The 117,009-nt window shown below is 38.5% G+C and overlaps 2 protein-coding genes, 2 long non-coding RNA genes and 1 other non-coding gene across 21 annotated transcripts; 3 read left to right on the forward strand and 2 right to left on the reverse strand.

Moving 5' to 3' along the window:
* Positions 1 to 217: 217 nt before the first annotated feature.
* ZNF260 (zinc finger protein 260) lies at positions 218 to 18,819 on the forward strand. Of its 3 annotated transcripts, none has more exons than XM_060398572.1 (3): positions 218 to 249; positions 3,137 to 9,364; positions 12,469 to 18,819. In XM_060398572.1, the coding sequence occupies exon 3, from the start codon at positions 12,970 to 12,972 to the stop codon at positions 14,203 to 14,205; it is 1,236 nt and encodes a 411-aa protein (XP_060254555.1). In that variant the 5' UTR covers positions 218 to 249; positions 3,137 to 9,364; positions 12,469 to 12,969; the 3' UTR covers positions 14,206 to 18,819. The 3 variants fall into 3 exon arrangements, with proteins under 3 accessions (XP_060254555.1, XP_042086834.1, XP_012045647.1); XM_042230900.1 differs by having other exon boundaries at positions 3,137 to 3,317; XM_012190257.4 differs by lacking the exon at positions 3,137 to 9,364.
* On the reverse strand, positions 17,318 to 24,468 carry LOC121816368 (uncharacterized). The gene is made up of 2 exons (XR_006055917.2): positions 24,303 to 24,468; positions 17,318 to 17,730 (listed from the first exon to the last, which is right to left on the reverse strand). It is a non-coding gene; the product is annotated as an uncharacterized LOC121816368 (long non-coding RNA).
* Positions 24,469 to 24,942: 474 nt separating this feature from the next.
* On the forward strand, positions 24,943 to 111,911 carry LOC101122457 (zinc finger protein 14 homolog). 15 transcript variants are annotated; one of them, XM_012190252.5, is made up of 8 exons: positions 24,943 to 25,089; positions 32,929 to 33,140; positions 34,926 to 34,998; positions 37,665 to 37,791; positions 38,097 to 38,192; positions 50,864 to 51,813; positions 76,697 to 77,782; positions 107,966 to 109,078. In XM_012190252.5, the coding sequence occupies exons 2-8, from the start codon at positions 33,079 to 33,081 to the stop codon at positions 109,076 to 109,078; spliced, it is 3,507 nt and encodes a 1,168-aa protein (XP_012045642.3). In that variant the 5' UTR covers positions 24,943 to 25,089; positions 32,929 to 33,078. The 15 variants fall into 15 exon arrangements, with proteins under 15 accessions (XP_012045642.3, XP_060254524.1, XP_012045641.2 ...); XM_060398541.1 differs by lacking the exons at positions 76,697 to 77,782; positions 107,966 to 109,078 and having other exon boundaries at positions 32,913 to 33,140; positions 50,864 to 56,871; XM_012190251.5 differs by lacking the exons at positions 76,697 to 77,782; positions 107,966 to 109,078 and having other exon boundaries at positions 38,094 to 38,192; positions 50,864 to 56,871.
* LOC132657754 (uncharacterized) lies at positions 83,049 to 91,051 on the reverse strand. The gene is made up of 2 exons (XR_009596320.1): positions 84,060 to 91,051; positions 83,049 to 83,554 (listed from the first exon to the last, which is right to left on the reverse strand). It is a non-coding gene; the product is annotated as an uncharacterized LOC132657754 (long non-coding RNA).
* Positions 100,868 to 100,974, forward strand: LOC114118152 (U6 spliceosomal RNA). The gene has a single exon (XR_003591695.1). It is a non-coding gene; the product is annotated as a U6 spliceosomal RNA (small nuclear RNA).
* Positions 111,912 to 117,009: the final 5,098 nt, after the last annotated feature.

Here is a 117,009-nt window from a genome sequence, read left to right on the forward strand (position 1 = left end):
CCCTCAATCAGGGAGATAGTCCCACAAGCTCGGGTGGAGTTGAGAAGGCGCGAAAACTGACTCGAACCACCGAAACTTCTGGGAAATGTAGTCCACAATCAGAAAAGTGGACGCCCGACCAATATCGACCGATTCCGCCCGGTATTGAGCCCGGGCTCGGTGGAGCCCAGGAGACCTCTGGGAATGCTAACCGGCCGGCAGTGCGCAGGCGCAGGCTGTCTGGCTCGCCATCGTCGTCTTTGTCTGCTGGTGAGTTTGGTTTTGGTTCTGCGAAGCGTAGATCTGGGTTGCTGGACCTAGGTTTCTGGGCTTAGAGTCCGGTCGGGTAGGTTGTAGGGGAGATTTCGCGGAGCCTACGACCGGGCTGGGGAAACTGAAGGAGAGGAATCGCTTTCTGTGGAGTGCAGCAGTGTTCAAAGCTTCTGTGGATGGGGGCAGGGGTACAGAAGGCAACGGGGGCGGGTTCGTCGGTGGGTGACCTAGGGTGTGAGGGACAGTGAGAGGGTTGCAGAGTTGCAACCTGTGTGGTTCCAACTTCGTGAGAGTGGGTGGCGTTGGGAACTTACTGGGATAGTACCATTTAAACTTCACTTTTCTAGTTTCTAAAATAATGATAAAAGGGTTCATTTCTCTACAACATTCGTTTCTGTAAAAGATGAGAACGGGAAAAGGCTAAGCAGTTGAGCGAGAAGTGATTTTTGTATAAAAGCAGACCCATTGTGGAGTAGAAAACAAAATCAGCATTTTTTTTTTTAAGAGGAAAGATTTCTGGGAAACTTATTATTGGATGTCTAGACTCCCCAGAGGTATTGACTTTGCTTACTTCTTTGGAGGACTTCCGGTGAGGCTGCTTGGAGAAGTCCTGGGCTAGGGAACAACTTTAAGAGGTAGTTTCCACTGGTGCTGATAGCGCAGAATTGGGAAGCAAGTTGTCCGGTCTTGGACGCACAAATCGGAAAGTCAATTTAAGACTCCCTGATTTGTCAGTGAGCGTGGCAGTCTGACTCCTAATTTTACCAGGTTTTCCCCAAACCAAATGACCTTTGTAAATATGGTGAAACAAATTTTTCTTTTATCTGTAAAAAGATAAAAGTATTTTCCAGTATTTTAATCACACAACACATTTTTCAATAAAATGAGAACATATCACAGTACAAAAGTTCATATATAGAAATAATATTTTTGATACATACAGAAAATAATCAGTAATAGTTACAAAGAAGACTGTTTACAATAGCAACAAATCAGATAAAACACTTGGGGATAAACAGTAAAAGTATAAAAGCTTTATGAAGATATTTTCAAATGTTAATGAAAGACCCCAAAAAAGACTTGAGCAAGTGGAAATATATACCATATGTTAGATAGATTTAAAAAGTGCGATGTATTTTGTTATATGAAGAAAGTAAAGTGTATGTTTGGTATAACATACTACTTTTTTTTTTCTTTTTTTAGTAAGTGGGGGTAGGAGTGTATATTTGTAGTTGTATGAAGAAACTTTTAAAGTTTACACAGAAAATAAAAATGGTTGTGAGTGGATGGAGCAGCTGCTGCTGCTGCTGCTAAGTCGCTTCAGTCGTGTCCTACTCTGTATGACCCTGTAGTCCACCAGGCTACCCCGTCTCTGGGATTCTCCAGGCAAGAACACTGGAGTGGGTTGCTAGCTAGGGCAGGAATAAAAATCACATTTTTGCGTGCCTGTTTTGTACATTTCCATTTTTAACTGGGATGGAGTAATTAGATTTCTCTGTTCACTCCATTCCTTTTCAGTTGTTTATCACTGACTCATTCTTGAATGTTTCCTTGGCTTCCATAATACTTCTCTCATTTTTACAATTCCAGTGAAAACCAAGGAACAAGGTCCCCTCTCCCCCCAAAAAATCTCCATTAGTGAGTGATGTTTGTTTGTCCCTCAAATATTAGTGTTCCTGAGTTTCCGACTTTGATCTTTTTCACTTCTAAGAACTCTTAGGAGCAACCAAATTCCACTATGGCTTCAGCTGTGACACACGACTAATGACCATTCCTATCTGAGGCTTGTCTCCTGAGCTACTCAGGCATATATCCAACTGTCTAATGGATAATTCCATCTGGAGGTTGCATAGGAACTTTAATCTCTTCATGTCCAAAATGTCATACTTACCTCTTCCCTCCTGTGTGTTGCCTCCATCCTTTCTGCCATGTGTGTTACCTGTTTTCATCAATTCATGGCACTATCCAGCCAGACTAAGCATCTGGCTGGCTTATGTTGGAGTAAGGGAAGAGCTTCTGAGCAAGTTTGACCCTTTTATCTGTCACACCCCATTACAAATTGAAGACTATGGTCTTTTCAATACACATAATAAGTGAGAAATATGTTTGCTGAACGAATGAATTGAAAGACCATTTAATTATAGGACACTTAATTTCTCTTAGAGTAATATAACCTGGATAAAATATTAGGCTTCTAAAAATTTTAAGAACTCTGAGCCATGAATCATTTCAGAGTCACTCCCTTTACATTTTATCCATATCACTCAAGGTTGGTGACTTCATATTTATGAGAAATGTGTTGTTATGGGGGAAAATGATATTCAAAACTGTGACTGTTCAATCAGGAACAAGGTGTCACTTGCAAGTGACACCTGCTCAAAGGTACTCATGCAGGTTGTGATTCTAGAGAACTCTAGCAACTCACTGATAGTTTCTCTGTATAACCTAAATTCTGAAAATAAGATACCTTCTGTTTGCCATTTTTTTGAAATGTGTGGAGCCTTTAAATGACAAAATGCGTTTGACCTGAGATGCAAATTACAAATACTCTTTTTCCATGTGCTCACATGTATGTGTAGGGGCATCCCTGGCGGCTCAGAGGTTAAAGCGTCTGCCTGCAATGCGGGAGACCTGGCTTCGATCCCTGGGTCGGGAATGTCCCCTGGAGAAGGAAATGGCAACCCACTCCAGTATTCTTGCCTAGAGAATCCCATGGACGGAGGAGCTTGATGGGCTACAGTCCACGGGGTCGCAAAGAGTCAGACACAACTGAGCGACTTCACTTCACTTACATGTATGTGTATGTGTGTGCTCTGGCTTCTAAGCCAAAGGGTCATCATTCCTTTGTTCTTTTTCACAAGTCAGCTTCTTTGTGCATCCCCAGGAGCTTTACTTTCCTTATCCTTCAACTCCACTGAGGGTCCTAAGGGCTCAACCTGAATTCTGAGATGCTGCTTTAACCTTCATCCAAGTCCTACATCAGTATTTCAAATTTTAAAGTAACCAGTTCAAACAAGAAGAGCAACTGATGATAGAGGAAGACATGTAAAGGAGGTATTCTCCGGGTAAGAGAGAACCCAGCAGGAATGAATGGAATAAAGGCTCATTACAGTTGCTCAGTGAGTTTGCAACATCTGAAATGTTTTGAAAATTTCTTATCAGCTCTTGTCTTTTGGAATAAAAATTGCTAGGCATCCTTTAGATACATAGGTACCATTTCTAAATTCTCTTCCTGGTTCGATGCTCTTCTTTTCTCAGATTCTGGAGGACTAGTTCTCTCTCTAACCTTGATTCTGGATGCCAGCCTCTCTACCTTATTTGCAGCCTCCATTTTATGATTTCTACAGTCTAAATTTCATGCTTCTTCCTCTCACCAACATTCTCCATTTTTCACTTCTCCCTACACTCCTTTCCTTCAGCATTCCGTCTTTCTTGCCAAAGATTAGAGATCTGTAATCTTTCAAATCTACAAATGTAGATTATTTTCTTTAAAATTTTACTATCATATTTCTCCCTCTGTCTATTGTAATATACCTCAAAGTTGAATTTTACCCTTTTATCCTAGTTTTTTTATTGTCTTCCAGATATCATAGCATATTTTGTAACTCTATAGTATACAGATATACAAGTATATAAGTATATCATAGTATATTTTGTAACTCTATAGTATACAGATATACAAGTATATAAGTATATCTATATACTATATACACAGATATACAAGTATATCTATATACTATATCTGTATACTATACTATAGAGTATATCTATACTGTATACTATACATAGTGTATCTCCAGATATCATCCACCTTCTGCTTTTTAACAATAATGCAGGCCTGGAAATTGGTGCTGTATTGTACTGTTATTTTTAAAATCTAATACATATACATGATAGACGTTAAAACAATAGGTATATCTCCTATTCCTGGCTCTCAGTTTTCTATTTCTGCTCCTCAGAAGCAGCTGCAATAAACATTGTATGATTCTAAATATTTTTATGATTATACAGGGAGACTTATCAGAGAGAGCATGACATGATTTGCCTGTGACAAGATTACTGTGGTTGCTGTGTAGAGAAGAGTGTTAACATATAACAAAATGTTCAAATGTCAGGCAAATGCAGTGTAATTTTTTTTTTTGGTTGTACTGGGTCTTCATTGCTATTGGGCTTTTCTCTAGTTATAGTGAGCAGGAGCTACTCTTCGTTGTTTTGTGAGCTCATTGCAGTAGCGTCCCTTGTTGTGGAGCACAGGTTCTAGGCACATGGGCTTCAGTAGTTGGGACATGTGGGCTCAGTAGCTGTGTCACATGGGATTAGTTGCTCTGCGGCATGTGGAATCTTCCCGGACCAGGGACTGAACCTGTGTCTTCTGCATCGGCAGGCGGATTCTTTGTCATTGAGCCACCAGGGAAACCCAGTGTATTCTTTTTATTTTTTATTTTTATTTTATTTTATTTTATTTTGTTTTTTTAAATTTTAAAATCTTTAATTCTTACATGCGTTCCCAAACATGAACCCCCCTCCCACCTCCCCTCCCCATAACATCTCTCTGGGTCATCCCCATGCACCAGCCCCAAGCATGCTGTATCCTGTGTCAGACATAGACTGGCGATTCAATTCTTACATGATAGTATACATGTTAGAATGCCATTCTCCCAAATCATCCCACCCTCTCCCTCTCCCTCTGAGTCCAAAAAGTCCGTTATACACATCTGTGTCTTTTTTCCTGTCTTGCATACAGGGTCGTCATTGCCATCTTTCTAAATTCCATATATATGTGTTAGTATACTGTATTGGTGTTTTTCTTTCTGGCTTACTTCACTCTGTATAATCGGCTCCAGTTTCATCCATCTCATCAGAACTGATTCAAATGAATTCTTTTTAGTGGCTGAGTAATACTCCATTGTGTATATGTACCACAGCTTTCTTATCCATTCATCTGCTGATGGACATCTAGGTTGTTTCCGTGTCCTGGCTATTATAAACAGTGCTGCGATGAACATTGGGGTACATGTGTCTCTTTCAATTCTGGTTTCCTCAGTGTGTATGCCCAGCAGTGGGATTGCTGGGTCATAAGGTAGTTCTATTTGCAATTTTTTAAGGAATCTCCACACTGTTCTCCATAGTGGCTGTACTAGTTTGCATTCCCACCAACAGTGTAGGAGGGTTCCTTTTCTCCACACCCTCTCCAGCATTTATTGCTTGCAGATTTTGGATCGCAGCCATTCTGACTGGTGTGAAGTGGTACCTCATTGTGGTTTTGATTTGCATTTCTCTAATAATGAGTGATGTTGAGCATCTTTTCATGTGTTTGTTAGCCATCCGTATGTCTTCTTTGGAGAAATGTCTATTTAGTTCTTTGGCCCATTTTTTGATTGGGTCGTTTATTTTTCTGGAATTGAGCTGCATAAGTTGCTTGTATATTTTTGAGATTAGTTGTTTGTCAGTTGCTTCATTTGCTATTATTTTCTCCCATTCAGAAGGCTGTCTTTTCACCTTGCTTATATTTTCCTTTGTTGTGCAGAAGCTTTTAATTTTAATTAGATCCCATTTGTTTATTTTTGCTTTTATTTCCAGAATTCTGGGAGGTGGATCATAGAGGATCCTGCTGTGATTTATGTCTGAGAGTGTTTTGCCTATGTTCTCCTCTAGGAGTTCAGTGTATTCTTTTTAAATGGTGACCTGTTAAAAGCAGAAGTTGGCAAACTCTACCCTACTATGTGTTTTTGTAAAAAGTCATTTTCTTGTCCATTCATTTTCTTACGATCTGAAAATACTTTCAATGCCTGAATTGAATTGGTATCTGCAGGTACATGATATGTAAGGCAATGAAACAGGACTAAAAAGTGTTAATCAATCATGGTAAAGCTAAGTGAAAGTCACTCAGGCATGTCCCACTTTTTGTGATCCCATGGCCGTATACAGTCCATGGAATTCTCCAAGCCAGAATACTGTAGTGAGTAGCCTTTCCCTTCTCCAGGGGATCTTCCCAACCCAGGGATCGAACCCAGGTTTCCTACATGGCAGGCAGATTCTTTACCAGCTGAGCCATAAGGGAAGCTCAAGAATACTGGCATGGGTAGCCTATCCCTTCTCAGTGGATCTTCCTGACCCAGGAATCGAACCAGGGTCTCCTGCATTGCAGGCAGATTCTTTACCAACTGAGCTATCAGGAAAGCCCCTATATAGTAAAACTAAGTGGTAAACCAAAGCTAAATGGTAAACCAGCACATTTGGGAGTTTAAAGCTAAGTGACTATAATAAACGTCCAAATGTGCTGGTTTAAGGAATGAAAGAATTGATTTATTGGCTTATTTCTTTATGTGATGAGTAGTCAAAATCTGCATGGTACCTTTGGTCTTTGTGGTACTTTAAGATCCAGACTTCTTCCAGGTTGTCTCTTTATCATTTAGTTGTGGTTAAAACTGGATTAACAATGTATCCTGGTTCCAGCCTGGTAGAGGAGAGAGGAATCACCACTCTAGGGTAGAAGAGCATCAATAAGTTTTTTTGTAAAGGGCCAGATAGAAAGTTTTTTAGGCTTTGTAATCCATAGGATCTCTATTGCAATTACTCAGCTTAGGCATTGTAGCACAAAGTTAGTACACTTGGCATTGGAGCATTTTGATTTATATTTTAAAATTTTGATTTACTTTTTAAAGCACAAGATAAATGCTGTTGAAAGGACCAGTTTGCCTGGTATTCAGATAATGTTGCCTAGTTCAGTTCAGGACTGTCATTTTACAGTATAAAAAATTCAGTTCTGGTTAAGTATCTGTGAAGGATGTTGATATAATCCCTGTAAAAATACAAGGGGGGCTTTAATTACCAGGAGAATGTAATTTCTGTATTTTCTTTTGACTTACTAGTTATATGGAACTTAGTTCTAATCTGTTGTACATCATACTTTTGCAAATTTAATGAATTTAAGAATTGGAAAGTTTTAAATAAATAGTATTATTGTACTTTGTTAAAAGTTTAGTAAAATTCACATCTTAAACCACACATACCTTGGACTTTGGGATGATAAAATGAGAGAATGATTGCCTCTATTTTTTCTATATTTGTTTTTCTGTTTAAATTTTCTTTTCTGGTCTAAGTTTTCAGAGGTTATATTTGCTAGGTTTACAAGTTTATTTGCATAGAATTGAACAAAATAGTCTATAATTCTTGTTTTCAAATAATCATTTTTTTAATTTAATTTGCTTTTATTCTTACTCATGAATCTATTGTTACTTGTAGTTTTTGTTTGTAATAATCAATTTCTCTTCCTATCTTTTCTAATTTTTGTTTTTCTTTTGTTTACTTTTCCTTATTGTAATTCCTTAGTTTTAATATTTATTATTTCTTTTTAAAATGATGTAACCATTTATGCTAAAAATGTCCAAGCATTTTTTTCAAGTTCTGATATACATTGTGTTCTGAATAATATTCTGAATATTATGCAATATATTTTAATTTCCTCTTTGACCAAATAGTTTGTTCAAGCCAGTAGATTTTGAAATTTACAAGTGGAAAATTTTAATTTGTTTAATTTCTGACTTTATTTTTAGGGTATTTCTTCCGTCCTTTTCTACTTTGTGGAATATTTGAAGCATTATAGGCTTACTATGTGGACTTATTTTGAGACTGTCCTCTGAGCATTTTAAAAGGTGTTTCAGTATTTTCAAAATACAGAATAAACTAGTTAATTCTATATTATAAATTAGTACATATTTTTATTTCATGTTTCCATTTTATATATATTCTCATATTTCATGGATTTGATCTTCTAGGTTGAGAGAGGTAGTCTTCTCAGTTGCTAATGTTTTTGTATCTTGGATTTCTATAGTTTATATATTCAGGATTATCTTTATTTTATTTCTAGTCTTTATTTTCAGCATTTCTGATATATTATTTTAGAATATATATATATCTCTTATATACAGTTTGGGGGGGATTTGCTATATCAGTTGGAGAAAGCAATGGCAACCCACTCCAGAACTCTTGCCTGGAAAATCCCATGGGAGGAGCCTGATGGGCTGCCGTCTATGGGGTGGCACAGAGTTGGACACGACTGAAGCGACTTAGCAGCAGCAGCAGCTATATCAGTTGTTAAACTTTAGCATGCATCAAAATCACCTGGAGGAAAAAAAAAAAAACAAACAACAACAAAAAAAAACAAGACAAAATCACCTGGAGAAGGCTTCTCTGGTGGTCCAGTGGTTAAGAATCTGCCTGCCAATGCAGGGGACATGGGTTCGATCCCTGCTCCCGGAAGATCCCACATGCCACAGAGCAACTAAGCTTGTGAGCCACAACTACTGAGCCTGTAAGCCTAGAGCCTGTGCTCTGCAACAAGAGAAACCACCACAATGAGAAGCTCACGCACTGCAACTAGAGAGTAGCCCCCACTCACCCCAACCAGACAAAGCCTGGACAAAGCAATAAAAACTCAGCTCAGCCAAAGAATAAAATAAATAAGTATATAATAAATCTTAAAAAAAAACAACAATCACCTGAAGGGCTTGTTAAATACAGACTGCTGGGCCCTGCTGCTGCTGCTGCTAGGTCACTTCAGTTGTGTCCGACTCTGTGTGACCCCATAGACGGCAGCCCACCAGGCTACCCCATCCCTGGGATTCTCCAGGCAAGAATACTGGAGTGGCTTGCCATTTCCTTCTCCAATGCATGAAAGTAAAAAGTGAAAGGGAAGTCGTTCAGTCGTGTCCGACCTCAGCGACCCCAGAGACCCCATGGACTGTAGCCTTCCAGGCTCCTCTGTCTGTGGCATTTTCCAGGCAGGAGTACTGGAGTGGCATGCCATTGCTTTCTCCTGCTGGGCCCTACCCATAGCTTTTTTAGATTCAGGAGGTCTGGCTTGAGGCCTGAGAATTTTCTATATGAGCCTATCATAGTTCTTCTAATAGTTATTATTATCTTATTTGCATTTGTTGACAGGAACAGTATGATTGGTATTGATTCTGATTTAATTTTCTGTACTGTTTTAAATTTTTTTTTTTTTTTTTTTGCCACACGTTATGGCTTGTGGGATCTTGGTTCCCTGACAAGGAATTGAACCCATGCCCTCAGTAGTGAAAGCACAGAGTCCTAACCACTGGACTGCTAGGTAAATTCCCTACTGTTTTAAATTCTGCCTCATCTTTTATCTTTTGCTGTAGGATCTTTATTTGTTGTGAACATATATCTTCCTGAACATTTGGGAAGTTTATTTTATTTCTTTCTTGTGTTTTCCTTTATATTCATAATTTTCTTAGTCTTCATCCTTGATTTTAGACAATATCTATTTACTATCACCAGGAGTGATGTATATTTTATATACTTTACAATGTATATATTTTCATTCTCCCTGTTCCCTTCATTAAGTTGTGATTATTATTCCAGCTTTAAATAGTAAGTTGTATCCTTCTTATCACCCCTGTTGTGTGTATGAAATTCTTGGCATATTTGCCTTTGATTGTGCAGTGATCCATTTATCAAAATCTTATCCACCGTTCAATCTTGAACTTCATTTTTATTGAACTATCTCTTACTTCTAGCCCAATCTCTCTAATCCTTGTATCTCCCATCTCAGATACAAAGTAACTTGGATCTTATGTATTAACATATACTCTCTTAGGTTTGTGTTTTTCACTACGTTGAAATGTAAATTCACTACATTGTAAATTCGAGGGTGCATGCTGAGTTGCTTCAGTCATGTCTGACTCTATGTGACCCTGTGGAGTACAGCCTGCCAGGCTCCTCTGTCCATGGGATTCTCTAGCCATTCATGTTTTAAGTCTATTCTAGTCTTTTCTCCCATTTTAAAAACTAAATTGTTTTTATATTTTTATTATTGAGTTTCAGCGGTTCTATATATTTTGGAGAGAAGCCCTTTATTAGTTCCTCCCAGTCTATGGCTTTTGTTTTTGTTTTCTTAACTGTTTTTTAAAGGGCATTAATTAGTTTTTAGTTTTGATGAAGTCTACCATTTTTTCTTTCATATTTCTTATTAATAGTTTTAATGCTTATGCTATGGTCCATGATTCATTTTGAGTGAATTTTTGCTTATGGTATGCAGTGAGTGTTGAGGTTTTTTTTTTCTAATTATGGAAATTACAGCATTGATAAGAGAGGCAGCGTATTACTAGTCAGTTCTTAGAATGATTTATATGAAAGTGTGGATAAAATTTTGAGATGGATAAATCAGAATATTGTCAAAGGTTTCCAGAGAGTAAGTGGAAAAGAAAGGACTTAGGCCAAGAAAAGAGTCCTTGACAAAAAAGAGCTTGGGTACCAGAATATCAGGCATAATGAAAGAAGAAAAATAAGTGAAAACTGAAATTTGATGGCAATGACGGTTTCAGTATCCAGAAATAATAGTATCAGCAATCAAAATGGAAATCAAAATCAGATTTGGAAGCAAAGATGGCTATTTTCTGGCATATTTTATTTTTTTTTCCTTTCCCATTAAACGTATATGTACTTTGCTGTTTAGCCCATGTGAAACTCAGTTGTAAGTAGGTAAAAAAGCACTGTCTATAGTTATTATATAATTATTTATAGATTGATTCAAGTTAAAAGGCCCAAGTCTTCAAGGAAATCTCTGTAGGTATAACAAATTGGAGCTTTTAGACATCAGATAGGATTATAGCTATGCTTACTCCATTCTTCCTTACCCAGCATTCTTGCTTCATGTAGATAGCCACTTTAAACTCATTTGACTGTGTCTATTGGTGTTTATTCTTGCATTTCATATGGCTGTTTTACCTATTTTAAATGCAGTTAATTTTAATCATTATCAACATGCTAATAAGAAGATGGGGCTCAGAAAACTTCCTGCATTCATTTTTCATATTTTCTGTGATGATTATAATCAGTGTCCATGAGTAGGTCTGTTAAAATGGTGAGCTTCACTGTATGCATTCAGTTGGATATATAAGTTTCTTTTCTATGACTCCAAATGTCAGGATCTATCGGGGTTCTCATGATTTTCTCATTTTTTCAGATAAGAACCCTTCCATATCTGACACCTGGCAACTACCAGCATTCCTGTAGTCTAGCAGTAGAAAGAAGTTGGGATTTTATACTATATATAAACTTTTACTTATCACCCTCTTTCAGTATGGCGCTCTCATCTACTCTGTCAAAACTAAATTTGGAACTCCTCAGTTACACTTTTCTGGATAATAAATTCCTATTTCTTCCAGTTAGGAGAGTTGGGTGCATCAACTTCTCCTTACATAATAATTTTATAAGCCACTTTCAATTCTTACCCAATCTGTCCATAAAGTTATAGAGTCTTTTTGTCAACAGCTGTGTCACAAATTACCTTGCATCTAAGTGGTATCCTCATCTACTAGCATTTTATTTAAGTTTTGTGGTTAATTTAGTCCTTTATTCACTTTCCTTTCAAAATTTCCCAATACTTTCATCCATTGTTGTTTCTTCAGCCTTTCAGTTTTTATGAGTAATGCCTTTCATCCCCTTATTGTCATTTTAATGGAGCTTCAAGAAGATGTAGAAATAAATATCTTATTTAACCACACATCCGTTTACTAATACTCCTATTCATTTTTTATCCCTTCATCCTACACTTTCCAGTGTTAATGTTTGTCTTTCATCCTGTCACCTGTTCTTTATGTTTTCCCTCATTTTACTGATTTATAAAGTATGCATTTTTTTCATTTAAAACCAGTTTAAGCTAAAGCACTCATGGGTGTCATTTGTATTTGAGCTTTCTTTTATACTGTTAGATTAGGTTTGAAATTAAAAGTATTTTTAAATTGCACTGTTTTTTATTCTTTTGGCTGTGATGGGTCTTTGTTGCTGCACTGGGGCTTTCTCTAGTTGCAGTGGGTGGGTGACACTGTTCATTGCAATGAGTAGGCCTTTTAGTGCAGTGGCCTCTCCTGCTGCGGAGCATGGACTTTAGGCACTTGGGCTTCAGCAGTAGCAACATGGGGGCTCAGTAGTTGTGGCTTGTGGGCTTAGTTGCTCCAGTCATCAAACCCATGTCCCCTGCATTGGCAGGTGGACTCTTAACAACTGGACCACAAGAGAAGTCCCTAAATTGCACACTTCTGAGATTTTATTTAAAATAGTGGAAAAGTTCACAAGTGTTATACTGATGATGATGATAGCTACCTTATTAGATGTTCACTACATGCCAGGCATTAAATATTTTACAGTTACTCTTTTCAATGATGTTTTTTTTTTTGTACTCCCTTTCAGAAAAGGCCTGGGAAATTTATAAGTAAATAAAGATACAACAGGAAAGACCTTTGAGTTAAATTGCATCCTTCTTTGTGAAAATACAGCTAAGGAAAAACTCAGAAAATACAACTAAAAAACTCAGACAACTTCATAAAATACAGCTAAAGAAAAACTCAGAAAAGCCTGTGTGCACAGACATTGATTCTTTAAGACTACTACTCTATGTATGGGACCCAGTTTAAAAATTTGGACATAACTTGCACTTAAACATGAGAGAAGCTATCTAAGAAAGAACCATTATGAATATAATGAGGATGCTACATTTCATCCCAATTTTATAATCATCTGACCTCAGGATAACCAGTGTGAAAAGTCTTTCATCATAAATTCAACTTTGTTAGATATCTGAGAATTATTATTGGAGAGAAACCATCTGCATATATTGAATGTGGGAAAGCTTTCATCCATGTCACATGTCAAGAGATACTAAGGAATTCTTGTTTGAGGAAATACCTGTGCATGATAAGAATGTTGGAAAGCCTTCGGCCTAAATCAAATCTTCAGCGTGATCAAATTCATACTGAAGAGAAACTATATGAATGCAATGAATGTGGAAAAACATTTAGTCTGAAGCAAAACCTCACAGAGCATAAGAAAATGCATACTGCAGAGAAATCACATGAATGTACTCAATGTGGTAAAGTGTTCTCTCGAGTCTCATCCCTTACTCTACATTTGAGAAGTCATACAGGAAAGAAATCATATCAGTGTAATAAATGTGGGAAAGCCTTTAGCCAGAAAGGAAACTTGCTTACTCATCAAAAACATCATACTGGAGAGAAACCTTATGAATGTGGGAAAGCTTCTATTCAGATGTCAAGCCTTATTAAACAACAGAGAAATCATATTGGAAACAAACCCTATGCATGTAAGGAATGTGGCAAAGCCTTCAGTGGCAAATCATATCTCTCTGAGCATGAGAAAATTCATACAGGAGAGAAACCCTTTGAATGTAACCAATGTGGAAGAGCCTTCAGCCAGAAGCAATACCTCGTCAAACATCAGAATATCCATAGTGGAAAGAAACCCTTTAAATGTAATGAGTGTGGAAAAGCCTTTAGCCAGAAAGAAAACCTCATTATCCATCAAAGAATTCATACTGGAGAGAAACCTTATGAATGTAAAGGGTGTGGGAAAGCTTTCATTCAGAAGTCAAGCCTCATTAGACACCAGAGAAGTCATACAGGAGAGAAACCTTATATATGTAAGGAATGTGGAAAAGCTTTCAGTGGCAAATCAAACCTCACGGAGCATGAGAAAATTCATATTGGAGAGAAACCCTATAAATGTAATGAATGTGGAACAATCTTTAGGCAGAAGCAGTACCTCATTAAACATCACAATATTCATACAGGAGAGAAACCCTATGAATGTAATAAATGTGGAAAAGCCTTCTCTCGAATCACATCACTTATTGTACATGTGAGAATTCATACAGGTGATAAGCCTTATGAATGTAAAATATGTGGGAAAGCCTTCTGTCAAAGCTCATCTCTTACTGTGCATATGAGAAGCCATACAGGTGAGAAGCCCTATGGTTGCAATGAATGTGGAAAAGCCTTCTCTCAGTTCTCAACTCTTGCTTTGCATATGAGAATCCATACTGGAGAAAAACCTTATCAGTGTAATGAATGTGGGAAAGCTTTTAGCCAGAAGTCACATCATATTAGACACCAGAGAATTCATACTCATTAAAGCTCTATGAATGTCTTAAATTTAGGAAAACCTTCAATAGAAGTCATACTAAACAGTATCAGAAAAATTGATTTTACAGTAAAGTGACGTGAATATAAAAAAACCTACAGCAACAACTCAAAATGTAATACACTGAGAATTTAATAACTATCATACTATCATGAAAATCTATATCCCGAATATCCCCACAACAAACATGTTCATGCTGGACTTTTAGGAGCATTCTCATTAAGGATCCAGTCATGGACACTAATCAACATGGTTCTAGAAGGCCTACCTGATATATTCAAAGATACACAAGGTGTGAAGATGTGAAACAAAGACAAAATTGTCATTTTTTTGTTACATGTTTTACTACATGTATAACCATCAAAATTACTTGCTCTTGATACAGTAATAGAAAATAAAGATTGTGACAGGATATTATATCCAGAAATACATGCATGTTTGTAAGGGGAATTGGCAGTTCATAGAGGTGGTAATCTCAAATTGGTAGAAAAATCTGGATAATTAAGAAAATGGTCTCAGGGTAATTGATTCTTCATGTGGAAAAATTAGATCTTTGCTGTTGTCATACATTATAAAGTATTTATTAAAACATTCAAAAGTATTGGAGACTAGAACTCAAAGAGCAAAACTTAATAATAAAAGGGTTTTGTAGGAGAATTTTTTTTTCAAACTTTGGAGTAGGAAAGAATTTTAAAAACACATTCCAGAATACCCACTCGAGTATATATACATATAGTGAAGAAACTGATACATGTACCCAGGGAGTCCTGTATCTTTAATGTTCATTGCATCATGAGTTATATTCATACAGCAAAAAATTGGAGACAAATGTCTGTCACTTTGGAAATGGTTGATAAAATGTGATGTAGTCACCCTGTAGAATATTCTCTAGCAGTTAACAAGTTAAATCTATATGTATTAACAGAAAGATTTGAAAATCATGTAGAGTGAAAATGAAGTGATGAATTTATTGTAACTATACCTGTGTGAGTTTGAATTAAATCAACACTAACCAACACTAGTATTAAAGCATTGGTTATGGGTAAACATTTTTATGTAAAACTATGAAGAATGAATTGGAAGTATACACACTCAATTCCCAAAAGTGGTTGTCTCTAGAAAGAAAGGGAGTAGAAGGAAAATGGGGCCAATAATAGTGGTTGAACAGTACTTCAGTTTTGTATCTAAATATCTATCTCATTAAAAAACATTCCAAATAAATATAAGAAAACATTAGTTGATTCTGGATTGTAATAATATGAGTTTATTCTATTTATACTGTTTCTTTTAAACTTCTGAAAATTAAAAAAGGGATAAGAGTAGAGAGGCTACATGGAATACATGTTATAATGGACTTACATTTCCAATTAGATGCAGATATTTTGCAAAAAGTATATTTCTGAAATCATATCTTTAAAATATGAAATAAAATTTAAAATTTTAATGGTAACTGAACAAATCCATTTATTTAAATTTATTCTCAAATGTCATATCAGTAATCTCTGTGGTCTCTGAGATCATGATTTTGCAACAGGTGATTGAAGCACATTAAGGATCATATTACTTTATAATACATGCACAGACTTGTTAGAAATAATTAGTTTTTCAGAAACACTTATCAGAAATTTTAATAGGCCACATAACCAGTTCTGGTATTAGAAATTAGACATTTTAAAAATGAAGAAAACATATTACTCTTTTTTTTGCATGACACCAAGTAAAACAACTGTTGCATTTCAGCTTCAGTTTTTAACTCAAACTAGTTATTTTCTCTAATTTGCCAGACATAGTCAACTCCCCTACCCCACCTCTAGTTTGTTTCCTTGGGGAAAAAGGGAGATCTCAGACCTAAAGAGAATTCTCTTATTAAAAGCAAATCTTCTGGAGGATTTTTTATTCTTTTCCACAATAACTTGATATATAGAAACAGTTAATGCTCTTTTTGAATAGTGATAAAAGTGAGTATGTAACATTTAAACCTTAGGCTCCTTTTAAATATATTGATTTCTTTTAAACTCAGAAAAATACTATGCTAATATAACTGTAGCACTGCACTGCTTGTTACTGGCATTTTTGAAATTTGGTTTTAAGATTGTAAATGCCATAGGTTGACTTTGTGAGGTAATGTATCCAGGTAACATATATGTGTATCTATGTGAATCTAAATATCTTCTTTTCTTCCATTTTTCATTAAACATTCTCTGATATTCCTTAAGTATTACACCCTTGTGCTGGTACATCTTTGAAGTCACAGAACAACTAGGAACTCTAATCCAGACCAAACTAGGATTACCATTCGGTGCATATAGTTGGCCAGTGCCATGGCCCAGCAACAAGAATGATTATAATGGTCACGTAGAGTAAGATAGGCAGATGCTGCATGGTATTCTATGATAGTGTGTACTGTGTATTTATTCAGCCATCCTCCCTGCTGATTCAACTTGTTACTATTTACCATGATAGACAACACAAGTAAACACCCTTACAAGTGCCCCTTACATTTTAGGTATTCTTATTTCCAGGGGATAGATTATAGGCAAGAGACTGCTAGATCAAAGGATATGTGCTATTTTAAAATTTTAGTAGATGCTATCAGTTATTTTCAAAATAAGTTTCCTCCAACTATACAGTAGGTGGTATTATACTAAAATTCATGTTTGTCTGATGAGTATAAACCTCACCTGTTCCTAGATTTGCTTCTTTGTAAACTTTCATATTGTTAGCCTATATTCCTATAGGATTATTTATCTTTTTGTCAGTTTTGGAGACCTTTTTCCATATTAGATATTAGGAAATGTATGGGTCAGTTGTAAAGATACTTTAATCTCTACATTATATATGTTATTTCTTAGGTTTTCTTTCAAGTTGTCTGTTTCCTTTTTGTAATATATTAATGTTTAACCCTTTTAGAATTGAATTTTTAATGTCATTTATGAAGGTTCATATTTTTTTCTTCCAGATGTGTTGCCAGTTGTACAAGCACAGTTTGTTAAAATAATCCAGCAGTCAGTTTAGGGTCAAACAGCTCTGACACCTACATGTCCACCAGAAGCCATCACAGATTTGAACTGGCAAACAGAAAGGAGGAAGAGAGATAACAGAATAAGCTTTAACCTAGCGTTAGGTTTATTATTAGCTTTGTCCTAACAAGAAAATGTCTTTACAGCATGTTCATCAGAAAGTCTTACAAGTGCTCAAGCAAGCACAGCTTCCACTACCCCAGCACAGAGGAGACAAGGTCAGAATGAGTGTGGTTCATCTCAGCACTGGGAGGCTAACATTCTCATCCGGCACATTCATCAAGCAGGGCATCTGCATGGTGTGCCACCATCAAATGGGGTGCACTCACTTGTAACAGGGATAACCACTTAAGCACAGGGAAGTTACTACCTTGGTTTCCCAAGACTTATGATGCCTTAGTTATATAGGCAGTCAGTGTCTACATGCCAGTTCACAGTTCATCCCATCCAGGTACAGGCCACAAATGAGAGATTTCCAGTATTTTCTTCAAGGAAACTAGAAGAAAAAAAAAAGTAAAGTAATCTTTCCAGGGATGGGTCAGTGGGAATGGCCTCTTATTACTTTGATACCATACTTTTCCTATTCAACTAAAATTCTGCTATGTAATACTTTACCCAAATGATCTTTTCTTTATTCTACTTTAACTGGCTTATATTTTGATTTACACCAAGACTTATTTATATTCTCTTGCTTCATTCATCTATTTTTCTATTCCTATACTAACATTAATGGATAATGTTAACATTAGCCTTACTGTATTTTGTTTCTGTAAGTCCCCTACTCCTTGCTGTTTTCCAGTTTTATTGGCTAATCTTCGTTTTCTTTCTCTATAAATGAACGTAGGTCTTCTCAAATTATAAAAGCCCTTTGATATTCTAATTAGAATTGCCTTAAGTGTTTACATTTGGGGAGAAATGACATTTATGATACTATCTTCCTGTCCCCAAACATAGTAAGCCTTTAAAGTCGCTCAGTCGTGTCTGACTCTTTGCGACCCCGTGGACTGTAGCCTACCAGGTTCCTCTGTCCATGGGATTCTCTAGGCAAGAATACTGGAGTGGGTTGCCATTTCCTTCTCCAGGGGATCTTCCCGACCCAGGGATCGAAGCCAGGTCTCCCGCATTGCAGGCAGATGCTTTACCCTCTGAGCCACCAGGGAAGCCAGTAAGCCTTTGCATAGGTTCAAATTGCTATTCCCATCCTTCAGCATGAGAATTCAGAACAGAGTAAAGCCCATCCCTGCAAAATACCATTAAAGATTTTTGTTAGTTGAGTTGAATAAGGAACCCAAGCCCAGCCCAGAATTCATGTGCTGAAGCCCTAGTGCCTAGCGTGATGGTATTTGGAGATAGGGCCTTAGGAAATTATGTTTATATGAGGTCAAGAGGATGGTACAGTTCTTGTGGGAGTAATGCCCTCATAAGGAATGTGGCATTGTGTGTATACCAAGAAAAGGCCATGTGAGCTGAGTGAGAAGGCATCTGTCTACAATCCAGGAAATGGACCTTTTCCAAATCTGCCAGCACTTGCTATTGGGGCTTCTCAGCCTCTATAACTGTGAGAAATAAATTGTTGTTTAAGCCACTCAGTCTATGGTATTTTGTTATAGTAGCCCAAACAAAGACAGTCCCCTTCCTGCTTATTTCTACCCTAGCCAGTTAAATGTGAGGTAACCTTGTCAGATGTTTAACTCCGAGCTCCCAGATACAGTAAGACAAGTGGAAGTAAAAGTCACTCAGTTGTGTCCCACTCTTTGTGGCCCCATGGACTGTACAGTCTGAGGAATTCTCCAGGTCAGGATGCTGGAGTGGGTAGCTCTTCCCTTCTCCAGGGGATCTTCCCAACCCAGGGATCGAACCCAGGTCTCCCACATTGCAGGCGGATTCTTTACCAGCTGAGCCACAGGGGAGGCCCAACAATACTAGAGTGGGTAGCCTATCCCTTCTCCAGGGGATCTTCACGACCCAGGGATGAAACGGGTCTCCTGCGTTGCAGTAAGACAAAGCCACTTCCATCAGAACAGTGTAAAAGTAGAAAAAGCCACAGAAGAGGAAACTAGATGGACAACCAACATTTGAAAAGCTCATCCTCATAAATAACCAAGGAAATGCCAAATGTTGTCCATCTGGTTTCCTCTTCTGTGGATTTTCTGTTTATATACTGTTAACCTACTTTTTCTATATATGTTTTTTGAATTTATAAGAGTTCTAGTTCAAATGAAGAAATGGCAACCCACTCCAATATTCTTACCTGAAGAATCCCATGGACAGGAGCCTGGTGGGCTACAGTCCATAGGGTTGAAAAGAGTCAGACATAATTGAAGTGACTTAGCAGCAGCAGCTAGTTCAACTGACTTTAGCAGAGTTCCTACTAAATCTAGAGTTCATAATAATGCACAAGATAGATCTAGAAGGTTCAAATCTGACTAAAGTTTGGTCAAGTAAAGACTCACAGAATTATCATAGAACTATTGGCATTGGAGCAAAGCAAGACCTTGAGGTTAATTAAACTAATATGGTGTTAATGACCCAATTCAGAGACTGCTGGATGCAAACTATACATTTTTATTAGCAGTCTAAAAGGATGCCCCAGGTAGCAAGGGTTGGTAGTGGAGCAGTGGTCTCATGAAGATGCAAGCAAGGTGATGTCAATAAATTATTGACTCCCCAGGGTTTTGGCCATATCCATTGAGTTAACAGAACAAAAACCTGGGGAATGGCAGCTATTTTTTAAAATTATACCCTCTCTAAAGCCCTTCACATGCACACTGGGGGCCTCATACAGCCAGTCATCTAGCAAGACAGTACCCTGACCTTTGTCCCACCCAACTACCAGGAGCTATTAGGCCCAAGCCCTTCGTGGATATATGCTAGATTCCTGCAAAGAGGGGCCTCTATAGCTCCACATTCCACTAGTATCCACAGTGGTGCCCCGACTCCCTTTAAATGTCTGTCAGCTTCTGCTTATCTAACTGCCTGGTCATGTCTGGGGACTGGGCAACCCAGCAAACTTCTCTGCCATCCAGTAGTCTTTCATGAAGTATGAACCTCTCCCTTTTCAAGTCTGTCCTTCCTTAGGTACACTGCCTCAGTGCTAAAGACCCCTAAAAATCCTTTTCATCTTAACAGTATAGCTCTATATAGTTACTATCACTGCTTAATAATTCCTTATATTAAGCTTCCCTGTTTAAATTACTGTGTAGTTTCCTGTCTTCTGGTTAAACACAGACTGCCCTGGCCCTGCTTCTGCTGTGGACTCTGCCTGTCTTCAGAGGGTACAGCATGCATTTGCCTAGGCCACACTATGGGAGTGGGGATTAAGAGTCTGTTTTTGCCATTGTCAAGGTTCACCAGGTCACTCCCTTTATTTCTGGAATCCAGTCGGAAATACCGTTGGACTCCCACACAGACCAGCCTCCAGTTTGCATTTATCTACAATAAAGGTAATATTTAGCCTCCATGTGTCTAAACTCCTTGTCCTAAATTTCCATTGAACAACAATTCATGGGAGGAAATAGGGTGATATAGACTTTGCCTCTTCAGAAGCCCTAGCACACAATGTCACATGCACACTGATATATAAATATTTCAGACTATCCTATGCTATTATGATCTTGTCTTACAGTAATTTCCATAAATAAATAGCTTTTAGAAGGAGAAAAATCCAAACTTGTCACAACATGATCTATAAGAAATAAGAAAACAATGCTCACTCTCCAGACTAAGGGGACTTAATACCTCGACCCAGGACAGTTGGAACTTGGAAGAAGATTCTGTTAGGCAGTAGTGAGATGGGCAGAATTGGAAATGTCATGAGAGAGGGCTGCAAATGATTAGTAAGCACTTCTGTGATACTCAACCCACCATCCCAGTGGTCATATCCACATTTTACTCACTCACTGAGCCCCCTTGGAGATTAAGAATTCAGTGATTAAGACAGATTAAGAAGCCAGTGGAGGACTTCCCTGGTAGTACAGTGGAAAAGAATCCGCCTGCCAATACAGGGGACACGGGTTCAATCCCTGGTCCTGGAAGATTACACATGCCTCGGAGCAACTAAGCCTGTGCACCACAACTAGCGAGCCTGCGTGCCTAGAGCCTTGCTCCACAAGAGAATCCACCGCAATGAGAAAGTTGTGCACCAGAATGAAGAGTAGCCCCTGCTCACGGCAAGTAGAGAGAAAAGCCCACACAGAGCAATGAAGACCCAAAATAATTTTATTTTATATACCAAAAATAAAATTAATTTTTTAAAAAAGAAGCAGTGGAGATTTGGGTTCAAGATGTTAACACAAGAGGCTCTTCAATATACCACCTCCCATAGACACTCCAAATCTACAGCTACCTGTGGAATAAATACTTCTGAAAGAAATCCAGAAATTAGCTGAGAGACTTTTCTGAAAGAAATCTAGAAAGCAGCTGAGTGACTCCTACATATCAGGAAAAAGAAAAAATCCACAGTGAAACAGGTAGTAAAGTCTGAGACACAGACTTGCCATAAACCCCAACCCTGGCACTGCGACTCATCAATCAGGAGAGAACCCAACTCCTAGCTTTACCCCGAGGAGTAAAGGATTTGGACCATGTATTTGGCACCCTAACTTTTAAGAATCCCAGCTGGGAGACAAGCCCCCAAAATATCTATCTCTGAAATTCAATGTCCACAAGACCCACAAGGTTATAGTGAGCTGGGAAACTTTTCTTAACTGTCTCATGAAGAATCACTGTGGCTATTCTCCCAGGGCTTGGCAGCAGACTAATTTTGTCTTTTAACCTTCATGCTAGATTTATAAGTGATCAACCCACTACCATTACAACACCATTCTGAACTTAACTAAATATTTACCTTTACCAGTGAGATTTATATTTTTATATGTTTTCCTGTTACTAATTAGCACCCTTTCTATCATCTTAAAGAAGTCAGTCAGACAGAAGCTTTTAAAGGATGCAAATACACCTCTTTTGGGGGAAGACTAGAAAAGATAGGTGTTTCTGTCTGCTCCCTGTACTAATAACCCCTGAAGGAACAGCCCGTTAAGAACTGTTTTGTGTTTGCTACCATGCCATTGAACCCATGAACACAAGCCCCACTGGCCACCAGAGTCAGGCTATAAGGACTGTGTCCTCTGGTCAGCAGCCACCATCCCGGGCTGTCAGACTTTGCACAAGCTCCTTTCATGAAGACTCCAGCAAACCGTGTAGCTGCAGAAAGAAAGTGAAGTTGCTCAGTTGTGTCCAACTCTTGGCAACCCCATGGACTGTAGCCTACCAGACTCCTCTGTCCAGCGGATTTTCCAGGCAATAGTACTAGAGTGGATTGCCATTTCCTTCTCCAGGGGATCTTCCCGACCCAGGGATCGAACCCGGGTCTCCCACATTGTGGACAGATGCTTTACTGTCAGCCACCAGGAAAGTGCAGGGGCAGAGGGAGAGTGTAAGGATGGGGCCACCTGGTGAGCTAGTCTCTAGGGAGAGTTGCAGTTACCCTCTGGATATGTGTTAAATGAGAAGCATGCCCCTGAAGCCACAGCTTTTTTTTTTCTTTTCCCTTTTTCTTAGGCAGCACTGTGCAACATATGGGATCTTTTTTTCTTAAAATAACTTTAACGTATCTTTATATTTTAAAAGATGAAAAAGGTAGGGATATTACAGTGATATTCTCTTACTTTTTTCCCCTTCATGTGGGATCTTAATTCCCTAACCAGGGATCAAACCCACACCCCATGCACTGGGACTGCAGAGTCTTAACCACTGGAGAACTAGGGAAGTCCCAGGCCACAGCTTTTGAGATGAGCAAATAAGTGTCTTTCACAGAAAGACAGGAGTTTCAAATAATGTCACAACTCCAGAATTAGAAGAACAAATTAATTAAGCCCAGGAGGAAGGAAATTATAATAAAGACAGAGTAAATAAAGAGCCCCCCTTCCCCAAAAAGGGGGGGGGGTCAACAAAATCAAGAGCCTTTTTTTTTTTTTAAAACAAAATTGATAAAACTTGAGCTAGATAAAGAAAAATAGAGAAAAGACTCCTGGAAAATTCTACCAAACATTTAAAGAAATAATGTCAATATTTCTCAAACTCCTCCCAAAAATTGAGAAGAAATACTTTGAACAAATTCCAGGAGATAGTGAAGGAGAGAGGAGGCTAGTGTGCTGCAGTCCATGCGGTCGCAAAGAGTCGGACAGGACTTAGCCTGTGAACAATTCAGTTCTCTTCTGTTTTCAATGGCCGATACTGCCCATCAAATTTTATTTCTTAGTCCAGCACTTCACAAATCAGCTCTTTGACCCCAGGGTCTGGGCTGTAAGCAAGAGCAAACACTCTACTTAAAAAAGAAAGGAAAATAGTCACTTTCAAACTGACTTTCTAAAGAAAGCGCTTTTATTTCTAACCCATAATCGATAATTTGTTTTACATGAAAGTCAAGCTTTAAATCATTTATTAGCTCAGTTGCTGCTAAGTCACTTTAGTCGTGTCCGACTCTGTGCGACCCCACAGACGGCAGCCCATCAGGCTCCCCCATTCCTGGGATTCTCCAGGCAAGAACATTGGAGTGGATTGCCATTTCCTTCTCCAATGCATGAAAGTGAAACGTGAAAGTGAAGTCGCTCAGTTGTGTCCGACTCTTAGTGACCCCATGGACTGCAGCCTACCAGGTTCCTGTCCACGGGATTTTCCAGGCAAGAGTACTGGAGTGGGTTGCCATTGCCTTAGCTCAGTAACGTAATCTTTGTTCCATCAAACCTTAACAATAACCACAAAAATACTTCAAGGAAAATCTACCCTTCTTGTTACCGTTTTACAATGAGGCTCAGAGATTATTTTCCAAGATACAATCATACACACGGTGATACTCAATGAAATTATGTTACATAGACACAAAATCCTGAATCCAGTTTCTCCCTCTCCCTACTATCACCACAGTCATAGGCCCCCGAGTTTTCATTACTTGCCTCCTGCAAAGTGGCCTCCCCTTCTCCTCACTCCCCAAACCACACAGAAATCAGTTAGGTAGCACAGAATAACATCAGCCCCCTTCCCAGCAGCAGAAATTCCTCCCCGTTTCACGTTTAGGAATCCTCCGCCTTCAACCTCCCCAATTGCGTTGCAGATTCCCGGTACCCCTTCCCTTCGGCCTCCCAGACTAGTTTTGGGTCTCACAAGTTCAGGTCCCACAATTCCTCTACACTGAGGAACCCCTAAACCAAACTCATGGCCGAACAAAGGCCAAAACGGCGACCCAGGAAGCTTGCGAATGCCTTGGGCAGTGACACTCCCAGAAGTCTCCGCGGTGCGACCAGGCGCAGGCTAAGACCAATTTCAAATGGTCCATTCACCGCTAGCTTTTCCTGCTCCCTAACTACATTTCCCAGAAGGCTCGGCTGTGCTATTTCTCCCCGCTTGCGGTCTAGTTCTTTTCTTCCAGAGCCTGTTCAACTCCCGGGGATAGTAAGAAAATCCATTTTTAAACGTTTCACAGTGGGCTTTCTTGGGAGTCACGGCCCGAGGCTAAGCCAGGCTCTGTGAGGCCTCCGGTGGGCGGTTTGATGAGGGGGATGCAACCCTTTAGGCGGGGCTGCAGCTGATTTCTGCTAGAAATCCGGTAGACCGGTAGCCATCTTGTCAGCCACAGGGATGTCTCTGACTACACTTCCCAGAGGACTCCTCGACAAGAACGTGATTCTCGCGTGAGTTCAGCCTCAAAGTCACGCGCTGGCGGGACCCTCAGGTCCGCACCAGCTAGTGTTACCTTGTTGTGGAAGGTTCAGCTTCTTAGGAAGCTTGGGAGACCTGAGGTGGGGAACCAGAGAAGAGGGCAGGGCCGGAGCTTAGGCCTTGTACCGCTCGCTAAGAGGTGAGTCGGAAACTGTGTGATTGTGTTTGCGTTGGTGTAAGTGATGAATGACCACGTGATTGTGTCTGGCTCTTCCGGTAGTGAGCGTGTGTGAGGTTCCAGTGATAACCGTTTGCTTAACTGTCTGAGAACCTGTGACTGTGCCGATGTGACGGGATGCGTCCTGGTCATGTGCGTGTAATCACTTGCAGCATTGTATGTGGGGATGTGAGTAGCTTTTGACTCGGTGAATGTGATAGCGTTTGTCCCCTTAGAGGGGTGTGATTGTGCGACTGTGGGCTGCAGATACCTGTGGGGTACCTGTGGATACTGTGTGATTTATCTGTGGTGAGTGTGATTGTGAGTGTACGGCCATGTGCAGGTGTGCAGTACCCGTGACAGTGCCGGTGTGACTGTCCTCTTGTGAAAAGTGTGACTGTGCTATGTGACCCTGGGTATGCGGCCCTGTGTTTGGGTTGTGGGTTATCTCTAGCTGTATGACACCCTGATGGTTTACATTTGTGTGATTATGTTTGTGTGACTGGAAAATTGTATGAAATTTTTTCATGTATGTATATATATCTCTTTAAGCTTTATACAGTAGTTTTCCCCTATTTTTAAACTTTATATGAATACCCCATACTGTCTTTTATCTCTTACTCTATTTGTTCAACTGTGCTTTTGAGAATTACCCATATTATATTTTAATAGTTGTTCATTTGTTTTCTTTGCTATGTTCCATCCATTAAACTATTATTCATCCCTTCTAGTAATGATGGACATTTGCGTTATTTCTAGTTTTTTACTTTATAGACTGTGCTGCCATGAACATTCTTTTACATAGGTTATCACGCACGAGTTTACCTACCAGTGGAGTTCTAGGAGTGCTAGGTCATGTATCTTCCACTTTCCCAATAGTGCCAAGATATTTACCAAAGTGAGTGTCATGTTTATACTTTATATACGTGTATCAAACATGTGATTGCTCCATGTCCCTACCAAAACATGGTTCTGATAGTTTTTTTTAAACATTTTTATGATATATAGCATATATACAGTAAAGTGCACAAATCTTAAGTATATGGCCATAAAACAGTTTCCTGCTGCTGCTGCTGCTGCTAAGTCCTTTCAGTCGTGTCTGACTCTGGGTGACCCCATAGATGGCAGCCCATGAGGCTCCCCCATCCCTGGGATTTTCCAGGCAAGAACACTGGAGTGGGTTGCCATTTCCTTCTCCAATGCATGAAAGTGAAAAGTGAAAGTGAAGTCGCTCAGCTGTGTCTGACTCTTAGCGACCCCATGGACTGCGGCCCACCAGGCCCCTCCATCCATGGGATTTTCCAGGCAAGAGTGCCTGAGTGCTAGATCATCATAAAGAATTTTGCCAGCACCCCAGAAGATTCCCTCATGCCCTTCCCAGATATTCCTCTCCCAACGTCAGTATTCAGAATTCTATACCCATTAATTTGATCCATTCATGAATTTCATATTTAAATGGAATTATATACCATGTATTCCTTTGTGTCTGGTTTCTTTTGTTCCACATTATGTCTATGAAGCTCATCTATGTTGTTGAGTGTAATTGTACTTAGTTCTCATTACATTTGGGGGTATATTACAATTTATTAAATCCACTGTTCAGTTATTCAGTCATGTCTGACTCTTTGCGACCTCGTGGACTGCAGGACGCCAGGCTTCCCTGTCCATTACCAACTCCCAGAGCCTGCTCAAACTCATGTCCATCTAGTGATGCCATCCAACCATCTCATCCACTGTCGTCCCCTTCTCCTCCTGCCTTCAATCTTTCCCAGCATCAGGGTCTTTTCCAATGAGTCAGTTTTTCACATCAGTTTGCTAAATTATTGGAGCTTCAGCTTCAGTATCAGTCCCTCCAATGAATATTCAGGATTGATTTCCTTTAGGATTGACTGGTTTGATCTCCTTGCAGTCCAAGGGATTCTCAAGAGTCTTCTTCAGCACCACAGTTCAAAAGCATCAGTTCTTCAGCACTCAGCTTTCTTTATGGTCCAACTTTCATATCCATACATGACTACTGGAAACATCATAGCTTTGATTAGATGGACCTTTGTCAGCAAAGTAATGTATCTGCTTTTTAAAATGCTGTCTAGGTTTGTCATAGCTTTTCTTCCAAGTAGCACGTCTTTTAATTTCATGGCTGCAGTCACCATCTGCAGTGATTTGTAGCCAAAGAAAAGAAAGTCTGTCACTGTTTCCGTTGTTTCCCCATCTATTTGTCATGAAGTGATGGGACCAGATGCCATGATCTTAGTATTTTGAATGTTGAGTTTTAAGCTAGCTTTTTCACTCTCCTCTTTAATTCCTCTTCTCTTTCTGCCATAAGGGTGATGTCATCTGCATATATGAGGTTATTGATATTTCTTCCGGCAGTCTTGATTCTAGCTTATGCTTCATCCAGCCTGGCATTTTTCATGATGTACTCTGCATATACAAGTTAAATAAGCAGGGTGATAATATACAGCCTTGATGAACCCCTTTCCCAATTTGGAACCAGTCCATTGTTCCATGTCTGGTTCTAACTGTTCCTTCTTGACCTGCATACAGATTTCTCAGGAGGCAGGTAAGGTGGTCTGGTATTCCCATCTCTTGAAGAATTTTCCACAGTTTGTTGTTATCCACACAGTCAACGACTTTGGTATAGTCAATAAAACAGAGGTAGATGTTTTTCTGGAACTCTCTTTTTATTGTGATCCAGTGGATGTTGGCAATTTGATCTCTGGTTCTTCTCTGCCTTTTCTAAATCCAGCTTGAGCATCTGGAAGTTCTCGATTTACGTACTGTTGAAGCCTCTCTTGGAGAATTTTAAGCATTAATGTACTAATGTGTGAGATGAGTGCAATTGTGCAGTAGTTTGAACATTCTTTGGCATTGCCTTTCTTTGGGATTGGAATGAAAACTGACCTTTTCCAGTCCTGGGGCCACTGCTGAGTTTTCCAAATTTGCTGGCATATTGAGTTTACAGCATCATCTTTTTAGGATTTGAAATAGCTCAGCTGAAATTTCTTCACCTCCACTAGCTTTGTTTGTAGTGATGCTTCCTAAGGCCCATTTGACTTCACACTCCAGGATGTCTGGTTGTAGATGAGTGAACACACCATCGTGGTTATCTGGGTTGTTAAGATCTTTTTTGTATGGTTCTTCTGTGTATTCTTGCCACCTCTTCTTAATATCTTGTAATTCTGTTAGGTCTGTACTTTTTCTGTCCTTTACTGTACCATCTTTGCATGAAATGTCCCCTTGGCATCTCTAATTTTCTGGAAGAGATCTCCAATCTTTGCCATTATATTGTTTTTCTCTATTTCTTTGCATTGATCACTGAGGAAGCAGATAAGTTCCTGCTGTTCTTTGGAACTCTGCATTCAGATGGATATATTTTTTCTTTTCTCCTTTGCCTTTAGCTTCTTTTCTTTTCTCAGCTATTTGTAAGGCCTCCTCAAACAGCCATTTTGCCTTTTTGCATTACTTTTTTTGGGGGATGGTTGATCACTGCCTCCCATATGATGCCATGAACCTCCGTCCATAGTTCTTCAAGCACTCTATCAGATCTAATCCTTTGAATCTATTTGTCACTTCCACTGTATAATTGTAAGGGATTTTATTTAGGTCATACCTAAATGGTCTAGTGGTTTTCCCTAATTGCTTCAATTTAAGTCTGAATTTTGCAATAAGGAGTTCATGATCTGAGCCACAGTCAGCTCCTGGTCTTGTGTTTGCTTACTGTATAGAACTTCTCCATTTTTGGCTGCAAAGAATATAATCAGTCTGATGTCAGTATTGGCCGTCTGATGATATCCATGTGTAGAGTCGTCTCATGTGTTGTTGGAAGAGGGTGTTTGCTGTGACCAGTGTGTTCTCTTGGCAAAACTCTTAGCCTTTGCCCTGCTTCATTCTGTATTCCCGGTATTTCTTGACTTCCTATTTTCGTCCCTGATTACACTGTTCACCCAGGGACATTTAATAGTTTCCAGTTTGTGGCTATTACAAATTGTGTTGCTGCTATGAACATTCTACTGTGGTTTTGATGAACACGTAAATGCTTTTCTTGGGGCTTCCCTGTTGGCCCAGTGGTAAAGAATTTGCCTGCAATGCAGGAGATGCAGGTTCAATCCCTGGGTGGAAAGATCCCCTGGAGAAGGAAATGGCAACCTACTCCAATATTCTTGCCTTGGCAAATCCCATGGACAGAAGAACCTAGAGGGCTACAGTCAATGGAGTCGCAAAGAGTCAGACACGACTGAATAACTAAAGAACAACCAGGAGGATCCCACATGCCAGAGAGCAGCGAAGCCACAACTATAGAGCCTGTGCTCAAGACCCTGGCAGTCCCAACTGCTGAGCCCATGCACTGCAACTACTGAAACCCAAGCACCCTAGAGCCGCGCTCAGTAGCAGGGAGAGCCACTGCAGTAAGACTGTGCACTGCAACTAGACTGTAGCTCCCACTTGCTGCAACTAGAGAAAAGCCTGCGTAGAGCAAAGATCCAGCACAAACCAAGCTAACTAGATAATCATTAAAATAAATAAATGCTCGTCTCTTGAGTAAATATTTAGGAGTGAAATTGCTAGATCATTGGGTGACCCCCATGGAATGGAGCCCTCCAGCCTCCTCTGTGCATGGCATTCTTCGGGCAGGAATAATGGTGTGGGTAGCCATTCCCTTCTCCAGGGGAATCTTCCTGACCCAGGTCTCCCACATTGCAGGCAGATTCTTTACCCGCTGAGCCATCAGGGAAATCCTGGATCATTGAGCAGGCATGTTTCGTTGATAACTACCAGTATCTTATATTGTACCAATTTACACTCCATCCAGTAATGTATGAGAGTTTCAGTTGCTCTGCGTCATGTCTGTTATTTGAAATTATCAATCTTTTAACTATTCTGGTGGATATATAGCAGAGTTTCATCACAGTTTTTAATTTACTTTTCCCTGATGTGTTACGCTGTTTAGCCTCTTTTCCTATTTTTATTAGCCATTCAGACATACAGTTTTTAAAAGTGTCCTCTGGTCCTTTTAATTCTTTTTACATTTTTAAGAAACTTTTTATTTTTATATTGTAAGCATAAGGCAAAGGATTCCAATACACTCTTCACTCAAGTGTCCACAGTACAATTAGGAGAACCAGGAGATTTACCCTGATACACTACTTTTGCTAATTTACAGACTTTATTTAAATTTTGCTAATTGTCTTATCAGTGCCCTACTATGTTAAAGAATCCTATCTAAATGCCCAGATTGATTTAGTTGCCTCGTTTTATTAGTATTCCTCCCATCTGACATAATTCTTTAGTCCTTTTTATCTTTTATGACTGTGACACTTTTGAAGAGCACTGGCCAGTTATTTTGTTGAATGTCTTTTTTAAAAAAAATTATTTATTTTAATTGGAGGCTAATTACTTTACAATATTGTAGTGGTTTTTGCAAACATCAACGTGAATCAGCCATGGGTGCACATGTGTTCCCCATCCAGAACCCTCCTCCCACCTCCCTCCCCATCCCATCCCTCTGGGTCATCCCAGTGCAGCAGCCCTGAGCACTGTCTCATGCATCACATGATAATATCCACATTTCAACGCTACCCTCTCAAATCATCCCACCCTCACCTTCTCCCACAGAGTCCAAAAGACTGTTCTTTGCATCTGTGTCTCCTTTGCTGTCTCACATATAGCGTCATCATTACCATCTTTCTAAATTCCGTATATATGCATTAGTATACCGTATTGGTGTTTTTGTTTCTGGCTTACTTCGCTCTGTCTAATAGGCTCCAGTTTCATCTACCTCAGTAGAACTGATTCAAATGCATTCTTTTTAATGGCTGAGTATTGTGTATATGTACCACAACTTTCTTATCCACTTGTCTGCCAGTGGATATCTAGGTTGCTTCCATGTCCTGGCTATTGTAAATAGTGTGATGAGCATTGGAGTACACATGTCTCTTTCAGTTCTGGTTTCCTTGGTGTGTATGCCCAGCAGTGGGATTGCTGGGTCGTATGACAGTTCTATTTCCAGGACTATTTTAAGCACTCTCCACACTGTTCTCCATAGTGGATGTACTAGTTTGCATTCGCACCAACAATGTAAGAGGGTTCCTTTTTCTCCGCACCCTCTCCAGCATTTATAGTTTTGATAGCAGCCATTCTGACTGGCGTGAAATGGTACCTCATTGTGGTTTTGATTTGCATTTCTCTGATAATAAGTGATGTTGAGCATCTGTTCATGTATTTATTAGCCATCTGTATGTTTCTTTGGAGAAATGTCTGTTTAGTTCTTTGGCCTATTTTTTGAATGTCTTTCAATTTGAATTTGTCTGCTATTTCCTCTTGGCTAAATTTAGACTATGCCTTTTTGGCAAAAAGATCACAGAAATAATTTCTTCTTCTCAGTGTGTCATATCAGAAGCTATATGATATCTCATTACTAGTAGTGTTAACTTAGGTTACTTGGTTAGAGTGATTTCTCCCTGGTTTCTCCTTTGTAAAATTACTGCTTTTCTCCTTTTAATTAGTAAGTATCAGATGGTTTTTTAAAAAAATATTTATTTATTTGTTTGATTGTGCCAGGTCTTAGTTGTGGCATGTGAGATCTAGTTCTCTGAGCAGGGATCAAACCTGGGCCCCCTGCATTGGGCAGATAGTCTTAGCCCCTAGACCATCAGAGAAGTCCCTCAAATGGTTTTTCTTTTTGATCCCTGGGTCAGGAAGATCCCTTGGAGAAGGGAATGGCAGCTCACTCCAGTATTCTTGCCTGGAGAATTCCATAGACAGAGGAGCCTGGCGGGCTACAGTCCATGAGATCACAAGAGTCAGACATGACTTAGGACTAAACAAAAATAACAGATTGTCTTTTTAATGTCAATGGCATCTGTAAAGATATTCCCTTTCCTTACTGATTTCGTTCATTTGTATTATTCCTCTCTTTTTCATTGTGCTGTTGGTAATAGGTCTTTTATTTCCTTTCTCCTTGGTTTTCAACAGTTTTGACTCTAACGTTTTGCTTGGTTGTGGTTTTGCTTTTGTGTGTTTGCTTACCTTCTTGTATATTAGTCTTCTGTTTTCTGAGCTTCTTGAAACTCTTGTTAGGGTTTTTAATCAATTTATTCAAATATTAATTCCTGTCCAGTCTCTTTTCTTCTCTGAAACTCCACTTACATGTGTGGTGATCTTTTAACTGTCCCATATATCCTTTACACTCATTTCTGTTACTTATTTATTATTTTCTCTTGTACTTCATGTGGATATTTTTTGTTGGCTTGTCTGAGTTCAGTAATCCTGGTTTCTCAAAACCATGCAGTAACTTATTTATTTCTTAATTGGCTGAAATAGATAGTCGATTTGATTCTTTTTTATGGATTTCGGTTGTGTTTAGTTTCTTCATCTTATCATCCATCCACTTGCCTGTCTTCCTAGCTTGTCTTCAACATTTTAGTTGTAGCTATTATTACTTTAAATGGTTTGCCTACTCCAGTATCTAAATTGTCTTTGGTTCTGCTTGTTTTCTGTTTTTATCTCCTTGCATGTCTGGTAATCTTTAATTGTATGAGAGATATTGTGTCTAAAACAATCATGGGGGCCAAAGCCAGTCACTAACTACTTCTGCTTTCTTATTAAAGAAAAATTAAACTGCTTTTCAGGTCCCTATTATTAACAGACAAGTACAATTCCTAGCATACAGGAAATTTTCAGGATACTGCTGGAAATAATTTAAAACATTACATTTTTTGATTAAAAGATAGGTTTATTATTTAGATGAGTGCAAAATTCTCACAAATTTTAAGCTACTTATTAGAGTGCGAGACTCTTCTCTATAGTGTTATCTTTTGACAGTGCTCTTTGCCTCGGTGTGGTTGTGTTGCGAGCATACTGTGGTCTTGGCTACAGAGATCATTGGCTTTAAAAGAGAGGAGCAGATCCTCCAGATGGAAGAATTCAGCCTGGGAGGTTACCATCTAGGGGAAAAGATGAAGAGCGTTGGGAATGTGCCAAGCATTATATGAAGCTATTGAGATGAGAAGTTTCCTGCCCATTCTGCTTAACAGGTACAACACCTGAGGAAGTCCCTTTATAATCAGGGAAAGGCCAGGAAGACAGACTAGAAAAGGGGAATTAAAGTGAGAAGTATAGGAGAAGGATTTCTTTTCAAATCTTTCTGGATAACTGTTGATTGTTTAGTGTCTAGCACAGTACCTGGTACATGATAGGCTGTGCAGTTGAGAAAAATACTAAGAACTTAGTAAATAATAATACTTAGGTTCAAGGAATGCTTTTAGGTTTTAAGGAAGAGGCATTTGTGGATTACTTTGGTTTTCATGTCTGGAATTTGTTTACCTATGGGGGGATGCAGTGAGTAACTAGGGGTAGTGGTAAAAGTAGCTATTAAATAATTGATACCGTGATACCATGAAATTATTTCCTGAGTGGCCAGTTTTGCATGAAATTATTGACAATTGATGATCAAGGAGCTTGATGCATAGTGGAATGCTCACTGCCCCTTATACTTTTATAATGTTCAGTTTATTACATTCTTACAGCCTATAAAGAGACACAAATTTTCTTAAACATTTAGACATCGATCACAAATTCAGTTATCCCCCTAAAACAGTTTAGGCTTCTATTAGTAAAGGAAATAGACAGAATATACAGTTTTCACAAATTTTATTACTATGCTTATAGTCAAAAGCTATTGTAAAGCAACAGTGGTATGGATTTAGTCCGTTTCTATATTATTTCTGTGATTTTACTTCCTCTCTGTTGTTATGCTGATTTTAATATCTTCCCCAAATTACTGTAAATTCTGTAAAATTACTTAGTTTGCTTTTTTTGGATTACAGTTTTCTTAAGTCAAGATTCATTAACCCCAAAAGTTTTCTCAAACTAGACAAGATTAGAGGATCTGGTTTATCAATCAAATGTTTCTTGGTCAGGACTTTGGACCTGATTGTACAATCCAAGATCACTGAAAATTGGTTTGACTGATGTATATCCAAATTAAAATGCATATGACCAGCTTTTAGGAATTAATCATTCAGAATTCATATACAGGTAAAATGATACATTAATATGTACAAGGATATTTACTATAGCATTGTTTGTTATAGTGAAAGATAGGAAACAACCCAAATGATAATTGGCAGCAGATTGGTTGAATAAATTAAAGTGTATCCACTTAATAGAATCCAATGTAAGCAAAGAGAATTAATTATGTATCTTTGAACGTACTAGTTGGGATCTGGTCCAAGATACTTTTAAGTAAAAATAGCAATGTGTTTAACAGTGTATAGGCTTCCCTGCTGGCTCAGTGGTAAAGAATCCTCCTGCCAATGCAAGAGACGCAGATTCAATCCCTGGGTCAAGAAGATCCCCTAGAGGAGGAAATGGCAACCCACTCTAATATTCTTCCCTGGGAAATCCCATTGGCAGAGGAGGCTGGAGGGGTACAGTCCATATGGACACAAAAGAAGACATGACTTATGACTAAACAACAACAACATAACATTGTATATAATATGCTGCCATTTGTAATTTTTAAACAGTATATCTTTGTGTATATATGAGTATACATACAGGGCTTCCCTGGTGGCTCACCTGGTAAAGAATCTGCTTGAGTCTATATACAAGCTATATTCGCTAAGCTATATCAAGTGGTCCAAATCTGTCCTGTTGTAGTCAAGGCCTGAGGTTTCTGGAGTAGGGGTAATTAGAGATTTGCCCATTCTTTTCACAAATCCCTCCAGTGTTTGTGTGAAGTAAGCAGAGGGGAAATGATCATACTGGGAGCTGTGAGGCAAGTGGCATCTTATATAACTTCTTTCTGTCTTCTCCAGCTCTGCTTCTTTCCAAAAAAGGAGCCCAGGGAAGAACTGGTCCTTTTCTGCAAATATCAAAGCCATGGCTCAGGTGAGATGCTGTTTCTTTTTGCTCAGATAGAGTCATTTTTACCCCTAGTACATGTAAATATTTGCTTTCCTTATCACGATGCTTTTTGGTGTTTAAAAACAACAGCAGCCTTCAGACAGTTCAGTTATACACAGTGTCAAAGTTCTCTTACTCTTGCTCTAAAGAAAAGGTCTCTAATAAGCCAATTCAAAAATTGCTCTCTTGGTAGAGATATTTATAGAAAAATATAAGTGGTTAGATAATCATTAAAAAAAGGAAAGAATATCTGGTTAAAGATCTTTATACTCTTAGTTACAGGTAACTGTTCAAGGGCTAAGGGGTTAGATACCAAGTTTCTCTGAAGAAGTCTTAATCAAATTAAAACCCATTAGAAAATTGCTTATGGATTTCATCATAAATCCTGATTTGTTCCCACATACTGTGAATTGCATAATATAAAAACAATCTGAGGTTTGGAAAAAAATTTTTTGCACTGGTTAACTTGGTCCCCCTTCAGGAACCTGACCCCTATTTCCTCCTAAAACAACCCAGTGCCCTCCACAGTTCCTTCTTTTAAATAACGTTTACAATCTCATAAGTCTTTCACCGTCTTCTGTCAGATTTGTGTCAGAAATCTTAGCAGAATAGAAATGTGTTTTCCATTAGTTAACAAATCTAATTTTCTTTGACAGTGATTGATGGGATGGAGATGGGTAGGATAATTAGGGCACCTCATAGGGAAAAGCCCTGATCATCTCCATAAACCTAGATTTTCCAGGAAGAAAATTTGTGCGATGGTTTTGTTTGATGTCATTCTTAATACACGGAAAGGTCTCTTAATGTATCAGCCCTTCAGGTTTGGGGGTATGATTGGTGGTTATAAAAGTCTTATGTCAAAGCTCTGACACCCCATGAGACCATCCATGATAAATAGACTTCAGTAATGCCATTGTGTGAAGCTGGATCATGCTCTGTCAATTTCCTGTAGCTTAGGAACAATGGGTATTTACATCGAGAAATGGGCAGTTTTAGGTAAAATTGGACCAACATTGGGAAGGTCATTAAAGATCACCTTCAGCCTCAATGTCTGAAAGCAAAGGAGAAGTCATTTATTTCCATATTACAAAACATTCAGTGAAAAAAAAAATACTTATAAAAAGAATTTGTTTAACAAGAAATAACTCTTATTATATAGTTTATAATAGTGTGACATTGGAATGGCTCAGTCTTGAATTATATGCAAATTTAATTTTCTAAGATAAAATATTTTTTTAAATTATTTTGTACATGTTCACAAGTAAAGTAGGGTATTTCATTCTGGCCCCACTACCAGTTCCATTCGCAAAGCTGCCTTAAATTCTTGAATATTGATTGTCAGATTTACTCATTATCTTTTGACTTCCTGCAAAGTGGAAAGGACATTATGCTCATATATTGCACCCTTCATTTCCTCTGATCCTGTTATTATATCACAATTTTTGGTTAAATCGATAGTGTACACATTGTCACAACTGCAAATATCCCTCACTGCTGAGCCAGATCGTGGCTTTATTCTGTTACGGTCTGTCATTTTTCCTGGGGTTAGTTGCTTTTTCCCCTCATTTGCTTAGTTGTCCATGTATTTATATCCAAAATCTCTAGATCACTGCCACATGCAAGTCAGTATGTTTTCCGTCTGATCAAATACATCAATTCCTTTTGAACATGGAAACTTCCATCCCTGTTCCCTTTTTCACCCTGCTCCCATTTTGTCTAGTTGCTCTCTAGGCCTGTTTCTCAAAGACTTCCCCTTTTTGCCCTGGGATTTTCCTTCTCTGTTTTCCTGTGTTAATTTACATATTTATTGAATCTCATGTCTTCTTCTTCTCTGGTTTACTCTCTGATTTTGGTAGAGCACAACCTCTGATAGTTTCCTGAGAAATCGTGCTTGAGTCTTTTCATGTCTGGGAGTTTCTTTTTTCAGTTGTCACAACAGAATGACGATTTGGTTATAGAATTCTAGGTCAGAATTTCTTTTCTTTTGGGTGGAGTGGCGTGCCATGGCAGCTTGTGAGATTTAGTGCCCCAACCAAGGATTGAACCTGTGCTCCCTGGTTCTGGGGGCATTGGGAGCATGGAGTCTTGACCACTGGACTGCCAGGGAAGTCCCCAGAATTTCCTCATCAGCATGTTGAAGAATTGTTCTTACTATTTCTTATTTTTAGTGGTTTTCTTAAGAACCCCATTGCCTCTGTGATTCTTGATGGCTTTTATCCAGCCTGCTCTCCTCTGGATGCTTTTAATGTCTTCTCTTTTCCCTTATTCTGAAATTATACTCTTAGCTGTTTTGGAAAAGAAACTCACATGTATTCATAACATAGCATTTGCAAAGTGTTTGTATATGCTACTTCATTGAATTGGGAAACTCATCTTGGCTGGATTTTATACCTCCCCAGACTTAGCTGGATAACAGAAGTGCCCAACTATCCACAGGTAGTTTTGCCTGGAGGAAACAGAATGACTTGGAAGCATAGTGATTCGGTCCTGTTTATTTGTTTACAGTCCTCCAGAGACATCCCATTCAGTTCCACTCTGTGTGCTTGCTATTTTCAATTCTTCTTTTTTTTCTTCTCTCTTCCCTTCACAAAAACACATGTTTTTATTAATCAAACCTAATTTTTAAAAATTTAACATGGTTGTTGTTCCAGGAGTCAGTGATGTTCAGTGATGTGTCCATAGACTTCTCTCAGGAGGAGTGGGAATTCCTGAATGATGATCAGAGAGATTTATACAGAGATGTGATGTTGGAGAATTACAGCAACCTGGTTTCAATGGGTAAGGATATCCATAATAATTTAGATTCTGCCCCGAGAAGGTCTATTTCCTCTGGTGTTATACTCACCTACTTTTCAGGTAACCATTTGCGTTTCTATCTACATCCTATTCCCAGAGGAATGTTTTTAATCTTGTAGAGCTAGAAAGAGGAAGCTGCACTGAGTTGTGAGGAAAGTTTCAAGTGCTCTATAACGTTTCATAAATATGATGTATCTTCCTTTGACTCTTTCTTAATAATGAAAGGACTGGATTTGAATTCTGGGACATTCTCAACATAAACCTCTCCTTACTTCTTTTGTAAGCAGGACATTCTATTTCTAAACCAGATGTGATCTCCTTCTTGGAGCAAGGGAAGGAGCCCTGGTTGGTTGACAGAGAACTAACAAGAGACCAGTGGCCAGGTAAGTGAGGCATGGCAGGTGATGACCCAGTCAGTCAATGGAGAGATTGCACCTTTGAAATGCAGTCTGGGAAGCTTTCCTTAAAAACTTTAGGCCTGTTGTGCAAAAAGTAAGCCTTTTCAGCATGACCTTTCAAATGATCTTACCTTTTCCCCTTACTTAACACACTCCTCCTGCTCGTCTCCTCTTATGCTTCTGTCCCAATTCTAATGAGCCAGTGCCCTCCTCCACCTTCTCTAATAATACTTCTTTCTATGCATAATTTGAATGTACTTCCTTATCAGCTTCTCATCCTCTTTTGTACTTAGTCTTCAAAGAGCATCACTGTCTCCTCAAATACCATTTTTTTCTACATTACCAAAGACTCATTTCCTCTAGAGCTTATAAGATACAGTAGATACACTCATTGGTTCATTCATACTTTTAATGAACATTTGCTGATTTTCTAATGTGTGTGAAGTACTCTGCTAGGTACAGAAAGATTAAAAAATGAGTAAGTGGGAATTCCCTGGCAATCCAGTGGTTAGGTCTCTGCACTTCCACTGTAGGGGGCACAGGTTCAATCCTTAGGGAACTAAGATCCTGCAAGCCACTGGCGCAGCCAGAGAAAAAAAAATAAAGAAAAAGCAGTTTCAGAGTTTATAGCTTACTGTTTATAACTCGTAAAAAGTAGAAGCACGAGAGAGGTTAAAATAGGGAGCTCAGCAGAAAGGGGAGGCTAAAGAGGTAGAAGAGTGGTTGATCCACATAGCTGTCATAAGAGGGAGATTTGAGCATACATGTCATTGAGTTTAGAGTGCTTGAAAAAAGAATCTGTGCTTCCATTGAGATCTCAAGGCTAACAACGATATAGAAAAAAAGAAAAAAAAAGACAGCCTATTCCTTCATTCAGTATATGTTTTGTGTGATTTAAAAAAATTTTTTATTTTACACTGAAGCATAGTTGATTAACAATGTTGTGTTAGTTTCAGATGTACTGCAAAGTGATTCAGTTATACATATATGTGTGTCTATCTTTTTCAAATTCTTTTTCCATTTAGGTTATTACAAAATATTGAGCAGAGTTCCCTGTGTTGTATATTAGGTCCTTGTTGGTTATCTGTTTTAAATATAGCAGTGTATACATATCAATCCCAAACTCCCAGTCCATCGCTCCTCCCTATCCTTCCCTCCTGGTAATCATAAGTCATTCTCTAAGCCTGTGAGTCTGTTTCCGTTTTGTATATTAAGTTCATTTGTATCATTTTGTTTTTTAGATTTCACATATAAGCAATATTATAGGAAATTTTGGCTTTGTTTGACTTACTTCGCTTGGTATAATAATCCTCAGGTCCAGCTATGATACTACAAATAGCATTATTTTGTTCTCTTTAATGGCTGAGTAATATTCCATTGTATGTATGTATCATATCTTCGTTATCCATTTATCTCTTGCTAGATCATTATATGTATATTGAATACCTATTGCATGCCCAGCACTACTCTCAACACTTGAAATTAGAGCAGTGAGTAGAATATGCAGAATGTCTCTTCCCAGAGTTTACCCTCAGCTGCAGGGAGAGATACACAAATAAATGAATATATAATGGTAAGTGCTGAAAAGAGTAAGTGGAGAGGTAGAGATGCTATTTTTTGTGAGAGGGTACAAGAAACTTTCCAATAAGGTGACACTGGGACAGAGACTTGAAGAAGTATAGCTGTAAATCATTGTATGTGATTATTAGGAAGAACATTCCAGAGGAAGCCAAACATTGAAGGGCCTCAGGCAAGTATGCATTGCCTGTGTGTGGGGAGCAGCCAGGAGGCCCGGTGCTTCTTCTACCCCAGTTGTTATTCAAGTATTTTCAAATGCAAGAGCTCTTGTCACTTCACCCTTGCATAACCTCAATATGTAATTCTAAAACACCTGAAAGTTGTCTCCCTTGCATAACTTGACTGCTTTGTCATCCCCAGTAACTTTTACACTGATTTCTTGGTACATCGGATTGTTTTAGTGTCATTCTACTGAGTACTAGTGAGAGGGGACGTTTTCACCTTCATGGTGCTACTGTCTTTAACATGTTCACTACTATATTTTACACTTTTTATCTGTTACTGCTCTAATTCTCCTCAGTCAATTTTTATGGACTTTATAAAATAAAAACATTATATACCCATTTCCATGGGGTGTTTTGTACTTCGTAAATTTTAATTTGGATTGGCATCTTTTATTTATTTATTTATTTATTTATTTGGCTGCGTCTAGTCTTAACTGCTGCACTCAGAATCTTGTTGCATCCTGTGGAATCTTATGTGTTTGCAGTCATCTCTTTTGTGATGATTACAATTTCTGATTTTAGAAAATTAACTGACCTCTACAAATTTCATAGATATCTTGTTCTTTAAAAAAAATTATTTTGCTATATTTTAAAATAATTTAATTAATTAATTAATTATTTTTGGCTATGCTGGGTCTTCAGTGCTGCTCGGGCTTTTCTCTAGTTGTGGCTAGCGGGGCCTACCCACTGGTTGCGGTGCTCAGGCTTCTCATTGCAGTGGCTTTTCTTGTTGCAGAGCACAGGCTCCAGGGCTTGCAGATTTCAGTGGATGTGGCACACAGGCTTTGTTGTTCTGCAGCATTGTGGGATCTTCCAGGATCAAGGATCAGACCTGTGTCTCCTGCTTTGGCAGACAGATTCTTTACCACTGAGCCACCAGGGAAGCCTCTCTGCTGGTTTTTTTTTTTTTTTTTGCTGAAGTGATTTTAATCTATAGATGAAAGACTCTGTAAATGATACTCAGAATACATTACAAACTTGGTTTTAAATTAGATTTGAGTCTAGAACAGGACTCACTCACAATGATTCCAGAACACAGGTGGAAGTGCAACAGTTAGGTGATGACTTCTTAATTGTTCAAGGGGATAAAGATCTTCTTCAAATATGGTTGGAAATTAATCTCTAAGAGTTATTCTCCTTTATAGACTACAATATTATTGTTGGTTTCATATACTTTTACTTTATAAAGAACTCCCACAGGAAGAAATTTCTGGAGGTTTTCCCAGATATTTACGGCTACATTTTCTGTTGTGCCTACAATGTCTGCAAAATACAGCACATCTAGATCCAGATTCTTATGATCAAGGGGCTTCATAATCGCCTCCTTTATAATTGTGCCCATGGTCATTTGGGTTGTTGCACTTCCCAAATAATTTCAAGTTTTCTTCATTACTAACAGATTTGCTGTGGAGGTGGTAGGTCGCGCGGAAGGAGATGGGGCGCGACACGCTGCCTCCAGCAAGGGCCCGACCCTGCCTGGTCATGGCTCTACAAGCCCACGGCCAGGCCGGCGTCCTCACCGCTAGGCCCTGGCGTCCTCACCCCTCGGCCCGCCGCCAGCCTGGATGGGCGGAGCCCCCTCTGCTGTTTTTAACAGCATCCAAATCCATTTTAAAGTTCTTTTACAATAAACTATAAATTGAGAGTCCAACTCAATCCCCCCTCCCCTGCTCCTCATGGCTTATTTTAGCACCATTTATTCAACAGCTGCTTATGTCATCATTGTTTTGTCTGCCTGTTCGTTGGAAGTTCTGGTTTATGTTAATACTTTGTGTTCCAGCGACTCTTTCTGTTTCTTTGCTCCAACTATACACTTGTACCTTCAGAGACAGATATGCCCAGCAGGCAGTTTAATATATTTTAATTCTTTTTATTGAAAATTATCTCAAATACACAAAGGTAACAAACTATAGGTAGACATTCAAACAGTTATAAAATGAACTCACATGGAAACATCACTCAGATTTTAAGAACTTACAATACTATCAGCACATCTCTCTATGTCCATAGTTCTTTGTGTCCCCTTTTGCTTTTACCAAGTAAGAGAGCCACCACAACAATATAGTTCAGTTTTGAGTTTGAATTTTATACGCATAGAATCGTACTATATATACTTTTATGTTGTTTTTTGTTAATCATTTTGCTGTTAAGATGCATACATATTATTTCTTATAGTCAGAGTTGATTTATTCAATTATACCAATATACTACAGTTTATTTTTCAGTTCTACTTTTCATAGAGAGTTAGGTTGTTTCCACTTTTTGACAGTTAAAAATTGCTACTATGAACATTTTCTGTGTGATTTGAATAGGAGAGAAATGAATGGATCACATGGCATCATATCTTTAGTTGTCCAGTTTTCAACTTTTTTTTAAGTTCTCAGGTTTTGTTTTAATACTCTTATTTATTTTTGCCTGTGCTGGGTCTTCATTGCTTTGTGCAGGTTTTCTCCAGTTGGGGTGAGCAAGGGCTACTTTTCATTGTGATATGTGGGCTTCTTATTGCAGTGGCTTCTAGAAAGCATGGGCTTAAGTAGCTGCAGCCCCTGGGCCCATGGAGTGCAGACTCAGTAGTTGTGATGCATGGGCTTAGCTTTTCCGCAGCACGTGGAATCTTCCCTGACCAGGGATTAAACCCATGTCCCCTGCATTGGCAGGTGGATTCCTATCCACTGTGCCACCAGAGAAGGTCTCCACTTTTCTTTAATGCCTATACTAGATTACAATCCCACCAGCAGTATATAGGAGCTCCCACTGTTGCATATGCTCCCTAATGTATTGTCAAACTTAGATTTTTATTAATTGCTGAGCGTAGATAGTGATACTTCAGTGTGGTTTTAGTTTGCATTTACCTTTTTACTGATGAGCTTGAAGACATTTTCATATCATTATTGGTGTTTTGAAATTCTTCTTTAGCTAATTGCCTGTTCAAGTCTTTCTTACCTGGTTTTCTGTTGGATTGCCTGTGTTTAATGTTTAATGATGTGTAAGAGTTCTTTATATATTTTGCTTATTGAGTGTATTCCATGTTCTAAAAATTGCTAATGTCTTCTTCCACTCTGAGTTATCTTTTAGTGCTCTTTATGGTTTCTTTTTGTGAACAAAAGTTCTTAATTTTGGTCAGATTTATCAGTCTTCTGTTTTGGGCTTCACACTTACTTGGTCTTATGTAGGAAATTCTTCCTTGGTCTATTTCTGAATCTGATTTATAATACATAAACAGAATCACACTATCTGTACTTTTTGTCCTGTTTAAACAAATTGTTATTATTGTGAAGATACTCTTTTATGTTTTCTTCTTGATGTCTGATTGTTTTTCTTTATAAACTTTTCCTCTAAGGGACTAAATTTTTACTGTAATACATTCAGGTGTGGTTACCTTTATTTCTCCATATTTTGTTTCTGGTTGTATTTTTAAATCCAAGAATTTATATCTTTTTCTGGTGAGAGGAAATCCTTGGCAGTCATCTCTTTAAACATTACCTTGCTACCATGTCCTCTTTTCTCTCTTGAGCTCCTATTAAACAGATAATAAAACATCTGGATCACCTCTGATGTTTTAAATTCTTCATCTCTTTTTCTATTTATGCTGCCTTTACATAGAATTCCTTACTTTGATACTACTCTACATAAGATAGATAACCAACAAGGACCTACTGTATAGTGCAGGGAATTCTACTCAGTATTATGTGACAACCTATATAAGAAAAGAATCTAAAAAATAATGAATAGATGTATACATACATCTATGTATACATTTTGCTGAGTCACTTTGCTGTACACCTGAAATTAACACAACATTGTAAATCAACTATACTCCAATAAAATCAAAATGTAAAAAAATGCAGATGAGAGCAAAAAAAAAATTCCTTGCATCAATTTGTATTGATTCACTAATATATTCTTCAATTATGACCTTTTGACTCTTCAACTTATCCACTAAGTTTTTAATTTAAAAAAATAGTATAGTTATTTATAAAATATAGTGCAACAGGATATATGTATCACATAATTAACATAAAATTCTAAGATAATAACATGTAAATACCTAAATTTGCATATGTACGATATTGGCTAGGAAGTATGCCTAAGAATATAATTGCTGGGTCTCGGCTTACTCTCTCTTTTTTTTTTTTAGTTCTATTAATTGTCACTTTACTTTGAACACTTTAGGGGAAGATTTACAGCAAAAGGTTTTTTTTTTCAGAGATCACAGTCTGGTTTATTTTTAACTTTTTTTTATTTGGAGGATAACTGCTTTACAAATACACAACGGGCAAAGGACTGTCTTCAATAAGTACTGTTGAAAAAACTGGACTACTGTGTTACACCTTACTCAGAAATAACTCAATATGGATTAAAGACTTAATACGAGACCTGAGCCATAAAACTTCTAGAAAACAGGGAAAGCTCCTTGACATCAGTCTTTTAGTTTTTGGATATGACACCAAAGCCAAGACAACAAAAGCAAAAATAAGTAGGATGACATCAAACTAAAAATTTGTATGGAAAAGGAAACAATAAGTAAAATGAAAAGGGAGCCTATTGAATGAGAGAAAATATTTGCAAATCATGTATCTAACAAGGAGTTAATATCTAAAATATATATACAAAATCTGTATAACTCAATAGCAAAAAAAAAGGTACATTTAAGGAAATATAGGGCTTCCCTGGTGATGGAGGTTAAGAATCTGCCTTGCAGTGTAAGCGACACCAGTTAGATCCATGGTCCAGGAAGATCCCACATGCCTTGGGACAGCTGAGCCCATGTGCCACAACTGGTAAGCCTGCACTCTGGAGGCCACGAGCCTGTGTGCTGCAACAGGAGAAGCCACCTCAATGAGAAGCCCTCACACCACAACTAGAGAAAGCTCATGAGCAACAACAAAGAGCCAGCACAGCCAAAAATAAGTATAATGAAAAATAAAAGGAATAAATACATAAATAACAAAATAAGTAAAGTGAAAATTTTACAACTGAAAAATGGAGATAATAGAGGAAAATTAGTGAACTTGAAGGAAGACCAAAAGAAATGCAGTATGAATAACAGAAAAAAAGATCAAAAACTTAAAAAGAATGACTCAAGGGGAATTGCTTGGCAATCCAGTAGTTGGTTGGGATTAGGTTCTCTCACTGCTGAGGGCCCAGGTTCAATCCCTGGTTAGGGAACTACCATTCCACAAGCAGCACAGTGCTGCTAGAAAAAAAGGAAAAAGAATGACTCAGGGACATGTGGGATAACAACAGAGTTTTCATAGTTATATGAAGTCCCAAAAGGACCATAGATAATGAAAGAACCGTAAAAATAATGCATTACTTTTAGGGAAACAATGAGTGGAACAACTGGATTTCTCTTCATAAACCATGGACATCGGCAAAAGTGCAACAGTATTTTTTTGGTAAAGAACTGTCAACCCAGAATTCCATAGCCAGCAAAAACCTTTCATGAATGAAAGAAAAATTAAGAAAAGCAATGTTGCAGGCGTACAAGGGAAAGTGAAACTCTGGCCTAGCATCCATGTGGAACTAGGAGATAATGAGAGAGTCTGTACCCTGTCTCAAAGGAGTGAGCACTTGTTAAGTCTAGGAGACAGCTGTCATATGAGAACACAGACCTAATGCTGCCTGATAATCTGGTCCTTCAAGGAAAGCCAGAAACCCAGATTTCTGTATTAAATCTGATAATGTCAACACTGGTAACTCATTTAAAACTTTAGAGAACTGTTGGGGCAACACCAAACACAAACACGTAAGTAGGATACAACCTGATTCATTGGGTTATTACTTATATGGAGTTTTCTTTTTCTTTGAACCTCAGAAATTCTACCAAGATACATCTAGTTAAAACTCTTCTCCTAAATCCTGCTCAGAGCAGAAAGGAACCATCTGATTACTAAATTTTCTTCAACTCTGGCAATCTGTCTTAACTGTGGTTTTTGCATCATCACCATATTCTCCTTCTAGAACTCATATCTTACATTTATTTTATTTCCTATATAATTTTCTTACCCCATGACCCTATCATCTCTTTTTTTTTTTCTTTCAGTTACCATTTCTATCCTTTCTCTTCTGAAAATCTTTTTTTCAAGAGTTCATTCTAATTTTAGTAATGATTGACTTTTCACTGGGGAATTTGAAGATTTATCTTACTTTAAACTCTCTTCCCTTATTCTCCATACATAGTATATCACAATTTAATTATTCAGTTTGCTTAATAACTATGTAAATTTTTTGTTGCCAGGCCCTGTAGTCACATTTCACTCCTTGTACAACTTTGCTTTTCCATGAAGTTAAACTGTCTTAAGTGGGAACTGGTTAGTTTTCTGTTTATCTGTCAGTAATCTCTTTTCAGACACATGAGGTAGCTGTGGTTTGTGTGTTAACTGAGACATCCCTCCTCTAACCCTCTGTTCTTCTTCCCCAGGTGTGGTGTAACACAGCTGTTATTTTAGAGTTTCCCTTTATTGTCATCCAGTGGATTCCCTTAGGATCATCCCATTGATTCCCTTAACTCCTCCCCTTTGAATTCATTTGGATTCTCTTCTGTATTTGCATACCTTGGATTCTTGTCTATACCTAGTCTGTTGGATCTCCTGCCTTCCTTTTTCTTGATTTGTTTTCTTACTATTTTTTTTTAAGATTTATTTTATATTTTGACTGTAGTAGTTCTTTGTTCCTGTGCACAGGCTTTTTCTGGTTGCTGAGAGTGGGGGCTACTCTTTGTTGCAGTGTAGGGACTTCTCATTGCAGTGGCTTCTCTTGTTTTAGAACACAGGCTCTAGTGGGCAGGCTTCAGTAATTGCAGCACGTGGGCTCAGTAGTTGCAGTGCACCGGCTTAGTTGCTCTGGGACATGTGGGATCTTCCCAAACCAGGGATCTAACCTGTGTCCCTTGCATTGCAAGGCAGTTTCTTAACTACTAGACCACCAGAGAAGCACTGTTTTCTTTCTATTCTGAAGCAAAAAGCAACCAAGGAAAGAATGCAAAAGAAGTAAATAGAAAGTATATTTTCTGAATCCCTGCATGAATAAAAATGTTTTCATTTCACCCTCATAATTTGATCAATAATTTGACTAGAAATACCAATTTAGGTTGAAAAAGTGACTTCAACTTTTTGAAGGCATTCCTCCAAGGATTTCTAAAATCTTCTAGTATCTAGTGTTATTGAGAAGTCCAAAACCAATTCAGGTTCTTAATTCTTTTAAGTGGTGTATTTAAACTCTTTGGAAGCTTTTTGCATTTATTATTTATTTGTGATGTTCTAATATTTCATGTTGAGGTATCATGATACTGATTTTTTTTTTTTTTCCCCGTTTGGCTAGACAAACTCACTCATTCTGGAAACTAAAACTCTGTGAAATTTTCTACTATTATTTTGTTGAAGGTTTGTTCCCTATTGTTTTCTCTTTTCCTCTATTTGATAGATCACTTTTCAGGTCCAGTGCTTGCCATCATGTCTGACATATAATATGAACTCATTAAATTTTTTGAATGATTGAACACGCATAATTCAGATCTTAAATTTCTTGTGCTACCTCTACAATTTTTTTTTTAATTGAAGTGCAGTTGATTCACAATGTTGTGTTAGTTTCTGGTAAACAGTGAAGTGACTCAGTTATACATATATATACACATTCTTTTTCATATTCTTGTCATTATGCTTTACTACAGGATATTGAATATAGTTCCCTAGGCTATACCTTGTTGTTTATCTCCTTTATATATAGTAGTTTGTATCTGCTCTTTCCCCCCACCCCCAGTTTCCATCTCTCTTTTTATATTATACTTTCTGTGAGGTTTTATTAAGTTCTCATCTTTGTATTTTTATAAAATACAAAGAAAGAAATTCTTCTTTCAGTATTTCTTTTCCTAGCATCACTCTCTTATGGGATTGTCATACAATATTGTTTTTAGAAGCATATGTTTTCTGAGTTTTGGCATTTTTTTTCCCCTTTGTTGTCTCTCCTGAGTTCTTATTTTCTGTTTATTTTAAGCTCTGATGTTCAGTATTTTCCTGAAATAGCTAGTGACTCAAGGCCTATTTGGGCTTCTCTGGTAGCTCACTTGCCAATGCAAGAGATGCAGGTTTGATCCCTGGGTCAGGAAGATCCCCTGGAAAAGGAAATGCCAACCCACTCCAGTATTCTTTCCTGGAGAATCCTATGGATAAAAGAGCCTGGTGGGCTACAAATAGTCCACAGGGTCGCATAGAGTTGGACACAACTTATCAACTAAACAACAATATAATTTGATCAGAGGATCATTGGAGGCCTTTAAGTAGAGATTTGGCAAGTATGACCTTTAAGTAGAGATTTGGAAAATGAATAATAGTTATCAAGGCCAAGAGTAAAAGAAAATACCTCTAAACATAAGAAAAAGGACCTAGAAAGGTCTAAATAGAGACTAATAGCTGGGAGCACTTGAAGAACTAAATAGGGCCAGTGTGAATGAAGCTTAGAAACCAAAATGGAACATAGGGTGAGTGAGATTTGGTTGAAAGGTAGGCAGGAGCCAGATCATTCAAAGCTTTGTAAACCATATTCAGGAGTTTGGCTTTTATTGTGAGAGCAATGTAACCATCAAAGAATTTTAAGCAGAACAGTGGCAGGATAATGCTATTCTAGTGACATGGATTCAAGATGACAAAATCAGGATTACAAAGCTCAAGTGGGGGGAAGTAGCTAAGAGGCTATTCTAGTAATCCAAGAAAGAGCTATTTCATATTACATATTATATTATATATAAATGGAAGAGTTTAGGATATACATGGGGCAAAATTAGACAGTATTTGCTAAATAATTACATGAGAGGAAGAAGATGGTACTAGAATGATCTTCCCTGTTTTGACTTAAAATTTTCTCTCTGGATCCATAGTGTTGTCTTCAAAACATTTCACTTGCCAACATCTCCATTTTTGTATGAAAATCCTTTCATAATATTGCCTCCCAAATGCTAAGTATGTATTTTTCACCAAATATTTTTTCATATAGTATTCCTAGTCCTCAAAATAATCATAAGAGTTAGTTATTTCTATCATATAGACAGACTATTGGGGGGCTCAGAAAGATGAACTAATGTGTCCAAGAAAACAAAGCAGGTAATTAACTGAGTTTGAGTTCAAAATTCATCTTATACCTCTTTTCTTCCAATAGCAATACACTGCCTCCCATTATATTCTTTTCCCTTATCTTTGAACCTACAAATACCCTTCCTGTCAGTTGGTCATCACTACTAAGTGCTTGTGCACTTGTTAAGTCCTCCTTTTTTTCCCACAGTTCAGAATCACAGAATTCCAAGGCATAGTATTGTCATCAGACCCCAAACATATACCATGTCCAGCTACAAAAAAAATCTTCCTTATAGTATATATGAACTCATATATACTCATATAGTATAATGAACTCATGCTAGGTTCATTCAATACTTGACTTTTCTTAAGGTATTCTTCTGTCTGGACTGGTACCTTCTATTTCCCTATCATTGATTAAAGAGAAACTAAATCTCTAGTTACTTAATCTAGAGTTTTTCAGTGATGGTAGAAGTGTCTTATGTTTCTGATTTCCAGTATGGTAGACACTAGACACATTTGGCTATTGAACACTTGATAAATGGGTAGTGCCACGGAGGAACTGAATTAGAATTTTCAATTTAATTATATTAAATTTAAATAGACATGTGCTAGTGGCTACTGCAGTGGACAACACAGAACTAAGCAGGGTCTGGCAAACTTTTTTTTAAAGGGCTAGATAGTAAATATTTTCAATTTGCAGTCAGTGTGGTCTCTGGTGCAACCAGAACTCATAAACAGTCATAGATAATACATAAACAAATAAGTGTGACTGTGTTCCAGTTAGAAAAATTATTGCAGGGCTGCAGTCCATAGTTTGCCATCCCCTGGACATTTCTCCTTAGACATGTTCATTTAATCCTGACAACAGGACTTCCCTGGTGGTCCAGTGATTAAGCCTAGAGTTCCATCCTTGGGCGGGAATCTAGGATCCCACATACCATGCAGTGTGGCCAAACAGACAACAACTCAATTAAGTAGATATGATCCCACTCTAGTATTCTTGCCTAGGAAGCTCCATGTTCAGGGGAGCCTGGCAGGCTATAGTCCCTGGGGTCACAAGAGTTGGACTTGACTGAGCGACTGAACAACAACATGGATGTGTGTTCTTTTAATCTCTGGCTGTAATCTTACTCACTCAACCTAAGCTGCTCCATTATTCTTGACACTTTTTTGAGTGATAAGGCAACAGTCTCTGATCCAAGCATACAGGGGCAGGAAGAATAGAGAGAGAAGTAGAATGGTGAGGCAGTTTTGTTATTTTTGTGGTAACTTTATAGCCTTTTAAAGTTATATTCTGTATGCTTAAACATATCCCTGCAAAAGACTGACCTATATAACAATCTAAATGTGACTGAATCTTTCTTCTACTACAAAGTGGGAGAGAATTCCCTTTGTAAAACTATGAATCCAAATAAATGACTGGTTACAAAAAAAAATAGGTATGATAATTTCCTTTACAGTTCATGCTGTGGGATGTTCTTATATGAGTGTTTGTGTATGCTATAAGATTTTGTGTGTGTGTATGTATGATTAGAGTCATCCTGTAACAAGGAAGTTTAAGGCATCTGTGTATTTAGAAACCTCCCCTAAATAATTCTGATATATAGCAACATTTAGAAACCATAGACTTACTTCCTACCTTTATCGTACTATGTCATCTCTCGTCACTCTTCTTTTCTTATCCAGTTTTTAAAAATTCAGTTTAGTTTCTTTCATTTTAATTGAAGTTTTTATTTCTCCAAACAAGGAAAATGTGAGTGATTGCTTTCATGTTTTCTTTCAGTCTTGGAGTCAAGATGTGAGACCAAGAAATTATTTCTGAAGAAGGAAATTTATGAAATAGAGTCAGCCCAGTGGGAGATAATGGACAGACTTACAAGACACAACCTTCAGTGCTCCAGTTTCAGAGATGAATGGGAATGTAATGGCCAGTTTGAGAAACAACATGGCTCTCAGGAGGGACATTTCAGTCAACTGATATTCACCCATGAAGGCATGCCTACTTTTAGTCAACATCCATCCTTTACATTACAGCAAATCATGAATAATAATAAAGAGAAATACTGTGCCACTAAGGAATATAGGAAAACCTTCAGACATGACTCACAGCTTACCACACATCAGATCATCCACACTGTTGAGAAACCCTATGAGTGTAAGGAATGTGGAAAGGCCTTTAGACATCCCTCAAGACTCAGTCATCATCAGAAAATTCATTCTGGCAAGAAACCGTTTGAATGTAAGGAATGTGGAAAAACCTTTATTTGTGGCTCAGACCTTACCCGACATCACAGAATTCACACTGGTGAGAAACCCTATGAATGTAAAGAATGTGGGAAGGCCTTCAGCAGTGGCTCCAACTTTGCTCGACATCAGAGAATTCACACTGGTGAGAAGCCCTATGAATGTAAAGAATGTGGAAAGGCCTTCAGTAGTGGCTCAAACTTTACTCAACATCAGAGAATTCATACAGGGGAGAAACCCTATGAGTGTAAGATATGTGGGAATGCCTTTAGTCAAAGCTCGCAACTTATTAAACATCAGAGAATCCACACGGGTGAGAAACCCTACGAATGTAAGGAATGTGAAAAAGCTTTTCGTTCTGGCTCAGACCTTACTCGACATCAGAGAATTCATACTGGTGAGAAGCCCTATGAATGTAAGATATGTGGGAAAGCCTATTCTCAGAGTTCACAACTTACTAGTCATCATAGAATTCATACTAGTGAGAAGGCCTATGACTATAGGGAATGTGCAAAGACCTTTAATTATGACTCACAACTGGTTCAACATCAAAATTTGTACTGGTGATAAAACACAGAATATACAAAATGTGTGCGAAGGCTTCTGTTTACAGCTCAAAACTATTTAACATCAACTACTCAACAAAAGAGAATTTATCTTAATATTAATCCCTCTAAATAGAATAAGATAGAAACATCTTATTTGTTGACTACAGCTTGTTCAGCCCAAGAAAAATCATGTAGGAGAAATACCCTATGAGTAGAATACCTTTTGGAAGCCCTTTTAATAAAATCTACTTCTCAGTCTAGTAAATATTCAAAATGACAAGAGCACTTTGTGCATCTTTCTAACCTTATCTTAAACATCAGAGAATACATACAGAAATGTAATCCTGTAATTTTCATATTCCCCCCATTTTTCCTATAGTTGTTATATTCTCAATCTTTTAATCCATTAAAATTTACATGACTGAAAGTCCATCTGTTTACAGCATAGTTGGTAAAATACCTTTTATTTTTAAGGTACTTTTAATACCCAAGGGAAATGACCTCTTTATTTTTGAAGATGGCTTACTCTTTTTACAAAACTTAGACTTTTCTTGTAAAACATTCATGAATGACTTACCACCCAGTAAATGGAGATCCTTTACTATCCTTTCGCTGTTTCTATTGATAGACATTGTCATTTCCTCCAGTTTTTGCCATTAATACACAGTGCCCTGGTGAGCATTCTCCCTAGGCATATTTTTGTATCATATCTTATTTTAATTGCTGAAATAATACATCTATATTTTCCCTATAATAGATTAAAACATTACAAATAAGACCTTTGACCACTATCCTTGTTCCCGTATCGCTTCCTAGAGGATAGTCTTTATTTGTTTAGTATTTATTCTTCCTGAGCATTTTCCTATGTTTCTATACATACATTTCTTGGTAGAAATGATAAAAATGGGGATAATTATAATATCTACCTCAGAATTCTGTGTGAGGATCAAATAAAGACACACAAAGTGCTTAGAATTGTGCCCATCCTATAATACAGACTGTTAATTGTATTCATCATTATCACTTTATTAGTATTATATGTTGAAAAGCAACTGTTTCTACAGACCATACTCAACATCAGACAGGATATACAATTGAAGACCCATTGAGGGTAATGAATTAAGAAATTTTCTATCATTTACTTCCTGTGGAACATGAATTAATCCTGCGTGTTGGTGCAGAAAGTAATATGTGTAATGAATAGGAAAAGCTGTGTATTCAGACTGGTATCCTTTCTACTACATTATAAAATACCTAATGTAAAGACAGACAATAATATAGACAAACATTGCTGACACTAGTGAAAAAGTATGAAAAGACAAACAGCACTACGTTTGAAAATAGATATGCATACATATAAAGAGAAGCTTTACAATTACCAGTTTTAAATGTTATACTGAATACAGTGCTTCCAATACATTTGAAAACCTAAACAAAATTTTTTACAAAAGTAAAAATTACCAGTATTGACACAGAAAATTAGAACTCTTGGGAAACTCTTATAAAAAGATAAAAGGGGAAATTTAGCGTGAGTTACGGTAGCTTCCCTGGTGGCTCAGTGGTGAAGAATCTGCGTCTAGTGCAGGAGACAAAGGTTCAGCCCCTGGGTTGAGAAGATCCCTTGGAGAAGGAAAAGGCAACCCACTCTGGTATCCTGGCCTGGGAAATCCATGGACAGAGGAGTCTGGCAGGCTACAGTCTGTGGTGTCACAAAGAGTTGGACACGACTGAGCAACTAAACAACAACAGCATAGTAGCCATTACTAATGAATCATCAAACCCAGTTTCTTTCCAGGCGCAACTTTTTGTAAAAAACTGGGGTATAAATGACATCAATATTACATTAGTTTCAGGTGCACAACATAGTGTTCTGATATTTGTATATACTGGGAAAAGTGTGTTAGTTGCTCAGACATGTCCTACTCTGCAATTCCATGGGCTATAGGCCTCCAGGCTCCTCTATCCATATGATTCCCCAGGCAAGAATACTGGAATGACCAACTATTCCCTTTTCTAGGAGATCTTCCCAACCCAGAGATCAAACCTTCATCTCACATGTTGCAGGCGGATTCTTTACTGTCTGAGCCACCAGGGAAGCCTATATATTGGAAAATGACCACCATAATAAGTTTAGTTAATATTGATCACCATCCATACTTATACAGAATGTTTTTTCTTGAGAAGAGGCAAAACTTGAGCAAGGAACTATTTGTTACATAGAAGTAGACATAACATACTTTAATATAATCCTAATGTTAGGAATGGATTAGGAGGACACAAACAAGGAAGCTATTTTATCAGGGTGATCCGTGAATATGTATCCAAGCATACTAAGAAAAAATAAACTTTCGTTGTTCAGTCTAGGTCGTATCCGACTGTGACCCCATGGACTACAGCCCACCAGGCTCCTCTGTCCATGGGATTTCCCAGCCAAGAATACTGGAGTGGATTGCCATTTGCTTCTCCAGGGGTCTTCCTGACCAAGGGATTGAACCTGTGTCTCTTGCATTGGCAGGCTGATTCTTTACCACTGGTATCTATTAAATGAATAACAGGAATGAACTTGGGTTGGGACAGTAACTGAAGAGGCTGTGCAGTGTCCAGTTCTAGCTAAAAAGTGCTATAAGAAAATGCAGCCCTTGTTTTGCCAACTCTTCTGACTTTGGGGGACAATCCAGAAATATACCTTTTTTTTTTTTCCTGTGTGTGATAGCCCTTGATTTTTTAAATGGCAGCTGAGGGGTTTTTTGCTTTTGTTTTTTAAAACATGGTGTGGACCAAAGAAGATACATTGGCTCTCCAAGTAGCAAGTGACTTATAGGTTACTTTTGTTCTGGACACTAGAACAGTGACTGCAAAAGGCTCAGGAGAGGAGTTTTTTATAGTGCAAATCTCAGCCCCAAGGAAATTTAGTGGAGGGAGGGCAAGGGAATAGTAAAATACAAGATAATTTACCCATCATTTCTTAGATGTGGAAAATATTTCAAGAAATAAAGCTGATAAGCTCCAGATGTAAAGATAGGACTTGATTCAGTCCCATATTTTCCACATGCAGTTTTTTTTATTCTCGGCATCATGTCAGTTAAAAAATAGGATATATTTTATACAGTGTAATCCTATTCTATATAATCTGTATATACACACACACACAATTAAAAATAGAGTTAACCTATTCAGAAGAAAAATAGCCAGGTCATCACTATTTTGCACTAGCTTAGCAAATATGTCTCTAGAATTTTGTATTGTGTTTTAGACCAAGAGTCAGCAAACTATGTAAAGAGCCAGAAAGTAAATATTTTACCCTTTGTAGGTCATAATGTTTCTGTTGCAACTACTCACCTCTGCCACTATAGTGTGGAAGCCTATTAAATTTTCTTAAGGAATTCTGAAGTTTAAAAAAAGTGTCCCATAATTTAGCTTTGTTTAGGGTTAGGTTGAAGGCTTTCCCAGTGGCTCAGCGGTAAAGAATCTGCCTGCAATGCAGGAGACAGTAGACATGGGATCAATCCTTAGGTCAGGAAGATCCCCTGGAGGAGGAAATGGCAACCCACTCCAGTATTCTTGCCTGGAAAATCCCATGGACAGAGGAGGCTGGAGGGCAAGAGTTCAAAAGATTCCAAAGAGTTGGCCACAACACCCACCCCAAGGTTAGGTTGCTGCTAAGTCACTTAAGTCGTGTCTGACTGTGTGACCCCATAGACGCCAGCCCACCAGGCTCCACCATCCCTGGGATTCTCCAGGCAAGAAAACTGGAGTGGGTTGCCATTTCCTTCTCCAATGCATGAAAGTAAAAAGTGAAAGTGAAGTCGCTCAATTGTGTCTGACTCGGTGACCCCATGGACTGTGGACTACCAGGCTCCTCCGCCCATGGGATTTTCCAGGCAAGAGTACTGGAGTGGGGTGCCATTGCCTTCTCCGAAGGTTAGGTTAGTGTTTTGGGATGAGTCTTTCCTGTGCTTCAATTTTCACGCTCAACAAGCAGCTTCCTACATTTGGATGGTACCATTCTGTGGAAGGAAAATCCGTATGTCCAAAGTTACTACAGGTCTGTCCTTTCATGCCCCACTTTCCTTTTTTCTTAGGTCCCACGTTACCAGACAAAACATTGAGCTACTTTATTTTTACCAGGCATGAAGAAGTAAAATATTTCATAATCAATTTGAGATAAGTTAGAGTGAGCAACATACATGCAGATGGGAGAATTAGTAAAGATGAGGCTATTTTGTTCTAATGTTTTGTATTATGCTAAAATGAGAGCTGGAGCTTGCTTCTTGGTAGCTCAGTGATAAAGAATCTGCCTGCCAAGCAGGAGACTCAGGTTCGATCCCTGGGTTGGGAACATTACCTGAAGAAGGAAATGGCAATCCTCACCAGTATTCCTGCCTGGGAAATCCCATGGACAGAGGAGCCTGGGGCTACAATCCAAAAGTTAGCCAAGAGTCTGACACAACTGAGTGATTAAACAACAACAAAAGATTAAAAGTAAGTGAAATTTTATACTCTTTAGTGTGCATATTTTAAGTCATTTATTGAGTTCTTCTATTAGTAAAATTACAGAAGTAACGCATTTGCACCAAAACCAATGAAACAGTACCAAAAAAAACACACCAAACCTAATATCTCTGCTGCTCTCCATTCCTCACTCCCTCCTGTGTCCATTTCCTTCTGAGTAATGTCTGCACCTCATGTATCTCCCCCATATATTTCTTCATGCTTAAACATTAACACAAATTATTTTAGTCTATTTTTTGCCCAAAAAGTGGATGATACTTTATACATTTCTCTGTAATTTTCTTTTTTTACATTCAGCTGTACATTTTGGATTTTCTTTTGAGTCAGTAAATGATGACTGAACTTAGTTGTTTTAATGGTTGGAGTATATTCCACACTCTGCTTGTACTGATACCTATTCAACTATAGTATTTCCCCAGTTGTAATATTTCAGATTGTCTCTTCTTTTCCATTTAAAATTAGTGCTGCAATAAACAGTCACATGTTATATTCTTGTCTATTTATTTTATTTCTATAAAGTAGGTGTCCCAAAATATTTCCAAATATGTTTCTTGGAAAAGTATTACTTATAGAAAATTTCAGAGGGCAAGAGGATAAAGGAAAAAAGTTTTTCATATATGTTTTATGTAGGTATGTACACACAGTGGACATGAGTTTGAACAAACTCTGGGAGGCAATGAAGGACAGGGAAGCCTGGCATGCTGCAGTCTCCATGGGGTCGCAAAGAGTCAGACACGACTTAGCGACTAAACACACACACACACAGATTTAACTGACCCATCTGGATTGATTATACGGTATGACATAGTATGTCACCTTTGTTTATATGCAGAAATGAAACCAGTTATACCAGAAACAATTATTAAACTATTCATCTTCTGAATTAAAATGCTATCTGTCATATGTTAAATGTTCATAATCTCAGATCTGTTTACCAGCAACCTTTGATTTATACTTTTCAGTAACATTATTTGTAAATAAAAATACATATAAACACATAGTTTTTATTTGAAAATACAAATATTTCTTCATTAGAATTTAGAAATTTTTAAAATCCAGTAAAAACATCACTGGGATTATTAAGTTTAAATACAGAGTATGCCTGAGAATTCCCTGGTGGTCTAGTCACTAACTCTGTGCTCCCAATGCATAAGACCTGGGTTCAATCCCTGGTCAGGGAACTAGATGCCACATACTGCAACTAAAGGGCCCCTGTGCTACAACTAAGACGTGGTGCAGCCAAATAAATATAAATACAGATATCCCAAATGAGCGCACAACTGACACTGAATGGATATTCCTTGATATATGTATGTCTTGAAATTTCTTTGACAGCTGTTCATCCTCTAATATTTTTATAATGTACATAAAATATATATTCCTTAAAATATGCTAGTAATATCTGAAAGTCTGACATTTAAAAATTTTTTTATTTATTTTTATTTATTTTTGGCTGTTCTGGGTCTTTGCTGTTGCACGTGGGCTTTCTCTAGTTGCAGCAAGCAGGGGCTACTCTCTAGTCGTGGTGCTTGGATTTCTCACTGTGGTGACTTCGCTTATTGAGGAGAACATGTTCTAGACTGCAGGTTTAATAGTTGTGGTGCACTTAATTGCTCTGAGGCATGTGGAATCTTTCCAGATCAGGGACTGAACCTGGCTCCCCTGCATTGGCAGGCAGATTCTTAACCACTGGACCACCAGGGAAGTCCACGTCTTGATATATTTTATTCAGGTATTGATGATAAAGTGTTAGATTCTTTTGACCTTCTATAATGTGCAGATAAAGTATATAGCCATCTCACACTATTACACCTTTTTATTATTTTATGATGTAGACCTGATCATGGTGGATTTTGAGCAGGACTTTTTAACCAGATTTTCCCATTATTACAGATTGAAGAGTTGGATTTTGAGGATTATTTCTGCTTCCTGTTTTCATCCCAGTGCTTGTGTGTTATAAAAGAAAGATTTATTACCTTGGTGAAATGTGTTAAAGCACATAAATTGCCTCCCTTTATTTGACTCTGAATTTCTCATATTTCCTGGGGCAGGCTGTGATTCCCTATGCAGAGAGAGAATTCCTGCAGACCCATTCCTTTGCTGGTATATGTCCCAGTATCTAGGGTTTGAATGAAGTATTAGAATGTGGATTTTAACTCCTAATTCAGGCTGCCACTTTCAAATAAAGCCTTACCAACAAAAATGCTGTATTATTCAGTCTGTCCAGAAATCAGGAGGAGAAAGTTATAGTCAATTCTCACCCACAAAAAATTTTTCCATAGCCATCTTTGTTTTATTTCTATAATGTTAATGGAAACATACCATTTACAGTAAATATGTTCTACATTTTATTAACTGGAATAGATAAGGAATTCATTCAGATGACATTGAGTTGCTCATGGAAAATCTTAGAATGCTGAAGAACAGAGATACAGAGCCAGAAATAATGTTCCAAATGATAACACAGAACTTGTGTAGTGAGGTCGCCACTGGTGCTGCTGTATACAGACTCCTCAGCATACACTACTGACACCATGGATGCTGGGCTCTGGGTGTTCCTGCTACTGCCACCTGGGTACCGCAGGTTACCCATCACCCAGAGAGAATTTTCACAGCCCTTGTTCCTCTGTACCAAGAGCTTGCTGTTTTGAGGGGGATGTGTTTAAATGTCGAATCCTAGGTTCCTTCCCTGTGCATTAGCTACTGTGGAGGCTGAAACACATTTTCAGTTTGTGAGAATCAGCCCCTACTTCTTAAAGATGGATGTTTCCCATCAGAGCAAGTGTGCACAGGAACTGGGCAGCCAAACAAGTAGCCAGTGTTTACAAGATGGCATCCTGTTAATCATGCATAATTCTTCCCACAGCTGAAAATGAAAACTTCACTTAATATAGCCATTTCCCATTCAACTGAAAATGTGCTGGGTAAAGTCTCTACCTCCTATATATCTGTCAGGATCTCTTTGTAGACATTCTGTAAATTTTGTGGAAGTTGTAACAACTTACATAGAGGAAAAAGAGTAGAGAAATGTAATCATAATATATTGTTTTTCGGTCGCTAAGTCTTGTCGAACTCTTTTGCAACTCCTCCATGCACTGTAGCCCATGTAGCTCCTCTGTCCATGGAATTTCCCAGGGAAAAATACTGGAGTAGGTAACCATTTCCTTCTCCAGGGGATCTCCCTGACCCATGGATCTAACCCAAGTCTCCTGCATTGGCAGGTGGATTCTTTACTGCTGAGCCACCACAATTATGTGCTGTGCTTAGTTGCTCAGTCATGTCTGACTCTTTGTGACCCCATGGACTGTAGCCCACAGGCTCCTCTGTCCGTGGGGCTTCTCCAGGCAAGAATACTGGGGTGGGTTGCCATGCTCTCCTCAAGGGCTCTTCCCAACCCAGGGATCAAGCCCAGGTTTCCCGTGTTGCAGGTAAGATTCTTTACCAGCTGAGCTACCAGGGAAGCCCTCCCCACAGTTATAATAGATAGCTATATATAAATTAGATAGATGCTCCAGTCTTCTCTGTAAATGATAGTTGTGATATATCCGCCTTTTAAAAATGTATTTATTTATTTGGCTGCGCCAGGTCTTAGGATCTTCGATCTTTGTTGCAGCATGCAGGATCTTTTGTTGTGGCAGGTGAACTCTTAGTTGTGGCATGTAGGATCTAGTTCCCTGACCAAGGATGGCACCCAGTCCCCCTGCATTGGGAATGAGGAGTCTTAGCCACTGGACCACCAGGGAAATTCCCACACCCAAACCTTTCATAAAGGATCTGAATCCTTATTGATTATTATAGTCTTCTATTAACTTTTACTACTGGAAACAATAGGAGTTGACCCAGGGGAATCTTTGGGTTCTATCCATGTTCCATTTGGAAATTTCAAATCTGTCTTTCCCTTCAGAGCCAGGATCAACCAGCCTGGCAAACACCAACCTACACCCTTCTTCCTTTCCCACCCCTGCCTTTGGTCTGTTGTCCAGGGTCATGAGGAGCTCTAAATAGCCAAGTTATAGTCTTACTTTGGGCTTCCTTGGCGGCTCTGTAGTAAAGAATCTGCTTGCCAGTGCAGGAGACATAGGTCTGAACCCTGGGTTGAAAAGATCCCCTGGAGAAGGAAATAGCAACCCAATCCAGTATTCTTGCCAGGAAATCCCATGGACAGAAGACTCTGGCAGGCTGCAGTCCATGGGGTTGCAAAAGAGTCAGACACAACTTAGTGATTAAACAATAGCTCAAGTTCCACTTTGCATTGTATTGGAATCACTGTTGTGTCCACTGGTGAAAGTATTTCCTCATGTATTCTCTACATTATCCTTAGACAATGTTTTTGATATTAGGTTTGACTTTCAGAATATGCTGAGATTTGATTATAATTTATGGTCTGGATATTAGAGGAGGGGAGCATGTGAAAAAATAACACTCTTGCAAGATAACTACATCAAACAGGTACCTCTAATAATGCATCTTGTCTTAAAGTTTAGGTTGTCTGCTAGTAGTATAGTTACATGAACTTTCATGTTTATTGTTTGCATGATACAATTTAAATTTTTTGTGCCCTTAAGTTATAGATGTGTTTATAAACACAATATAGTTGCATTTTTTAAATTCAATGTCACTTTGTCTTTTTTTAATGTATTTATTTTTATTGGAAGGATAATTGCTTTACAGAATTTTATTGTTTTCCATCAAACATCAAAGTGATCTTTGTCTTTTAAATAGAGTATTAGATCCAGTTTATTCAGTATAATTACTGATATATTTATCTTTAAATCTGCCATCTTAACTTTGTTCTTTCCTGTTTATCTTGCTGATTCTATATTCTTTTTTTCTCTTTGTTTTCTTCATTATTTTAAAAATTACCAGTTTTTTATCTCTATTATTGGAAATTTTATGTACTATTTCTGTACTTTAAGGGCTACTGAAGAAAATAACATGAATACTTCAACCTGTCAGAGTCTAAAACCATTCATATCTTTATTCATTCATGTGACAACAGACCATACATAGAGTACTTTAGCTACATTTATCTACCCATATCCCAATGTAGATTATTGCTATCTTGCATTTTATTATCTTTTTTTAACCTTCTAGACATTAACAGTTTTTTCTAGTCAATGTTCATCTACATTGGCCCCTGTAATTCCTAAATTGCTTTTCATTCATTCTTGTTTCTCAGCAGTACCATCTGGGATCATTTCCCCTATATCTCATTATTATTTTATTTCAGCCATCATTCCACTCTCCTAACTTTCACTGCTGCTGTGAAAAGTCAGCTGTTAGTCTATTGGCTAATATGAATGTAATTTATCTTTTTGTTTGCTTTTTTAAAAAAAGATTTTCTCATTGTCTTTGATTTTATACAGTTTTTCCATAATAGATCTAGATTAGACGATTTGAGTTGGTGGATTAAAGACTGTCATCATCTTTGGAAACTGTTCATTCACTGTTTCTTCTAATTTTGAAATTTAATTGCAATTCCAGTTCTATCTGTTCTTGTTGTTCAGTCCCTCAGTCATGTCCAACTCTTTGGGACCCCATGGACTACAGCACTCCAGGTTCCCCGTCCTTCTGTCTCCCGAAATTTGCTCAAGTTCGTGTCAATTGACTCTGTGATGTTATCTAACCATCTCATACTCTTGTCACCCCCTTCTCCTTTTGCCCTCAGTCTTTCCCAGAATCAGAGTCCTTCCCAATGAGTCAGTTGCTGTTCACATCAGGTAGCCAAGGTATTGGAGCTTCAGCATCAGTCCTTCCAGGGACTATTCAGGGTTGATTTCCTTTAGGATTGACTGGTTTGATCTCCTTGCAGTCCAAGAGACTCTCAAGAGTCTTCTCCAGGACCACAGTTCGAAAGCATCAGCCTTCTTTATGGTCCAGCTCTCACAACTGTACATGACTACTGGAAAAACCACAGCTTTGACTATAAGGACCTTTGGCAGCAAAGTAATGTTTCTGCTTTTTAATACACTGTCTGGGTTTGTCATAGCTTTCCTTCCAAGGAGCAAGTGTCTTTTAATTTCATGGCCACAGTCACTGTCCACAGTGATTATGGAGCTCAAGAAAGGAAAATCTGTCACAGTTTCCACTTTTTCCCATTCTATTTGTATGAAGTGATAGGACTGGATGCCATGATCTTAGTTTTTTGAATATTGAGTTTTAAGCTAGCTTTTTTCCACTTTCTTCTTTTATGGCTCTCTAGTTCCTCTTCACTTTCTGACATTAGAGTGGTATCATTTGCATATCTGAGGTTGTTGATATTTCTCCTGGGCCATACTTTGGCCACCTGATGTGATGATTTGGGAAAGATTGAGGGCAGGAGAAGGGAATGGCCAAGGATGATATGGTTAGATGGAATCACCAATTCAATGGACATGAATTTGAGCAAACTCTGGGAGATAGTGGAGAACAGGGAAGCCTGGTGTGCTGCAGCTCATGGAGTCACAAAGAGTTGGACATGACTTAGTGATTAAACAACATATGATATATACATACACACATATATGTTTACACACACACACACACATAATGGCTTTCTGACTCTTATGATTTCATTCTTGTGTTTTTTCCTCAGGGAGGAACTTTCTCCTGGAAAAAAAATTTGGGCTGTCTACTTTGAGAGCTCTCACAGACAGGACTTCACGAGCCCCTTTGGAGCTTCCTTCATGGACCACTTGCGCTTCATTCCCATTGGTGTGGGCAAAGCTGATTCCTGTTTCAGTTTTTGTTGTCAGCTTGGCCCACTGTGCTTTCTGGTGAATATGTGCTTTGGTGTTCTCTTGTTTTCATATTACTTCAGATGTCCGGTTACTTCACTTGGCTTCCTTCTTCACAGATGCACAGTTTCACCATACAGGTATTGCAATATGATTTTTTCCCCACTTGCTTTTTAAAAAATATTTATTTATTTTTGGTAGTTTTAGCCTTGAGGAATCTTCATTGCAACTTGTAGGCTTAGTTTCCCCATGGCATGTAGGATCTAGTTCAGTGACCAGAGACTGGACCCTGCATTGGAAGTTAAATTGTCAACCACTGTGCCACCAAGGAAGTCCCTCCCCACCTGCTTTTTTCGGGGGTTCATGAGGGTACCATCTGTATTAGTTTGCTAGGGCTGTCATAACAAATTACCACAGACTAGGTGGCTCAAGCAACAGAAATTTATTTTCTCACAGTTCTGTTTGCTAATAGACATTCTGAAGATCAACCCTGGGATTTCTTTGGAAGGAATGATGCTAAAGCTGAAACTCCAATACTTTGGCCACCTCATGTGAAGAGTTGACTCATTGGAAAAGACTTTGATGCTGGGAGGGATTGGGGCCAGGAGAAGAAGGGGACAACTGAGGATGAGATGGCTGGATGGCATAACTGACTCGATGGACACGAGTCTGAGTGAACTCCGGGAGTTGGTGATGGACAGGGAGGCCTGGCGTGCTGCGATTCATGGGGTCGCAAAGAGTTGGACACGACTGAGCGACTGAACTGAACTGAACTGAGGCCAAGATCAAGATGTCAGCAAGTGTTTCCTGCCTCTCTTGGTTTGCAGATGGCTACCTTCTTACTGTGTCTTCACATGGTCTTTTTTGTGCCCTCACTTCCCTAGTGTTTCTCAGAGCACTTTGTACTCAGAATCCATCTGCTCATGGCAACAATGATGATGGAGAATAAGTGTGTTATTGTGATTTATAATAAATATATGTTTGGTCTTCTTCCTGTTTCTGGTACAGATCTCTGAAACCCTTGGAATATCCTGTAATGAGGGTGATCAAGACATCTCTTGCTGTGTTAATGAGGTAACTTATAGACTACACCTAAAGCTGGAGGCTGGTTTCCAGAGCCAACCATGTGATTAGAGGGTTGGAACTTTCAGTCCCACAACCCTGAGTTCCAGGGAGGGGAGGAGGGCTGGAGGTTGGATCAATTACCAGTGGCCAGTGATTTAATCAACCATGCCCATGTAATGAGACTTCCATAAAAACCCAGAAGGATGGGGTTCAGAGAGCTTCAGATTGTGTGAAAATGTAGAAACTCAGGGATAGTGGTGGGCAAGAACATGTGGGAGTTCAGCGAGGGCATGTCAACTCTGCCCTTTCCCTATGCCTTGCCCTGTTCATCTCTTCCACCTGGCTGTTCGAGTTATATCATTTTATAATAAACCAGTAATCCAGTAAGTAAAATGTTCCTATGAGTTTTGTTAGCCCCTCTAATAAGTGAACCAAACCCAGGGAATGGGTTGCTGGAACCTCCAATCTATAACTAGTTGGTCCAAGGCACAGGTAATAACCTGGACTTGCAACTGGCATCTGAAGTTGGGGGTTTCCTAACCCTAACCCTAACCCTAATCCTAACCCTGGCTCAATGGTTAAGAATCCACCTGCCAGTGCCGGAGATGTGGATATGATCTCTGGGTCAGGAAGATCCCCTGGAGAAGGAAATGGGAACCCGCTCCAGTATTCTTGACTAGAAATCTTATGGACAGAGGAGCCTGGTGGACTACAGTCCATGGGGCCACAAAAGAGTCACAGACACAACTAAGCAACTGAACAACATCTTGAAGTTGGGGGTGGGGAGGTATAGGACTGAGTCCTTAACCTCTGAAATCTGACACTATCTCCAGGCATATAGAGTCAGAATTCAGTCAAATTGCAGACACCCAGCTAGTGTCTGAAAACTGCTTGGTGGTGTGGGGAACTCAACCCACACATACACCCATACATTGGAATTGGGAGCAAAACTCTTTAGTAAGCAAATATAAGGTTGGACTGGGCAATCTAAGCTCATCTTCCAGTGTCATATCTTTTTGCCTTTCCATACTGTTCATGGGGTTCTCAAAGCAAGAATACCAAAGTGGTTTGCCATCGCCTTCTTCAGTGGACCACATTTTGTCAGAACTCTCCACCATGACCCATCCATCTTCAGTGGCCATGCATGGTATGGCTTGGCTTATAGTTTCATTGAGTTACACAAGGCTGTGATCCATGTGATCATTTTGGTTAGTTTTATATGATTGTGGTTTTCTTTCTGGAGGCCATGGGATTGTAGTTCTTACTTTTTCTGTCTGCCCTCTGATGGATGAGGATAACAAGGAAGGCTGGTGTGCTGTAGTCCATGGGGTCACAAAGAGTCAGACACGACTTAAGCTACTGAACAACAACAACTCCCTGGATAAGGACCCAGAAACCACACAGGCTTTAAGCCCTCACCCCAGTAGAAATGGATTTGAGAATGCATACAAGCTGCCAGCACGTCTTTTGTAATTACTCATCCACCCACCTATTGCCCTGCTTTGGAAAACCTATTCCCTGGGTACCTTTTTTCCACCAATGCAAGTGACATGGTGAGTGTCATGGCTTTTTAAAGAAGAGAGGCTCTGCTAGCTGGTCACCATCAGGCAAGGCAAACATCAAGGCTTGGGGAAAAAATCAGAGACTGATTTCAAAGAAAACTCAGTATTGCCTGATAAACTGTGTTAAAATATTACCCCACCAATGGCTAGCCTTCATGTCATGAAGATATGTTCATTTTAACAATGTCACTATCTTCCCTAACTGCAGGTAATAGGTGACATGAGAGAAAGCAATAAAATGAACTTGAACTTAAAGGAAGACACCATACTATACAAAATCTTCATCAAAACCAAATATTGTAAATGTGTTTGAAGCAGAGTTCACAGTCTTGTAAAACAAACTTATTAGCTGGCATCCTCCTATAAAATGGAGCTTTCCTTTTTCACTCCTTTTTTTCTTGCTTATGGATTTTTATATATTTGCTGGGTTATAATTAATTACAGAATTTATTGATGGCACAGGAAAAGAATTATTTCAAGTTACCTTTTAAACACTCTGTGTAAGTGGGATATACTGTTAAATAGGTAATGCTTATTTGCATTTTTCTCCCTAATACACCTGATTAAATAGAAAATAATTTCCCAGAAAAATCCTTCAGTGAAGCTGATGCTCCTTGAAGATGCGACATTTATTTCAGAGTTGAGAAGAATGAGGCTGTTGGTCACATCCAATCATGCAGACAGCCACCTCCTCACAATCCTGCAAGAACACACACTGACCACATAATCAGGCATGTCGTTTCTCAGACCTACATTGAATGACTCACATTCACGGTCTGTAAAGAAGGCCCAAGAGAAACAAATCTATCAAAACAGAGTCACATTGCAGACACGTTCACAGAAATGCAACCTCAGGCACTCTCACAGTGAGTCCCACTATCTCACAGGTCCCCACATTCTTAGTCCCATACCACCTGACACAATTCCAGTCCTAAAATCTTCAAGCGGTATTCCAATCCCCGCAGTCGCTCCATCTCAAACACAAGTAACATTCAATGAAAAAACCGCATCCAGAACTACTCCAAAGATAGATACACAAGCGCGGTCCTCGGTCACAGACCTTCTTGGTTTGCCCCACGGAGAGTTCTATTTATGCACGCGCATCATCCCCCTTTATAGTGCCAGTCGTTCGTCCCAAGCCTTGCCGCGACTTCCTGAGGACAAAGAGCTGAGAACCCCACCCTCGCTGGGTACCAACCGGCTCTCCGGCTCCTTGGACACGACACCTTTCACTCAAATCAGCTCACTCACTGAGGCTCCGCCCTCTGGGGCTCCACCGCGCCTGCGCACTCAATGCGTGCTGCCGGAGCTCCCAATAACCCCTGCGCGCGGCCCGTTAGGCCCCGGGGCTGTGTACTGACTTGAGCTGTCTCGCCCTCTCTTCCACTAGCATCACTGTGAGAGGGGTTCGGCGTCGCAGGTGACCAGTTCTGGCTTAGAACGTTTGTTCCGGCCGTCGGTAGGAAAGCCGTTGCGGCCCGGGAATGAGGATAGGGAAGGTAAGCGCTGCAGCACCTCGAAGTGTCTGAAACCCTGCACCTCAAGCCACGAGTGAGCGTGAGAACCGCAGTGTTATAACGGTGTGCTGCTGTCTGTGGGCGTGACTGAACCGGGGTGTGTCATCGGGACTGTGTGCAGTTGTGAGGCCGGAACTAGTGGGTTTGCGTTTGTGTGACTTAATCGGGTTCAGAGCCTCTTGTGTGACCGGAGGTTGAGGTGGACTGTGTGACTCCGACCCCAGAGTCACAGCTGAAATTTTTTATCAGCCTTAGAGTAATGGCCCCCCAGTCAGATATCTGAGATCCAGAGAAAAGACTCCCAGCGAAAAGGCTCGAACCAGTCTTGGGATAAGAATGTTAGAACTGAACGTGCCCCCAGGTTGGCTCCTGGGAGTATCCCCACCGCACTACATCCTCGGGCGGGCGCGCGCGGACACACGGACACACCCACACGCACACATCCACACACCCCGCCACACTGCATCCTCGGGCGGGCGCGCCCGGACCGACACTCGCTCACTCACCCACCCACCTACGCTTTCGCAGACAGCTCCAAACCTTCCAACTGTAGGTTTCGGAACTGCGGAATTCCCTCTCTGAAGTTCGATTCCAGCCCAGCACAGCCGTGACCCTGGCTTTTCTCTAATCCTGGGAAGGGTTACGCTTACTTACTCCGGGCATGGTGGGTGGTGGGTGGTGGGGACACGTGTGGTCGTGGCTTGCCCTATTCATCCTGGGTGACCTGGGCTCTGAAAAAGGCCTGTCTTAAGATTCCCTTCTTCCCCCGTCTTGTCAAACTAAGAAAAGGGCTGTGTTGAGGAGAAACGAATTGCTGTTGCCCACCTAGAAGTCAAGGTCGAGGCTAGTGGGTGTTTCCTTTTGTTCTGTGAAACGCATTTTTACTTTTTAGGACCTGGGAACATTTGCTTCCTTCTCCTCAGTATGACCTGTCCCTTAACTTGATATCCGTCCCTAGTGTCTGTGGGTGCTCCCCTAGTTACTTAGACGGTAAAGGGTCTGCCTACAATGCAGGAGACCCAGGTTCATTCCCTGGGCGGGGAAGATGCCCTGGAGAAGTGAAAGGCAACCCACTCCAGTTTTCTTGCCTGGACAATCACATGGACAGAGAAGCCTGGCAGGGCTACAGTCCACGGGGTCACAAAGAGTCGGACACAACTGAGTGGCTAACACTTTCAAGGGCGTGTGTGCATATATCCATGTGGCAGATACTTCCCCTTGTGAGAATGTACACCTTTTAGGATTGTGGAGACATCCATGTTTTCTAATACTGTTACTTAAGAAAAATGACATTCTTAAACCTAATTCTAAACTTTACTGATACTTTAAGAAAAAGCAGTTGTGAAAAATCTCAAAAACATTTACTAGTAAGGAAAAAAATGGTATTCTAGTATTAAATTATTAAAGGTAATTTATCAAAAATTTTAAATTGTAATGAAAAGTATTAAAGATAATTTTATCTAATAAATAGAATGGACATGTCATGTTTTTCATTTTATTCAGTGTTTATAATAAGCCATTTTAAGTTCTTTATAATAAACAGTTAACAACAACCCTATAAGATAGATACTGTTATTATTTTAAGATAGATACTGTTATTATTCTCCAGTTTGTCTGTGAGGAAGCAGAGGCACTGAAAATTAAGTAACTGTCCAAAGCCTCCTTCCTGGTTGATAACTGTCAGAGATTAGATTCGCATCCCGGATCCAGCCAATAAAACCTGTGAGAGTCAGTCACCTCCCAACATTGTACATGTTCTGTTTAGTCTGCTTGATGTACTTGGCAGTTTATCATGGATAACTTTCTTCATTAATTAATATGAACCAGTATCATCATTGTTAACAATAGTATAGTATGCCATCATATAGAACATAATGTATTTAGCTTGTTGACTATTGTTTGGTATTCTTTTTATTATAAATTATTCTTTGAAGAACTTCCTTACATATGTTTCTTTGTGTATTTCTGAGCTCTGTATTCTGTTCCATCAACCTATATGTCTAGTTTTGAGGGAGGGGATATCATAATGTTTTGATTACTATTGCTTTGTAATATAGTTTAAAATCAGGAAGCATGATACCTCCAGCTTTGTTTTTTCTCAAGATTGCTTTGGCTGTTTGGGGGCTTTTGTTGTTTCATGTAGATTTTAGGATTGTTTGTTCTTGTTCCACAGAATAGTCCAATGGAATTTTGATAAGAGGTTGCATTTCATCTATAGATTATTCTGGGTAGTATGGACATTTTAACAATGTTCTTATAATCCATGAACATAGAATATCTTTCTACTTATGTCATCTTCAGTTTCTTTTATCAGTGTATCAGAGTTTTTAGTGTATAGGTCTCTAACCTCTGTGGTTGAATATATTCCTAGTTATTTTATCTTTTCATAAAATTATAAATGTGATTATTTCTTAGTTTCTCTTTCTTATAGTTCATTATTAGTAGATATACACAACAGATTTTTAAAATTTATTTATTTTTGACTGTGCTAGGTCTCATTGCTGTGTTCAGGCTTTCTCTAGTTGTGGTGATTGGGAGCTATTCTCTAGTTGTAGTGCATGGGCTTCTTATTGCAGTCATTTCTCTTGTTGTGGAACATGGGCATGTGGGCTTTGGTAGTTGTGGCACACAGGTTTAGTTGCCCCATGGCAAGTGCAACCTTCCCAGACCAGGGGTTGAACCACCCCTGCATTGGCAGGTGGATTCTTAACCACTGGACCACCAAGGAAGTCTCACAACTGACTTTTATATGTTAATTTTGTAGCCTGCAGCTTTACTGAATTCTTTTATTCTAGCAGTTTTTGGTAGAGTCTTTAGGATTTTCTCTATATAATATTTTGTCAGCAAATAGAGGTAGTTTTATTCTTCCTTTCCAATTTGGATGCCTTTATTTCATTTTCTTGTGAAAATTCTTGCTACATAGATATGCTGAGAAAATGAATCCACACCTTTTCACCCTACGTTGTAAGAAGGAGAATGACAAATGAAGTCATACAGGAAGCAGTGTAGATGATTCTGATTGAAAATAGTGATGAGCCCAGTGGATTCTGGAAGTTATTGTTCTGACAGCAGGCAGGCAGAGCTGCCAGTGCAGTCGTTTGTCAGTTGGAAAAGACCCTGATGCTGGGAAAGATTGAAGGCGGCAGGAGAAGGGGACGACAGAGGATGAGATGGTTGGATGGCATCACCGACATGATTGACATGAGTTTTAGTAGGCTCTGGGAGTTGGTGATGGACAGGGAAACCTGGTGTACTGCAGTCCGTGGGGTTACAAAGGGTTGGACATGACTGAGTGACTGAACTGAACTGAATGGCTGCTAGAAATGATCCTATGAATTTCTCTCTTTGTATCTATTTAAGCAGATTTGTGAAACTTTGGAAGAGATTCTGGTTTAGATGATGTGGTCCCTTGAAATGTACAAGTTGGGATTAGATTTGTCCATACTCCTTTAAATCTCCCTCTGTGTGTGTGTGTGTGTGTGTGTGTGTGTGTGTGTGTGTGTGTGCGCGCGCGCGCATGCGCACATGTGATGGGGAGGTCCAGAGAAGAAAAAGAATGTATTAAATTGAGTCATTTTGAGAATTCTGAGGCCTATCTTATCTCATGGCCTCCTTTTTCTCCCCTCCCCTTAGCTCTGGCCTCTGTGAACTCTGCTTCTCCAGGCAAGTAAACCCCAAAGAGGACTGACCAGTTCTTGAATTTCTAAACCATGGCCCATGTAAGTTGTGGTTTCTTTCACCTTGTGGAAATTAAGGTCCTGTGAACTTTTATTTATCCTGAAACTTCTTACTTATCAGAGCCCCATCTAAGGACCCATTTCCTCCAAATCCAATGAGAGATGAGGCCAAATAAATAGTACAATGCCCTTCTCGTGAGTCCTCTTTTTTCCAGTTATTGTTCATGTATTCATAGAACAAATCATTCACCATCTCTCTTTTTTAAAAGTATTTATTTATTTGGCTGTGCTGGGTCTTAGTTGTAGCACATGAGACCTTTAGTTGCAGCATGTGGGATCTAATTCTCTGACCAGGGATCAAACCCAGGCCCCCTGCACTGGGAGCATGGAATCTAAGCTACTGGACCACCAGGGAAGTCCCTCAGCATCTCTTATATGTGCTCAGTCTTCTGCTAAAAACTGCAATGAAGCAGAAATGAAGCCCCTTTAGGGAGATGTTTGGCCACCTCTTTCGAGTAGTTGAGAGAGCATGGGCTGATTTGATTGCTCATAGGAAAACTAAATTTTTCCAAACTTGAGCTTTGTAATTAAGCAAGATTTGCTGTTGGTTGACCTTAGCCTAGGGCTTCCCTGATGGCTCAGCGGTAAAGAATCTGCCTGCAATTTAATCCCTGGGTCAGGAAGATCCCCTGAAGGAGGAAATGGCAACCCACTCCAGTATTTTTGCCTGGGAAAATCCCATGGACAGAGGAGTCTGTTGGGCTACAGTCCAAAGGATCGCAAAGAGTCAGACACAAATGAGCAACTGAGCATGCAAATATAACCTCAGCCTCAGTATATCCTGAGATCTCCTCTTGTTTTGTGTGGCTTTTATGACTAGGTTGGGTTATGGTTGGGTCTATTATGCAGAGACATTAAGTATCTTCTCTGGAAATCCCTAAGGGCTGTACATCATTTGTTTTAGAACAGGATGAGCTAGTCTAGAATGACATCTTTGTATTTCTGGATTATTGGTATCCAGAATCTACATTATCCTCTAACTCAGGAACATGGAATTCATACAATGAGGGATAGAAAATGACAGAAAAGATCATGCAGGCACATGCAGGCCTCAGTTCCCCCTCAGAATTGAGGAGGACCTTAAAAATTTTGCATAGACAAAAATATTGGAGTATATAATAATTAGGTCTCACATCCCCATTGCATACAACCAATTTTAAGTTCATTAAAGAATTTGTCATAACTGGGTAAATGCACATGACCTAATGCACATGACCTGATGCACATGATGCACATCATTGAAGAATGATGACCTTGGAGGAAATTCTTTAATTGTATTCAGATCCTTTTCTAACTGGAATTACCAGGAAAACTTAAAAAAAAATCTGTTCTTGGGGCTTCCCTGGTGGTCCATTGGTTAAGAATCTGCCTTGTGATGCAGGGGACACTGGTTTGATCCCTGGTCTTGGAAGAACCTACATGCCGTATAGCAGCAAAGCCAGTGCACCACAACTACTGAGCCCATGTGCTGTAAAGCCCGTTCTCTGCAACAAGAGAAGCCACCACAAAGGGAAGCCCTTGCACCACAACTAGAAAAAGCCCATGTGCAGTACTGAAGACCCAGTGTAGCCAAAAATAAATACATAATTTTTTTTAAAAAAAGGATAAAACCATCAATTTTTTTTTTTTAAAGCAGCAATCTGTTCTTTAAGAAGAAAGGGTATAAGAACACATTTCTTGAGAATTTGTGAGGGAGACATAGAGTAGGCAGAAGGCTTATATACAGTATTTCATTTAATTAGAAAACTTTTTTTTCCTTTCCCATATGTGTTTGGGTAGTTAAGATATGCCAGAGTATATAAAAGGCTTTATCTGTAGAAACACAGTTGGTCAAGGACCCATAGGCATTCTGCTGCAGGCACTCATTTCCTAACTCAGTGTTACAGGTTTCTAGCCCAAACCTGTTTGCTTGATTGGTTTCCAGCAGTATCTCTTTCATTTTTTCCCCTCTTTCCATCTTTAAACAAATTTTCTTTAATTTCAGTTGTATTATATGGTTTATCATTTCAGGAATCAGTGATGTTCAGTGATGTGTCCATTGACTTCTCTCTGGAGGAGTGGGAATTCCTGAATTTGGAACAGAGGGATTTGTATAGAGATGTAATGTTGGAGAACTACAGCAACTTGGTCTCATTGGGTAAGGTTATCTGCCTTTAGAAATTTAGTCTCTGTTCTCTGTACTATCAGCTTTCTTCTCTGGAAATTTTAGAAATACTTTTTAAGAAACGAAATATCTGCTCCCTTTTCTCAAGGGAATGGTTTGAGCTTTTTGTTTGGAAATGAGCACGCTCGTTAAGCATATTCATCTTCCCCATCCTTCTGTGACCTTCTGTTTTTGTTTAGTCACTAAGTCTCTGTCCGACTCTTTTGTGACCCCATGGACTACAGCCCACCAGGGTCTTCTATCCATGGGATTTCCCAGGCAAGAATACTGGAGTGGGTTGCCATTTCCTTCTGCAGGGAATCTTCCTGCTCCAGAGATTGAACCCACGCCTCCTGCACATCTCCTGCTTGACAGGTGAATTCTTTACCACTAAGCCACGTGGGAAACCCCAAATAGCTAGAACTAGTATCTTAGCTTTTCTCTGGCTATCAAAAGAAGATATAATTTTTTAAACAGTAGGTTGTATCAGCTGGATTTATTTATAGTTCAAGACTTTTTTCTTTTTGTTAATAAACATATTCGTTTCTACCTACTTGTATGATTGAAAGTTAAAAATCGAAGAACTTTGCATTTAACGTTGTATGGATATCCCAAGGAAAAAAAGTAGTAAATGCCTCAAGAAACTTTTTTCTCTCATTAAAATAACAATGATAAATAATAACTAATAAAATAGATTCTAGGCAATGTGAACATTCATGTAAGATAGGTACTATAATTATCCCTATTTTATAGGTGAGGAAAATAAAGCATAGTAATAACTTGTCCAAGGTCACACTACGGGGATATGGCAGAGGCAAGATTGAACCAGGACAGTCTCTCAACCACTATTGCTTTCAAGAAAAGGAGTACTTGTGTGAATGTAAATTAAAATAAGACTTTTTTCTTTCCTTTATAATCTCCATTTCCTATGTAATTTTAACATGATATTTTTAAATCATCTTATTTTTCTTGTTATAAAGGCTTTATCAATTACAGTTTGACCTATAGTTTATTAAAAATTTAACCAAAACTGAATCAAAGTAATTTTGAATTTATTATTATTCCATGTCACCTGTATTTCTTTCCTTCTGTCCAGGATGCTTCATTTCTAAACCAGATGTGATTTCCTTATTAGAGCAAGGAAAAGAGCCCTGGAAAGTAGTGAGGAAAGGAAGAAGACAATATCCAGGTGAGTAAGAGCCAAAAAATCTGTGTTGATATATATGTATGAACAACCCAAGGTTTAGGATATTGACCCCCAGCATAGGCAAAAATCTACATATAACTTTTAACTACCCCCACACTGAACTACTAATAGCCTATTGTTGATCAAAAGCCTTACCAATAACAGTTGATTAACACATATTTTATATGTTATATATATTATATACTATATTCTTATAAGATTAGCTTGAGAAAAGAAAGTATTATTAAGAAAATAATAAAGGAAAATACTTTATAGTGCTGTACTATATTTATTGATACGATAGGTTTATGTTGTTTGTTTATAAAATAAATTGTCAGAACCTACATCAATATTGTCTTATATGATATAAAACACAGTAGGTATTAATGTATTACGAACATTGGACATCTAAAATGAAAAGATAATGTGAAAAAATTAATATTTATTTACAGATATAATAACTCATGCATCAAAAATGAAGAATATGATTGCTTTATGGTAGCCTAGTATAATTGATATGAATGCTTAATAGTGGCCTAGCCTATACAGTAATGAATGAATCAGCATAAAACTTATGGCATATAGTATTACAGTCATATTCATAAAATGTATTGAAAACGTTTTTTACAAAACTTCTTACCTGTGATGGTAGGCTGATATGTGGTTACTCTAATTACAAGAGAGAGAAGCACTGTGTACAGTAATGTGATTCTTTGAAAGCAAAGTTATAAAACAGTAAGAAAGCTAACACATTAATTTTGTATTAAATATCACTCACCTTATGCCTATGTAAGGATAGCCTATCCACTTCAATACAAGTCTTGTACACAATATTCTGCACATATATGTTTGTATATTTATTGAAAAAATTTCATGTATAAGTGGACTTGTGCAGTTCAAACCCATGTTTTTCAAGGGTCAACTGTGTAATAAGGATATAGCTTTAGATGCTGTCAATAGAGTCAGCCTTAGAGTTACTTAATCTAAGACCTCAGAGTGAGAAGGGGTCAGCCATGCAAATGGCCCAAACAGATTTTGGGAAATAGAGCAGACTGAAAAGTACAATGAAAGTAAGTGGGAATATGTTCTAAGATCTGAAAAGTTGCCTCTCTGTGTGTGCATGTGTGTTCAGTTGCTTAAGTCATGTCCAGCTCTTTGCAACCCCATGGACTGTAGCTTGTCAGGCTCCTCTGTCCATGGGATTCTCCAGGCAAGAATACTGAAGTGGGTTGTGGCTTCTCCTGGTAGCAGTAAAGAGAACAGTGGTTGGAGGTGATGTATTATAGGTAAGCAGAGGTCTTTTAACAACAAGTTTGATTTTATTCTAAGAATAAAGAGAAATTGTTGAAAAATTTAAGTATGAATTTTCAATCTTTCTCCATCAGAATGATCCTGAGGGGAATATTAAATATATTACTGTCTAGGACTGTAGAATCTGATCCATGTGGTTTAAGTGGTATCTAAATCATAATATTTATAAAAAGCTCCTTTGTGATTCTGATTCATGATCTCAATATGAGAACCACAGATTCAAAATGTTTACTTAATCATCAATCTTACTTTCCTATGTGAACTTTGATTTTCCTGGTGTTGCCTTTTTTTTTTTTTTTTTTCCAAATTGTGTAGCTATTTTTAGAATTTCATTGGGTAGTACTTTGGTTGTCTTTTATTTCTACAGGAGAAATTTTACTTCTTTTTTAAAATGTTACCTGCTGCAGTTTATATATTTTTTAAAATTATTTTTTGCTGCGCTAGGTCTTCATTGCTGTGCGTGGGCTTTCTCTAGTTGCAGTGAGTAGGGGGCTGTTATTTATTGCATTGAGTGGGCTACAACTGTGGTGGCTTCTCTTATTGCAGAGCACAGGCTCTAGGCGCATGGGCTTTAGTAGCTGCAACACACAGGCTCATAGTTGCAGCTTGCAGGCCCTAGAGCACAGGCTGAGTAGTTGTGGCGCATCAGCTTAGTGGCCCTGTGACTTGCGGGATCTTAGTTTCCAGACCAGTGACTGTACCCATGTCCCCTGCATTGTCAGGTGGATTCTTAACCACTGGACTACCAGGGAAGTCCAGATGTACTTCTTTTAGAAAAAGAAAAACCATGTGTTTGCTCTCTTGTTTTCTTTCAGATTTAGAGACCAACTGTGAGATCAAGAAGTTATCTTCAGAAAATGACATTTATGAAATAAACTTATCCCAGTGGAAAATAATGGAAAGAATTAAAACCCATGGCCTTAAAAGCTTCATTTTAAAAAATGATTGGGAGTCCAAAAGAAGATTTGAAGGACAAGAGGAATATTTCAACCAAGTGAAAATCACATCTCAAAAAATGTCCCCTTACCAAAAACGCTCATCTCTTTCCTCACGTCAGAGAATTCATTATGTTGAGAAACCCTATGAATGTAAGGAATGTGGGAAGGCCTTTAGAGTACGCCAACAACTTACATTTCATCATCGAATTCATACTGGTGAGAAACCTTATGAATGTAAGGAATGTGGGATGGCATTTAGACAGACAGCACATCTTACTCGACATCAGAGACTTCATTCTGGTGAAAAACTCTATGAATGTAAGGAATGTGGGGAATCTTTCATGTGTGGCCCAGAACTTAGAGTACATCAGAAAATTCATATTGGTGAGAAACCCTATGTATGTAAAGAATGTGGGAAGGCCTTCAGAGTTCGTGGACAACTTACTCTCCATCAGAGGATTCATACTGGTGAGAAACCCTATGTATGTACAGAATGTGGGAAAGCCTTTAGGCAGTATGCACATCTTACTCGACATCAGAAGCTTAATATTGCTGACAAACTCTATGAATGTAAAGAATGTGGGAAGGCCTTTTTGTGTGGGTCTGGCCTTAGAGTACATCACAAACTTCATACTGGGGAGAAACCCTATGAATGTAAAGAATGTGGGAAGGCCTTTAGAGTACGACAACAACTGACACTCCATCAGAGAATTCATACTGGTGAGAAGCCCTATGAATGTAAGGAATGTGGAAAGACTTTTAGTCGTGGTTATCATCTTATTCTTCATCACAGAATTCACACTGGTGAGAAACCTTATGAATGTAAGGAATGCTGGAAGGCCTTTAGTCGTTACTCACAACTTATTTCACACCAGAGTATTCATATTGGTGTTAAACCCTATGACTGTAAGGAATGCGGGAAAGCCTTTAGACTACTCTCACAACTTACACAACATCAGAGTATTCATATTGGTGAGAAACCCTATAAATGTAAGGAATGTGGGAAGGCCTTTAGATTGCGCCAAAAACTTACCCTACATCAGAGCATTCATACTGGTGAAAAACCTTTTGAATGTAAGGAATGTAGGAAAGCCTTTAGACTTAATTCATCTCTTATTCAACATCTGAGAATTCATTCTGGTGAGAAACCTTATGAATGTAAGGAATGTAAGAAGGCCTTTAGACAACATTCACACCTTACCCATCATCTGAAAATTCATAATGTAAAAATATGAGAATGCTTTGTCAGTCCTGTGTTGTAGAACAGTCTGTGAATGTAGTAATTAGTCCCTTTTGCTTCATTCATACACCTGACTTGGCATAAGGGGGTTTATATCATTAACAGAATGTGTTAATTTACTGTATTCCATCATCACTCAGATCTGAGAATCTTCCCATTCGTTCTACAAACTCATCTTATTAATATAACAAATGTGGGGAAGACATTTATCGTCATCTGTAGCCCATCACTTTCCTACTTGTGTTATACTGAACAAGATGCTTAACTGCTCCATACTATAATTTCTTCATTTATAAAATTATAATACTGTGGCAGAGTAAAAATTGCTGCAAATTATTTGACACTCCATCCATCAAGAAGTAAAATCCACATGCTTTCCCTGAGAATCTGGGTCAACTGACTGCTTTGAGCAGTAGAATAGTAGAAGTACTGCTGTGCTAGTGTCTGGACCCAGATTTTCCTGGTAGATTTTACCTTATCTCTTGGAATACTCTCTCCAGACCTTAAACTGTTATGTTAAAAAGCCTGGCTACTCTGCTGAAGACACCACATGAAAAGGCCCTGAGACTACCTAGAGAAGGAGAGGCACTCTACTGTGCCATCTTCCAGATATGCCCACGAAAACACCAGATATTTGAGTAAACAGTTTTGGATGCTCCAGACCAGCCATCAGCTAAGTTCCTACAGGTGACCTCAGTTGATGCCATGTAGAACAAAAAAATTGACCATCTGAGCTCCTACCCAAATTCCTGACCCACACAATCATGAGATACAATGGTTGTTATTTTAAGCTACTAAATTTTGTTTTATTATGTTACTGTCTTGAAAATCCATATGAAAGACTATGAGCACAATGAATATAGAAATGCCTTCTATCAACACTCATCAGTTATTGAATGCCAGAAAACTTATTCATTTTTAAAATATTTTTTATTTTTATTTATTTTTTTGGCTACCCCAGTTCTTAGTTGCAGCATGTGAACTCTTGTAGCATATGGGATCTAGTTCCCTGACCAGGGATCAAACCCAGGCCACTTGCATTGGGAGTGTAGAATCTTAGCCACTCGACCACCAGGGAAATTCCAACTTATTCTTGCTAAAATTCTTGAAAGTAAGTTCTTTTTCAATTTGTTCATAAAAAAGAAGATATTCTAGGGACTCACCTGGTGGTCCAGTGGTTAAGAATCTGCACTTTCACTGCAGGGGAAACGGGTTCCGTCTGTAGTCAGGGAACTACATGCTCTGTGGCATGGCGGAAAAAACCCAAACAAGCAAAAAAGAGAAGATATTCTACAATCGTATGTTCTCTGTCTCAGTATAAATTTGATTTAAAATTAACGAAGGAGGGATGGACCTAGAGATTATCATACTAAGTGAAGTAAGTCAAAGAAAAACAAATATTGTATCATTTATATGTGGAAACAAAATAATACATATAAACTTACTTACAAAACAGAAACAGACTCACAAACAGAAAACAAGCATGGTTATCAAAAGGGAAATGGAGGGATAAATCAGAAGTATAGGATTAACAGATACACACTACCATATATAAAATAGGTGAACAACAAGGATTTACTGTATAGCAGTGGGAACTGCATTCAATATAATAACATAATGGAAAATAATATTTTAAAAGAATATATATATTCACTATATATGTGAATATAATACACTGTATATATATACACATATGTGTGTGTATATATATATGTACATATATATAAAACTGAATCACTGTGCTGTACACCTAAAACACAGTATTATAAATCAACTATACTTCAATTAAATAAAGTGTTAAAGGATAAGATAAAAAGAAACTATTTGGAAATTAAAAATCACTTCTAAGTCCTGTATCACTTTAAAAAAATCCATTGTAGCCTTTAAAAAAAATGCTCAAATTAATCTTATCTTCAGCCAGTGGGGATTCCCTCAGCTTGGATCCTGTGTCCTTTTGTTGTGATTGCTATAGCCTTTGCTAGCTTCTTTTTTTATCTGATCAAATGTATTGATCAGTTACAGAGCACATTAGGGCATTTATTAATAAACAAGGAAAATGGAGCACTTATCTTGCCTTTCCTTTACGAACTATATATTTCCTTTATGGACTAGATAAGACAACCAGAAGGTGGTGAAGGAAAGTTCTTTATTATTAGAGAATTCCAGCTAATGAAGGTCAAAGGAATGATAGAATCCAAGCAATCACACTTTTTACTTATGAATTAGTGGATCTTGATGATATCAGTGGGTATGAAAACCATTAGGTGAAAGATTATAGGAAGATTTTAATGGATGGGGCAGAATGACAACCCAGTAATCAATAGTAACGTCTCTAAATCAGCAGAACTAATTGCTTCTTGATGCAATGCAATGGATGCAATACTACCTGTGGCATATTCTTGTCCAAAATATTGATTCAGAAGTGTAATTTGGTCTCTAAACCTACCAGTTTTCAGGAAACTTGGGAAATAAATGAACAAATTAATGACACAAAGCTAACAGCCAAATCCAAAATGTGGGAAATTTAACAAAATAAAAGGCCTACTTTCTTAACCAATATGAGACAGTAAAAGCAATTTTACAAATTAAAAGAGACTTAAGAGATATATTAATTGAATATAGTGTATGCAATGTATTGAGATGCTTGTGTTAAAATGTACCCAGGATTTGCTTTAATCTGGTATGGTAAGATAGGAAGACATGGAAATGATTATCGTGATGGAAGAAGCTTATTGGCAGAGATTTCTACTAACAGGAAGCACCACATGCATATAGGACCACATGGAAGAAACAGCTAGTCCTGTTAGGAGGCAGAAGGCAGGAAAGGGCAGCGCATGACCCAGAAACTTTACTTGAGTTTTCCCAGGAAGGAATGGGTGATGTGAAGCCAGGTAGGTACATTGAGCAAGTTTAGGACTTAGATAGATTGAATAATTTTGTGGACTCAGAGCTACAGCGGTGGTCCTTAATTGTCCAGTACTTGGCTCTGGGGTGATTTAGAACAGGAAGAATATTGGCTTGGTGTCTGAGAGTTTGCTAAAGGAGATGTTTGATAAAAGGGTTTCAACTTTAGATTTATTGGTTTGCATATCAAAGCATGCTCACAGGGGAGCCATTTGTCAAGGAATTTGCTATCTCTAGAAGGGATAGTTGCTCCAAGATCAAGTATCTAAATGCCAGAACATCAAGAATACAGAAAATAAGAATATATTCAATACAATCCTGATTCTGACAAGCAAAATTTTTTAAAAAAACTTAAATTATTGTGAAAAGGTAACCTAAGATGGGTATTAAATTATTTTTATTCATTTGTTGGGCTTCCCAGGTGGCTCAGTAGTAAATCCTCCTGCAATGTAGGAGACGGGTTCAATCCTTGGGTCAGGAAGATGACCTGGAGAAGGAAATGGCAACCCATTCCAATATTCTTGTGGAAAATCTCATGTACAGAGGAGCCTAGCAGGCTACAGTCCATCGGGTTGCAAAAGAGTCAGATATAACTTAGTAACTAAACAACAACAAGAATTCATTTGTTAGGCATGATGATGGCATTCGTTTGGGTGTGTGTACAAATCCTTATGCATTAGAGATCCATACTGAAGTATTCAAAGATAAAATTATGTCATGTGTATGATTTGCTTTTAATACTGAAGAAAAGTGAAAAGTGGAAAGGACAGATGAAATAAGATCAGCAAAATGTTGCTAATTGTTGAAGCTTGAATAATGGGAACATAGGGTTCATTGTCCTATTTTTACTACCTTTGCATATATTTAAAAATTTCCATAATAAAGTGTTTAAGTAGAAAATCTGAAATTTTAAACTATTCATGATAAGTGATAATTTGATACCTCCAGGTAAAAATTTGTGGGAAGTCACTAAAACGCTACTTGGTAGAAAAATAGTAACCTTGATGCATTTAGAAAACCTGCCTTGAGAATTAGTTCGGCACTCTGTTGCCATACCTACTGTGCCTGTCACACAGCAGGAAGTCGATAAATGTACTGAAAAAAAAGCATTTAGCTGAAGCCAGAACAAAAATTTTTTTTTGGCCACACTGCATGGGTTGTGCAATCTTAGTTCCCCCACCAGGACTGAATCCAGGCCCTATGCAGTGAAAGCAAGAAGTTCTAAAACTGGACTGCTGGGGAATTCCCATAAAACATTTTTTTTTTTAAATTAAGGTAAATAGCAGGGAGTAATTCATACAATAAAGGTAAAAATACAATTTTTTAAAAGTATAAGTAGAATAAGAAACTGGTAGATTTTATCCAAGAATATTCTCCTTGAAAAGACCATTAATATAGAATCAACAGTTATTACTGAGGGAAAAAAAATGATTCAGTTACAGCTTTATGTATGGGAATTGTGAATAGTTACGTATATCAAAGATTTAAAAGTTTTTAAGTTCATGAATGTACTATAATATACATATATTTCATTATGTATAAAAATAAGGAGAATGAACTATTTAGAGAAACCTAAATGATCAAAGTTGACTCAAGATTCTATAGAAAACCTGAACAATCTACTTTATATTTCATTTATTTTATATTTTAAACAATTTATAGATTTTGTAACAGGTTTTATAATGTAAGCGATCTATAGGAAAGGGAAAATAAATATAGTTATGCTCTTGTTTTTTAAAAAACTAGGGTCAATAATTTTGCAGGCAAGAAAGTTTTAAAGAATAGATAATCTCTAACAAAACTTTTCAGAGTCATTCTACAAGGCAAATATCCCAATAATAAAATTAGATGAGGATAACTCCTAAAAAGCAAAATCTAGACCAGTATCATTTGAGATACATGCATACATTCCAAAAAGAGGTAAGTAAATTGAACTCAGTAGTCTAATAAAACAATCATAAACCATAAAATGGTTTACCAGGAATACCTGGGGCCTGACCTTTTGTGATTTAGTTAGGCATCCAGATTTTAGGTTTTCTAACTTGAGCAATGTGACAGTGTTGGGGGAAATGACATGATCCAGCCCCAGTTATCTTTTAGATTCCTTCTCTTCTTTTTGTTGTTTGTGTTAGCCTCATTAATTTTATAAAAGGAATGAAAAATTACTGTGAAAAATAGGTATTCAATACTTAAAAAATTAATACCTTCAACAGGAGAAAATGAGAAGTACCATAATAAAGAAATTTTTTTTTTCAGTCAAATTAATGCCACTCTTATAAAGTGGGCAGACTGGCTAGATGTCACTGAATGATCATTCATCATTTAGAATAGCAAATCTCTCCCACTCATGATTTACAAATGCTTTTAATTTGTAGACAGTGCACAGTGTTTACACAAAAATGTAACACAAGTATTTTAGGTGCTATAATAAAATTAGATTTTTCTAACAGGTCAGTGTGTTTCTCTCTGGTAACATTTTCTTGTTAATAGAAGTGTTTGGGGCACATTACATTAACTCAAAATTTCTTAAAGTATGTTCCACAAGACACTGCTACTTAATGGTTCTTACAGAAAATGATTTTGTGCTCTAATGAGCATGTTGTTCAGTCGCTCAGTCGTATCCAACTCTTTGCAACCCCATGGACTGCAGCATGCCAGGTCTCCTTGTCCTTTGCCATCTCTGGGAGCTTGCTCAAACTCATGTCCCTTGAGTCAGTGATGCCATCCAGCCATCTCATCCTCTATCATCCTCTTCTCCTGCCTTTAATCTTTCCCAGCATCCAGGTCTTTTCCAGTGAGTCAGCTCTTTGCATCAGGTGGCCAAAGCATGAGAGTGCTGTATTTTGTATTTCTTGAGGGGGTAAAAATCACATTAAGTGCCTATCAAAAGACTATGAAGTGTTTTGTTTTATCTAATGCAGTGTATCTCATACTTCAGTATAGAACTCCCATTCCCAATACCTATTGTAGATATAATCCCACTTTGGCAGATGTTTCCCTTACCAAAAAAGAGAGGCTTCAGGGATGGAAATGTCAGCATTATGGCAGGTGTATGGTTATCTGGTGAGGAAAGCAACTCAGCATGCTGTCCAAACAGCTGCTTGGTTTATTTTGGATTTAACGTGCTTTTCAGTAGAATTGAAAACCCCTAGCCCTGTTCTAAATACATAATATGTATTTAGGCTTTTTATTGGTCAATATTTAGGTTACATATAATTTCTCACTGAAAAATCTTATTGAATATATGTTTCTTGCTATTCATAAGCAAGGTTTTCTCTGAGATTGGTAAGCCACAGGTTATGTTCACTCTCATCCTCACTAGATATTACCATAGAAGAGAATGTTGGGGAACTTACCTGACAGTCCAGGGGTTAAGAATTCACCTTCCAATGCAGGAAGTGCGAGTTCGATCCCTAGTCAGGTAGCCAGGATCTTACATGCTTGCAGCCAAAAAACCAAAACATAAAACAGAGCAGTATTGTAACAAATTCAGTAAAGACTTGAAAAACTGTCCACATCAAACAAACAAACAAACAAAGAATATCATTGTAGTGCCAGTTTACAACCCCTTCAACCTTACAGCCCCATTTCTGGTATGTGCTTTAGTATTTTCTTGGTAAATAAGTAGTTGAGCATCTTTTTACATTTGTTTATTACAAGATCCCCAATCTCCAAGAAAATCTGGAAAGCAGACAACCAGTGAGTACCTAACTTATAAAACTTCAGATATTGATAAGGGTCACACAGAGAAAATATACCGGGAAGGAGAATTACTGAAGGGGAACAATTCAGTTAATTTTTTAATCTGAAGTGTATAAAGTACCCATAGTGGTAGCAATACAGGTTTTATGTAAGAATAGCCTGATTAACACTGAAAAAGAAAAGCGTCAAAGGGGATACTAGTCCAAGGAGAATTAAAAATGCTGAAAAGTCCCTATAATTGAAACATTGTGGTACTCATGCATGAACAGTGAAATAGAAAAGAATTCCATAAATAGACCCAAATACACAGGGAATTTTAGTACATGAGGGGATAGGGAAGTGACACATTCCTTTTGTGTGTGTTCTTTTTTTTTTTACTTTGGGGACGATATGAATGTTTTGCAAATTTTAAAAGTCAGTTAACAACCAAAGGGGAAAGTAATAAAGAGTATGGGACTAACAGGTGCGTACCACTATATATAAAATAGATAAGGATTTGCTGTATAGCACATGGAACTGTATTCAATGTCTTGTAATAACCTCTAATGAAAAGTAATCTGAAAAAAATATATATATAAATAACTGAATCACTTTGCTGTACACCTACAATTAACACAATATTGTAAATCAACTATAGTTCAGTTTTTTTAAGTGAATCACAGAAGAGAGACCTTAAGTTGGAACATGAGCAAAAACAAATGTTTCCTTCATACTAAATGAGGAAAAAAGACAGGCAAGCAACTTTTGAAGACAATTTGACTGTATTTCCTCAGGCTACAGACAGAACAAAAAGAACACATAAACAAATAATTAACTCTAGTTAGTAGGATTGGTTTACACAGCTATATAGATTCGTAATTCTGAAACTAATTCATGTATTCTAGAATCAGGCAAAAAAGTATTATGGGAGTAAATAAATAGCCAAATTTATTGTTGCTGGAGAAGGGAGTTACAATATGGAAAGGAGGAGGCTAGAATGAATTCTGTGGTATTGGATTGCAGTTGGGAGTATCACTTTTTAAAGTGATGTTTTAAAAAAATAAATTTAGAAATACATATCAGAATGTGTGTATGTATGTCCCTGTAGCAGAAAGAACATAGAAGCAATTATACTTTGTAGCAATGAGAATATCCAGCACCCAGATCCAAGAAACAAGGAAGCCTTGGAGAAACAGCATAAAAGGCTGAGCAGAGAAAACATTAGATGTGGTTGGAACATTCTGTGAAAGTAGAAAGTAGGGAAGTGCTCAAAAAATGGATGAAATATGTCAGAAAATTACAGTATTTCAAGGAGTTCTCACTGGCCAAATCTGGGCAATCTGAGCATCAAAATAGGTCATGATAGTAGCAGATTGAGTAAAATCATTGACTAACCCAGTGACTATAATACATTTAATAGTAAAATGCCAACTTACTAATGTATTAATAGAAGGTATGGTGAAATTAGAAAATCACCATCAGTCAGCCATCACAGTAATCATTGATTCTGCTAGGAATCATCAATGTTGGGGCTTCCCTGGTGGCTCAGTGGTGAAAGAATCCACCTGCCAGTGCAGGGGACACAAATTTGATCCCTGGTCCAGGAAGATCAAACATATAAGCCCATGCGCCACAACTACTGAAGCTTGCATGCCGTAGAGCCCATGCTCCCCAACAAGAGAAGCCACTGCAATGAGAAGCTCATGCCCCGCAACTAGAGAGTAGCCCCTTGCCACAGCTAGAGAAAAGCCTGCACAGCAACAAAGACCCAGCACAGCCAGAAAAGAAAGAAAGAAACTTTAAGAAAAAATCATCAATGTATGCCAAACTAGTGAGTGAAAATTTGATGAGAAAATAGAATTTCGTACCATTTTAAAGTCTGTCTCCACAAATATTGATTACAAGGGGAAAGTAGTAATTTTACAGTAAAGAAACCTGGCAGACAGCCACTTAACCAGTAATCAAAGTTAACATAACCACTGTGCTACAAAATGATATCCTGTATCTCCTGTTATAATGCATTGAGAAGAACAGAGCAACTCCTGTGATATTCCTAACAAAGGGCATACCAGAATTTAATCATAAGGAAATCACAGAAAAATGCAATTCAAGCAATGTTCTACAACTGGCCTTTACTCTTCAAAAATGTCACTGTCAAGAAGGATCAAACTTGACGAACTGTTTCAAGTTAAAGGAGACCAAAGAGACATGACAAGTGTAATATATGATCCTGGACCAGAAAAATTTTTTCTATAAAGGCTTTATTTGAACAATTGTGAATTTGAATAAGGTAAATATTAAAAGTATTATAGGCATGTAAATTTCATAATTTTGATAATTATAATAATGGAAATTATGAAAGAGAATGTCTGCTTTTAGGATGTATATACTGAAGGATTTAGGGGAAAGGAGCCTTATGTGGGCAACCGACTTTTCTGAATAAAATTCCAATTGTTCAGGCAAAAATAGGATTGTAAAATAAATGTAAATGTTAGCATTTATAGAATCTATGTGAAAGGTATACAGAAATTCTTTGTGCTGTTTTTGCAACTTTTCTGTTTCATATTATGTCAAAATAAAAAGTTTTATTAACAAAGAAAGCAGGTTTGCATTCTGCCTCCTCTACTAATTACTCTGTGACTTTGGACAGGTTGCTTCACCTCTTGGGTTTCTGTGTCTGTCACAGGATCAAAATAGTACTGACACAAAGAGATTATTCTGAGAAATAATTAATGCATGTAACATTTTCAAAAGTAGGCCTGGGAAAAGAAAGAGTACTTTAAATTTTAGCTTTTATAATTTTTACTTGAAAATTTGTGTCTTTTTTCACCCCCATGAAAATTTTTTATCTGCTTTTTTTCTTTTTTTCCTTAAAATTCCCTTTTCTTCCTTATTATTGGTTTCTCCTTCTAGAATTTCTGTTAGGCATTAGAATTTCTGACACTGCCTTTCACATGTCATTTTCTTTCATGATTTCCACTTTTATTATATTTTTAAATTGCTGTTGTTCAGTTGCTAAGTTGTGTCCAACTCTTTGCAACCCTATGGATTGCATCACAGCAGGCTTCCTTGTCTATGGCCTCATACTTTATTTTAAATAAGCTTTTTCTTTTAGAATGGTTTTAGATCTACAGAAAAGTTGCAAAAATAGTCGAGTTCCCAAATAATGAGAATTCAGTTTTTCTTTTTGTTAACATCCTACACTAATATGGTACATTTGCATTAACATATTCTTATTAACTGAAGCCCATACTCCATCCTTGGACAGCAAGGAGATCAAACCAGTCAATCCTAAAGGAAATCAGCCCTGAATATTCATTGGAAGGACTGACGCTGAGGCTGAAGCTCCAATACTTTGGCCACCTGACATGAAGAGCTGACTTATTAGAAAAGGCCCTGATCCTGAGAAAGACTGAATGTAGGAGGAGAAGGGGATGACAGAGGATGCCATCACCAACTCAATGGACATGAGTTTGAGCAAGCTCCAGAAGATGGCGAAGGACAGGGAAGCCTGGCATGCTGCATGGGGTCGCAAAGAGTTACACACGACTGAGTGACTGAACAACAATACTCAAATGTCCTTAGTTTTTACCTAATGTCCTTCTGTTCCAGGATCCTATCCAGGATACATTAAATTTAGTCCTCTGTATCCTTATGCTGCTCAAGACTGTGACAGTTTCTCAGGATTTCCTTGATTTTTTTAAAATTTAGTTTTGGTTGCTTTGGGTCTTCGTTTCTGTGCTTAGGCTTTCTTTAGCTGCAGCCAGCGGGGGCTACTCTTCCTTGTGGTGCACGGGCTTCCCATAATGGCTTCTCTTGTTGCAGACAAGGGCTCTAGAGTGCGCGGGCTTCAGTAGTATTGTCCCATGACCTTAGTTGCTCTGTGGCATGTGGGATATTCCAGGACCAGGGATGAAACCCGTGTGCCCTGCATTGGCATGAGGACTGTTTACCACTGGACCATTAGGGAAGTCCCAGTTTCCTGGGTTTTGATGTCCTTGACAGTTTTGAGAAGCACTGGCTAGTTTTATAAAATGTCCCCAAAGTTGTAATTGTCTGAAGTTCTTTTCCTAGTTAGACTAGGGGTTTAAATCTGGGGGAAGAAGGTCACACTAACTGCCATTCTTACAACATCATATTAGAGGTACATGCTATCAACATATCACTGATGATATCAGCCTTTAAAAAATTATTTACTTTTGGTTGTGCTGGGAATTCATTGCTGCATAGGCTCTTTCTAGTGCTTCAGTAGTTGCTGTATGCAGACTCAGTAGTTGTGGCTCATGGGCTTAGTTGCCCAGTGGCATGTAGGATGCTCCTGGATAAGGGATCAGACCCGTGTCCCCTGCATTGACACATGGATTCTTAACCACTGGAGCACCAGAGAAGCCCAAGAAGTAACTTTTGGAAAGCACCCAAGGATGGGATCCGGTAGCCAGTGGAGTCCACCATGTGACTAGAGGTTGAAACTTTCAGACCCTCTTTTTCTCTCCTTTGTCACCATCCCACCTCTGGGGATGGAGAAGGGCTAGAAATTGGGCTATGTAATGAAACCTCCATAAAAACCCAAAAGGAGGGGGTTCAGAGAGCTTCTAGGTTAGGGAATCAGAATGCATCAATGTGTCACTGTGCCCCATAGGCCCCAAACTCCATGATAACTTTCCCCTCCATATCTCATCTGGCTGTTCATTCATATCCTTTAATATTCTTCGTAATAAATTGGTAATCTAGTAAGTAAACAGTTTTCCTTAGTTCTGTAAGCCATTGCAGCAAATTAATCAAACCTCAGGGACTGATTAATTTGAGGGGTTGTGAGAACATAACCAACTGGTCAGAAACACAGGTAACAATCTGGGCTTACAATTTGCATCTAAAGTGATGGGGGTGAGCAATCTTACAGGACCAAGCCCTCAACCTGTGCAATCTGATGCTATCTCTGAGTAAACGGTGTCTGAATTGGGCTGAATTGTAGGACATCCAGCTGGTGTCCAAAAATTGCTTGGTGGTGTGTGGAGAATTCTTCACACACATTGTAATTGGTGACCAGAACCCTCTTACCTTCCCTGCTTGGTGGTTTGGAATCTCCCACTCCAAGACTGAAAAACCTGGCTTTCATTGTCTTTCATCCATCTATTTGTTTGTTTAATACATGTATTAAATACATACTACAGTATACATGTAGTGGTTTCAGAACTGTTTACCCAGACACCATTTATGTACATTTGTCTCTAGACTTACAGTTTCTACTCATTTCCAGTTACTTAGATCAGCTTCTTTCCCCCCCATACTCTTTAGTGAAGTTCATCATACATTTTTAATGCAATGGGTACCTGCGTGCGTACCAGTCTCAGTCGTGTCTGACTCTTCATGACCCTGTGGACTGTAGCCCACAAGATTCCCCTGTCCATTGGATTTCCCAGGCAAGAATACTGGAGTGGGTTGCAATCCCTTTCTCCAGGGGATCTTCCTGACCCAGGGATCCAATCTGAGTCTCTTAAAATCTCTTGCATTGGCATGTAGGATCTTTACCACCATCACAACCTGGCAAGCCCAGAGTGACTGTACTAAAAAAAACAGATGTCAAGACAAGAGACATAGAAATGTTTCATAACAGAAGGGTCAATTCATTAGGAAGACACACAATCATAAATGTGCATATACTGTACTAACAGCTTTAAAATATTGTTACATGAAGCAAAACCAAAATGAACTAAAAGTAGAAAGAGACAAATCCACTACCATAATTTTCATTTATCTTCTACTCTATATACATTTAACTGTTAAAAAAAGTGAGATTTAAGATAAGCCTAGATATTTTCAGATGTTTCCTGAAGTTTTTTGAGAGACGAAAAACTCTTCTATCTATGAACCAATACATAAACATTTTAAGATGAGAAGGATGTTGCAGTGTGGTCCCCAGCAGGCTTATCCAGTTTCTTTCCTGAATGAACTCAGCACAGGACAAATTCAATTATTACTCATCTGAGGACACCCTTCCTAATGTTTACTTTTCAGACCTCATCATCAGGAAAACAGTCATAAATGCATGCACTTAACAGGGCTTGAAAATACTTGAAGCAAAACCTGGTGGTACTAATAGAAATAGACACCCTGAGTAATCTCAGTAATTACTAGAACTGGAATTTTTTTTTTAATTGGTAAGGACAAACAATATCTAAATGACAATATCAACCCCCTTAACCTAGTAGGCTTTTATAGAATTATACCTTCACAAGTGCAGGAGGGAAAAAGGAAAAAAACCTAAAGAGAGGAGGAAGTGGGGAAGGGAAACAGAGCGCGAGCAACCTCTGTGTGTCCAGATTCTGCTAAGAGTTTGGGGATATTGAGACTTGATGTACCTACGTCCTGCTTGGGTATATATATAAGAGCACCTGCCGTATGTCTAGTACATGTATTAGGCACTGCTAGTGCCAAGACGTCTCTGTAAACCCAAGTAGCAGTTCCGCAAAGACACCTCAAACCCAAGCTGGCAGCGAGCGCCTCATTCACCCCCGTGCAGCCTCGAAGCCGGTGCCGCTTCAGCTGAACCTCAAGCCAGGAGGTCCACGGCGCGCTCCCGCCCTGCCCACTCGCGCCCGCGCTTGCGCATCCCACGCAGCCCGTTAAGGCGAGGACCAGGCCCTCCCTACCCGGGACTACATTTCCCACATGCCTCTGCGCCTAGTTTCCTTCCGGCTTCCTTGCTGGTTTCGGCTCGGAGAGGTGAGTTGGTCTCGTGCACTGAGGAAATAGGCGCGGGGGCGGCGCGGGGGCGGCGCGGTCTCTGTGTGCACCCGGCTGCAGTGACTGTAGTTTGTGACGCTACCCGGACACTGGGTGCTCTGTTGCGTCCTCTGTCCTCCTGCTTCAGGGCCGCGCAGATGCAGCGGCCCAGAATGGCTCCGAGTTAGATTTACGAACCCCACAGTGAAGGCCTGTAACAAAAAGACGCAGAACAACAGCTCTCAGAACCAGAGCTTAACAAGAGCTCCCTCCCAAGGCAGCGCTCTTGAATTCGGAGACAGCTCCAGCCCTGGCCATTGTACTTCGGCCATTCTCTCCGATGCCGGGAAGGCACGGCTTCACCCCAGGCTCCCACTTATTTTATCGGGTAGTGTGTGTGATGGATGGTGGGAGCGAGGGTCGTAGCGGGGGTGTGTCCTTAGTCTGGCCCGGCTGAGCTTGGGAAAAAGGCTCACTGCGTCGATTCCCGTCACCGTCCCCCAATCTTTAGAAAGGAGGAAATCTATATGATGTTTGCTCTTTGTTCCATGAAGTGTAATTTCAATTCTTTTTCTAGACCCGGGGATACTTGTAAGAAGTGAAAATAGGTCAGACTAAGACGAAAAGCAATCCTGCCGTTCATCTTGTTGAGAGAGAAAAGACAGACAAAACCAACTACGCAGTTAATAGAAAACGTCGCTACTGCATAGGTCAGGCAGCAGTTGTAAAACGCCATAAAGACTCCCTTTTTGAGAGTTTATAGCTTTCTTACCAGTGTTAGACCTGCCTTGACTGTTTTTATTTTATTTCGGTAGATACCCGCTTGCTAAATTACCCTCACTTCACTAATAGCACTCAATCTCCAGTTAGTCCTTGCCTATCTTGTTCTCTCACTTCAGTAGCAGCGGTCATTCCAGAATGGTTTCCCCACAGCCTCAGAATCCTTCAGTTGGAGCACAGCTGTTTACAGAGGGGCTTTTCTTATCCCTATCCTCTGTCACATTCCAAGGAATTTCCTCCTTCTCTTGAGTCAGTCCTATTTTGTTGGACTCTGCAGGCTTATTTCAGGTAGTCTTTAGCTGGTTAGGCTTTGACTAGCCGGCTGAAATATCCTACCCATTGGCCTGGTATTTTGTTCTTCCTCTCCATTGGCTATTCAGATGAGCACTTGGCAGTCATTTCATTCCGCCTGTGAGCTGCTGCTTTCTAATAGTTTAAGTGATCTGCAGGTCATACAGGGAGGCTAACTGCATAGCATTATTTTAGGCTGTCATTTATTGAGAAGATTACAGTTTAATTGGAATCATACCCTAGGTGTCCTTGATGTTTTCCGCTGCCCTGAGGTCAAAAGCAGGAAAAGATAGGAGAATGTTTGATTGGTGACAAAGTCTTAGCTTTTCAGTCTTAGCCTTTAGGAGTTTCAAGGTGATAGATTGTTAACAGAGAAATCTGTGTTAACAAGAGAAGGGAAATAGTAGGAAGGAAGGAAAACAGTATAGAAATTTGACGAGTGGCTTGAAATTTTTGACAGCCTGTGTGTGTTTCAGATCACGTATTTATGTGATCTTATGAAAGGGAGCTTAGTATAGTGGCAATAGGATGAGTTATGGAGCTGAATTACCTGGATTCTAATCCTAACTTGCCACTTAGAACTGGGTGAAGTTGGGGCAGTTCATTTCATCTCTTTGCACCACTAATTCCTTCATCTGTAAAAGGAGGATAATAATAGAACCTACTGCATAGGATTGCTATGAATAGGTGAATTAATATATGTAAAGTCCTCAGATAATGCTTGACACATAAATGCTCAATAGATTTACTTGTTATTATTAAATCGTAATTCCATGTTTTTCCTCATCACCCAGATCCAAAAATTATGAGGATTTTGCCATGTGTGCTTCATCCATCCTCATACTGTCTGTCCTTTTGTAAATTGTTGTTATTCAAGAGGAATTGCCTACCAACCTGAAGTTTTGAAATTCATTAGCATTATGAGGAAGAGTGGGGGTGAGAAGCTCAAATGTTTTTTGTGGAAGAATAAAGAAAGCAGAAGAGAATTTTCTTTAATATTTGTGGGAAGAAGTATGTAGTATTATTCTTTTTTGCAACTTTAGTGCATATATATGTAGAGTCTTATTTAATACTCATAACAATGCTTTGGGATAGAATCTATAGTTATCACCATTTTTTATAGGAGGACTCTAAGACTGCAAAGTAACGTGTTTAAGGTAATACAGCTTGATAACTATGAGAGCTGAGATTTCTATCCTGGAAGTTTGACAGCAAAGCCTATGTTAGTAATTGCAACAGTATACCAAATCTCATCATTATGTATACTTAAATCTTTCCCACTCTACTTAGTAATCCATCATCAGTAGTCAGAGAAGGCAGTGGCACCCTACTGCAGTACTCTTGCCTGGAGAATCCCATGGATGGAGGAGCCTGGTGGGCTGCAGTCCATGGGGTCGCTAAGGGTCAGACATGACTGAGCGACTTCACTTTCACTTTTCACTTTCATGCACTGGAGAAGGAAATGGCAACCCACTCCAGTGTTCTTGCCTGGAGAATCCCAGGGACGGGGGAGCCTGGTGGGCTGCTGTCTATGGGGTCGCACAGAGTCGGACACGACTGAAGTGACTTAGCAGCAGCAGCATCAGTAGTAGTAATGCGTAGTGAGTCGTGTCCAACTCTGTGACCTCATGGACAGTAGCCCGCCAGGCTCCTCTGTCCATGGGATTTTCCAGGCAAGTATACTGGAGAAGGCTACCATTTCCTCTTCCAGGGAATCTTTCCTACCTAGGAATCAAACCTATGTCTCCTGTGTCTCCTGCATCGACAGGTGGGTTCTTTACCACTGCGCCACTTGGGAAGCCCAGTCCATCATGAGGGGAAGATATTGATCTAATGATAGCAAACACTGTCTAGTTACATCCAGAGTATAGCTATGAGGTCTCTATGGAGGTGCATGGATTTCATACAATAAGATTTATGCCTTATAGTTTTTATTTTGATGATGTTACCTGCACAGTTAGACTAGTAGGACAAGAAGATCTAGTAGCAGTTGGAGGACTTCATAAGCATCTTGGCTCAAAGTATTGGTTCAGAAGCAAAATAAATGCATTTGCTAGGATGCTGTGAAAGGAAGCAGTCATGAGACTGCTATCAGTGCCTAAAAGACATCAGTCAGGGACTTTCTGTCTGTCTTTTATAGGTAGTATTCTTAACACATGGGCTTCACAGGTGTCTGGGTGGTGAATCTGCCTGCCAAGCAGATGCAGGTTGGATCCCTGGGCTGGGAAAATCCCCTGGAATAGGAAATGGCAACCCCACTCCAATATTCTTGCCTGGGAAATCCCTTGGACAGAGGAGCCTGGCGGGCTAAGGTCCATGGAGTCACAGAGAGTGGGATGAGACAGAGCATGTGTACACATCAAAGCTTAGATTTCTTTAGACTCCCTGTGCTGTCCTCCAGTTTGAATATGAGCGTGGTAAGGAGTATTTTGGAAGCCAGAATGGAAGAGAAAAACTCATAAAGCTAACATAAGTCATTTGGGGGAGCTCTGACACACCTCTGGTTTTATTGCTGCTTTGTCTTCTTCCAGATCTGGCTTATCTGAACTCTGCAGATCTCCAACAGAAATCTTGAAAAGGACTGACCGGTGCTTGCAGTTCAAAACAATGGCCCATGTAAGTTGATGTTTCTTCTTCCTTTTTGAAATATTACCTATTTCTAGACCATGTATACATACTCATTCCTTATTCTGAAACTTCTGTTTAATGGAACTCCATTCAATAACCTATTCTAGTCCCTCTCATTCCTGTGAGATTTGGAGACAAATAGCCCAGTGTCCTCTCTGTGTGCCCTTCTCTATTTTTCCACTAATGTGGACCATCTTCTGTCAAGAGCCATGAGGGAGCAAAAGTAAATTGCCTTAAGAAAAAAGCAGGTAATTCCTGCCAAATGTCCTCCTGTTAACATTTTTTATCTTAGTTTTTTATTTTAATACCTAAACTTCAACGAAAGCGTATTTCTCTGAAAACAGTGATTTTTGGTCTGGTTCTATATGGAAACAATTTACATCCCCAGGGACTTCCTTTGTGGTCCAGTGGTTAAAACTCTGCACTTCTAGCTACAGGGGACATGGGTTCAATTCCTGGTCGGGGAAATAAGATCCCACATGCCATGTGGCATGGCCAAAAACAAACAAACAGCAGCAACAAAAATTTACATCCCCAATATAGAATTTAACATCTTTTTAAAGTTTTTTAGAACTTTTTATTGATGCAAAACATACATAGAGAATAGTGCTCAAATCCTAAGTGTGCAGCTAAATGAATTTTCATAAATTGAGCATTTCTGTTGTATCAGCCCTCAGGAGAAGAAGAATGTTATTGGCATTCATATACCCCTCTTTCAGTTACTTTCTACCCCCGTCCAAAAGTAACCCTGACCTTGATTACCCTATAATAATTTTGCTTATTTTGAGGACTTTATATAAGTGAAATCATATAGTTCAGTGTAACTTTTTTTATTTAAAAAACAGAAAACAATATACAGGAAGTCTTGTTGTATTCCAAATACAATTGCTGAACCATTAGAACCATCTGCAGATGTTTTGAAATGCTTGCAAATGTCATCAAAGGGGATGTGTATAATTGGTGTTGCTGGTGGAAGGGGAGGCATAAGAGCATCATACAGAGTCTGAGTCATTCCTCTGTTCTGTTCTTATTAGAAATGCACTTTCATGGTGCATTTCCCACATAGCCCCTGCTTTTGTCATTTTGTAAAATGAGTTCCTAAAAAGTTGGAAAAGTATTGAAGAAAACTGTGGAGAAACAAAGCAAGTGAGAAAAAAACATTTGGTAAAAGAAATAGCAAAGCTAAAAGAAAATACGAAAGCCAAAGATATCATATGTGCATGACCCATGTGTACTGGAGCTCTGTCCTGGGGGAAATGTGAAGCTAGTGGGAGGGTTGGAATTAATGTATAATGCAATATAATTCTTTGCTTTAAAATGGTAGGAAAATAGACACCCACCCAAAATAGTGGGAAAATTATGTAGTGTTAGAATGTCTTGATTTTCAGCAGTGGATTATTGATACTAAGTGGGAGATCCCTCTTTGGCCTTTCCTTGAAAATCTTGCGGTTTGATGAAAGAGAATTTCGTCTTATTTGACTGCTGATAGGGAAAACGCCAAACTTCTCCACAAACCTGAGTTTTTTAAATATGTAATGAGATTTTGTGTTGGCTAAAATATCAGTGCATTGAAATATTATGGTATGTAAGGCTTTGTAGAGGGTGGAAGAGGTAGGGATTTGATTGAGGCCTCGTTTTGTGAGGCTTAAAATTTCATATGCTGCCTTGATATCTTGTCAAGGCTCCAGAGACCTAACTAAGAGTTTCCCTGCTCTCCCCAGATGGGGCCCCCATTTACCTGGCTAGTTCCTCTATTCACCAGACCAGCTGAACCTCTCCTGGTCTTTAACCTAGTAAGTCACCTCCCTGCCAGCCCACAGAATTATTCAAACAAGCCGTCACATCATCCTGCATTGGCCACGGAATCCATCATCCTCTTTTCACTATAAAGCCTGCCTCCCACAGATCCTGCTTGTTCACCCTATTCCTGAGTACATCCCCTGTGTGGCCCTGTATGACGTGTAATATCTTCCTTTCCTGGGCTGGAGTATATGTGACTAATAAACTGCCATCAGTCACATCTATCAGGTGTCAGATATTCAGTCATCTCATACTGTTTAGGATCCCTCCCTCACAAGCGGGTTGAGTAGGAGGTGATCAGAACTGGACAGCAAATAGGTCAAGAATTATCTCCAGGAAACCCTGAGAGAAGAATACCAGGAGCAGAGTCCATTGTACAGTGTTACCAGATGTGCTGGTTTCGAGCAGGGTTTCTCAATTTTGGAACTAAAGTTGATCTTTGAACAGTGCAGGGATGAGGGGTGCTGACCCTCTGGGCAGTTGAACATCTGGTCCTCTGTGTATGCCATCCCTTCGTATCTGGAATTCCTCATTATCTGGAGTTCCACATCCATAGATTCAGTGAACCTAGAATTGCATCATACCGTAGTATTTATGACTGAGAAAAATACACATAGAACTGGTACCATGCATTTCAAATCCTTGTTGTTCAAGTGTCAACTGTACTATTTTAAGCCAGAGAATCATTTACTCTGGCGGAGTGTCCTCTGCATTGTTGGATGTCTAACAGGTATCCATGTTAGACATTTATTGGATGCTTCTAACACTCACACCCACTCTCCCCAGTTGTGCCAATCAGAATTGTCTCCGGACGTGGCTGGATGTCTTCTTGGAAGTAAAATCACTCCTCATTGATAATCATGATCCAGAGTGCTATTTTTAACACTTGGGGCTTCCCTGGTGGCTAAGATGGTAAAGAATCTGCAATGCAAGAGACTCGGTTCAATCTGGGCCTCCCTGGGTCGGGAAGATCCCCTGGAGGAGGAAATGGCAACCCATTCCAATATTCTTGCCTGGGAAATACTGTGGACAGAGGAGCCTGGTGAGTTGCAGTCTGTGGGGATTGCAAAGAATCCGACACGACTGAGCGACTAAACACGCACACACTCTCTAACTCAGAAGTGAGGAAAGATGTTCAGTGAGGGATGATGAATGATGAAGAGCTAAGAAGATCATACAGATGCATAAATAGTGTATTATTTGTGCAGATAACTCAGTTGCTCAGTCATGTCCGACTCTTTGTGACCCCATGGACTGTAGCCTGCCTCCGTCCCTGAGTGTAAGTAATAGTGTAGAATGTGAGCATTGAGGAAGATTTTTGAGATTGTATTGAATCCAGAAATCTAAAGAGAGAGTGAAAGAAGATTGAATTTAATGCATTCGAAATGTCGACTGCCATGTAGCAAATTTTAAAAAATAAAGAATTGGTCATAATAGGCAAAGTGCTTATAATAAAATCTGACTTTATGATGAACTGGAGTCATTTTCTTAGAGATTTTGTAGTACATTTGGGAGAAATTTTTATCAATATTTTTTCATTATCAGTGAAGGAAAAAGAGGATAGAAGATCTCATACTTCTTAAGAATTTGTGGTGGAGAAATAGCTTGCTGAAGGCTTGTGTGCACTGTTTCATTTCATTGGGACTTCTTTTGGTTAATTTATTCCTTTCCAGATATTTTTGGGTAAAAATTTAATCTTATCTGCAGTCACAGGATGGTTCATAACATGTAGCACTGTTTCAGTGATGCTAATTTTCTTACTGTCTAATTCACATGGCATAAATTTGCTTGCTCTGGGCTTCCTCTGGTGGTCCAGTGGTTAAGAATCTACCTGCCAATGCAGGGGACATGGGTTTGATCCCTGGTCTGGGAAGATGCCACAGGGCATCTGGGCAACTAAGCCCATGTGCCACAACTACCAAGCCTGCAAGCCCTGGAATATGTGGCGGCAACAAGAGAAGCCACTGCAATGAGAAGCCCATGCACCACAACTAGAGAGTAGCCCCCAGTCACTGTAACTAGAGAAATTGCTTCAGAGCACAGCAACGAAGACCCAGCACAACCAGAAAGAAATACCAAATAAATAAATGTGCTTGCTCTGTGCTCCCTCCGTCTCTGCAATGCAATCATTGATCCCCTCTCTTTCTATTTATAAAAAATATTTCATGTATTTTCACAAGTAATACATGAGTTTTATTTTTTTCAGGGTTCAGTGACTTTCAGAGATGTGGCCATTGACTTCTCACAGGAAGAATGGGAATTCTTGGACTCAGCACAGAGGGACTTATATAGGGATGTGATGTGGGAGAATTACAGCAACTTCATCTCACTAGGTAAGGCAGTTTATCTCAAATTATACTGACTTTCTCTTCTGTCAATTTGAGGATTGTGTTTTGAGAAACTGAACAAAATTTTTTCTCTCTGTTCCAAAGGAATGTTGTAAGCTTTGTTAGGTTGGAAATAGGACCCTCCTTGTAACACTTGTCATTCTCAGGCTCAGCAGGCTAGGTCCTTCAGACTGTCTTCAGGCTCGGTTGTTTCCATGTTTCCTTAGTACACAGGGGCTGGGTTTGAATTCTGGAATTTTTTTTTTTTTTTTGACAGAAACATTGTTCAAGAGACCAGAATTCACTATGTATTTGAGCTAAGAATTGATGGAGCTTCTTTCTGATCCACCTGTGAAGAGAATACCTAGACACAGGGATTCTGAATCTCTCTAAAAATAAGAGGAGCCTGTAGAATTTACACAGTAGGAGATGAATCCCTATAGTTCATCTAAAACTCAAGTAAATGCATTCTGTTTTGTATAGCAGACATATGTAGTTCTACTTGCTTTGTGGTTGAAGGTTAAAAATCTAAGAACTTTACATTTAATATTAAACAAATATCCTAGTAAATATCTGAGGATGTCTCAGGAAGCCTCTTATTCTTCTCTCAGCCAATTGATAACAATAGAAATCAACTGCTAATATGCACATATATTATGTGTATATATAACAGGCTTCCCTGGTAGCTCAGATGGTAAGGAATCTGCCTGCAGTGCAGGAGACCTAGGTTCAGTCCCTGGGTCGGAAAGATCCACTGAAGAAAGGAATGACTACCCACTCCAGTATTCTTGCCCAAAGAATTGCATGGACGGAGAAGCCATGGACTGGCAGGCTACAGTCCATAGGGTCACAAAGAGTTGGACACGACTGAGTGACTGACACTTTCACTTTCATGTATATAAATGTATGTATTTGTACTTATGTACTATTCTGAACATTGTATATTATTAATTAATCCTCACAACAACTCTATGAGAAATGTACTATATTATCCTTATTTCAGATGAGAAAATTTAGGCACAGAAGGTTAATAATTTGCTGAGGCAAGATAGCAACAAAGGCAGGATGAACCTGTGCTATCTGGATCCATATTTTGTGTTCTTAGCTATTAAATAAGACTGCCTCTCAGCAGAGCTTATACGAGTTTAAATTGTTTTAAAACCTGTTCTTGACTATCTGGTGTCTGTTCTTAGTGGTCCTCAGGTTACCCTAAGGTGAGTGTTTTTCAACTTCCTAACATTTCTTTGTGCTTAGACTTTATATATAAAATACTATTTTGAACTACTAGTTTATTATAAATTTAACCAAATCTGAACCTAAGGACTTTGGGGTTTATAATTTCATGTCACGTTATATTTTAAGCAGGTCCTTCCATGTCTAAGCCAGATGTGATTACCTTATTGGATGAAGGGAAGGAGCCCTGGATGGTTGTGAGAGAAGGAATAGGAAGACACCACCCTGGTGAGTGAGGGTTGAGTAGGCATGGGAAAATCATTACTGTAGGTAATAGCCAAGTTTGTCAGGGTAGAGACATTCCCTTGAGATTTACAGATCACTCTTCAAAAGCCTGTAGAGGAAAGGCCTAAGACCTAGGAAGCAAATTAAAATCTTTTAAACCTGGGCTAACAAGGGAATTTCCTACTGGCCTTGATTACAACTCTCTATTTCTCACATCATATTTCTCTCCCACTTCAAAGAAAAAAGCTGTTCTCAGTAAAAGGAAAACAAATGATAATGTAAGAGTTAAAATCAACAGAATAGAAAAAGAAAAGAAGAGAAACTTAACAGAGCTTAGAGTTGATCTCGCGATAAGATCAACAAAATTAATAAACGCCAACTTGACTAATCAAGAAAAAAAGAGAGACAACATAAATTACTAATACCAGGAAAGAGAGGTTTTCGCTTAACATGTTATATCCATTAAAAGAATAAGAGTGCTCACTTCAGCAGCACATACACTCAAATTGGAACAATACAGAGAAGATTAACATGGCCCCTGCGTAGGGATGACATGCAAATTCATGACATGTTCCATATTAAAAAAAGAGTGAATATCATGAATAACTTTATGCCAGTAAATTTGACAACTTAAATGGAAAAATTCCTTGAAAAATATAAACTTACCAGATCTGACACAGAGTAAAAAGAAAATATGCATAATTTCATATCTACTAAAGCAATTAAGTTCATTATCAGAAGTCTTTCCAGAAAGAAAATGCTAGACTCAGATAGTTTCACTGGTGAATTCTATTAAATATTTAAGGAAGTAATAGTACAGTATTACACATATTCCTTCAGAAAAAGAATTCATTCCAACTCATTTTACGAGGCTACTTTAATTTTTACACTATGTTCATGAAGGATGTAAGTTTATAATTTCCCCCTACCCTTGATAATTTCTGTCCTTCTTGAACATAGATGTACAATGCTTAACAAAATATCGGAAAATTAAATCCAGTAATATATAGTAATGATGACTAAATAGGGTTTACCCCAGGAAATTATGCTTGGTTTAACATTTGAAAATTAATCAGTGTAATTTACCATATTAACAGAAATGTGAGAAATCATTTGATTATCTCCATGGGTGTAAAAATAGCATATGACAAAATTCAATATCCATTCATGATAAAAGCTCTTAGGGAACTAGAAATCAAAGGGAGCTTCCTCAGTGTGATAAAGGGCATCTGCTGAAAAAATACTACGTCGTTAACTTTATCATGCTGGATTGAAGAGTTCCCTCCTAAGACTGAAAAAGGCAAGGATGCCCAGTCTCCCTGTATCTACTTAACATTAAATTGAAGGTCTGAGCATTGCAATAAGGCAAGAAAAAGAAATAAGAGATATAAAGATCAAAAAGAAAGAAGTAAAACTATTTGGAGATGGTATAATTATATACTTAGAAAATCCTAAGGAATCAAAGCAACATCTACTCAAACTAGTAAGTGAAGATCACAGGATACAAAGTTAACTTACAAAAGTCAGTTTTGTTTTTATATAGGAAAAAAATTGGAAAATTCAAGTTAAGTCAATTAAGAAAAAGTAAATTAAGTCAGTTTACAGTAGGGTCAGAAAATAAAATCCTAAGGAATAAATTTGACAAAATGTGCAAGACCTCTACAATAAAAGCCATGGAACATTGCCAAGATGATCCGATGAATAGAAAGATACCATTTTGGGGATGAGATGCAATACAGTTCCAGGCACAATCCTAGGAACCTCTTTTTTTAAATTTTGTAGATACTGACAAACTTATTCTAAAATTTATATGGAAAACCAGTGGACATAGCATGTCTAAAACAATCTCAAAAAAGGAAGAACATGTTATAGAACTTAGACTACATGACTTCAAGATACTTTGAGATATATTATAAAACTAAATTACTCAAGACATTGTGGTATTGGCTAAGGATCAGCAAACAGAACAGAGACCCTAGATGAAGACCTCACGTGCACTTAGTGTCATTTATTTACTGACAGAGGTGTCAGAGCCTTCCAATGGAAAAAGGAAAGTATTTCAACAAATGACACTGGAATAATTTGGGAAAAAAATCTTGACCTCATATCACAATTAATTTGAGATCGATTTTAGACCTAAATATAAGAACTAAACATTAAAAAATCTTAAAAGTCAAATATAAAAAAATAAAAATTTAAAAACTAGGTATACATTTTATATGTAAAAAAATATAAAAGCAAAATGTAAATGGGCTTCCAAGGGTGGTGCTGGTGGCAAAGAACCTGCCTGCCAGTGCAGAAGACTTAAGACAAAGGTTTGATCCCTGGCTTGGGACAATCCCCTGGAGGAAGGTATGGCAACCCACTCCAGTATTCCTGCCTGGAGAATCCCATGGTCAGAGGAGCCTGGCGGGCTACAGTCCATAGGGTTGCATAGTCAACATGACTGAAGGGAGTTAGCATGCATGTAAAGCTTTTAGAGGAAAATATAGGGGAATGACTTGATATTAGGCAAAAGTTTCTTAGGAGAAAGCAGTAACCATAAAAATGAAAAATTAATGTCATAATTTATCCAAATAAAAAACATTATCTCATCAAAATATACTAATAAAAAAATGAATAAGCAAGTCATAGACTGAGAGAAAATAGTAGTAAAACAAAGGACCAACATCCAGTTGATACACTACAACTCAACACTATAATGATAGGCAACTCAATTAAAAATGGGTAAAAAGTACATCCATACCATGGAGTAACACTCAGCAACAAAAAGGAATATATTCTTAATACATGTGATAATTTGGGTGAACCTGGAAGAAGTTATGTTGAGTGAAAAAAATAATCATAAAAGGTTATACCATATGACTCTAATTAATATTTATGAAATAATAAAATTATAGAGGTGTTTCTTGACTTCCTAGTTTTGATTTCCAGTCCCCTATAATGAAAAGGATATCTTTTTTGGGTGTTAGTTCTAAAAGGTCTTGTAGGTCTTCATAGAACCATTCAACTTCAGCTTCTTCAGCGTTACTGGTTGGGGCGTAGACTTGGATTACTGTGATATTGAATGGTTTGCCTTGGAAACGAACAGAGATCATTCTGTCATTTTTGAGATTGCATCCAAGTACTGCATTTTGGACTATTTTATTGACCATGATGGCTACTCCATTGCATAGACCTGTCTACAAACACATACATGCTGTTGCTGCTAAGTCACTTCAGTTGTGTCCAACTCTGTGTGACCCCATAGATGGCAGCCCACCGGGCTCCCTGTCCCTGGGATTCTCCAGGCAAGAACACTGGAGTGGGTTGCCATTTCCCTCTCCAATGCATGAAAGTGAAAAGTGAAAGGGAAGTCGCTCAGTCGTGTCTGACTCTTCATGACCCCATGGACTGCAGCCTACCAGGCTCCTCCGTCCATGGGATTTTCTAGGCAAGAGTACTGGAGTGGGGTGCCATCGCCTTCTCTGAAACACATACATGAGGGTATGTATAACTGATGAAATCTACATCAGCCCTATGGATTATTCCAAGGGTAAATTCTTGGTTTGAATATTGTACTATAGTTTGTAAGATGTTCCCATTGAGAGGGAGGGTGAAGGGGTCGTGAGACTTCTCAATACTTTTCTTTGCAGCATCCTGTGAATCTGCAGTTATTTCAAAACAAAAAGTAAATAAAAATGTCCTGTTGGGGGTGATAGGTAAAAGATTTGAGCCAAGAGAGTAGCTACTCTCTTTCTTGATCAATGACTATAATTCATCATGATCTAAACCTGTACTAGGCAGCTCCAGCTGCCATAACAAAATACCATAGAATAGGTGACTTAAACAACAGAAATGCATTTTCCCACAATTCTGGTGGCCAGAAGTTCAAGGTTAGGATTTGGGGACCTGATGAGGGCTCTCTTCTGGCTTGCAGATGGCCCTATTCTCATACTGTCTTCACATGAGGAAGAGAGAAAGATCTCTCTCTTCCTCCTGTTAAGGCCACCAGTGCTGTCCTGTCCTATTCTGTCCAGCAGTCCTGTGAATTAGGATTCCACCCTTATTACTTCATTTAACCTTAATTGCCTCCTAAAAGCACTGTCTCCAAATATAGGCACATTGTGTATTTAGGACTTAGGTGTATTTTGGAGGGACAAAATTCAGTCCATAGCAATGTCTGTATAGGGTCCAGTTTCTTTCCAGTCTAACTAGTATACATACACTTGCTTGCCTAAAAATAGGTTCATTTATTCAGCAATACTTGCATGCCCAATCTGAACCAAGCACTGTGCTACACACCAGTGGAACAGGTGTGAGCAAGACTGGTAGTTCCCAGCAGTCTTCTGGTTTACATTTTAATAAGAGTAAGGACATTAAGTTAACAAGTAAATGAATAGTATTATGTAGTGACAAGTGTTATTAAGAAAAGTGAGGAGAACAGGAGATAGAAATTAGGAGATGTAGACAGAATTTTGGTCTGTTGGGGCTTTTTGAAGAGATGATTTTTGAGTGGAGACATGCGAAAAGAGCTCAGACCATTTGAATATCTAAAGCAAGAAGCAAGAACAGTCCTAATGAAACAGTAAATGCAGAGACCTTGGGCCAGAGGGCAAAGACTTTGATGTTTGAGGAACAGCAAAAAGGCCAGCATGCAAATTTTTGTTATCATCCTTACCTGATGATCTTACTTGCAAAGCAGAAATAGAAACACAGTAGTGTAGAGAACAAATGTGTGGCTACCAAGGGGGAAGTTCAGGTAGAATGAATTGGGAGATTGGGACTGGCATATTTACACTATCGATACTATTATAAAATAGACAGATAATGATAACCTACTGTATAGCACAGGGAACTCTACTCAGTGCTCTGTGATAACCTAAATGGGAAGGAAATCCAAAAAAGACAGGATATATCTAAACATATATAGCTGATTCACATTGCTGTACAGCAGAAACTAATACATTATAAAGCAACTGTATTCCAATAATTTAAAAAAAAAGAGGAAGGCCAGGATGATTATTCAAAAGGTAAGTGAGAAGTAGAGTAACAAGATGAAGTCAGAAAGTTAGGTAAGGGCTAAGTCATGTAAAATTTGAGTATCATAGGGGAAGGCATTGTGATAGAAAGCCATTGGAGATTTCTAAGCAGGGGAATGTCATGAGCTGATTTGTCTTATAAGTATCATGCTAGAGAATAGACCAAATAGGGGCAAGATGAATAGTAGGAAGACCAATTAGGAGGCTATTTCATTTGTCCCAGTGGAATATGGTAGTGGCTTTGATTTGAACATTACTGGTGGGAGATAGACAGATGTTAGATTCATGGTGGGTTTGCCCAGAATATATTGCTGGGCTGCTCCTCGGTCTGAATCCTCCACACTTGAGGCTGCTTCCACAAGTGGATGTTTTCTTTACCCAGATTGAACAACTCATACAGCCTCCTTCTCCCTGTGTGGATAAGGAGCATCTTTGTCTTTTAGTTGGTGCATTTTATCCATCTGCAGTTAAGTAATTTTCTTACATGTGCTGTGCTTAGTTGCTCAGTCATGTCTGACTCTTGCAACCCCATGCACTGTTGCCGGGCAGGCCACCCCATGGACTGTTGGCCCGCCAGGCTCCTCTGTCCATGGGGATTCTCCAGGCAAGAATACTGTAGTGGGTTACCATGCCCTCTTCCAGGGGATCTTCCCGACCCAGGATTTGAACCCAGGTCTCCTGCATTGCAGGTGAATTCTTTACTGTCTGAGTCACCAGGGAAATATATAAACCTTATATATTTAGGTTTAAATCCACTTTCTTTTTTCTCTTTGTTCAGCATTATCTTTTTTTCCCTCTCATGCCTGTTTTGGATTAATTAAAATATTTTATTTTAGCTTTTGCCTCTTGAGTGTGTTAGTTATACACACTTTAATAGTTGCTCTAGAGGTTAACACATGTATTCTTCACTTACTGCATTGTACCTTAAATTAGTTCCTTTATATATTTCTCAATATTGTAGAGACATTAATAACATTTAAATTCTTCTTAGGTATCCTCTACTTTTTCTACTGTTGTTAGTTATCTTAACTCTTTATACATTTAGATCCCCATAGAGTATTAATTTAAATACTATTATTAATACTGATTTAGATTTACCTACACAGGTACCTTTTACAGTGCTCCTTTTTCTTTTCTGCACTGTAGTGCTTCTGCTTAGAATCATTTCTCTGTTCCTGAAGAACTTCCTTTAGTATTTCTTTTATTGTGCCTGTTGGCAATGAATTCTCTTAGGTTTTATTTGAAACTATCTTTATTTTGTCTTCATTTTTAAAGGGTACAGAATTTTGTCTTCGTTCTTTGGAGTACAGAACTCTGGATTGGCCGTTATTTTCTCTTAGCAGCTGTCTTCTTGTTTTTATGGCTTCTGTCATTTTCATTGAGTAGCAGTTTGTCATTCATGTTGTAATTCTGTTGGAGGTATTGTTTTGGAGATATTTTTCCTATTTTCCCCATAAACTTTAATATTTGGTGTGTAATTTTACAGAAGATAGGGTTTTTTAGGTACACATACGTGTTATTAGCAGGAATACAGTGTCTTCTAGAGATGTCTAATCCATTCACTGGTAATGATGTTGAAAACAGCCTCTGCATGTTGGTGGTGAATCAAATCTCAGAGACAGAGTTTTGGGTGAAGTAGAAAAGAATAGCTTTATTTCTTTGCCAGGCAAAGGGGGACACAGTGAGCTTGTGCTTTAAAAATTGTGTGTCCCAACCTGGGAGGAGTTGGTGAGAGTTTTATAGCAATAGTTCAAGATCAGGGTTACTGATAAGGATCAGGGGGTGTGCAGGGCCTGTATTCCTTTCATTTAATCTGGCCTCTGGTGTTCTCGTGAAGAGCTTCACTGGTTCCTTTAATCTGGCCTCAGGTGGTGTCTTGTTGAGCTTCTGAAGGTTATCAAACTGCCACCTCTCTGGAACATCTTCCAGTTGCTGGGGGTTTTAGTTTTGCAGAAGAGCTCAAAGATACTGTTACGTGTATCCCTTGTGGTGGAACCGGGACTCTGACCCAAGGTTGCAGTATTGTTTCTTGACTGCCCCTTTCTTGTTTCTGCATCCTCTCCCTTCCCTGATTAGCACCTGTTCAGATTTTCCCTTTGGAATCTAGGGAAGGTCCATGGAGGCTGGAGTCTATTCTCTGCAAAGAAACAGGGGACACAGGCTTCCATGCCTAGGAGCCCCAAAGGGTCCTACTTGGTTTCAGTAATAGGCATTATTTTAGGTGCTTTTTATTTCTGTATAGTTTTCTTTCTTCTGGAACAGGAAAACATTGTGTGTTTGCTTTCTTGTTTTCTTTCAGACTTGGAATCCAGATACAGTGCCAATATTTTATCTTCAGAAAAGGACATTTATGAAGTATATTCATTCCAGTGGGAGATAATGGAAAGAGTTAAAAGCTATAGCCTTCAAGACTCCATTTTTAGAAGTGATTGGGAATGCAAAAGCAAAATTGAGGGGCAAAAGGAACCACAAGAGGGATATTTTGGGCAAGTGAAAATTGCTTCTGAAAAAATGACCACTTACAAAAAGCATAATCTTCTTGCTGAATATCAGAGAGTTCATAATGGAGAAAAGTTATATGAATGTAAGGAATGTAGGAAGACCTTTATTCGTCGCTCAACACTTAGTCAACACCTGAGAATTCATACTGGTGAGAAACCTTACAAATGTAAGGAATGTGGGCAGGCCTTTAGACAGCGTGCACACCTTATCAGACATCACAAACTTCATACTGGTGAGAAACCCTATGAATGCAAGGAATGTGGGAAGGCCTTTACAGTCCTCCAAGAACTGACTCAGCATCAGAGACTTCATACTGGTGAAAAGCCCTATGAATGTAAGGAATGTGGAAAGGCCTTTAGAGTACATCAGCAACTCGCTCGACATCAGAGAATTCACACTGGCGAGAAGCCCTATGAATGTAAGGCATGTGGGAAGACCTTTAGGCAGTGTACACACCTTACTCGACATCAAAGACTTCATACTTCTGAGAAGCTCTATGAATGTAAGGAATGTGGGAAAGCCTTCGTATGTGGTCCAGACCTTCGAATACATCAGAAAATACATTTTGGGGAGAAACCCTATGAATGTAAGGAATGTGGAAAGACTTTTAGGATATGTCAACAGCTTACTGTCCATCAGAGTATTCATACTGGTGAGAAACCCTATGAATGTAAGGAGTGTGGGAAGACTTTTAGATTAAGGCAACAACTTGTTCGCCATCAGAGAATTCATACTCGTGAGAAACCCTATGAATGTATGGAGTGTTGGAAGACCTTTAGTAGTTACTCACAACTTATTTCCCATCAGAGCATTCATATTGGTGAGAGACCTTATGAATGTGAAGAATGTGGGAAGGCCTTTAGACTGCTGTCACAACTTACTCAACATCAGAGTATTCATACTGGTGAGAAACCTTATGAATGTAAGGAATGTAGAAAACCTTTTCGACTGCTCTCACAACTTACTCAACATCAGAGTATTCATACTGGAGAGAAACCTTATGAATGTAAGGAATGTGGTAAAGCTTTTAGACTTTATTCTTTTCTTACTCAACATCAGAGAATTCATACTGGTGAGAAACCCTACAAATGTAAGGAATGTAAGAAGGCCTTTAGACAACATTCACACCTTACTCAACATCAGAAAATTCATAATGTAATTTAATACAAGGCTTTCAAATGCACATTATGTTACAGAACATCAGAAAATTCGTTTTTGAGAGAATTTGTTTGATGCTCATCATTAAGCATGAAATATTTATGTTACAGAAGAAAATGTTGCTTTAATGGTTGCTTCCACCACCATTCAAGCATTGTCTTCAGGATATTCTTATGAGAAAATAATATAATGAATGCAGGAAAATCTTTAGCCTTATCTATCTTATATCACCATTTCACCACTGTATTACCAGTGTATTATTGGATAGGTACTTAAATTTCTGTGCCTCCTTTTGCTCACTTGTAAAAAGGTGATAGTAGTATCTATGAATATTAGCTATTTATTGCTTCATAATAAAATACCACAAACTTAGTATCTTAAAATAATACACATTTATTATCTCAGTTTCTATAGGTCAGGAGTCTAGGCATAACTTAGTTGGGTCCTCTGCTTCAGGGCCTCTCGCAAGGCTAAAATCAAGGTTTCAACCATGACTGAGTCTCATCTGAAGGTTCAACTGGGGAAGAGATCCACTTCTAACCTCACGTTGTTGTTGTCCAAATTAATTTCCTGAGGGCTGTTGCACTGAGGTCTTCAGATTCTAGCTGGCTGTTGGCTGAAGGCTGACTTCAGTCAGTTCCTTGCTACATGAGCCTCTTCAGCGTAACTGCTTGCCTCGTTGGAGAATGCAATCCAAGAAAGCAAGAGTCTGCTAGCATCGAAGAAGCTATCATCTTGTGTTTCTAATCATTGAAATGACATTTCATTACCTTTGCTACCTTCTATTGCTTGGAAGCAAGGAACTAGGCTGCCCTACACTCAACGAAACAGGCTTATAGAAGAGTATGAATCCCAGGAGGAAGGGATCACGGGGGCCAATTCAGAGTCAGCCTGCTGTATCATTGTGAGGCTTGAGTAGTTAATACTTGGAAAAACAGCAGCCATATAGCATGTTTTCTGTAAATATCTATAGTTGTTATTAACATCATTAGTGTTAGTGAATTCATATGCAAGGAAGATCCTATAGAAGTAATAAATATAGAAATGCCTTCTGTCACTGCCCAGCACTTACTAAACTTAAGATTATTCTGGGTAAAATCTAGGAGGTTATATTGAATGTGAGAAGTTCTTCATCACTTGAGCTACATCAGAAATTTCATGCTGAAAAAAAAAAAACCTGATGAATTTCATGAATATGAGGTTAAGAATATAGTGGTTGAAGAAGCAAAGAGAAATATGAAATTGTTTTCCCATAATAAATTACAAGGTAAATGTTTTATAGTCTGTATTCTCTGACCACCATTCAAAATTAATTAGAAACTGTCAAAAAGATGGCAAAAAAAGAAACCACTTGGAAATATAATTGTGTATGTGTGTGTGCACATGTGTGTGTATATGTTACTCTTGTAGAAAGAAAGAAAACATTCCATTACAACTAGTAAACTTTTTGATGCTCATAGTATCCCATCTTCAACCAGTAGGAGTTGGGTTTTTTGACATGACACCAATAGCAGTTTGATAGTTTACTTGGTTATGGCTGCCTGATTTGGTCGGCTTGGGAAGATGTTTGGGTACCAACTCATCATTCTGAAAACTAATAAATAAAGGGAAAAGTATTTATTTTGTTTTTTTTCCATGTGAATCAAGTCTCAGGGTCACCCAAACTCATCAAGTTTATTTTTTTTAAAAATTTAATAAATCTTACCAGTAAATACAGAAGAAAAAATGATATTTGGGTTAGAAAAATCATTTTCTAGTTCCTAATTTAAAGAATAATGTCCAGAAAGTGATCTTCAAGGGATATTAAAATTATTTGGGGAAAGAGTTTATAGTGAGAACTTTATATTGGATTTATCAAGCTGACCATCTCCTTTGGTTGATTTTAACGTCTATAAAAGTGAAACTGTCAGACAATATGCACCTCCTGGTATGATGCAATTAGGAAGTACATGTCACTACCTATGAAGTTTTCTTGCCAAAATAATGAACAGAATGAATCAAACTTTTAAATCAAAAAATTTTTTAAACCCAAGAATTTGAGAAATAGATGAACAAAGTAAATGATACCACAGGAAGCAGCCAAGCAGATCCAGAATGTATAAAATTCCCAAAACAGTTCCCAGAAATGAGCTGATTTCTTCAACTATTGAGTGGCATGAAAAAAGAAGGGCACTGTTACCAGATTTTTGTTGTTGTTGTTGTTACCAGATTTTAAAAAAAGACTTGAGGCACATCAACTAAATTCAATATGTGGGCATTATTTGGACCCAGATTGAACAAAGTGCAAAAAGACATTTTGGAGACTGGGGAAGATGTGGACATGCACTGAGTATTAAATGACTTTTAGAAATACTAGTTTTGTTGTTTAGTTACTAAGTTATATCCATGGACTGTATCCTACCAGGTTCCTCTGTCCATGGGATTTCCCAGGCAAGAATACTGGAGTGAGTTGCCATTTCCTTTTCCAGGGGATCTTCCTAAATCAGGGGATCTTCCCAATGCAGGGATTGAACCTGAATCTCTCGGGTCTCCTGCATTGGCAGGTGGATTCTTTACCACTGGTGCCACCCGGGAAGCTTGATAATAATATCAATGTGGTTATTAAAAAATAAAAGATTTTATGATTAGAAATAAATATATAGGAAATGGTAAGATACCCAGATTTGTATTAAAATATTCCAGCAAAAGAAAATTGGCAAAGGGAGCTAGAAAGTATCAATAGATTGGTAAAATAATAATTACTGAAGTAGAATGGTTGTTTATGGGGGGTTCATTGTTCTAATATTTTTACTTTTTTTAATGTGTTTGAAAGTTTCCATAATAAAATATTTAAAACAAATTATACACTGCTTCAGAAATCATTGTTAATAAGATTCCTGCATATATGAACTTGTCAGATGTCACCAAAATTCTACTCAGTGAGGAACTTATGCCCCTGAATGCATTAAGAAAATCTTGTTTGTAGGCCTTGGCTTCATCTTCACTTTTCCACAGCAAGCCATCAAAGCTGGGCTTGTCACATGGATAAATGTATTAAAGGAATGCGTAAACCTTTGTGTCAAGAAACCAGAAAAAGAACAAAGTAAAACCAACAGAGGAAAAGCAAAGTAAAGTTAGAAATTAATTAAAGGGTTAGATACTAGTAGACTTAATCCAATGTTAATGACTATATCTTGGCAAGTCTAATCAATGAAAAGGAAATTTGAAACAGCATTAATGATAAAAGGGACATAACTATAGATTATCAAGAAATTTTTATTTTAATTCTAAAGGAACACTATTTGTATGTACAATATATATTCCAATATATGTCAAAACATAGAGGGATTACATTTTCTTCTCTAAGAATGTTATCACAACTGACTGCTCTAGAACCCAAACAGACCAACAAATAAATGTGTGTATGAAGTTCCTGTTGAAGGAAAAAAATCTGATAGTTGCATAGGTGAAAGCCTTAAGAAACAGATAATCCTTAACAGGATTTTAGCAATTAATTTTGCACAGGTAAAATAGTCCTGATATAAAACTAGACATGGATAACTCCTAAAGAGCAAAATCTAGACCAGCTTCATTTGTGACGATTCTATTAATTCTAAATAGTTGTATTTAGAATTTATTATAAAATCAGTCTTCATTCATAGGCTAGTGTTTTGCCTTTTCCAAACACAAAATATCTCCAGAAGGCCTGTGTTTAACCTAGCACAAGACCTTAACCCAATATTCTCCACAAGTTTGTTTCAGGGATACTAATCCATGAGGATATTTGAAAAAAAGGTATCATGGGGAAAATCATGAATGAAAGCAAGGATAAAGTATCTATTTTGGGGGGAAATCCAACCACCTGTTACCAACTTGTTAAAAGATGTATTCAAGATATATTTTCATTTAACACAATGTATCTCAAATTTACTTCGCTGTGCAATTCTTTCACTCCAAATATCCCTTAACACCTGTAGAGTGTGAACCATTCTGGTAGATGTTACCATAAGCACTGTGAGTGTCTTGCAGGATGTTATTTCAGACATTATGGTGAGTGAGTGTGTTGCGGAAGGGTGAGGAAGGACACTTTTCTCCGTAGCTCACATCACATCATACTCTGAAAGCAGCTTTCGGCTTGAATACTGGGCTAGTGCTTTTCTACAGAGGGGAAACGTTTTCAGCCTGGTCCTTGGTAGTGTATATAGTAAACATGCTGAAATACTCCATTAAACAGTGATTAGGACATAAATGATTTTTCATTGAAATAAAATGCTATATTAAATATCATTTTTGTATTTTCTTTCTTTATAGAGTCAAGATTTTCTCAAAGGTGCATATCTAGAAGTGCTGTGTAGACTTTGCTTCACATATTGCCAGATTGTTGCCCCATCCTTGTACCAATTTTGAATCCCTTCAGTTATTAAAGATGAGTGTCTGTATTTCCCTGATTACAAGCAAATTGAGCACATTTTTTTCATATGTGTTTCTTGACCAATCATATTTCCCTAAAAGTGCTTTTTTATTCACGTACTTTCTCTGTTTCTTTTTGGGTTTTCTCACTGATTTTTTTAGGATCCTTAAAGTAATCTAGGTATTGATAATTCCAGGTATTGTTGTCGTTCAGTTGCTCAGTCATGTCTGACTCTCTGCAACACCATGGACGGCAGCATGGCAGCCTTCCCTGTCCTTCACTATCTCCTGGAGTTTGCTCAGACTCATGTCCATTGAGTCGATGATGCCAGGTATTACACATTTATAAATGTTGGACTTATTTTCTTCACAGATAGCATGTGTTGTAACTGTGTTACAGTGTTCATTGTTTTGCTGACATTAAGTTTAGATACAGTTTTCATTTGAAAGTGGAAAGTGAAGGTGAAAGTTGTTCAGTCCTGTCTGACTCTTTGCAACTCCATGGACTATACCAACTGAGCTATTAGAGATGCGCATAGTTTTCATTTTAAATCATACCAAATAATCGTATTCGAAAGATAAGAAGGACCTCTTATTATTTACTCCTTTTTAAATATGTTTTCTGCCATGCCTCTGCAAATAGAGATAAATTCCCCCAATACGTTATTCTATTTATATTTCTCAGTAGATAAAATGACATCAAGCTGTACACTTAAGATTTATGCCCTTTATGTACCATAGAAACAGACTGCCCCTGATGTGCTGGAGCTGCTCAGGTCCCTTCAGCTTCATCTTGGTGTTTTCCTGGTGACTTTCAGTGACCTCACTTCCCTGGTGGCTCACATGGTAAAGAATCCGCTTGCAATGTGGGAGACCTGGGTTTGATCCCTGGATTGGGAAGACCTCCTGGAGAAAGACATGACAACCCACTTCACTTCAGTATTCTTGCCTGGAGAATCTTGTGGACAGAGGAGCCTGGCAGGCTACAGTCCATAGGGTTGCAAAGAGTCAGACACGACTGAAGCAACTTAGCAACAGCAGATAGGCAACTATGTGACTCCAGTGGGTCAAGACAAAAACAAGATCTGTAATAATACTGAAACAGATAAAACAGGAACATTTTTCAAACCACAAAATGCCAACATGTTCCTGGATAATAAGAATGACTGCTATTTCTTTACCAATTGCAATTTTAACCTTGCTTTATTCTGCCCCCCCCACACCCCCCCTGCCGAGACAAGATTTATTAATATATGTAGTTGTAAACAGCAAGGGCCTACTGTATGGCACAGGGAACTATATTCAATATCCTGTAGTAAACCACAATATGAAAGAATATGAATATGAATAGAAAGAATATGAAAAAGAACACATATGTGTATGTGTGTGTGCATATATATCTGACTCACTGTTGTGCACCAGAAACTAACGTAACATTGTAAATCAACTTTACTTCAATTCTTTAAAAAAAAAGTTAGCCCTAATTCCTGACTACATCCAACCCAGAACAAACCCTCACTTCCTTAAACCTTCTCTAAATCAATAAACACAAGAACAAGCCTTCTAGCACCTTCTTATGGACACACCCCCATGGTTCCCAATGGTGTGTGTTCTTTGCTGCAACGAACAGTAAACCCAACTTGTTCTTTTACAGGAATGTTCCTGGTGGTGGTATTTGGCTGGAGGACACCTGTATAAGTATATGAATCTTAACAATAAAAATATTTTTTTTAGGGTTCAGTTTTTCATCTGACTGACCAGAAGCTAAGTTGATTGCAACACTAAGGAAGTTGTGAAGTGAAAGTCACTCAGTCGTATCTGACTCTTTGCGACCCCCATGGACTGTAGCCCACCAGGTTCCTCTGTCCATGGAATTCTCCAGGCCTGAATAGTGGAGTGGGTAGCCATTCTGTTCTCCAGGGGATCTTCCCAACCCAAGGATCAAGCAACCCAGGTCTTCCACATTGCAGGTGGATTCTTTACCATCTGAGCCACCAGGGAACATTTATTTATTTAAGCAGAGCCTTAAGATCATCTGTAGCAGTTTTTTTTTTTTTTTTTCATCTGTAACAATTTTTTCTATCAATTAAAACAGGATATAGTTAATTCTCAGCTTTGCTGATGCATCTGCCATTAACAGGATATTTTGTTGTTCAGTGACCAAGTCCTGTCTGACTCTGTAACCCCATGGATTGCAGTATCCTTCAGTATCTTCCAGAGTTTGCTCAAGCTCTTGTCCATTGAGTTGATAATTCTATGTAACCATCTCATCCTCTGCCACCCCCTTATCCTTTTGCCTTCAATCTTTCTCAGCATCAGGGTCTTTTCCAATGAGTTCACTCTTTGCAGCAGGTGGCCAGTATATTGGAGCTTCAGCATCAGTCCTTCCACTGAATATTCAGGGTTGATTTTCTTTAGGATTAAGCTGCACAAATTGGTTCTTTATTCTTTTTCAAAATCCACTATTTCCCTAATGTAACATTTCCATGTGGCCGCATTTGGAAAGAACTCTTTAAAGAGCCCCTGATAAATTCACCAGACTCTAGCATAGTTTGCATAAGAAGTCATAATTTGCATAAGAAAGCCAACTTCCCTGTACTCAGATAAGGGGATAAACTAGCCTGAGTGATTATTTTTTCCATTCATAGAAGGAATTAAAAAATTGAGGGACTTCTCTGGTGGTCCAGTGGCTAAGACTCTGGGCTCTCAATGCAGGGGGCCCAAGTTCAATCCCTGGTCAGGGAACTAGATCCCACATGCCACAACTAAGACCTGGCATAGCCAAAATAAATAAATAAATTTTTTGAAAATATTGAGGATTGTCAGAGGCCATGCATCTGGACACCCTGTCACGTAGACTCCTTACAGAATTGGTTGGGGGGTGGGGGGAAGGGCGGGGGTGCCACTGAAGCCCACCCAGGCCGTAGTGTTCACCCAGACCTGGGGCCCCACCTGAACCCAGGGTGGAGCTGGCAAGAGCTGAAAAGAGCTTTCTGCCCATGGGGCACAGTGCTTCCCACCCATCAATTTCCAGGTATCAGGATCACCTTAATTTCCAGAAGCCCTGAACTCTCTGCTCCCCAATCTCTCTGTGGGAAGGTTCACAAATGAGTGTCTGGGAAGTGCATTTGTTGAAGTCTTTACTGCTCAGGGAAAAAAATCCTGGAGCAAAATGGAAAATGTTTGGCAGTCTACCTGTGATTTGGAAAGACTTCAATAAGGAAGTTTGTGTTTGCCCTGGAAGGCAGCAGCCAAATAAATAAAATCCAGTCACCAAAGGAGAATAAGCTGATCTTCTTGATTCTTATTGGTCTGATCCAGAAGCTTCTTGTGTTTTAGGTTTACACAATCCAGGGACAAGATCTCTCCACTGTATTGCTGTAAGATATAAAGAACTTCTTTCAATGTTTTATGTGTATTAGACATTTGATCAATTAAAGCAGTAGGAACGGTCATTAATTATAAGTGGTCATTTTCGCAATAAAGAGCAGTGACTTATCCAAAGATTTCTCTTGGTAAATGTCACATTGCACTTGAAAATATGTCGG

This window comes from Ovis aries, chromosome 14 (genome assembly GCF_016772045.2).
Source record: "Ovis aries strain OAR_USU_Benz2616 breed Rambouillet chromosome 14, ARS-UI_Ramb_v3.0, whole genome shotgun sequence".
Classification (NCBI taxonomy): Eukaryota; Metazoa; Chordata; class Mammalia; order Artiodactyla; family Bovidae; genus Ovis; species Ovis aries.

Coding starts and splice junctions, on each gene's coding strand:
- ZNF260 (XM_060398572.1), top strand. CDS start 12,970: ATGATAAGAATGTTGGAAAGCCTTCGGCCTAAATCAAATCTTCAGCGT.
- LOC101122457 (XM_012190252.5), top strand. CDS start 33,079: ATGTGCCAAGCATTATATGAAGCTATTGAGATGAGAAGTTTCCTGCCC. Junction 38,193..50,863: donor AACAAGAGACCAGTGGCCAG/GTAAGTGAGGCA, acceptor GTTTTCTTTCAG/TCTTGGAGTCAAGATGTGAG. Junction 51,814..76,696: donor GAATTCATACTAGTGAGAAG/GCCTATGACTAT, acceptor CATTATGTTGAG/AAACCCTATGAATGTAAGGA.